At 38.2% G+C, this 144,179-nt stretch overlaps 1 protein-coding gene and 4 pseudogenes across 1 annotated transcript; 1 reads left to right on the top strand and 4 right to left on the bottom strand.

The window, feature by feature from the left end:
• The first annotated feature begins 42,279 nt into the window (after positions 1 to 42,279).
• LOC100429406 (angiogenic factor with G patch and FHA domains 1 pseudogene) lies at positions 42,280 to 47,550 on the top strand (annotated as a pseudogene).
• Positions 47,551 to 76,726: 29,176 nt separating this feature from the next.
• On the bottom strand, positions 76,727 to 79,067 carry LOC144337761 (ribosomal protein uL30-like pseudogene; annotated as a pseudogene).
• Positions 86,172 to 86,647, bottom strand: MACMULV1R-PS1056 (vomeronasal 1 receptor macMulV1R-ps1056 pseudogene; annotated as a pseudogene).
• On the bottom strand, positions 88,888 to 131,555 carry LOC716072 (uncharacterized). The gene is made up of 4 exons (XM_015126042.3): positions 131,375 to 131,555; positions 110,623 to 110,749; positions 109,705 to 109,800; positions 88,888 to 94,059 (listed from the first exon to the last, which is right to left on the bottom strand). The coding sequence occupies exons 1-4, from the start codon at positions 131,375 to 131,377 to the stop codon at positions 90,890 to 90,892; spliced, it is 3,396 nt and encodes a 1,131-aa protein (XP_014981528.3). The 5' UTR covers positions 131,378 to 131,555; the 3' UTR covers positions 88,888 to 90,889.
• A 6,151-nt stretch (positions 131,556 to 137,706) lies between these two features.
• Positions 137,707 to 142,997, bottom strand: LOC100429139 (protein arginine N-methyltransferase 1-like; annotated as a pseudogene).
• Positions 142,998 to 144,179: the final 1,182 nt, after the last annotated feature.

Below are 144,179 nucleotides of genomic sequence, written 5' to 3'. Positions count from 1 at the left end.
TGCTCAAGTGGGTCCCTGACCCCTGAGTGGCCTAACTGGGAGACATCCCCCACTAGGGGCAGTCTGACACCCCACACCTCACAGGGTGGAGTACACCCCTGAGAGGAAGCTTCCAAAGCAAGAATCAGACAGGTACACTCGCTGTTCAGAAATATTCTATCTTCTGCAGCCTCTGCTGCTGATACCCAGGCAAACAGGGTCTGGAGTGGACCTCAAGCAATCTCCAACAGACCTACAGCTGAGGGTCCTGACTGTTAGAAGGAAAACTATCAAACAGGAAGGACACTTACACCAAAACCCATTCAGTACATCACCATCATCAAAGACCAGAGGCAGATAAAACCACAAAGATGGGGAAAAAGCAGGGCAGAAAAGCTGGAAATTCAAAAAATAAGAACGCATCTCCCCCGGCAAAGGAGCGCAGCTCATCGCCAGCAACGGATCAAAGCTGGACGGAGAATGACTTTGACGAGATGAGAGAAGAAGGCTTCAGTCCGTCAAATTTCTCAGAGCTAAAGGAGGAATTACGTACCCAGCGCAAAGAAACTAAAAATCTTGAAAAAAAAGTGGAAGAATTGATGGCTAGAGTAATTAATGCAGAGAAGGTCATAAACGAAATGAAAGAGATGAAAACCATGACACGAGAAATACGTGACAAATGCACAAGCTTCAGTAACCGACTCGATCAACTGGAAGAAAGAGTATCAGCGATTGAGGATCAAATGAATGAAATGAAGCGAGAAGAGAAACCAAAAGAAAAAAGAAGAAAAAGAAATGAACAAAGCCTGCAAGAAGTATGGGATTACGTAAAAAGACCAAATCTACGTCTGATTGGGGTGCCTGAAAGTGAGGGGGAAAATGGAACCAAGTTGGAAAACACTCTTCAGGATATCATCCAGGAGAACTTCCCCAACCTAGTAGGGCAGGCCAACATTCAAATCCAGGAAATACAGAGAACACCACAAAGATACTCCTCGAGAAGAGCAACTCCAAGACATATAATTGCCAGATTCACCAAAGTTGAAATGAAGGAAAAAATGTTAAGGGCAGCCAGAGAGAAAGGCCGGGTTACCCACAAAGGGAAGCCCATCAGGCTAACAGCAGATCTCTCGGCAGAAACTCTCCAAGCCAGAAGAGAGTGGGGGCCAATATTCAACATTCTTAAAGAAAAGAATTTTCAACCCAGAATTTCATATCCAGCCAAACTAAGTTTCATCAGTGAAGGAGAAATAAAATCCTTTACAGATAAGCAAATGCTTAGAGATTTTGTCACCACTAGGCCTGCCTTACAAGAGACCCTGAAGGAAGCACTAAACATGGAAAGGAACAACCGGTACCAGCCATTGCAAAAACATGCCAAAATGTAAAGACCATCGAGGCTAGGAAGAAACTGCATCAACTAACGAGCAAAATAACCAGTTAATATAATGGCAGGATCAAGTTCACACATAACAATCTTAACCGTAAATGGAAATGGACTAAATGCTCCAATTAAAAGACACAGACTGGCAAACTGGATAAAGAGTCAAGACCCATCAGTCTGCTGTATTCAGGAGACCCATCTCTCATGCAGAGACATACATAGGCTCAAAATAAAGGGATGGAGGAAGATTTACCAAGCAAATGGAGAAGAAAAAAAAAGAAGGGGTTGCGATACTAGTCTCTGATAAAATAGACTTTAAACCATCAAAGATCAAAAGAGACAAAGAAGGCCATTACATAATGGTAAAGGGATCAATTCCACAGGAAGAGCTAACCATCCTAAATATATATGCACACAATACAGGAGCACCCAGATTCATAAAGCAAGTCCTTAGAGACTTACAAAGAGACTTAGACTCCCACACAGTAATAATGGGAGACTTCAACACTCCACTGTCAACATTAGACAGATCAACGAGACAGAAAGTCAACAAGGATATCCAGGAATTGAACTCAACTCTGCAGCAAGCAGACCTAATAGACATCTATAGAACTCTCCACCGCAAATCAACAGAATATACATTCTTCTCAGCACCACATCGTACTTACTCCAAAATCGACCACGTAATTGGAAGTAAAGCACTCCTCAGCAAGTGTACAAGAACAGAAATTATAACAAACTGTCTCTCAGACCACAGTGCAATCAAACTAGAACTCAGGACTAAGAAACTCAATCAAAACCGCTCAACTACATGGAAACTGAACAACCTGCTCCTGAATGACTACTGGGTACATAACGAAATGAAGGCAGAAATAAAGATGTTCTTTGAAACCAATGAGAACAAAGATACAACATACCAGAATCTCTGGCACACATTTAAAGCAGTGTGTAGAGGGAAATTTATAGCACTAAATGCCCACAAGAGAAATCAGGAAAGATCTAAAATTGACACTCTAACATCACAATTAAAAGAACAAGAGAAGCAAGAGCAAACTCATTCGAAAGCTAGCAGAAGGCTAGAAATAACTAAGATCAGAGCAGAACTGAAGGAGATAGAGACACAAAAAACTCTCCAAAATATCAACGAATCCAGGAGTTGGTTTTTTGAAAAGATCAACAAAATTGACAGACCACTAGCAAGACTAATAAAGGAGAAAAGAGAGAAGAATCAAATCGACGCAATTAAAAATGATAAAGGGGATATCACCACCGACCCCAGAGAAATACAAACTACCATCAGAGAATATTATAAACACCTCTACGCAAATAAACTAGAAAATCTAGAAGAAATGGATAATTTCCTGGACACTTACACTCTTCCAAGACTAAACCAGGAAGAAGTTGAATCCCTGAATAGACCAATAGCAGGCTCTGAAATTGAGGCAATAATTAATAGCCTACCAACCAAAAAAAGTCCAGGAACAGATGGATTCACAGCTGAATTCTACCAGAGGTACAAGGAGGAGTTGGTACCATTCCTTCTGAAACTATTGCAATCAATAGAAAAAGAGGGAATCCTGCCTAACTCATTTTATGAGGCCAACATCATCCTGATACCAAAGCCTGGCAGAGACACAACAAAAAAAGAGAATTTTAGACCAATATCCCTGATGAACATTGATGCAAAAATCCTCAATAAAATACTGGCAAACCGGATTCAGCAACACATCAAAAAGCTTATCCACCATGATCAAGTGGGCTTCACTCCTGGGATGCAAGGCTGGTTCAACATTCGCAAATCAATAAGCATAATCCAGCATATAAACAGAACCAAAGACAACAACCACATGATTATCTCAATAGATGCAGAAAAGGCTTTTGACAAAATTCAACAGCCCTTCATGCTAAAAATGCTCAATAAATTCGGTATTGATGGAACGTACCTCAAAATAATAAGAGCTATTTATGACAAACCCACAGCCAATATCATACTGAATGGGCAAAAACTGGAAAAATTCCCTTTGAAAACTGGCACAAGACAGGGATGCCCTCTCTCACCACTCCTATTCAACATAGTGTTGGAAGTTCTGGCTAGGGCAATTAGGCAAGAGAAAGAAATCAAGGGTATTCAGTTGGGAAAAGAAGAAGTCAAATTGTCCCTGTTTGCAGATGACATGATTGTATATTTAGAAAACCCCATTGTCTCAGCCCAAAATCTCCTTAAACTGATAAGCAACTTCAGCAAAGTCTCAGGATACAAAATTAATGTGCAAAAATCACAAGCATTCTTATACACCAGTAACAGACAAACAGAGAGCCAAATCAGGAATGAACTTCCATTCACAATTGCTTCAAAGAGAATAAAATACCTAGGAATCCAACTTACAAGGGATGTAAAGGACCTCTTCAAGGAGAACTACAAACCACTGCTCAGTGAAATCAAAGAGGACACAAACAAATGGAAGAACATACCATGCTCATGGATAGGAAGAATCAATATCGTGAAAATGGCCATACTGCCCAAGGTAATTTATAGATTCAATGCCATCCCCATCAAGCTACCAATGAGTTTCTTCACAGAATTGGAAAAAACTGCTTTAAAGTTCATATGGAACCAAAAAAGAGCCCGCATCTCCAAGACAATCCTAAGTCAAAAGAACAAAGCTGGAGGCATCACGCTACCTGACTTCAAACTATACTACAAGGCTACAGTAACCAAAACAGCATGGCACTGCTACCAAAACAGAGATATAGACCAATGGAACAGAACAGAGGCCTCAGAAATAATACCACACATCTACAGCCATCTGATCTTTGACAAACCTGAGAGAAACAAGAAATGGGGAAAGGATTCCCTATTTAATAAATGGTGCTGGGAAAATTGGCTAGCCGTAAGTAGAAAGCTGAAACTGGATGCTTTCCTTACTCCTTATACGAAAATTAATTCAAGATGGATTAGAGACTTAAATGTTAGACCTAATACCATAAAAACCCTAGAGGAAAACCTAGGTAGTACCATTCAGGACATAGGCATGGGCAAAGACTTCATGTCTAAAACACCAAAAGCAATGGCAGCAAAAGCCAAAATTGACAAATGGGATCTCATTAAACTAAAGAGCTTCTGCACAGCAAAAGACACTACCATCAGAGTGAACAGGCAACCTACAGAATGGGAGAAAATTTTTGCAATCTACTCATCTGACAAAGGGCTAATATCCAGAACCTACAAAGAACTCAAACAAATTTACAAGAAAAAAACAAACAACCCCATCAAAAAGTGGGCAAAAGATATGAACAGACATTTCTCAAAAGAAGACATTCATACAGCCAACAGACACATGAAAAAATGCTCATCATCACTGGCCATCAGAGAAATGCAAATCAAAACCACAATGAGATACCATCTCACACCAGTTAGAATGGCGATCATTAAAAAGTCAGGAAACAACAAGTGCTGGAGAGGATGTGGAGAAATAGGAACACTTTTACACTGTTGGTGGGATTGTAAACTAGTTAAACCATTATGGAAAACAGTATGGCGATTCCTCAAGGATCTAGAACTAGATGTACCATATGACCCAGCCATCCCATTACTGGGTATATACCCAAAGGATTATAAATTATGCTGCTATAAAGACACATGCACACGTATGTTTATTGCGGCACTATTCACAATAGCAAAGACTTGGAATCAACCCAAGTGTCCATCAGTGACAGATTGGATTAAGAAAATGTGGCACATATACACCATGGAATACTATGCAGCCATAAAAAAGGATGAGTTTGTGTCCTTTGTAGGGACATGGATGCAGCTGGAAACCATCATTCTTAGCAAACTATCACAAGAACAGAAAACCAAACACCGCATGTTCTCACTCATAGGTGGGAACTGAACAATGAGATCACTTGGACTCAGAAGGGGGAACATCACACACCGGGGCCTATCATGGGGAGGGGGGAGGGGGGAGGGATTGCATTGGGAGTTATACCTGATGTAAATGATGAGTTGATGGGTGCAGCACACCAACATGGCACAAGTATACATATATAACAAACCCGCACGTTATGCACATGTACCCTACAACTTAAAGTATAATAATAATAAATAAATAAGTAAATAAATAAAAAACATATCCATAAACAAAGGTTTATAATTGTTTTTACGCTCTTGTCTTTCAGATTCTATAAACGAAATAGAATGCTTTATGCACCATCATTATGATGCTACAGAATTATGTATTTGTTTATGTATATATCTTTCTTAGAAAGCTATATAATAATATAATTTTGTTGTCTTTTTTTTAAGGCAGGGTCTCACTGTCACACAGGCTGGAGTGTAGCAATGTGACCACAGCTCACTCAAACCTAGAACTCCCAGGCTCAAGTGACCCTCCCACTTTAGCCTTTTGAGTAGCTGAAACCACAGGCCTGCAGCACCATGCCCAGCTAATTTTTAAATTTTTTTGTAGAGATGGAGTCTCAACGTGTTGCTCAGGCTGATCTTGAAGTACTGGGCTCAAGCAATTCTTCCATAGTGCTGGATTACAGGTGTGAACCACCACACCTGGGCTGATTTTGTGTTTCTGCCTCGCACCATGATAAACTCTAGGATGTGAATAGGGTTTGTACATTGTATCTGAGTTGAAGTATAAATGGTGAGAAGAAAAGTAAGAACCAAGTGCCACAGGAAGGTATAGAAGGGGACCAAATAGGTGGGGTAAGTGTCCCTGAGGAGTGTGATATGTATTGGGTCCTGGTAAATGGAAAGTGAGGAGGGAAGAACATTCCAGAAAGAGAGAGTGGCCCAGAGGCCCAAAGCAGAGACAAATGGCAGAGGCAGGGTGGGGGTCAGTGGCAAATTTGGTACCGTTTTTGGTAGTAATAAGGTTTCTGCACCTGTCTGGGTGCCTGGTCTTCAGTTCTACTTGCAGAATCTCTGCATGTCATTCAAACTTTTTGAGCTCTGGTGTCTCATTTCAGCCTCTTCTTGTTTTGGAGGCAGATCTCAAGTCCAGGAGGCCCACCTTGATGAGCTCTTGGACCAAATGAGGCATCAAAGCCATGAGGAAATACTAAAGATTCACCTAAGAAAGGTCAAAGATTTTCTGAAGAACATGAAATCCAGGTCGGCTGATGAGATGCCAAAAGACAGAAGAGGCTGGCCTGAAATTTATAACTATGGTCACAGGCAGCCCACTCAGGAGGCTAGGAGCTTGGTCAGCAAGATGAGGACTAATGTTTTGCCTCCCACTTACGCGAGTGTTGCAGTCCTTTGTAGCTTTTCTCTCAGCCCACATAGAAGCTTTAAAAGACAATGTTGGAAAATTTGTAGAGGATGGTTTTAAGGCAATGTACGTTGAAGTGTGACATAAATTGTGTGTTGAAAAAAGTACAGTTGTTGAGTCCTTTTATGCATAGAGGATAAATTGTCATTATCTTAAGCAAGAGATGAGAGATCATAATTATGAGATGTTTTATGTAAGTCTTTTGGTAATTACAAGAAAAAAGTTACAATAGATACAAAAAAGAGAAGAGATCAAAGCATATAACAATAATAAAAGCAAAAAAAATCAACAAAAACACAAAGGAAGACAGCATAAAAAACAAAGAAACTACTAAATGATCAGACAATTAACAAATGACAGTAATAAGTACTTACCTATCAATATTTTTTAAATATAAAAAGTCAAATTACCCAACAAAAACACATTGCTATGGTATGAATGTCCCCTCCAAAATGTATGTTGAAATTTAACTCATTGTTATAAAATTAGAAAGATAGACATTTAGGAATTGACTAGGTCATGAGGGCTCTACTCTGTGAATGAATTAATGTCATTAATTCCAGGATGAATTAGTTGTCATGAGAGTGGTTCCATCATAAAGGTAAGCTCTCTGGTGTACACCTTCTATCCCCCTTATGCCTTTGACCATTTTGTGATGTGGAAATATGGTTCTCATCAGATGGCAATGGCATGTTCTTGGACTTTTGGCATCTAAAAACATGAGCTAAGTAAACTTCTCTTCTTTATAAATTGCCCACTCTAGAATATTTTGTTATTGAAGCAGAAAATGAACTAAAACATTCCCAAAATGTCTAAAGAGATTAAAACTTCAATGTTATCCCCATCAAGCTACCATTGACTTTCTTCACAGAATTAGGAAAAGCTATTTTAAATTTCATATGAAACAAAAAAAGAGCCCACATAGCCAAGGCAATCCTAAGCAAAAAGAACAAAACTGGAGGCATCACGCTACCTGACTTCAAACTGTACTACAAGGCTGCAGTAACCAAAAGAGCATTGTGCTGGTACCAAAACAGATACATAGACCAATGGAACCGAACAGAGGCCTCAGAAATAACAGCACATATCTACAACCATCTGATCTTTGAGAAACCTGACAAAAACAAGCAATGGGGAAAGGATTTCCTATTTAATAAATGGTATTGGGAAAACTGGCTAGCTATATGCAGAAAACTGAAACTGGACCCCTTCCTTACACCTTATACAAAAATTAACTCAAGATGGATTAAAGACTTAAATGTAAGACCTAAAACCATAAAAACCCTGGAAGAAAACCTAGGCAATACCATTCAGAACATAGGCATGGGCAAAGACTTTGTGACTAAATCACCAAAAGCAATGGCAACAAAAGCCAAAATTGGCAAATGGAATCTAATTAAACCATCTCACACCAGTTTGAATGGCAGTCTTTAAAAAGTCAGGAAACAACAGATGCTTGAGAGGATGTGGAGAAATAGGAAGGTTTTACACTGTTGGTGGGAGTGTAAATTAGTTCAACCATTGTGAACTAATTTTTGGTTCATTGTGTGGTGATTCCTCAAGGATCTAGAACCAGAAATACCATTTGACCCAGCAATCTCATTACTGGGTATATACCCAAAGGATTATAAATCATGCTGCTATAAATGCACACAATAAACATGCACACATATGTTTATTGCAGCACTGTTCACAATAGCAAAGACTTGGAACCAACCCAAATGCCCATCAACGATAGACTGGATAAAGAAAATGTGGCACAAATACACCATGGAATACACGTAGCCATAAAAAGGGATGAGTTCATGTCGTTTGCAGGGACATGGATGAAGCTGAAAGCCATGATTCTCAGCAAACTAACACAAGGACAGAAAACTAAACACCGCATGTTCTCACTCATAAGTGGGAGTTGAATAATGAGATCACATGGACACAGGGAGGGGAACATCACACACTGGGGCCTGCCAGGAGGTGGGGGGATAGGGGAGGGATAGCATTAGGAGAAATACCTAATGTAGATGATGGGTTGATGGGTGCAGCAAACCACCATGGCATGTGTATACCTATGTAACAAACCTGCACGTTCTGCACATGTACCCCAGAACTTAAATTATAATAAAAAAAAAAGACGTTAAAAAATATAACAAGTGTTTTACACAAGAAACTTGTTTTAGATTTAAGGTTACACATAGGTTAATGGTTAAATCATAAAAACAATTACTATGCCAATAATAACTAAAAGAGTGTATTAGTGGCTATATTTATATCAGACAAAATAGACTTCTAGAAACAATCTGTCACAAGATATAAAGAAGTTCACTATATAATGACAACAAGCTAATTTGTCAAAAGGCTATAACAATTTATATATGCACCCAACATTGGAGCACATAAATATGTAAACATATTTATATACGTATATAATAAAATATACCTATTTATCTATATAATAATATATATTTGATATATTACTGTAGAAAAAAAAGACCATTATGATAATAATAGAAGATATTATTACTCTACTGAAAACAGTAGATTATTCAGACAAAGAAAGAAAACAATGTACTTGCATAGCACTATAGAATAATTGATAAAACTACTCACAGAACTTGGCAAAATATTTGACCTATGTTTACCAGGTTATTATAATAAACACAATTCAGAGAAAGAAAGGTACAAAAGAAAGATGGGTGGGTAGCGAGTCCTGGTAAATAGTAATGTAAGCAAACTCTCTAATTCTTTGTATTCTGTGAGAACAGCTTATTGCAAAGAAACACCCTTATCATTGTGACCTAGATGGTACATCCTCTTCTAGATACGACTCTCCTCACTTGCCTGGACTCTGCTCACAATACAGATTTTGACAAATCACTGGGTGAAACACCTAGGTGGTGGCTCTTCCTTCTTTCCTGGGCTCTTCTATCAGGGAAGATTGTGATGTTTTCTGAGCCTAGCACTCAAGTGAGGTGACTTGTTTCCCTGGGCCCTCCCCACAGAGAGCATTGTGAAATATCTTTGGGATCATCGCCTAGGTAATGTGAATCGCCTCTGCTTCATGGGCTTTGCACTCAAAAGCGCTTGTGACTTTTCACAGGAAGCAGCACCCAGGTGATTTGATTCTTTTGGTTGGGGGGCTGGGATCTGCCAACAGGAATAAATTTTACATAAGATTCACAGATTCTCCACATTCCCATTTGTTCCTCGTAAACAATTAAGTACTTTTGTCTTCAGAGTTCAGAAGGAAATACTTGTTATGCACAGTTTACTTGTTTCTTTTTTGCCCCAGGCCCCTGGATTCTGCTCCACCTTCAGTCTGAGTAAACACACAACCCCTCTTTATGCCCCTCCCAAGAACAGGCTGATTTCAGGGTGAAACCTTCTCCAATCTTGAATGGATTTTGCCACCCTCCACTGTGCCCTTCCTCTCCCACTCTTCTTTCTAGTATACCTCCCTCCTCCATTTCAAAGACAGCTCTTTTCTGCCTAGTATTTTAGATGTTTGCAGATATTATGCTTGGTGCTTCCACCATTGCAATACTCCTTTAGGATAATGTCTCTAAATTTATTTTATTTGAAAATATATAGAAACAGCCCAAGGACAATAACAATTACACCCTCACAGAGAACATCTCAGTCCTCCTCCCATCTCAACTCTCACCGCATCTGCCTGTGAATCTCCACAGTTGAGAAGGCAACATACACTTGGGCCCAGCTCACAGGAATTATGATAACACTTACACATGGGCCAAGCCAAAAGGAGGGGTTTTGACTCACATAACTAGGCTTCAAGCAATGGGTAAGGTCCTGGGCCTTGTAACTGTATGGAGGTCAGAGGACTATAAAACCTAATATACCCCTTGAGTGGTACAGAGAATGTCATAACAGGACCCAGTTCACAGGTGAGATATAGAGACCTGTATGACCACACAGCCAAATGTCGAAATTGTCACATGCCCACATGTACACAGCCTGCAACTGAGGTTCTAAGCCTCACAACCATGGGCACTCGGAATTTGGAGTTGTGACTCTCACAGGTGGATTCAGTCCACAGGTGAAATGGTGACTCTCCCACCAAGATTCCGCACAGCATTGAGTCTGTGACTCCCTTACCAGGACAAAGCTTGGAGAAGGGCTTGGGGCTCTCACGTGAAGATGCAGTCCACTGTTGGGATTGTGACTCATGTACTTGGACCCAACTCACAGGAGCTGTTGACTCTTCTACTTGGAGTGGAGAAATGTGCGGGATTGGGGGGTCTCATATCCGGGCCTTCCCACAGTTATAATTGTGACATACACCTCTACCTCGAACCCTAGTGATTTGACAGTTGTTTTGAGCTCAGCACATTGATATCTTGTGACTTATACCTGGGACAAACACCTAAGTGATGTGACTATTTTGCCTAGACACTTCCCTTAAAGGAATTGTAATCTATCTCTCTACTTTGCACCTAGGTAATGTAAATCTTTTCCCCTACCTGGACCCTGCTGACAGGTAAGGTTATAACATATCACTAAGCGTAGTACTTAATGATGTGACTGTTCGATCCTGTTTGTGCCCTGCCCTCAAGACGCATTGTGACATATCACTGGGCTAAGCAACAAGGTAATGTGTGTCGTCTGTCTGGGCTATATGTGCAGGGGGGCATTGGGAAATATCTCTGGACCAGTCACCTAAAAAAAGTGACTCTCCTCCCTTGCCTGGACTCTGCTCACAATACAGATTTTCACAAATCACTGGGTAGAGCACCTAGGTGATGTGGTTCTTCCTTCTTTCCTGGGCTCTTCCATCAGAGAAGATTGCGATGTTTTCTGAGCCTAGCACTCAAGTGAGGTGACTTGTCTCCCTGGGCCCTCCCCACAGAGAGCATTGTGAAATATCTTTGGGATCATCACCTAGGTAATGTGAATTGCCTCTGCTTCATGGGCTTTGCACTCAAAAGGGCTTGTGACTTTTCACGGGAAGCAGCACCCAGGTGATTTGATTCTTTTGGTTGGAGGCTGGGATCTGCCAACAGGAATAATTTTTACATGTTGCTTGTCTAAACCCTAGGTAATATGACTCTCCATTCCTGCCGGGGTCCTGCCCACTGTGTGTATTGTGACATATCTCTGGGCTGAGCACGGAGGAGTTGAGACATTCCTTCCTTGGCACTGCCCAAAGGGGACATTATGCCATATCTTTGGGCCAGTCGCCTAGGTGATGTGACTCTCTTCTCTTGACTGGAACCTTTTTACAGTTGGCATTGTAACATATTGCTGGGTCCAGCACCAGGTGATGTTATTCTTATCCCAGGACCCAGCCCACAAATGAAATTGTGGCATATCTCTGGGTCCCTCACCTAGGTGATGTGACTCTTCTATTCTGCCTGGACATTTTCCACAAGAGGAACATATTACTAGACCCAGCTCCCAGGTGATGTAACTATCCTGCCTTGGCCCCTGTGCACAGGGGACATTGTGACATACTTCTTGGCCAAGTAGCCAGGTGATATGACTCTCCTGAACGGGCTCTGCTCCCAGAGAGGATTGTGACCCACCACTAGGCCAATCACGTAGGTGATATGTCTCTTCTCTGTTGCCTAGATCTTGCCCTAAATAAGAATTGGGACATATCACTGACCCAGCATCCAGGTGATGTGACTTTTGTGTCTGGTCCCTGTCCACAGGTGAAATTGTGAAATATATATAGTCACTGCTTAAAGGTGGTATGATGACTGTCATATATGGATCCAGCTAAGAGAAGAGATTTTGAGTCTCATAGCTAGGCTTAGGAAAACAGGCATGGTCCTGTGTCTCCTACTTTAACGAATGCCATAGTGTATTATGGCACCAAAGCACATTGTATTAAGCCCTCAGTTGGTACAGAGATGTCATAACAGGACCCGCACAAAGGTGAGGTTGTGACTCTCATATGTACATCCAGCTGACAGAATTGTCAACCTCACACATGGACAGTGCCCAATGGTGAGGTCCTAAATCTCACGTGCAAACGCAATTCAGATTTGGAATTGTGACTGTCATACATAGTTGCGGCCACAGGTGAGATAGTGACTCGTTTTTGAACCCATCTCACAGGCACAACAATCAAACTTATACCTGGGTCTAGTCAACAAGAGAAATTCACAATCCTGGACATTTTCCAGCTAAAGGTATTAGAGCCAACCCCTCTTGTGGGTGGAGTCCAAGTATGCAAGTTAATCACAACAGTGGAGTGAATCAGTGCACGAGAGCCCAAAGCTCACCTGAAGACTGTGTTTCAATAGGGGAAGCACAGTCCCCAGGTGTTCTACATCCTGGTCTTGGAGTTATCATCCCATCTGTGGAATGAATTGTCATATGAGATTCACAGTTCCAACTTTATAGCCTCTTGACGTGTGATTCAGAACCTCACCATTGGGCTCTGTTCATGTCGCAGGGTAATGATTCTTATTTTTGGCTGGGTGTGCATACAATTGCCACAATTTCACCTGCGTGATGAACTACATTATGACTCTCTTTGTAGCACTTGATGGCTTTATACAATGTGCATGAAGGTCAAAATACCCCATGACCACCCTACAAGTTGAAGACCCGGGACCTTCATTGTTGCCCTAAGACTAACTACAAGAGTCACAGTGTTTTCAGGTATGAGTCATCATCCCACCTGTAGTCTGTGCTCATGTATATTTCACAATTCCAATTGTGGGGAGAGACAAGGCACCAGAGTCACATCACCTGGGTGCTGGCCACAGACATGTCACAATTGCCACCTTGGGCAGGATCTAGGTAGCAGAGGAGAACCCCATCACCTAGGTGACTGGCCCAGTGAGAGGTCCAAATCCCCCCCTGGGAGCAGGGGCAATTCAGGAGGGTCTTATCAGCTAGGTCCTGGGCCCAGCAATATGTCACATTGCCCTCTGTGGGCAGGGCCAAGGCAGGACAGTTACATCACCTGGGAGCTGGGCCTGGTGATATGTCACAATGCCTCTTGGGGGCAGGTTCAGGCAGGAAGGCAGAGTTACATCACCTAGGTGATAGGCCCAGAGATATTTCACAATGCCTTCTCTAATTAGAACCCAGGCACAGAAGTTACATCATTTGCATTAAGGGCCCAGTGATATGTCACAATCTCAACCAAGGGCAGGGCCAGAGCAGGAAAAGAGAGTCACTACACTTTGAGGATTGCCCCAGAGATATATCACAATTTCCCCTGAGAGCAGGGCTCATGCTGAAGAGGCACATAAATAAAGTGCATGGTCCAGGTATATGTGACAATCTCAACTGTACACGGGGCCCAGGCAAGAAAGTAAAATTAACCAGCTGCTGGGAAAAGGTATATGTCACAATCACACCTTCAGAAAAGTTTAGGGGTAAGATTCAAAATCCTACAAATGTCCTGGCTTCTCTTATGACAGTCAACATACCTTGTGAGTTGCGTTGAAGTACTCAAGTCACAACCTCAACAGTGGACTTGATCTGTGCCTGAGAATCTGAACTCCTCTTACAGACATTGTCCCAGTAGGGGAGTCACAGCCTCACAGGGGTGCTGAATCTTGGTGTGAGAGTCACCATCCTACCTGTGGACTGCATCCACGTATGAGTCACAATTCCAACTTTTGACTGCCTCTGAGTGTGAGATTCAGAATGTCATAAGGAGACTGGTTTTTGAGGAGAGGGTGAGAATTCTTACTGTCAGCCAGTTGTGCATATGAGAGTCACAGTCTCACCTGTTTGCTGGTCCCTGTTATGACATGTCTGTACCACCTGATGGTTTTACATGGTATATGTGAGAGTCACAATCTGCTTTGAGATTTTTGTGCTTTTTCAGGTGTATGTTACAATCTCAAATATATGATTATGCCCATTGATCTAGGTAGAGAAATGGGTCAACATCTCTCCTGTGGCTCAATCCACATATGACAGGTACAATCCCAACAGAAGACTGTATCTGTCAGTGAGGCTCAGGTACTCATTATTCTGCTTTGTCCATGTGTATGGGTGACAACTGTAACAGTCAGCTGAGTGTTCACGCAATAGTCACAATCTCAGTGTTGTGCTGCACCTCATCATGAGAGCTCATGACAGCAGCAAAGGAAGCAGCAGCTCAGAAAAGAGTTCTTGCTTGCATGACAGTAGCACTTGTTAGAGCAACTGAGTGACATGCATAATTGTCTCCAAAGTGAAAGTCTCTTTTGCTTCTGCAGTTTTACAAAAGACCATCCCTGGACCTGTCCTGAGAGTGTGCAGTAATAAACAATGTTCAGATGATTACCCAGGCATTTAGTAACGATAACCAGATCAGATGAAGTAATCACAGGGATATAGCCTGACTCTTGGAAATCAGGACTGAAGTGCTGACTGATTAAGGTGCTGTGTTTTCACTGCCTTGATGGGCAGCAAACTGTCTGCCAAACACAGGCTAAACCTGACTACACATCAGGCTGGAGCAGAGTTAACTGACCATTTATGTCTAGGTGAGGAGTGTGCTAAAGTCCACAATTAGTGTGGGCAGGGAAAGCAACTCTTGATAAAGGCCCCAAACTGCTATTTAGACCAAAGCAAGACCACCAGCAACTGGTGCTTCTGACTGAGGTGGCTTTTAATGTATCATGAAACCAGTAGACCAAAAGCTGTTACAGTTGAGCAGATGTCCTCAGTTATGGGTGGTTAATCCAGTTTGTGTTGTGAATTGTTTGAGGGAAAAATTACCACCCTAGGGCTACTGGAACGGTTAAAACCATGGCACCGATCACTGGACTAATGAGACTGACGGCAGTTATTCATTACATATAATCATAGAAAGGGAATTATGTAAGGTAAACAGACCTACACAGGGATTGCACTTGGGAGCAGAGAGAACAAACAGGGGTTGTCCGGGGAAGGCTTTGTATTATCAAGGGATGAGATGCTCCTGGTTCCCACAGGAGGTTGTTATTGGTTTGTCTGAATAATTCTGCGATCTTGGGGGAAACTGAAACACGTTACCCTACCAACTGCTAAGACTACAATTAATACTACAATAGTATAATTCAGTAATGTACTATATACCATAATACTAATTACAATATGTTCTCACTTTGTTGATAGGTTCTTGGAAATTGACTTTAAGTAAAACAAAATACTATATACCATAGGAAATTAACTCTTGCTTGTATCAATTAACCAATGGTAAAATTGGTTTTATTATATAGTACATTTTTTTACTTAAACTAGCAGTTTCCAAGAATCTATCAATGATGTTAAGTGAGCACTTACTGAACATGTATTTTACTGATGTGTAATAGAAAGTAGCTATATAAAAACACTATATAAAGTACACTATTCATGTACAAAACTACATGTGCTACTCATTACAGTCATGAACCACATAACAATGTTCTAGAAATTGGCAGACCATATATATATAACCTCATTTTGTCATGAGTACGTATACATAAACCTGCCTTTAAAGGCCAAGGGTGTTGAAAGGTTGAAGAAAGAGGCTGACAAATAAAGTTTCTCAGAAAGAAACATTTAAGCGGGACTTATGAATAGAAGCTATGTCTCAGCTGGCTGAAGATAGTGGATCCTCCCACTGCTACCTCCTAAACCCAGACACTTATCACAGGAAAGGAAGGTGTAGGACAATGGAAATCACTGTATAAATTTGCCTAAGGGTAGGATTAATGCTAAGTACCTTTTCACAATAACATCAAGGCTGTTTTGACTTAACAGCAGCACACCAACCTGGCACATGTATACATATGCAACAAACCTGCACGTTGTGCACATGTACCCTAGAACACAAAGTATAATAATAAAACAAAAAGGAAGGCTTACAGAAACAGTAGGTTTCAATATATAACATAGGTACTTGAATCCCCCCACCCAAAAAAAATTAGAGGAAGTACCTATGTTATAATTTTAATTTTTTATTTAGTAATTGAAAATCTTAAAGTCTTGTTATGATAAATAATTTTAAATTTCTCACTAAAAATTAGCATTGCTAAGCATTAAAATAATAGTTTGAGGAAAGTTTTTACCCCAGCACCAGTGAGTGGAAAATAGAACTCCAGGCTTCACCCCTTCGGGTCCTGAGTGACTGAAGATGTGAACCAACTTGCATACAGCCAAATGAGGACAGAGTGAAGAGTGTCTAGCTGCAGCCTTTTTCAGGCAGGACTTCCTCCTTATGCTAAAGGATATATGTGTGTGTGTGTGTGTGTATGTGTGTGTGTGTGTGTGTGTGTGTGTGTGTGTATATATATATATATATATATATATATATATATATATATGACTAAGCATGGTGAATCTCACCTGCAATCTCAGCACTTTGGTAGGCTGACGGGGGAGGAGCTCTTGAAACCAGGAGTTCGAAACCAGCCTGGTCAACATAATGTGAGCGCCATACCCTCCATCTTTTCTATAAAGAAATGAAAAAATTAACCAGGCATAGTTGCGCGTGTCTGTGGCCCCAGCCGCTTGGGAGGCGGAGGTGAGAGGGTGATTTAAGCCTGGGATGTAGAGGCTGCAGTGAGCTGAGTTCAGGCCACTGCGCTCCAGCCCGGGTAACAGAGCAATATCCTCTCTCTCTTACTCTCTATCCCTCACTCTGTGTGTGTGTGTAGGGGGGAAGGGGTGTGTGTGTGGGTGAGCGTGTGTGTGTGTATTATTCAAGATGAAAACAACAAAATGACAATTATTTCTATTTTTATTTTTTTGAGACAGAGTCTCACTCTGTCACTTAGGCTGGAGTAGAGTGGTGCAATCTCAGATCACTGCAACCTCCACCCCCCGGATTCTAGCAATTATTCTGCCTCAGCCTCCTGAGTAGCTGGGATTACAGGCGCCGGCCATCTCACCTGTCTAATTTTTGTATTTTTAGTAAAGAAAGGATTTTGTCATGTTGGCCAGGCTGCTTTCGAACTCCTGAGCTCAAGCAGTCCACCCACCTTGGCCTCCCAAAGTGCTGGGATTACAGGCGTGAGCCACAGCAGGCGGCCAATGACAATTATTTTAAAATTTTAGATTTTACAACTTTCTGGCCTCTTGGCTTTTGAGAAAGACTGAGCTTTGAAAATAGGTGATCCTCTATTGCAGCAATGTGCAATAGAAGTAAAATGTGAGCCATGTGTGTCAATTAAAATTTTGTAGTAGTAGCATAAAGAAAAAGAAAAATGAGTAACATTGATTTTGATAACTTAATCCAATATATCCAAAATATTTTAACATATAATCAGAATTAAATTATTTAAGATATACATATAAAACTAAATCTTTAAAATACTTTCTTGTATTTTTCCCCATCATATCTCGGTTCATACTGTGTACAATACGGGTGCTCAGTAACCCCCTGTGGCCAGTGGCTGCCAAATTGCAAGTGCATCTCTGAGAGCTCTGACTTTTCTGACCTTAGGGAGGTAAAGGGCCTGAATCCTCCTTTTTTGCCAGATGGGAGGGAATGGCCCTTCTCTGCCAATATCTCTCCCATTTCAAAGGTAAGAGAGGTGGCGCCCTGAGAGACGGATAGAGTGTACAAGAAACAGTTGTTTACAGGTATAACACTGCTGTTCACTGCTGCTTGATGTGGACTCATCATTCCTCCAGAGATCAGATAGCAGTCCAAAAAGATTGGGCTCTAGAAGGGGAAAACCTCATGGTTTTAGATCAGTCCATAGCCTTGACCTCCAGAGTTTAGATGTCAAAAGAATGGATTAAAAACAAACTTTTTATCTTGCAATTTGGCCTTGGCAAATTAAAACAGAAAGATAGAAACATGTCACCATACATACCAATTAAACACAAAGGAAGGCAATAAGAACAAAAAATAGGATAAAATAGCCACAACAAACAAATAGAACCATTAACAAAATGGAAATAGTCCATTCTTTCCAGAATTAAAATGAACGTATACATGGAGTAAAATTTCCAATAAAAATACATACCGTGGCTAAAGAGATTTAAAAGAAAACAAGATTTATTTTCTGCTCTCTACAAGAAATTCACTTTAGATCTAAGCAAACAGATAGGCTAAAAGTGGCAGTATGAAAAATACTTTGTAGGAAAGTTGCAGTCAAAGACAGCAAGAGGGGTCATAATTATGCAAAATATACATTAAGTCAAAACTGAAATAAGAGACAAAGAAAGATATGATATAATGACAAAAGGATCGATTCACTGGGGAAATCGTATTAATAATAAATATATGCACACTTCACAACATGGTTCCCAAATGTATAAAGCTAACATTGACACAAATGAAGAAAGAAACAGCTATGCAAAAATAGTAAGAGACATAATTACCCCACTATCCGTAATGAATAATAAAGCCAGACAGAATGTTAACATGAGAACAGAGGATTTGAATAGCACTGCAAACTGTGTAAACCTAAAAGACATATAGAAAACACTAGTCACAGTGAACAGAAGTAAAAAAGAAAAAAGAAAAAACCACTTCACACAACAACATCAGAATACACAATCTTTTCAAGTGGTCATGAAACATTCTCCTGGGTAGATGACCTACTAGGATGCAAAACAAGTTTTACTAAATTTTAAAATATTAAAATATGGGCCAGACATGGTAACCCATAACTGTAAGTCCAACATTATGGGAGGCTGAGGTTGGAGGATTGACTGAGTTTAGGAGTTCAATGTCAGCCTGGGCAACATAGGGAAACCCTGTCTCTACAAAATATAAAATAAAATAAATTAGCTGGTCATGCCTGTGTGTCCAGATACTAAGGAGGCTGAGGTGGGAGGATTTCTTGAGCCTGGGAGATCAAGTCTGTGGTTAGCCATGATTGAGCCGCTGTGCTTCAGCCTGAGCAATAGAGAAAACCCTGTCTCAAAAAAAAATTTTTTTTAATTAACATATTACAAACTATCAGTTTTGATTAAAAGGAAATAATATTAGAAATTAAGAGCAGAAAAAATACTGGAATATCTACATCCATGTGGAAATTAAACAACACACTCTTGATCATGTTCTTCTTCATTGGTTGGAAGACAATATTGTGAAGACGTCCACAGTACCCAAAGTGATCTACACATTCAATGCGATCTCCATCAAATATTAACTGTCTTTTCAATGTGCAGAAACACAAAAACATTTCTAAAACTCATATGGATTATAAAGGGACTATAAACAGCCAAACAATCTTCAAAAAAAGAAATTGCATTGGAGGCATCACACTCCTTGACTTCATAATGTATCAGAAAACTATAGTAACCAAACCATTTGGTACTGGCATAAAGGCAGACAGACAGACCAATGGACCAGAATAGGGCACAGAAATAAACTCTCATATATATGGCCAAATGAAGAGTTATTTGTATATCCATATTCATTGCAGCATCATTCACAAAGACTGACAGGTAGAAGCAACCCAAATGTCCCTCAATGAATAAGCAGATACAGATAATTTGGAATATAAAAATAATGGAATATTATTCACTTTTTGAAAAGCAGGAGATCTGATTATTTTTACACTAAGGATAAATCTTGAGGACATTACGTAAGTAAAATAAACTATTCACAAAAAGACAGACACTGTGTAATTCCAGTTAAATAAGATATCTAAAGTAGTTAAACTCCTAGAAACAGAAAGTAGAATAGTATTAGAGCTTTAGGGGAGGAGATAAAGAGGTAGTTGTTGCTTTATGATTACTGAGTTTTAGTTTTGCAGCATAAAATCATTCTAGAGATATGTTATGTATCAATGCAAATATATTTAATAATATTTAACTATGTACTTAAAATATTTAAGAGGGTAAATTGTACATGTTTTTGACACATTAAAACTGAAAACCCTTCTAAAGAGATATATATTTATACACATTTTCAAAAATTACCTTCAAATCATAAAAATAACATAAAAACAATGAAGATGCCAGGTGCAGTGGCTCATCTATGTAATACAAACACATCAGGAGGCTGAGGAGGGAGAATAGCTTGAGGCCAAATGTTGGAGACCAGCCTGGGCAACATAATAAGCCCTCGTCTACAAATCACAAGCAGAAGCAAACTGGCAAATGAAAAAATACATGAAACTTAAAACAGCACACTCTTGACCTCGTGTTCAAGGTCAGAAAATTTAATATTGTTAAGATGTCAATACTACTCACAGTGAAGCAGAAATTCAAAGTATTTTCTATCAAGACCCCAATGCCACATTTTTTTGCAAAAATATTATTTTAAGTCCTAAAATTCATATAATATCTCAAGGCCAGCCTGGAAGGGATGCTGAGACTTTTTTTGCATAAATATTATTTTAAGTCCTAAAACTCATATGGAATATCAAGGGACGATGAGTAGCCAAAATAGCTTCAGAGAAGAACAAAGTTAGAGGTATCACACTTCCTGGTTCCAAAACATAATACAAAACTGCAGCAATACAAATAGAAAGACAAATAAATGATGGGACAGAATAGAGAACCCAGAAATAAACTCATGATTATCATAAAATAATTTTCAATCAAGTTGCCATGACCAAATAACAGGGAAAGAAGAGACTCTTTAACAAATAGTGTTATAAAACTGAATATCAAAATGGAAGAAAATGAAATTGGACTTTTTACTTGCATGATAAACAAAAATGTCTTAAATGAGTTAAACACTTAAATGTAAATAAGATAGTTATACAACTCGAAATAAAATATAGAATAAACAATTATGATATTTTTCTTGGTAATTTTTTAAAATATGACATTAAAAGCAGAAGTAACAAGAATAAAAACAGAAAAATCAGACTATATCAAGTGCCATAAACTTGCTGGACATCAAAGATAACATTGAATGGGGTAAAAATGCCACCAAAGAAATGATAAAAAATCGCAAATTATATGTTTGATAGAAGATAATAATCAGAATCTATAAACAACATCTAAAACACAACAACAAAAAGTGAATAACCCTATTTAAAATAGGCAAAATGCTCAACAGATGATTTTGCAAAGCAGATAGACAAATGGTCAAGAGGAATTTGAAAAGATGCTCAGAATCACAAATCTTTACAGAAATAAAAAGGAAAACCCCAATGGGATATTACCTCACATTCATTAGGATGGCCACTATCAGACAAGAAAAAATAACAAATGTTTTCAAGGATGTAGAGAAATTGGAACATTATGCATTGGTGGTGAAAAAAATAATAATGCAACCATTATGAAAAATAGTAGAGAGGTTCCTCAGAATATTAAAAATGGAATTATCATACGATCTGGCAACCCCATTTCTGAATATCTATCTAAATGTGCAAAGCAGGACCTGAAAGAATCATTTGCATATCCATGTTTATGACAGAATTATTCTCAAAATCCAAAAGGTAGAAGCTACTTAAATGTCCCTTAACAGATAAATAAGAAAAGAAAATATGATGTATACATACAATGAAATATGATTTAAAATGAAATTTTATCACATGCCACAGCAACAATGAACCTTTAGGACATTATGTTAAGTAAAATATGACAGAAAACAAAGTGACAGAGAGTGTATGATTCCACTTATGAGACATCTTAAGCAGTCCACTCATAGAAACAGAAAGCAGAATGTGTTCATCAAGAGCTCAGGAGAGGCAGTTGTTGTTTAATGGGTATTGAGTTTTAGTTTTGCAATGGAAAAGCTCTAGAAGCCTGTTGCATTACAATGTGGATATATGTAATACTACTAAAGTATGCAATTAAAAAGGTATATAATGGTAAATTTTGTTATGTTTGTATTACAATTAAAATATTGTAAAGTGATACATAAGAGAGATGCAGAGTTAGAAACTTTTCAGAAAGTTACCTTCAAATTACAGAATTGTTTTCCTTACACAAACATAACATAGGTTCATCAATAAATGCAAGGGTAAAAAAGACTATTTGCATGACTACTTTCCTGAACAAGACCAATTGGAATTATTTCACAAATGCAATGTTGACTTATCCAATAATCAATCAATGTATTACACAAATAATAGGATAAAGGAAAGTAACAGAAAGATCCTTTCAACAGACACAGTGAGCATTTGACCAATCCAATATTCATTCACATTTACTCTCTCTGGAAAGGAGGAGTACAAGCAAACTCCCTAGATCTGCTAAAGGGCCTCAATGCCTGCCAAAGGCCTGAGGAGGAGAGAACGCAACTCACAAACTGCTCAGAGCTTTAGGAACATGCCTAGAGCCACTTGTTTAACTTAAAAACAAGGCTGAGGCAAGAGTGGGCTGGCGACTAGGCTGGAGAAACATATGGAGGAGTGAAGACTGTCTGAGGGCCTTGGGATATCTCTGAAGGTTTTTTTGTAGTAATTGAGCTGATGTCCTGTCAGTATTAAAAACATTAATAAAAACACCAAGGATATTAATAATAATACCAATAACAATTCATGTCAACGGCCCAGCATGTACCAGGACTTACCTTTTATTTCACGAGCGTGACTCTGTTGAATCGTCAAGACAGATCTAGGAGTTGGGTGCCCTTATTTCTACTGCACCAGAGACTGACCTCATGCAGGCCAGATGCAGCAGGTCTCCATCGAGATCACACAGCTGGTGTGTTGCAAATCCCCACCAACCTCATCACCACACTTGAGTTCCAACAGTATCACGCCTCTTCCCATTTGGGAATTTCTGTGCTCCAGGACTGAGTGTCAGTGCTAAAATGACACAGCGGGAGGTGTATGTCAGTACTACTGAGGATGCCCAGGCTCTACCACGTTTCATGACCCATGCTCTTAGGAAAATACTCGATCCCTTGGAAATTCTTTGAAATTTTGTTCTCCCAATCTTTCCTATCTCAGAAAGCGCCCCACCATACCTCCGGAAATTCTCCTGACTTGCCTAACATGTAGCAGTAGTCTTAAAAACCCTTTCCCCTTTCATGCAACAAACCAACAGTCCTATAGCTTTGTGCTCAAATGAATGCCCAATCCACCTACTTCTTTTTTTTTTTTTTTGAGACGGAGTCCAGGCTGGAGTGCAGTGGCGATCTCAGCTCACTGCAAGCTCTGCCTCCCGGGTTTACGCCGTTCTCCTGCCTCAGCCTCCCAAGTAGCTGGGACTACAGGCGCCGCCACCTCGCCCGGCTAGTTTTTTGTATTTTTTAGTAGAGACGGGTTTCACCGGGTTAACCAGGATGGTCTCGATCTCCTGACCTCGTGATCCACTCGTCTTGGCCTCCCACAGTACTGGCACAGGCGTGAGCCACTGTGCCCGGCCCACCTGCTGCATTCTTATTCCGCATCACTCAGTCGAAGCCACCATCACTTTCACCTGAAATGCGAAAAAGACTCCCTGTTTCCATATTTTGCCCTCTTTAGAATTGATTCTCCATGAAGCAACTGGAAAAAGTTTTAAACATATGAATGTGATTGTGCCTCTTGCTTAAAACCCTCCAATGACTTCTCACCGCCTGGGGAATGAAATCACAGTCGTTTACATATCTCACCGGAGCTCTGCAACTTCACATCGTCCTTTTGCATTCCACACCCGCTGTCCTCTGCCACTGGTCTCTGGTTCCTCAAACTCACCCTGTTCACTCCCATTTCAGGGCCAATGCTCGATAGAATTGCCTGCCTGGAATTTTCTTCCTCAGAATCTTTGCATGTCATTCCCTCTATTGCTAGGTTACTGGGATCACAATGTAAACGTTATATCCTCACAGAGGCTGCTGTGAGCTGAATCATGTGCTCCCCAAAATTCATATGTTGACACCTTAACCCCCAGCACCTAAGGATGTGACTATATTTGGAGATAGCGTCATCACAGAGGTAATTACCTTAAAACGAGGTCTTTGGGAGCAGAGGTTGGGGAGTCGGGAGATGGTCAAATTATACAAAATTTCAGTTAGACAGGAGGAGTAAGTGCAAGAGATCTATTACACTTGGTGACTACAGTTAATTTATTCTATTCTTGAACATTGCTAAGAAAGTAGATTTTTTGAGTGTTCTCACAACAACAACAACAAAATGATGGGTATGTGAGGTAACGCATATGCCAATTAGCTTGGGTTAACCATTCCACAATGTGTGCATATTTCACAACAGTACCATAAATGTAGACAATCGTCATCAGTTACAATAAAAAAGTTTTTAAAATGAGGACCTTAGGGTGGGCCCTAATTCAGTTTAACTGATGTCTCCGTGAAAGAGGAGATAAGGATACAAAAGTGCACACACAGAGAAACAGCCACATGAGGACACAAGGAGTAGGCGGCCACCTACAACCCCAGGAGAGAGGCCTCGGAGGCAGCCCACTCTGCCAACATCTTGATCTTGGACTTCACCCTCCTTCATCAGATGGAAGCTTCGGATCCTGAATACTTTCCTAATGCCAGATGGTACAAAGGCGAGGAGACAGCACAGACCTCAGGGTGAAACGTTTAGAGAGAATAACACCTCCCATTGCTGTTTTCTATCCCCAAAAGACACCTGTGCCAGCCTTTATTGGTCTTTTGTATTCCCCTGTCCTGTGGATAGTATAACTTTTTAATTTTTGTTTACATAGAGGATAACATAAAACAAAAGTAAACAATAAAATTTCAAAAAGAGGAAAACTCAAATAACAGTGTTTGGGAAGGGTGAAGGTGAAGGCAGGAGGGTCACATAACAATTGAGATGGAGGCTTTTGAGCTAAGTCAATGTCCTGTTGTGTTTATATATCAGAATCTATAGTAGCAATTGTCAGATCAGGTGTTTTTGTCCTTGCCTGCTCCATAAGTGCCAGAGGGGATTATTCTAAACCGGGTGAGGAACAGGTAGAGAAGTGTAAGTGAGACAAACGTCCCTGCGATTTGCCACAGTGGCAGGGCAGAATTCATCGTGAGTGCCTCTACCGGCTGATGTCCAAAAAGTTTAACTCTGTAGATGATGCTTATTGGCTGCCAATTTGGAAGCATCTGCCTTCATGCTCCTGTCTAGAATGGTAACATCTCTCTGCCCGTAGCTGATAAAATCCCCAACATCCCCTAGTCCTGTTTTCCAGTTAAGATTCATGGGAACTATGTGGGCAGATTTACATAGTTCACTTCTGCCAACAGCCAAGGAATACTTGATATTCTTTTCATTTGAAGCCTCTGAGAGAGGGAGTCAGCCTCCACATAGAGGTGTCCCTTGAAGTTTTTGACACATAGTCTCCCTGACACTACTGCTTACACTGGTTTGAAAGTCATTGATGAGCTTGCTACAAAGTTCCTGTAAAATTTAATCCTGACACATCAAGGGCTTGGGACTTCCCAGCTTGATATTCCAATTTTGAAGTGAGTAAATTTGAGTTCTCCAAGACATCAGAATGCCACACAGAATATAACATATTCCAAAAGAAAATTGGACTGCCACAGGAACAGCTTAGATGTAATATAAAAATTAAGTTCTTTGGTGAAAATTTTTATACTCCTTGATATGGTTTGGTTGTGTTTCCACCCTAATCTCATCTTTAGTTTTAGCTCCCATAATTCCCAAGTTTTGTGGGAGGGGCCCAGTGGAGATAATTGAATCATGGGGACACATTTCCTTATAGTGTTCTGGTGGTAATAAATAAGTCTCACGAGATCTGTTGGTTTTATAAGGAGAAACTATTTTTCACTTTACTTTACTTTACTCTCATTCTCTCTTCTCTTGTCTGCCACCATGTGAGACATGCACTTCACCTTCTGCCATAATTGTGAGGCCTCCCCAGCACATAAAACTGTAGGTCCATTAAACCTCTTTCTTTTGTAAATTGCCCAGTCTCAGGTATGTCTTTATTAGCAGGATGAAAATGAACTAATACATCCCACTCCACTGTTTGAAGCAAAACTCCTGGCTCTATGGGGTCTTCAATTTACTGAATGTTTCCTAGATGCCTGCCTCTAATTCCCTGATGAGTCAAGAAAGCTGCCACCTTAAGGTGCTCACTGGGCGGCTGTGGATGTCTAACCTCAGCACGAGCTACACAGAACCTGAAGCCAGACTGTTTGCTCCTCTTAATGGTAAGAGCTCAGGGTTTTGGGTCATTGGCCATGTTCTAACTGTTTAATCTTCCACATTGAAACTAAAGGCTATTTGGCAAAGGACATCCTTATATTCAAATCAGAAATAATTTTAGCTGCTGGTCTGCCAGGTAATTCATTTTGGAGTCCATGGAAAGGGTCTGTTCTCTGAAAATACCACAGTTTAGCCAGAAATCAAGCTGAAGCCATGTGTAATGCAGAGGTCATCACTGCATGCCAGACCTGTGCTTCTTAGAGAAAGTTGAACTATTTGTCTCATGGTTTAGAAGGCCCCAGACCATTCCAGGCATGACAACTGCATTGGTCTTTGACCCACTTCCTGAGGTATTGATCATATCTCACCTTTAGCCTAATAGTCAGCTGACTCCAGCCACACCACGTGTCCCTTGAAGATCATTCATGTAACCTTTAGGGTTTTGAGGCCACTTGCATTTTAATCACGTTGTGGCTTTTATCATTATATCTGTCAGCATGGCAAACTGATTTTACTTCCTTTTTTTCTCTGGGTCCACACACGTTGGCTAGGTAATTTGTTGATTGAATGTGACTTTTCCCTCAGCATCCAAAAATCTTTTCTTGCCTGACTCCAAGATGAAGAGAATGTCACTGAGGTCTATAGGCATCCATTTTCAAACTTTGAGATTTCTCACTGACGATGCCTGGACAAGATGTATCCTTCATTTACTTAACTGCCACCCCAGGCAAATCTGGTTTTTACATTCTCTAAATGACAGTCCAGCCCAAAGAGGGTTTGTGGTGCTCAACTGAGTTATAGTGAACTTTTATATAGACATTTTTGTGTCCATATCATCTCACTCTACTAGAAAAAAAAAGAAATGACTAGAAGATAGTATGGGTGACTAGACTAGAAAAAATGACTACTTAAAGTTATAGGTACTGGAATAGGACACAAAAATTCTGTGGATGTAGAGGGAGGACAGAAACCCAAAACCTAAAAATGAACAGATTAGACCCCAGAAACTACAGAAATTTAGGGTCATTAATAACTTCTTGTCTTTCTGAACTATCCCTAGTGAGGCCCAGAGAAGAGTTTGGGAATCCTGTTGGGCCAGGAGGAGGAGTAGTATCAGTAAGACCAAATGGTAGAAAAGGACCTGTGGGTTCAGCTTCTCCTGGGAATTCCATCTCTCTGTGATGCAGGCGTGGATTCCCAGTGAACATCCTGCACTCTCAGTGTCCAGCTGTCTAAGGCCACAGTTGTTTCTGATGATCGAGGACAACTGCTTTTTCCTGAGGAGACTTACCATCCCATGGTTGAGGTAAGCTGGATTCTATAGAGCATTGATTTCATTTTCTCATTCCTCTGTGAGCTGTTGTTCTTTATTTTGTTTTTCTTCTAAAGATGAAATTACATTTGTCAATATTTGTGTAAAAAGATATATAAGTCTGGCAACTAGACCCTTAGAGGCAGCCCTCAGGGGAAATTTTTGCCTGTTTCTTTTCTCAGTTTTATTCAATTATTGGCACAGAGAGATGCCCTGATATGTGGTCTCTCAGGAGTAATTAGAACATTGTACTTCTAGAGAAGCTGGTGGGACAGGGCAGGGCTTCAAGTGAGGATCCAAGCTTCCGTCCAAATCTGCCAGTCTATCTGTGTGTGGGAGGTGGATTCAGGAAAGACCCTAGAGCTTTGGAAAAGATCGTTAATAGAAAACAAAATCCCTGTAAATGAGAGTACTAGGGAACATGTTCATCAGTCACCTTCAGAGTCAGATGCTCAGGGCTGAGCCTGTGTGGGAGAGCACAGAGCAGTGCATGCCTGGGAAAGCCTCTGATCATGTGTGAATGGTGAGGTTCTGCCTCAAGGAGAAGTCCTGTATCTGACAGAACATGATGCTTCTGGGCGTGTGAGATTCAGTGCCCTTCCTCAGCGGAGAAGCACTGAGTGAATAATTGTTTTAGATCAAGCATATGGAAGCCAACTTGATTTTGAATTTCTTAAAGACAGAAGCAGAAACCATTTTTACACACTTTCAAATTGAGTAAGAGTGTCAGAAACTTCAGTAAGAAAGTCACAGGAGGAGTCTCTGGGGTCTTATTCATCATCAGAAACCACAGAAATCCAGATACAACCTGTAAGAATTCACCTTTAAAAACTTGATTTTTTCACCATACAGATTTATCTTTTCATTTGACCTTTATTTTATTGCAGGTTATAATTAGCACATTAGTTTTTACCTTTATGATAGAAACATCACATTCCTAAACTCAAAGCATTAATGATGCCAACCCAACTGTAGTTTGTATTTGCCAATTAACTTTTTGCTATGGCCTGAATTTGTGTCTACTTGTAAAAACTTATTTGTAAAGATGTAATCCCTAATATGCTAGTTTTTTGGAGCTTTTTGGGAAGCGACTCACTCAGGAGAGCTTCATCTTCATACATGTAATTGACACTCTGTAATAGAGGTTGAAGGGAGCACACTTCTTCCAGCTGCCATGTGAGCACACAGCAAAAAGCACCATTTATGAGAAACAGGACCCTCACCAGACATTGAATTTGCTGGGGTTTTGATGTTGAACGTTCCAGCCTCCAGAACAGTGATCAAACATTTCTGTTGTTCATACATTACCCAGTCTAGTGTATTTTGTTTTAGCAGCCTGAACAAAGGCACTTTCTTATACACTGTGGTTTATTTTTCAATTTATTGTTCCACTGAGTTATTCATATATTCATAAATCAACATGTCTCATAGGGTGGAATAGCCATTCTATTTTTTCAGAGTTTTCTCAGCTGTTCTTATTTGTGTTTTCATCTAGAGGAGTTTTGCAATAAAATGCTTGCTTCCAATACCAGTTGGTATCTTTATTGGGACAAAATTAAATTTATAAATTACTTCTAAAAATTGATGATTGAGTAATATTGAGATATTCTACCTCAGAACGTGATGTGGTTTTCCATTTGTTTATGCTGATTTTTTTACATTTCAAGGACTTTTTATGGTCTTTCTCATATGCTTAACAAATGTTTGTTAGATTTATGTATAGCTAGTTTATTTTATTTTGTCCTGTTAAAAAGTAAACTGTAGCACAACACAAATCTTAAAAGTGTTCTTGGCAGGGAATGGTGGTTTATATCTGTGATTCCAGCACTTTGAGAGGCCAAGTCGAGAAGATTACTTGAGCCCAGGAGTTTGAGGCCAGCCTGGGAAACATAGTAAGACCCTGTCTCTACAAAAAAGAAGAAATTAGCCGGGTATGGTGGTGCATGCCTGTTGTTGCAGCTACTCATGGGGCTAAGGTTGGAGGATGGCTTTTGCTCAGGATGTAAACCTGCACAGAGTTTTGATTCTGTGTACACCTTCCACATGAGCAACAGAGCAAGAACCTGTTTCAAAAAATTTTTCTTGAGTAAGAAGCAACTTGTAAATTGTGGAACATCAGAACAAAAGAGGTTTAGCATTTCAATGGCAAAGTGTCAGAGGTGAGATTGTATTGAAAAAAATGAAGTAGCAAATAATAAAATTCTTTGATTTGTTGCAGTTACAGAATTGTATTTTTTGGTTTACCTTGTAGATGTATATTACTATAAGCTTCTTGGGTACTTCCGATAACTTAAGCTTAAGTTATGTTTTTTTTAATACAGGCATTCACAAAAAAATAGTTCACATTATGTTTTGCTTGTTTGCAAGTCAATGAGATGAGGTCACTGAGGATGTCTAACTGATTTTGTCCTCTCAGGAATGTTTTGGTCTACCCTTCAATTTTCTTTAAAAATCATTTTGTAATTTTTATCTGCCACCCAATATGTAACTTGTCAATTACTTTTATACATACGTAAACATCCTTTATGTATCATTTCTAGGTATATTTCTAGTGAACATTGATTGTTACACAGGCATACTTAGTTTTATTGCACTTTATTGTTCTTTATAGATATTGGATTTCTTACAAATTGAAGGCTTTTTGCAACCCTACATTGAGCGACTCTATTAACACTGTTTTTCCAACATCATGTGATTTTTTGTATGTGTATATCTGTGTCAGCCTTTTTTAGCAATATAGTACATTTTTTATTAACGTTTGTACCTTGTTATTATAAATATAGGCTATTTCAGTCTTATTCTACCGTATGGTGTAAACATGACTTTTATATGTACTGGAAAAGCAGAAAAATTGTGTGACTCACATTATTGTGATATTTATTTTATTGTGCCTGTCTAGAGCAAAAATCATATATCTCGAAGGTGTATCTGAATATTTTCATTGAATTGGCTCCATTTACTGGAATGATAAATCACTGTTCTTTGACCAAAACAAGAATTGTGAATTGTGGGTGTGAGGGGTCAGGGTGAAAATAAAGCAGACGTGAAGGTAAAAAGTCCTCCAACTCACACATGGAGTAAATAAAAATTCAGTGTGGATGAAATACAAAATCATCTAAAACTGAATATTCCAAAAACATGAATGTTTGTATCATGATACATATGAAAATTATGAAGCAGAGAACAAAACAAAAAATATATTAAGGTGATGAAAGATTTCATAATCTCACTGTAAAATGAAAGATGAAAAACATAAAATGTAACAATATATAAAATACATGACAATATTTATATTACATTTAATATCTGACAATACAGTATGATCAACTGAATTGTATCAAATAGAAGAAAGTTTAAATTTAGAAAATTTAAAATGAGGCAAATATGAGTCAGGTGAAGGATAAATAAGATCAATTACATTTAACATATCGACTTCAATTTTATGTAAAAATATTATTAGTAAACACCTTTTGTGGTGATTTCACCATAATTTTATTAAACTGTAAAAATATGTTGACATTTTCTCATGAAGAGTACTATTAAATGTTTGTGGATATTAGTGTTCCATGGGTTCAGTGTGGGAGAGTGAGAGCTACAAACTTTTTTGAATTAAAAGAGAAGAACATAATTTTATATTTATTTTGCTACAATTTAAAATACGCAAAGGCATATGAATGATTACATCTTAATGTTTGTCTGATTATATAGATATGCCTGACTGTCATGAGACATCCAAGACATCCAATGTCTAACAGGAAATATATAATTTGTGTATAATCTTAGCCCTCTACAAAATGCAAGGTTCACTATTTTGAGTACATTGTTCAAGTTCCTTTCTTACGACTGCTCAGGTTCTGTCATTTATTAATACTGTGCATCTAAAATTGTCACTGCTGGTCTTCTGGAAGAATCTGAAAAATAGCAGATTCTTGCTCTCATTCCAAGAGTGTGTTCTCTGCTGAATAGGGTGAGGGTGCACCCAGCTGAAGCCTCATCTGATCCACTGATGGGCTCAGTTATCTCCTGCCCAGGCAAGGAGTGGGCTTCTCTATCCAGAGCTGAATCCTTAGGGCCAGTCAGTGTGGCTGAAACAAGCCACTTCTTAGCAGGGAAGACATAACCTGCCTGGGTGGCCATGGCATAGAAGGTCTGCACCTGGGCACACAGAGGCCCCAGAGCCAGGCAAGCTGAGTGAGCTTGTCCCAGATCAGCGGAGAATGGACCTGCTGCACCAATACATGGGATGGGTTTTGATAAATGGCCTTTGACTCGCCTTGGAAGCTCACTAAGCTTTCCAAAGTGATGACTATTGAACTCCAGGGGCCCGAGACTTGTGCCTCTTGCTGCGCCCAGTGCAAGCCATGAAAGGACCTCTACGGTGGGCATCACAGGTCTCTTGGATTCCACTGCTTTGCAAAACTGTAGAGGACTTTAGTTTCTTTTTCAACATGAAGCTGCACTATTTTCCTGTACAGTTCCCTGCAGAGAAAGCATGTGAGTGAGAGACTCTCAAGAACGGTGCCCACAGACCCTCATTTCCACAACCTTCCATGCACCTTCAGGTGAGTATCATTTGTCTCTTCTTCTCCTTCCTGACCATTTTAATGAAGTGAGGCTTAACCCCTTCTGAGTCCCCAAATATCCTCTGAGTGCCAGGAGCTCCAAAATTATCTCAGTCACTAAGAGGCCCTCTTACTGCTCAATCCCTGTATAAAAGTCTTCTGCTTGGTTGCCCCTTAGAGGGGAAAAAAGCAAGATTCTACCTGCTCTGTCATGGCAGCTGTCTTTGGAGCTGATTTTCCTTTACTTGGAGTTTTCTTCAGGCGAGCTCTACTCTGGTTCTATTGATAAAACAAGAGTTTGAGTCAGTACCTCCAATCAAACACCCTAGAAGGCTTAGTTTATCCTGGACACACAGAAACTGAAGTTGCAACCAAAACCATCTCTCCTCTGTTCTCCAGAGTCAAGAATCTACAAGGCCCTGGCTGCCAAACAGCTCCCAGTTTCCTTGCCAGGCGTGACTGTGTTGCAGCACTGTCTCTTTTTACCTTGAAAGAGTCAAATTTTACCTGATCTAGCAGTGTTTCTGGCTTTGAGCTTAGTTTCCTCAGAATTCTTTTCATTTGGATTAGACTTTGATCCTAGTGCAACATGGAGTTTAGGTGACTCACCTCTCCCAGGCACAGAGTCCCATAGTCTGTCCCTGACAAATATTTGTGGATCAGCCTTTCAAGTGAAGCTCTTCTGCCAGTGTCATGAGTGAACACATTTCTCAAAGTCTCCTTAGAGATCTGAGTCATTTCCCAATCCCAATTTCAAAATAAAACCCTATCAAAGACACATAGCTCAGTATCCCTGATGCCAACTCTTCTTGGGGACTTCATAGCAACAGCCCAAGGCCTTACCTGCCTTTACATGTGCTTCTCACTAGAATGGGAAGAGGGGGTCTTGCCTTTTTCTTTGAATGGTTCCTTCTCATCTGAGCCCCTTTCTGTAAAGGAAATCTGTTTGAAAAAATGTTGGTCAGTGGGGCATTGGATGGAGGAGCAGTGGGGATCAGAGTTTTCATTTCCTTTTCCCGTGTTCAAACTCAAGTGAAAGGTGCTCTCTCTCTCACCTCCAGATTCAGAGTGTGAGTTATTCTGCTGGACTCACATTTTATATGTCCCTCAGTTGGGCGTGGATTACTCTTATTGGCTAAGTTTTCTCTTCCTGGTTCTCATTAGGGCCTCAATAAGAAAAGTTTCTTGCTGTAGTTTTACTAGGGACCTAGACACAGTTAATAGGAGACATTTTCTGGGTCTTGTCATAGTGTCAAAAATAAAAACAAAAAAACAGAGCCAGGGGCACAGGAATCAGAAGATAAGGGAATCATTTTATAATAATTTCTGTCCCAATTCCTACCTGGAATAATTTATGATACTGCTTATTATTCAAGATGCAGAATTAAACATACCTGTAGAAAGTAAAAAAGATTCCTCTTCAAAATTTCCCTTTTTATTAAAGAATAATTCATAAGTGTTAGAAATAACAGTTTCTTTTAAAGACTAACTTCCTTTAAGCCTCGTTGGTTTGTGCTAATAACTCTTCGTTATGCCCTATCCTATGTAGCTGTTAGGTGTAAGGGAATGAGCACATTCCATGTCCTTGTACATTAACCAAGATATTTGTTTTAGACATCACAGATCACAGCCTATGCCCCTTCCCTACTTTGAAATGTTACTTTTCTAAGTTTTTTGCAAACAACTTCCTCTTTTCCTTTGTTCTCCCTTGCCCTTACCTATTCAGGAAAGTTTTAAGTTATTAGCCAGTCAGGTTTAGCTTAGATTGTTGGGTCCAGCTCCAGCCAATGGAGACAGGACACAGTCGCAGGGACAAGCTGTGTAAAGGATAATAATTGCTGTTCTCCTTTGTTTGAGTGTGCTCTCACCATTGTTCCATCTGCGAGGAGCACTCTTTCTGCAAAGAGTAAAATTGCCTTGCTGAGAAAAATTTTTGTCTGAATGCTGATTTTTCCTTGTGGTACTGAGGAACAAGCATTCTGTTTCTGAATAAACATTTTATGCATAACAATACCTATATTGAAATGTGTTATACATTTTGCAAAGAAGGGGCATTATACATAGTGTTAAAATAATGTACATAGATATTATAATTTCTCAAATGGTTAGAAATGTCAAATTAAAATTATGGTTGATTGTATTACATACATACATATATGATAAAATAAAAATGTGGAGAAAAAGCACATACCAAATAAAATGGCCCATTCTACCTTAACATGGGGGAAGATAATTAGATCAAATACAATAGAATCAATTTGATTAGATTAGAGCTGATGGTAATTTAGTCAGCTTATGATTCTTGAAGTAGCAAAAACTCTAAGTAGAGAGAGAAACTTCTCCTGTTTCTCACCTTTCCTCAGTCATCCTGGGAGCTGTACTCTGTTCTATGGAATTTATTCAGTCTCATTAGTGAAAATGGACTTGGTCCCAAACAGCTAACCCCACTGACCACAAGAAAAACAGCCTAGATCCTGAGCATTCAGCTCCTGTCTTCACACAACAGACACCATCTGAGTCCCATCAAAGCCTGGTTGTTTCCCAACATCCACGATCGAGACATATTCCAGAGCAGCCTCTCAAAATTGCCTAAACGAGATGGGACAAGATATGGTGGAACTCCAGGCTCAGGACAGCTGCCTTATACCTTCTTACTGAGAAGTCTGTATCTGCTGGTTAGGGCTCCCAAACTATAGAAGGCTTAGTGTATGTCCCACCAAGTGTCCTCCAAAAGGACCTTCTTGTTTTTCCCTCTTCTAAGAAAAGCATGCAGAAATGAGACCTTCTGTGTTAGGGAGTACTTGCCCTCTGCTCTCCATTCACTTGGTTCACTGATGAACGGATGCCTGAGGAGGGGAAAGATTCAGGAAAGAGACTGTTCTGAGTGAGTCTGTGTTTTTCCACGTGTGCTGTCTGTGCAAATAGTGGACCCTTAAAAATTATCCAATGGTAGACAGACACTGCCCAACAAAATTGTCTGAATTTAAATAGGATTTAAATGAAACTTATAATCTCATTATATATTGATATCATATTATTGTATAAAATTTATTTGACATATAAACCATTTTGATATGTTATAATATCATCAAGCAGTCATTCACACAAGAGCAGGTAATATTCTTAGGTTCTATTAAGTTTATATATTAAGGTTGTTACAATATTTAACTCAATTTTCTTATAATATTACCTAACAAAATTTTATGTTATATCATCATAATACATATGAATTATGATATCACAATATATTATGATGTCACAATACATATGAATTATGATGTCAAAATATATTGGGATGTCACAATGCACACAAGTATGATGTCATAATGTATTGTGATGTCACAATATATGAATTATGATGCCATAATATATGGTGATATCACAATGCATATAAATTAAGATGTCATAATATATTGTGATGTTATTATGCATATATTATGATGTCTTGATATACTGTGACCTCATAATGGTCATGAATTATGATATAATATATTGTGATGTCATAATATATACAAATTATACTATCATAATATATCATGATGTCATAATATCGTATTATGACAAAATTTTGTCAGGTAATTTTATAAGAAAATTGAAATTTTGTAACAATATTAACTTATAAAGAAGCTTACAGTCATGGTGAAAGATGAAATAGGAACAGACATACATGGTAGAAGTGGGAACAGGAAAGATGGGGGAGAGATTTGCCTCACTTTTAAACCACTAGAACTTGTGAGTACTTGTTATGACAAGGGCGGCACAGAGCCCTGAGGAATCCATCCCCATGAATCAACCATCTCCCACCAGGCCCACCTGTAACTTTAGGAATTAAAATTCAATATGAGATTTGGAGAAGACATCTAAACTATATCATATGACCATTAGAAAAACAGATGAAACAGATTCACACTTTCTACTGTCCAGATACTTTCATTCCAGAGCAAATGGCTAAATAATTGAATTCAACATTCTGTGGTCAGAAGAGACAAAGGAGGTGTACAGGGGACTTTGGCTACATTTGTTCCACTTCCCTTATGTTGTTGTTGTGAGTTCTGATGTTATCACCTGAAGGGCTCTTCATGGACAGAAGAATCATTGCTATTGCTGTGATTTAGTAAAAATAAATTTTTTAGTTTATTATATAATATTCCTAAAAAACTCTAAGGGGTTTGGTTAAATTTCTTGTTATTGTGTCTTATAAAAAGTGACAGGCAAATGGCTAAATAGAATGAAATAGTATATGCTAAATATACATTGTATTAACTCATGTGTACATGTTTTCCAAATACAGACTTACTCAAACATTGATGCCTTCTCTAGCCTCTGTAAACTTTACAGAGCCAGCTGAGAATAACATGTTTCTGAATGGTGATTGGTGTTTCCACTTTGGGCGAAAAGTATTTATGTTGTGGTAAGCATGTTGGGTGTCAGGAACTCTGCGTGCTGTGCCTACTTTCTCTAGCTAGTGCCACTACAATGGATGTACTGGAAAAAACATCAGCAATTAAGAGGAGACTTTTGAAAGAAGTCAATTCATGGACCCCTTCCAAACCTGCAAAATCACATTACTAAGAGAGAGGCCTGGAATTGGAAATGATTTATATGTACACTGAAACTTGAGAGGCAATTCTTAGCTAAGTGTTTCTCAGCCTAGGCTTCCAACCATAATCACATGACCACTTTAAGGATAATACCATCATCAGTGCCCTCCCCATAGATTTTGTCTGTTGATCTTGGTGGGCAATGCATATGATTTCAACTAGGAAGTCAAATTGACCGTCTTTGATGATTACATAATATTACACCTAGAAAAATCTAAAGACCACCCAAAACTTCTAGATTTCATAAAAGAATTTAATAATATTTCAGGATACAAAAATCAATGTACAAAAATTAGTAGCATTTTTATACACTAATAATGAACAACCTGAGAATCAAATTAAAAAGTCAATTCCTTTTACAATAGCTGGAAAAAAGGTGAAATAACTAGAAATACAATTTATCATATAGGCTAAAGATATCCACAAGGAAAACTACAAAACATGGATGAAATAAATTGTACATGACACAAACAAATGAGAAAAACATCCTATGCTCATGGATTGGAAGAATTATTATCATCAAAATGACCATACTTCCCCAAACAATCTACATATTAAATGCAATTCCTATCAAAATGCCAATGTTATTTGTCATAGAATTAGAAAAATATTAAGTTCACATAGAATCACATACTAGAAGGCTTTAATAACCAAAACAGCATGGTACTGATATAAACAGATGCATAGATCAATGGAACAGAATAGAGAACCTAGAAATAAAGCCACAAATCTACACAAAGCTGATCTTTTACAAAGTCAGCAAAAACATACACTGGGAAAATGACATCCTAGTCAAAAAATTGCGCTGGAAAAATTATATTGCCATATGCAGAAGTACAAAATGGGACCTGTCGCTCTCACCATATACAAAAATCAACTCAATATGAATTAAAAGACTAAAATGAAGACCTAAAATGATAAAAATTCTAGAAGAAACCCTATGATAAACTCTTCTGGACATTGGCCTGAACAAAGAATTCATGAGTAAGATCTCAAAACCAGATGAAACAATAAGAAAAATAGACAAATGGAACTTAAACTAAAAAGCTCCTGAAAAGGAGCTTTTAGTTAACATGTGAGCAGACAACTTATGGGATAAGAAAATGTTTGTGAACTATGCATATGACAAAGAACTAATGTGCAAAATATACAAGGAAATCAACCCACTCAACAAGAAGAAAACAAGTACCCTCATTAAAAAGCAGGCAAAGTATGGGAACAGATATTTTTCAAAAAGAAGACAATGATAGCCAACAACCATGTAAAAAATGTTCAAGTCAATGATAAAAGAAATGCCAATTAAAAACCACAATGAAATACCATTTTACACCATTCATAATGGCTAATTATTAAAAAGCAAAAAAAAAAATGAAAGAAATTGGCAAGGATACAGAGAAAAGGGAACACTTATACATTGTTTGTGGGAATGTAAATTTCTATAGCCTCTATGGAAAACAGTATGAAGATTTCTCAAAAAACTAAAAATAGAACTTCCATTTGATTCAGCACTCCCTCTAATGGGTATCTATACAAAGGAAAATAATGTATTACTTTAAGAAGGTACCCATACCCATATGTTTATTGCAGCACTACTCACAAGAGCAAGGATATGGAGTCAATTTACATTTATTAATCAATGATTGAATAAAGAAAAAGTGCTATACATTTATACATTTATGGAATAGTATTCAGCCATAAAGAATAAAAACATTTTTTTTGCAGCAACATGAATGGAACTGGAGGCCATTATTGTAAGTGAAATAAATCAAAAACAGAAAATCTAATACTACATTTTCTTACTTCCAAGTGGGAGCTATATGCATACACTTGGATATAGAGACTGGAAAAATAGACACTGGAGGTTCAGAAAGATGGGAGGATGGTAAAGGGGTTAAGAATGAGAAAATACCCAATTGGGACAATAAGCACCGTTCAGATGATTGTTACACCAAAAGCTCATACTTCATCACTATGCAACATGTCCACGTGATGAAGCTGCGTTTGTACCCTCTAACATATTAATAGAGAAAAACAAACAAACTTTCATCAAGAGGGCAGACTGAATAGCCCTCATAATTTTCATAACTATTTAAGCAGAAAAATAATTTTAATAAAAATAATATTGTATTTTAAGGATGGTGTAAAAAGATAATTTGATGAATTAGAGTAGTTAGTAGTGAGCACATACAATATGTTAAGCAAGATTCTAAGCCATTAGATATTTGTAGACAGAATATCTGACAGTGTAAAATAAATAACACAAAGATTCATAGGCAATGACAAATTGACATATTTTCAACCATATTAGATTATATTAAAACCATTATAAAATTTACTGTTTTGTATCATAATAAAGAATCACAAATGTTAACTTCATTAAAAAGTTTGACTAATTAGGCATACAGATACATGGGCGGCACGTTTACCAGTAAACAAAGGATACACATTATTTTCAAATAACAAAATTATTTCATGTATTTTTATGTATTTATTTACTTTGGTAGGGGGAGCAGCTTTATTTGCTGGGGATGTAGTGTCCTCTCCCTGGGAGGTGGAGTTTTCCACTGGTCACCCCTGGCAGTGGTCCAGGAGGCGCCATGCAATTTAGTGCTGGGCTCGGTTGGGGGCCGGGCCTTGGAGAAGGCGAACTGTGCAGGGAAGCAGTAGCTGTGGAATCCTCACCGCCCGCTCCACCAGGCTGCACTGGGTCTCCTGGAGCTCCTCAGACTCCCGCTGAGCCTGCGTCTCTACAGAGCAGTGACTCATCCAGCATGGGACCTTATCCCTGGAGCCCAGTGTGACGCAGGCCAGGCATTTCTGCTTCCTCCCCTTGGGCTGGACTTTGCACTGGAGTTTCATCCATTCCTTCTTCTGGCCGTTTGTCCGCCCGAGCTTAAATTCCAGCGTCACAAATGTTCCAGCTAGGAAGGGCGTGTCCACGGCGCCGTCCACACTTGTCTCCCTGAAGGCACGGGCGGGTAATTCCTCCAGGGCCACCTGCAGGTCCCAGGCGCTGGGCCCTGTGAGCTCCGCCCAGCTTAGGCCCCCAGCACCTACCCACCCGGCCAGCGGCATCCGCAGCCATCGCTTGCTTCCGCCGTCACCCCGGCCCTGCGAAGCGGCTGTGTGCCCCTCAGCTCTCCGAGTCCGCCAGGAGCCGCCTCCTCCCCTGCCCTGCCCCTGGGAGTACCATGCCCGTAGAAGGCTGGGCAGAGGTGAAGGAACCGGGAAATGTTCCTTCCTCCAAATTGACTTGGGGTCCGCCTGGTCCTCTCCATTCCCTCCCACCCTGCCCACACTGTTCACCGGGCCCTGCAGTTTCAGCAAAGTTCCCTGCCCCCTGCCTGTGCCGAGAAGCAGTCCTGTTGCCCACTCTCACCTTTAACCTGTTTCCTGGCCCATTCTCTCTCTCCACTGGGTCTCCGACAGGACCCCTCTCCTCCTTACTGTCCCCAGAGCTCCTCTCTGTTTCTCCTGCTCAGCCTCCTCCCTGCTTGCTTCTCCCTCCCCATCTGGAATCTGCCGGCTCCCATGGGGTGCCCCCCATCCTGGGGCCCAGACAAAACAGATAAAATTATTTTAAATGGGAACATGTGAATTCAATTGAATTCATGACAGCAGTAATTCATCTGGTCATTTTTTAAAGAATTATGAAATGATAATAGCAACTATCAATTTAAAGTGTTAACTAGGGTTAAAAATGCCCACTGTTTCACCACTACCACCACCACCACCACCACCACCAACAAAACCCTGTTATAGCTAACAAACTAGTACAGTTGCAGGATACAAAATCAACATGAAAATCAGTTGCATTTAGATACAGCAACAGCAAAATATTCTGAAAAAGGAATAAACAAAACAATTCCATTTACAGTATTATCAAATAGAATGAAATAATTCATTAAATAGAATGAGTTTAACCAAGAATATTAAAGATCTGCATACTGAAAACTATAAAATGTTGATAAAAGAAATTGAAGAATACAAAATGGGAACTATATCCTGTGTTCATGGATTCTAAAAATTAATCTTGTTAAAATATCTATACTACATGTAGTTATCTACATAGTTAAATAAATTTCTTTTTTTATTACTATACTTTAAGTTCTAGGGTTAAATTTCTATCAAAATTTGAATGCCATTAAAATAAATGTAGAACAAACAATTGTAAAATTAGTATGGAGGCACAAAAGAATCCAAATAGCCAAATACTGAGAAGAACAAACAGGCTGAAAGCCTCAAATTTCCTGATTTCAAACTATATTACAAAGCTATAGTCATCAAAATAGTATAGTACCTACACAAAAACCAATGAAACAGAATGCAGGAGCCAGAAATAGACTCACACATATACAGTCAACTGTTACCAAAGAATTAGAAAAGAAATAGAAAATGACATCAAGAAATGGTGTACAAAAAACTAGATATGTGCTCACAAAAAGTGAGCTCTTATATCATCCCAAAAATAAGAACTGAAATCATGAATTTTCTATAAAAAAATAGGGAGAAAGCTCCTTGACACTGGTCATGGCAATGATGTTTTCTATTCGACATAAAGAACACAAGCAACTAAAGCAAAAATTAAAAAGTGGAACTATATCAAAGAAAAAAGTTTCTGCACAATAAATAAAACAATCAACAAAATACAGAGATAGTATATTGCATGGGAGAGAATATTTGTAATCCATATGTGGGATAATATGATACTATCCAAATTATATGTCACACTAATCAATATGAAAAAAAAACCCACAGCAGAACAAAACAAAAACCAATTTTATTATTGATTGAGCAAAATATCTAAACAGCTTTTTTTCATAGACTTAAAAATGGACAGCTGATATATAAAAGCATTCTCAACGTCACCAATTATCAGAGTAATTAAAATCAAAATCACAATGAGATACCACATTATCGTGGTGTTAGGATAGCTATTATAGAAAAGTCAAAAGATAAAAAGTGTTGGAGTGAAAAGAAAAGAGAATATTTGTACACTGTTGCTGAGCATGTCCATTGGTGCAGCCATTGTTAAAAAAAAGTATGGAGATTCCTTAAAATTTGTAAAGTAGAAGTACCATTAATCCCAATTTGGAGTATGTAGCCAAATGACAAAAACAGTATAGCCAAGGGTATCGGCACTCTTCTGATACAAATAAATGGATAAACCGTGTGAGAGAGGTAATTTCAGCTGTAATAAAGAAATTATTTTATTTACAACAATATTGATAAACCTTGAAGACATTATGCCTTTCGATACCTGCATTCCCGTGGCCTCTTGGCTCCCCAAGCATCCATTATGGCCCCAGTGCAGTCCTCCTCACATTACCAGTGAAGGGAACGTAAATGCAGAATATACTGAGGAGGAAAATGAGAAAAAAAAATTGGCCCATGTATTAGAGTGATTGTCATTGGATCACCTGTGTTTTATACAGGGTCACTCTTTATCATTACTGCTGTAAAATCTACTGCAATTGGAAGAGAAAATGATCCTGAGCATGCTCTTTGAATCCCTGAAGTTGATGTCAGTAAGTTTCATGCAGAAATTTATTTTGACCATGACTTAAAAAGTTATGTCCTTGTAGATCAAGGCAGTCAAAAGGGGACAATTGTTAATGGAAAATGGATTGTTCAACTGGAAATTGATGTGACCCTTATGTACTTGAACATAGTAATGAAGTGAAAATTGGAGAGACTGTGTTACCCTTTTACACGCACCCTAGCAGTGATACCTGGGTTGGCTGTGAACCACAAGTTAGAGCTCACCCTTGCCTTGATAAGAAAGATGAATTGCTAATTGGACCGACTCTAAGTAAGGAGAAAAAATAGTTGGAAATAAAATAATTAAAGAAAATACAAGTAAAATATGTTTACAGAAACAGACTATGAAGATAAATAGACATTGAAGAATTTAAAATATAAAAATAGAGGTGGAAAACATAGTGAGCAGATTGGAAGTGAAGGAACTTTCCAAAGAGATAATTCTCCTGCATCTGTTCTTTCTGAAATTGCTGACAGCAACAGAAGTAAGATGTTGGAGAAGATGGGTTGGATAAAAGGTGAGGGCCTGGGGAAGGATGGCTGGGAATGAAAACTCTGATTCAGCTTCAGCTTCAGCGAACACGTGTAGACTTGGGGACAGGCAATCAACCCTCAGTTGAAGATGCTCGCCTTCTCCAAAACAAAAACAAACAAACTGGGACAAAGCATGTGGTGATAGGTTTGCTGAAAACTTCCCAGAAACTAAACCTTAAAAGAAATGACCTAAGGACCACGCCTTGGGTAAAAGGGAACGTAGAGTGCAGGTTAATCATAGAGGAAAACTCAAGCTTTCTTAAAAATAGAGTTTGGAAACTCATATATTTTATTTTATTTTATTTTATTTTTTGCAGAACTTTTATTCCCCAAAGAGTCTGTGGCACACAGGAACCGTGTCAGAGTTTACCCTTTCCTGGTTCAGAAATGTGTAATAAAGTTTGATTTGCAGCTTGCAAAAATCACTTTTTAAACTAATACATAGTGACTGAATCAAGTTATGCAGTTAGTGGACTAAAGTTTACAGGGCACAGATGAGTTTATCAAACTTCATTATTTTATTTTATCTTGTCATTTATGACATCCAGATAAGCAAAAATCTGTATAAGCAAAACTCATGTAACCACTAATAACTTAAATGTACATTTGTCTTTTTCTCCATATAGTCACAGTAAGATGCACAGCAAGAGAAACATCAAAAGTTTATAAAACTAAATCTGACTATATGCATCCTTTTTTATGCCCTTTAGAACCTAGATAAAAGAACCTCTTATACTTGATATAACCTGAATAATATTATTGAAGAGCTAATAAACTAGTGACATATTGTAGAAAATTGGTGTTTTACTATCTTCTTCTGTGAATAATCTGTTTATTGGTACTACATATTCAGCATTTTATCTTTGGCTTGTTTCATAGCTAACAAGATATTTAGATATGAACAACTGAGTAGAGTATTGAAATAGTGTGCTGGTATTTGTAGTTTTCATAAATATTATTGCAGGCAATGGAGTTGCACCAGAGAAATCTGAGTTCTAGTACAAAAGGAATACTTAGCGAGGACTTCAAGTTTAAGATATTTATTGAAAATGTCCCCAATTGCAATACAAACATTATAAAGGTTTTTAAAACACTCTTTTCAGTAAATTATGAATTAAACAAAAAATTTAAATGATAGCTTTTATGGAGGTAGGGAAATGCTAATGAAGTAGAATGGCAATTGAAGCCAAAAGATCTGAATTCAGGTGAACAATTTTGCCCATATTAGTTTTCTGTTAAGGAAAAAAATGATTCTGACCACATACTATTTACTGCAGTAAAGTATTTCAGAAATTTTTGCATAATACATAATTAATTTTCTAATGGTAAAAAAGGAACCACATCCTACAAATTATTACAAAACTCTCTATTGAAGAGAGTGGCATATCAAATGAAGAAACTTGGAATTTCTTATGAGGTGAAAATCTATGACATAGAAAAATCTATGTAAAATACTTTATTCATGTATGCAAATGTTGATATTTCTGCTTTTCAGGAAAATAACGTGCTCTGAAAGCTTAATGCAGATAACTAAAATTACCGATAAGTTGCAAGAATTCACAAAATGCCTGATATAGTTGAAAGAAAAATATGGAAACTTCTCAGGACCAGAAGAAAATAAAGGTAATGATCCAAACAAGTATCAACCTAAGAGGTCAGTGCCCCATTCAGATGGATCTGATCACAAGGATGTCAGATCTATGTGGGTTGTTCAGCTTCTGACAAGGCAAATGGAATAAACATAGATAAATTGCCTGCTGGCATCTGGAGTGTGCCGTCTTCCACATGTGAGAACTAAATCATAAATTATGTTGCAGAAAAGGATATACACTACTAGCATGAAGCATTAGATAAATTATATAGCACATAAAACTCAGATATGAGGTTTATATTTAAATGTTTGCCAATATCATGAAAAAACAAGAAACCAAAATAATGTGGAAAAAAACTATGAGCTTGTCAAATCATGTTTGGAAAAGAGGCAAATGGAAAGTAAAATATTGAAAATGTAGTAAAACAATTTAATTTACGGCATACAAATTACATCATTAAAATAGACTGAGCTAATGAGAAGACTAGTAAACTGAAATGCTGGGTACAATTAATGTAGTCATATACTCTATAGGAGGCAAATTAATACAAAATACAAATATATTTATTTATACTTGAAGACCAGATGAAAAGAAATAAAAAACATTTAATTGTTTTACTAGACTTTATAAACAAGAAGGCAATATTCAATGAATTAGTGGCTCCTAACTTTCAGAAATTAGAAACAAGGCATGAATCCCATCAAAGTTTAGAGTGTAATGAGTCAAAAAAATTAAGAAATACTTAAAAGAAATAATGGTTTTGGTTATTGTGAATACTGCTTCAATAAACATGGGAGTGCAATTATCTTTTGGACATACTGATTTTATTTCCATTTGATATATACCAAGTGGTGAGATTGCTGGATCTTATATATGGTAGTTCTATTTTTAATTTCTTGAAAAACCTCCATGCTGATTTCCCTAATGTTTGTACCAATTTACATTCTCACCAATAGTGTGTAAGTGCCCATTTACAGATGACTGAAGAAAATGTTACAGACACATACACACACACACAAATAGGAATAATGTTCAGTAATAAAACAGAATGAACTTCTGTCATTTATGTCAACGTGGATGAACCCAGAGGACATTATGTTAAGTAAAATAAGCCAGTCACAGAAAGAAAAAGAGCACATGATGTCACTCATATGTGAAATCTAAAAAAGTTGATCTCATAGAAGAAGAGAGTAGAATGGGGGTTACCAGATGCTAGGGAGAATGAAAGGATGAAGGAATGGGGAGAGGTTTGTCAAAGTTACAAAGTTACAGTTAGACAGGGAGAATAAAGTCTAATGTTCTACTATACAGGGAATGCAGCTAATAATAAAGTCCTATTTATTCTAACAACTAGAAGAGAGGATTTTGAATTTTATGAGTACAAATAAATAATACATGTTTAAAGTGCTAGTTATACAAATTACCCATATTGGGTCATTGTACAGAATATACATGCATTGAAACATCACACTGTACCCCATAAACATGTACAATGATTATGTGTCAATTATAAATAAAATACATCTTGAAAAAAGAAGGATCAAACTGCCTGACACCGAAAGAAGAAAAGCTCTTAAAAGCACTGAGATAGAAGACAGATAACCTGTGAAGCTGAGGGAAAACTCTAACCTTTGTAACAAGTTAGAAAACAGAAAAATTAATATCAATAAAATATTAAAATAAAAGCTTCGGGACAGCATACAATCTATTAACAGAGTGATAAGACAACCTACAAAATAATAGAAAATATGTGCATCTGACATGGAGTTAATATCCAAAATATATGAGACTCAACTCAACAGCAATAAAAATACAAAGAACTCAACTAAAGAGTGAGCATAAGACGTGAATAGACAATTTTCCAAAGACACAAGGAAATGCTCAACATCACTAATTAACTGAAAAATGCAATCCAGAACCACATAAGATAGTACCTCATTCCATTTAGAATGACCATTGTCAAGAAGACAAAAGATAACAAAGTTAGATGAGGATGTGGGGGAAAAGGAACACTTATACACAGTTGGCATGAATGTAAATTTAGTACATTTTTTGATGTATTTTTTTATTAGAAACTTCATGAAAAACTATGCAGTTTTCGAAAAACTATGCAGTTTTCTCAAAACAAAAACAGAAACAAAACAAAAATGAAAAACCTAAAAATGAAACTGCGAGCTAATCCTGTAATTTCATTATTGAGTGTACATTAAGAGGAAATAAAATCAGTATATTTAAGAGATATCTGCACTCCCATGTTTATCATGGCTCTATTGACAGTAGCCCAGATATGGAATCAATCTTAGTGTCCAAAAGGGATAAATAGATAAAACCAATGTGGTGTACATACACAACGGAATAGGATTTAACCACAGAAAGAATGAACTCCGGCGCTGCGGGCTGACGCCGGTCTCTGACTTACGCGACCCGTGCGCCCGGCCTTTCGGGCTATTCAAGTACCCGACGGATGGATGTCCTGCCGCAGACCCTGCTTCACCACCCACCTTCCACCTCCCAATAGCTCTGGCTTTTGCGGTCGCCGCGGCTGCTTCTCGTGCTGCCGCAACTTGGAATCAAAAACGCTTCGTCGTGCTCTCAGGACAGAACCATGAACCCAGCGCAGCTGCGGTGCGTAAAGCTCTTCTTCCGCCGCCGGGCGCCGCCTGCGGAGCCTGCTGCGTCCACCTCGGCCTGAGCCCACCCGCAGGGCAGCGCCCAGTTGCTCCTGCGGGCGGCGGCCGGGGACTGACTGGAGCGGCGGGACACCTTTGGGGAGCGTGCGAAGGAGGAACCGCAGCCGCCACCTCCTCTCTCTCTCTTCCAGGGATGTGCAAAATTACCATGAAATTATGACTCATCCTGCGAGTTACCAGTTGGAAAATTGGAGTCTAAAAATTGTTGCCACCATTTTGGCCCACCAGTTCCCCAATAGCTATATTTGGGTGATAAAGTGCTCCCGATCCCATTTGCACAAATTCAGCTGCCATGATGGTTTTCTGAAAAGTAACATATTTGGTTGTCCAGAACACAATACTACATATATTAATTTTGTAACATTATATATTATATATGCACTATTGAACAACTACAGTGAATCAAGCACTGCTATAAGAATTTTGTATTCATTATCTCTCAAGAATTCTCTTGGAGGTAGATTTCAGTATCTTCAATTAAGAGGCTAATTTATAAACTGCATGTATTTGAATAAGACTGAAACATGAAAGGCTTTTAAAATTACAATGTTGAATAAGGAAAGAGCATTACAGAAGTCTATATAGCATGCATCTTTACAGAAAGTTTTAAAACTTACGAAGTTGATGTATTATTTAGAGACACCTACATATGTAGTATAATTAATAATAAAAGTCAAAGGAATTATACTTTCTCAAAACTGAGGACGAATGATGATTTTCTGAGGTAGAGAGGCAAAGAGTTATATTTGGGAAAGACTGTCTAGACAATACAGACAGCTTCAAATGCAGGAGTAAAGTTTTACTAAGTAATTGATAGGTACAGGGTGTTGAATTTTTTTTCTATACACACACACACACACACACACACATGATTTGGCCCTGTATATTCATGAATACCATATCTGTGAATTCAAACCAACCTTGAATAAAATGTAGTGAAGCATACAATGTTTACTTTTGTACTGAACATGTACAGACATTATTGTCATTATTCCCTCAGCAATACAAAACTAAATAGCATTTATGTTGCCTTAAATATAATAAGTAATGTAGAGATGAATTAAGTAGTATACAAGAGATTGTGCATAGGTTATATGAAAATCATCCTTCTCTTTATATAAGAGACTTAAGCATCTAGGATTTTGGTATCCCAAGCGGGTCCTGGAACCAAACCCCTATACATACCTGTTTATCCATAAGGACAACCATATAAAGGACAACTGTGTATGTGTATTTATATGTAAAATTTTACACATACAATTATATACTAGTGCTTAATATTATATTTTTATTATAAATGCTTGATGTAAACAAGCATTAAGTTTCTATGGCATACAGTACAATGTTTCACTTAGTCATCTTCTATCTCTACAACAACCCCCCATGACACAAGTTTACCTATATAACAAATCTACACTTTTACACCTGAACTTAAAATAATAGTTTAAAAAATGTTATTTTTCAAGATCCTATTGATGACGTTAAGTGGACACTTACTGAGTTATGTATTTTAGTGATGTTTAATATAAGCTAGTTGTGTATGGATTTATGCAGTCTCATTTTACTTTTTTGTTGTTGTTGCTTATGCTTTTTATGTCATATCCAAGAAAGTATTGTCAAGATCAAAGTAATAATTCTCTCACCTTGTAAAACATATTTGGAATATTTTATTCAAAAAAATTTATAATTACAGTTTTTACATTGAAATATTTCAGGTAGTTTTTATATACAGTGCAAGAGAAGCATCCTACATTGTTATTTTTTGTTTGATGGATAGTCAGTTTTCCAACATCATTTGTTGAAAAGACTATTCTTTCTCCGTTGTGTGGTCATAGCAACCCATGTGCAGGTCATCTGATTATGTTCACAAGGGTTTATTTTGGGGCTTTCTATTCTATTTCATTACCTCTTTGTCTTTATACTAGTACCTTACTGTTTTTATTTCTGTAACTTTGTGATAGGTTTTGAAATCAGAAAATATGATGCCTTTAACTTTATGCTTCTTTTCTAAAGCTATGGTGGATATTCATGGTGGCTTGAGATTTCATGTACATTTGAGATTTTTTTTATGTTTCAGTAAAATCATACCATTGTAATTTTCCTAGGGATTACATTGAACTTGTGTGTCATTGTGGGCAGTATTAACATTTTAACAGCATGAAGCCTTCTGACTCTTGAACAAGAGTGGGTTCAAGGGTGTATTGCTTAAGTTCTGCATATTTCTATATATGATGGTTTTCCTTCTGCTTTTAGTTACTAGTTTCATTTTGTTGTGGCCAGAAAGAATACATGTATAGTCTCAGTCTTTTTAGATTTAATAACACTTGTTTTGTGTCCTAATGTATTTTCTATCCTTAAGTGTGTGTCATGTGATTGGGAATATTGTTTATTCTGCTATGGTTGACTGAAAAGCTCTGTGTATGTCTATTAGATCTAATTGGTCTTTAATGTTGTTCAAGTTTTCTTTTGTAGTGATCTTTTACCTGTTTTTTCTATTTATTATTAAAAGTGGGATATTAAAGTCTCCCACAATTATTGTGTTGATGTATACTTCTTGCTTTGCTTCTGTCAATATTTACATATTTGGGAACCCCTATATTATGTGCCTATATATATTTATACATGCTGGAGATTCCTGGCAAATAGATGCTTTTATCATTACATAATATTATTCCTTGTCTCTTTTGACAGTCTTAATCTAAGGAGTATTTAGGTTAAAATAACTATGGTGACCCTGTCCTCTTTTGGTACTATTCATGCGGATTATCCTTTTTCATCCTATTTCTTTTAGCCTATTTGTTCCTTAGACCTAAAGTGAGTCTCTTAAAAACAGCATATTTTTGGATATTGTTTATTGTGAATCCATTTATGCATTTTATCCCTTTTGTATAGAAAGTTTAGTTGATTTATCTTTAAAGTAATTACTGAATAAAAAGAATTTCCATTCCCATTAAATTACTTTCTGTTTCTTTTAGTTATGTTTTTTTTTCCTTTTCCCTCTTACTGCCTTTTTTTTGGTCATTGTTGATTTTGTAAGGACATATTTTGATTTCATTTTTATTTTCTTTTGTGCACCTTTCATAGATAATTTTTGGTGATCACCAGGAGGAATAGAGAGTATATAAAACACTTTAAAATGATATCAATATATTTTATCTCATAACAACTTAACTTTGTGTACAAAAAACACCTCTTTACATCTTTTCTTTACCTTATGTTAATACAATAAAATTTTATCTTATTAATTTTACAACAGATTTTTATATTGTGTATTTATTAACAAACATATGCAAATTTTTAATGTTTTTCTTTTACAATTTTATAACAGATTCATGTGTACTTTATACACCATCATTATGATAATAGAAAATTCTCTATTTTTTTGTATATTTACCTTTAACAGAGAGTTCTATATTTTTATATGGTTTTATAATTAGCTGTCTAGCATTGTTTTATTTTTCAACATAATAGTCTCCTTTTAGCATATTTCTTGTATGGATGTTCTAGTGATGATGAACATCACGTATGTTTTTTAAATTTTAGTAACAGATGGACTTACTATGGCTATTGTACTAGTCTTTTCATATAACAGGTGGACTTACTATGGCTGTTGTACTAGTCTTTTTATAACACTATTATAAAAACAATATGAATCTGAATAATTTATAAAGAAAATAAGTTTAATTGACTGACATACAGGCTTAACAGGAAGCATGACTAGGAGGACTCAGGAAACTTACAATTATGGAGGAAGGGAAAGGGAAAACAAGTATGTCTTCACAATGGGGGAGCAGGAGAGAGGGAGAAATGGAAAGTGCCACACTTTTCAATCATCAGCTCTTATAAGTAGTCACTCACTATCATGAGAACAGCATAGGGAAATCAAGCCCCATGATTCAATCACCTTTCATCAGGTTTCTCCCTTGACACCTGGGGATTACAACATGAGATTTGGGTGGAAGCACAGAGCTAAATTGTATCAGTTATATTGTTACTTGTGTTTCTTATTTATAGCTATTTTTTTCTACTTTTCTCTCTTACAGCTTTTCTTGTGTCTCATGGATTCTTTTCTTTTGTGGTAATATGCCGTGGTTCCTTTCTCATTTTCTTTACTGTATCTCTACAGGTATTTTTCATGGTTATCAATGATTAAATAAAACCTCTTGAAGTTTTATTTTCAGCTGGTAACAAATTAACTTTCATTGCATACAAATTTTTCTCTCTTTGCATCTCTCCTCAAACTTAAATTACATTATGTATTTATGTTTTTATATTTTTATGTAACATATTCATTAACAAAGGTTTATGATTGTTTTTATGCTCTAGTCTTTCAGATTCTATAAAAGAAATAGAATGCTTTATGCACCATCATTATGATGCTAGAGAATTATATATTTGTATATGTATATACCATTCTTAGGAAGCTATATCTTTACATTATTTTTTTAAGGCAGGGTCTCACTTTCACACACACTGGAGTGCAGTGGTTTGACCACAGCTCTCTGAAACCTAGAACTCCCAGGCTCAAGTGACCCTCCCACTTGAGCCTTTCGAGTAGCTGGAACCACAGGCCTGCAACATCATGCCAGTTAATTTTTAAAATTTTTCATACAGATGGAGTCTCAATATGTTGCCCTGGGCTCAAGCAATTCTCCCATAGGGCTGGGATTACAGGTGTGAATCACCACACCTGGATTGATTTTGCATTTCTGTCTGGCATCAAGAAACTCTAGGATGTGAATAGTGGTTGTATATTGTATCTGAGTTGAAGTATAAATGGTTCTAATCCAGTTAGAAGCAGGTGCCTCAGGAAAATATAGAAGGGGATCGAATAGGTGGGGTAAGTTTCCCTGACGAATGTGATATGTGTTGGGTCCTGGTAGATGGAAAGTGAGCAGGGAAGAACATTTCAGAAAGAGAGAGGAGCGCAGGGGCCCAAAGCAGAGACAAATGGGGGGGTCAGTGATAAATTTGTTGCCTTTTTTGGTGGTAATAAGGTTTCTGCACCTGTCTGGGTGCCTGGTCTTCAATTCTACTTGCAGAATCTCTGCATCTCATTTAAACTTTTTGAGCTCTGGTGTTTCATTTCAGCCTCTTCTTGTTTTGGAGGCAGATCTCAGGTCCAGGAGGCCCACTTTGATGAGCTCTTGGAACAAATGAGGCATCAAAACCATGAGGAAATACGAAAGTTTCATCTAAGAAAGGCCAAAGATTTTCTGAAGAACATGAAATCCATGTCGGCTGATGAGACCCCAAAAGACAGGAGAGGTTGGCCTGAAATTTATAATATGGTCACAGGCAGCCCACTCAGGAGCTAGGAGCTTAGTCAGCAAGCTGAGGACTGTTTTGCCTCTAACATAAGGGAGTGTTGTGGTCATTTGCAGCTCCGCTCTCAGCCCATACAGAAGTTTCAAGAGAGAATGTTGAAAAGTTTATGGAGGAAGGTTCTAGGACAATGTACTTTAAAGTGTGACATAAATTGTGTGTTGAAAAGAGTAAAATTGATGAGTCGTTTTATACATAGAAGATAAATTGTTATTATCTTAAGCAAGACTCTTATAATTATGAGGTGTTTTATGTAAGTCTCTTGGTAACTACAAGAAAAAAGTTATAATAGATCCAAAAAAGAAAAAGGACCAAAGCACATAACGACAATAAAAGCAAAAAAAAAAAAAAAAAAATTAACAAAAACACAAAGGAAGACAGCGTAAAAAACAAACTACTAAATGATCAGACAGCAATTAACAAATTGGCAGGAATAAGTACTTACCTATCAATAGGTTTTTTAAATATGAAAGTCTAATTATCCAATAAAAACACATTGTTATGGTATAAATGTCCCCTCCAAAATTTATGTTAAAATTTAACTCCCATTGTTACAATATTAGGAAGATAGACATTTAAGAATTTACTGGCAGTTCGCCCTGGCTCATGCCTATAATCCCAGCACTTTGGGAGGCCGAGGCGGGTAGATCACGAGGTCAGGAGATCGAGACCATCCTGAATAACACGGTGAAACTGCGTCTCTACTAAAAATACAAAAAAATTAGCTGGGTATGGTGGCGGGCGCCTGTAGTCCCAACTACTCTGGAGCCTGAGGCAGGAGAATGGCGTGAACCCGAGAGGCGGAGCTTGCAGTGAGCCGAGATCCTGCCACTGCAGTCCAGCCTGATAGAGAGAGACTCCGTCAAAAAAAAAAAAAAAAAGCCGGGCACGGTGGCTGAAGTCTATAATCCCCAGCACTTTTGGAGGCCGAGGCGGGTGGATCACGAGGTCAGGAGATTGACGCCAGCTTGACCAACATGGTGAAACCCCGTCTCTACTAAAAATACAAAAATTAGCAGGGCATGGTGGTGACCGCCTGTAATCCTAGCTACTCGGGAAGCTGAAGCAGGAGAATCGCTTGAATCTGGGAGGCAGAGGTTGCAGTGAGCCGAGATTGCGCCACTGCACTCCAGCCTAGGTGACAGAGCGAGACTCCGTCTCAAAAAACAAAAACAAAAACAAAAAACTAAAAACAAACAAAAAAACACACACACAATTTACTAGGCCATGCTCTACTCTCATGAATGAATTAATGTCATTATTTCCAGAATGAATTAGTTGTCATGAGAGTGGTTCCATTATAAAAGCAAGCTCTCTGGTGTGCACCTTCTGTTCTCCTTATGCCTTTGATCATTTTGTGACGTGGAAATACGATTCTCATCAGATGGCAATGGCATGTTCTTGGTCTTTCGGCATCTAAAGAAATGAGCTAAGTAAACTTCTATTCTTTATAATTTACCCACTCTAGGATATTCTGTTATTGAAGCAGAAAATGAACTAAATAATTCACAAATGTCTAAAGAGATTAACAAATTTACCAGTATATTTTATGTAAGAAAATTTTTTTACATTTAAGGGCACACATAGGTTACTGGTTAAATAATACAAAAAGAATATACTATGCCAATAATAACTAAAAGAGTATATTAGTGGCTATATTTATATCAGACAAAATAGACTTCTAGAAAAAAAATCTGTCAGGAGGTGCAGAGAAGTTGACTATAGAATGATAACAAGCTGATCTGTCAAAAGGCTATAACTATATATGCACCCAACATTGGAGCATATAAATATATAAACATATGTATATATGTATATAATATAATATGTCTATATAATATCCATATAATAATATATTTTATATATGACTGTAGAAAAAAATAGACCATTATTATCATAATAGAAGATGTTATTACTCTACTTAAAACAATGTTTTAAGTAGTAAGAAAACAATGTACTTGCAAAGCACTATAGAACAAGTGCACCTAACAGTGATAAACACAATATTTCATCAAACTGTATTTGAATACACATTCTTCTCAGGCACACATGGAATATTATCCAGGAGATATCGTATTTTGGGCCAACAACAACAACGAAATCTCTTAAAACTTAAAAACATTAAAATTACATGAACTTTTTAAATTACGATTTTTTAAAACTAGAGATTAATAACAAAAAAGTTAAAAACTCACAAATATGTGGATATTAACATATTTCTGAAAAACAAATGGGTCAAAGGGGAAAAGAAAAAAGAAATCAGAGAGTATCTTGAGAAAAATAGAAATAAAAACACAACATACAACAACTTCTGGGATGTGAAAAAGCAGTTCTAAGACAAAAGTTTACAGTGATATATTTCTATAAGAAGAAGAAGAAAGATCTCAAATAAACAGAATGACTTTGACTTGCAAAAGCCTTGAAAAAATCTACTTACTTCCAATGTTAACATAATACACAAAATAATAAAGAGATTCAATAAAAACTTGAAAGACAACAAAAAAGATAAAAGCAGAGAAATAATTTACATATAAAAGTTATCTAAATTAAACAATTTAAAAAACGAGAAGAGTACATTTTTTTATTTTCAAGTTGAAAGATTAAATCTCTTATTTTTATTTTGTGTTTATGTTTACAATAAACAGGTTCCAAAATTTTATCCTGAACTCATAGACATTCTATTTCCAGCAGGGTTTGTATTCAGGCACCTGAGGTGTGGCCTTGGGTTTGTGAAAGAGGGTTTGTGGAGAAGAAAAAAGCAGACTAAGAGAAAGTGATACAAAAAAAACCCATGGGTAGGGGACAGTGCACAGTTGGTGAAAGGACTGGTTAGTGCTATAGACACTGGCCTACACAGGGTAACTCTGATTTCTAAATGTGTATGTGCAGGCAGATGAGATGGACAGAGGGTGGAGAAGCCTAGGCTGCTGGAGAAAAGAGGTCACTGGTGCAGATGCAAGATCTGGGCATAGAATTAAGCCATGAGTCCACTGGGAACTCATGCACCGTATTAGTGGAAAACTCTAGAAGCAGAGGTTCTGTCAGCACAGTTCCTGAGGGTGAAGCCTTGTCATGGGAGAGGGGTAGCTACATCATTGCCTAATGTGCATATGTGTGAGTGTGCAGGAATTGCGTTATAGCAGCAGAGTGGGGAGAGGAGTCTGCCCTCAGAACTCCATCCCTTTTAATCCTCAGTTCCCTCTGACCGTGGATGAGACCTATTATCACAAGACAATTCACATCGTGACAGCAGGTGTGTAAAAGAATAGAGTGTTTATTCCCCAAAAGACCCGCAGTATACCTCCAGTCGAGGCTGCTGTGATGTCTTTGTTCTAACACCAAATATATGGAGTTTGTTGAACACCAGCCAATTCATCAACAGCAACTGGGTGTTTAACATCTTAATTCTGACACCACCCAGAGTCGGCATAGACCCCACAAGTTCAGGACTCAGTCCTGCAACACTGTCCCCACTGCACATGCCTATCACAACCGATACGGGCACATCTATGCATCTCAGCAGCTATCTATAAATCATAAGCTCCCATAACACTCTTTGTCAAGTTTAATAACTAATAAAACTACTCAAAGAACTTGACAAAACATTTCACCTATGTTTGCCAGGTTATTACAATAAATACAATTCAGAAAAAGCCAAATGCAAAAAATACATATGGCAAAGAAAAGTAGAAAAGAAAGACAGGGTGGGTAATGAGTCCTGGTAAAACAGTGACGTTTAAGAAAACTCTCTTATTCTTTGTGTTCTGTGAGACCGGCTTACTGCAAAGAAACACCTTTACCATTGATAGCTAGATGGTACATCCTCTTTTAGATATCACAGATTCACAGATTCTCCATATCCCCATTTGTTCCTCATAAACAATTAAATACTTTTGTCTTCAGAGTTCAGAAGAAAATACTTGTTATGCACAGTTTGCTTGTTTCTTTTTTCCCCCAGGCCCCTGGCCTCTGTTCCACCTTCAGTCTGAGTAAACATACAACCCCTCTTTATGCCCCTCCCAAGAACAGGCTGATTTCAGGGTGAAACCTTCTCTAATCTTGAATGGATTTTGTCACCCTCCACTGTGCCCTTCCTCTCCCACCCTTCTTTCTAATTTACCTTCCTCCTCCATTTCAAACACAGCTCTTTCCTGCCTAATATTTTAGATGTTTGCAGATATTATGCTTGGTGCTTCCACCATTGCAATACTCCTTTAGGTTAAAGTCTCTGAATTTATTTTATTTGAAAATATCTAGAAACAGCCCCAGGACAATAACAATTACACCCTCACAGAAAACATCTCGGTTCTCCTCCCATCTCAACTCTCACTGCATCTGCCTATGAATCTCCACAGTTGAGAAGGCGACATACACTTGGACCCAACTCACAGGCACTGTGATAAATCTTATATGTGAGCGAAGCCAAAAGGAGAGATTTTGACTCTCATAGCCAGCCTTCGAGCAATGGGTAAGGTCCTGGGTCTTCTACTTGTATGAAGGTCAGAGGATTATAAAACCCATGCAAGTTGAATATACCCCTTGAGTGGTACAGAGAATGCTGTAACAGGCCCAGTACACAGATAAGATATAGACACCTCTATGGTCACACAACCAAAAGTAGAAATTGTCACATACCCACATGTACATAATCCACAACTGAGCTTCTAAGCCTCACACCCATGGGCAGTCGGAATTTGGAGTTGTGACTCTCACAAGTGGATTCAGTCCACAGGTGAAATGGTGACTCTCCCACCAAGATTCCGCACAGCATTGAGGCTGTGACTCCCTTACCAGGACACAGCTTGGAGAAGGGCTTGGGGCTCCCACGTGAGGGTGCAGTCCACTGTTGGGATTGTGACTCATGTACTTGGACCCAACTCACAGGAGTTGTTGACTCTCCTACCTGGAGTGGAGAAATGTGTGGGTTTGGGGGTCTCATTACTGGCCTTCCCACAGGTATAATTGTGACATACATCTAGAACCTTAGTGATTTGACAGTGCTTCTGTCTCAGCCCAGAGATATCTTGTGACTTAGACCTGGTATAAACACCTGGGTGATGTGATGATTTTGCCTAGACACTTCCCTCAAAGGAATTGTGATATATCTCTCTACCTCTCACCTAGGTGATATAAATCTTTTCCCCTACCTGGACCCTGCTCACAGGTAAGGTTATAACATATTGCTAAGCCTAGTACTTAATGATGTGACTGTCCGATCCTGTTTGTGCCCTGCCCTCAAGAAGCATTGTGACATATCACTGGGCTAAGCAACAAGGTAATGTTGCTTATGTGTCGTCTGTCTGGGCTATGTGCACAGAGGGCATTGGGAAATATCTCTGGACCAATCACCTAAAAGAAGTGACTCTCCTCACTTGCCTGGACTCTGCTCACAATACAGATTTTCATAAATCACTGGGTACAGCACCTAGGTGATGGGGCTCTTCTTTCCTGGGCTCTTCCATCAGAGAAGATTGTGATGTTTTCTGAGCCCAGCACTCAAGTGAGGTGACTTGTCTCCCTGGGCCCTCCCCACAGAGAGCATTGTGAAATATCTTTGGGATCATCACCTAGGTAATGTGAATTGCCTCTGTTTCATGGGCTTTGCACTCAAAAGTGCTTGTGATTTTCATGGGAAGCAGCACCCAGGTGATTTGATTCTATTGGATGGGGGGCTGGGATCTGCCAACAGGAATAATTTTTACATATTGCTCGGCTAAACCCCTAGTTAATAGGACTCTTCTTTCCTATCTGGGACCTCCTTACAGTGTGTTTCGTGTCATATCTCTGGGCTGAGCACGGAGGAGTTGAGACTCCTTCCTTGGCACTCCCCAAAGGGAATATTATTACATATCTTTGGGCCCATCACCTAGGTGATGTGACTCTCCTCTCTTACCCGGAACCTTTTTACAGTTGGGATTGTAACATATTGCTGGGGCCAGCACCAGCTGATGTTATTCTTCTCCCAGGGCCCAGCCCACAGATGAAATCGTGGCATATCTCTGGACCATCACCTAGGTGATGTGGTTCTGCTCTTCTGCCTGGACACTTTCCACAAGAGGAATTGGGACATATTGTTGGGCCCAGCTCCCTGGTGATGAAACTGTCCTGCCTTGGCTTTGTGCACAGGAGGCACTGTGACATATTTCTTGGCCAAGCATTTGAGTGATATGACTCACCTGAATGGACCCTGCTTCAAGACAGGATTGTGACCCATCACTGGGCCAATCATGTGGGTGATGTGTTTCTGCTCTGTTGCCTGGACTCTGGCCAAAGTAAGAATTGTGACATACAGCTGACCCAGCACCCAGGTGATGTGACTCTTGTGTCTGGTCCCTGCTCACAGGTGAAATTGTGACATATATATAGTCATAGGTTAAAGGTGAAATGATGACTCTCATACATGGGATCCAGCTAAGAGAAGAGATTTTGACCCTCATAGCTAGTGTTAGGGCAAGAGGCATGGACCTGGGTCTCCTACTTTAACAAACGTCATAGTGTATTATGACACCAAAGCACATTGTATAAAGCCCTCAGATGGTACAGAGATGTCATAACAGGACCCGCACAAAGGTGAGGTTGTGACTCTCATATGTACATCCAAGTGACAGTTAAAATTGTAACCCTCACACATGGACAGTACTCAGTGGTGAGGTCCTAAATCTCACGTGCAAATGCAATTCAGATTTGGAATTGTGACTGTCATACATAGATGTAGCCACAGGTGAGACAGTGACTCACTTTTGAACCCATCTCACAGGCACAGCAATCAAACTTATACCTGGGCCCAGTCAACAAGAGAAATTCACAATCCTGGACTTTTTCCAGCTAAAGGTATTAGAGTCAAACCCTCTTGTGGGTGGAGTCCAAGTATGCAAGTTAGTCACAACAGTGGAGTGAATCAGTGCACGAGGGCCCAAAGCTCACCTGAAGACTGTGTTTTAATAGGGGAATTACAGTCCCCACGTGTTCTAAATCGTGGTCTTGGAGTTATCATCCCATCTGTGGATGGGATTGCCTCATGAGGTTCACAATTCCAAATTTATGGCCTCTTGGCATGTGATTCAGAATCTCAACACTGGGCTCTATTCATGTCGGAGGGTGACAATCCTCACTTTTGACTGGGTGTGCATACAACTGCCACAATTCCACCTGTGTGATGAACTACATTATGGCATTTTTTGTAGCACTTGATGGCTTTATACAATGTGCACGATGGTCAAAACACACCATGACCACCCTAAAGTTGAAGAACCAGGACCTTCATTGTTGCCCTAAGACTAACTACAAGAGTCACAGTGTTTTCAGGTATGAGTCATCATCCCACCTGTAAGCTGTGCTCATGTATATTTCACAGTTCCAACTGTGGGGAGAGACAAGATACATCACCTGGATGCTGGCTACAGATATGTCACAATTGCCACTTTAGCCAGGATCTGGGCAGCAGAGGAGAGCCCCATCACCTAGCTGATTGGCTCAATGAGAGGTCAAAGTCCCCCCTGGGAGCAGGGGCAATTCAGGAGGGTCTTATGACCTAGGTGCTGGAAACAGCAATGTGTCACATTGCCCTTTGTGGGCAGGGCCAAGGCAGGACATCTGGGAGCTGGGCCTGGTGATATGTCACAATGCCTCTTGGGGGCAGGTTCAGGCAGGAAGGCAGCGTTACATCACCTAGGTGATGGGCCCAGAGATATTTCACAATGCCTTCTCTAATTAGAACCCAGGCACAGAAGTTACATCATTTGCATTAAGGGCCCAGTGATATGTCACAATCTTAACCAAGGGCAGGGCCCAGGTAGGAAAGAAGTCACTTCACTTTGAGGATTTCCTCAGAGATATATCACAATTTCCCCTGAGAGCAGGGCTCATGCTGAAGAGGCACATAAATAAAGTGCATGGTCCAGGTATATGTGACAATTTCAACTGTACACGGGGCCCAGGCAAGAAAGTAAAATTAACCAGCTGCTGGGAAAAGGTATATGTCACAATCACACCTCAAGAAATGTTTAGGGATAAGATTCAAAATCCCACTGATGTCCTAGCTTCACTTATGAAACTCAACGTATCTTGTGAGTTGCGTTGAAGTACTCAAGTCACAACCTCAACAGTGGACTTGATCTGTGCCTGAGCATCTGAACTCCTCTTGCAGACGTTATCCCAGTAGGGGAGTCACAGCCTCACAGGGGTGCTGAATCTTGGTGTGAGAGTCACCATCCTACCTGTGGATTGCATCCACATATGAGTCACAATTCCAACTTTTGACTGCCTCTGAGTGTGAGATTCAGAATATCATAAGGAGACTGGGTTTTTGTGGGAGGGTGAGAATTCTTACTGTCAGCCGGGTGTGCATATGAGAGTCACAGTCTCACCTGTTTGCTGGTCCCTGTTATGACACTGTCTGTGCCACCTGATGGTTTCATATGGCATATGTGCACAATCTGCTTTTAGATTTTTGTGCCTTCCCAGGTATATGTTACAACCTCAAATATATGATTATGCCCATTGCCCTAAGACCAGGCATGACCATCAACATCTCTCCTGTTTGTTGGGTCCAGGTATGAGAACCATTTATGTTCCTGTGATCTGGGTACAGAAATGGGTCAACATCCCTCCTGTGCCTCAATCCACATGTGACAGGCACAATTCCAACAGTGGGCTATGTCTGTCAGTGAGGCTCAGGAACTCACTATTCTACTCTGTCCATGTGTATGGGTGACAATTGTAACAGTCAGCTGGGTGTTCATACAATAGTCACAATCTCAGCATTGTGCTGGGTCCTATTAAGACACTCACTGTACCATCTGAGGGCTTTACACAATATGTGTGCATGTGGTAATCGCCTGTTATTATTATTTTTTTAAAGTAGAAAACCCAGGACTTTATTTTTTGGCTTAAGCCTACCAATGAGAGTCAACAGCTCTCTTATTGGCTGGGTGCAGGTATAAGAGTCATCACTGGGCCTGTAAGCTGGGTACAGATATAACTCACCATCCGATCTTTGGCCAGATTCACATTTGACCGTCAATATTCTAACAGTGTATTGTATCCTCTTATGAAAGTTAGGACCTCACCAGTAAGTTTTGTCAATTTGTGAGGGAAACAATGCTAATTGTCATCTGGGTGTGCCTCTTGAGTCACAGTTTTACCTCTGTGCTGGGCCCTGAAATGACACACTCTATATCACCAAAGGGCTTTATAAAATGAATATTCATTTTGATCAAATGTATATATTACTACTAAGTAAAACCTAATACTAATAGGTTTGATTCATAAAATATTAGTGAACATGTATCACTGTAGTTAAAAGTAAGCAATTATTTAAATCCACTGTCTAAATGATTTTGATTATATTATTTGGTATTTTAATTGAGTGCCAGTATTCATGTAGCATAGAAAACCACCCATTTCTTTTTTACTATTTTGCCATTTTATAAAATAAGACTGAAATTTTGGAGATATTTTATAGAAACTAGTCTTTTCTAAAAAAGATATAGACATCAAAAAATAGAGATATTAATGTCATATTATATACATAGTTTGCTCAACCCTACAGTAATTTGTAAAGTTGGTTTGTGTACACCAATCTGAGATTACCTAAAACATAATAATGTGTCTTTTTAATGTCATATTTAACATACAACAGTTCAAAATATATCCAGACAGACAGGAACTGTGGTGGCCACTTTAAAAAACAAATGTTGTAGCATGATACACTGTTCTGTGTATGTACAGATTGAAAACTGAACTTTGAAGTTTTTGAATCATAAACAGGAGCATTATTTGTGAGTCTGCACCTTAAATACATAAACCAAATACATAGTTTACTCTTGTTAATTTAAAATATACTGCATTTTAAAAATTCAAGTGTCAAAAACTTCATAAGCCATACAACTGTTAACTGCATTTTCAAAATATAAAACTTTTAAAAATGTAAACTAAACCATGACAGTTTAGTTGAAAAAAATGATTAATGACTTTTTTATTTGTACTTGTGTTCAGAATCAACTTTATTCATTTTGGAACAAACAGGAGATGATGTGGTGGTAACTTGCTGGGTGGTGACTGTGGTGGTATTTACTGTCCTAGGGATGGTGGGATCCAGTGGACCAGAATTGTGAGCACTTTACCACGTTCACTGCTGACCTTTCTGTGACTAGGATTCGTTTTCCAGACTCCGTCATCAACTCCATTTCTGTCGTGGTGTGAAGCATTTTGCACTGCTTTAGCATCTGTCTTTGATTTCTGCTAATTTTCTTTCACTTTTCATTTGTCTTATCCATCTGTGGTGGTTGCTTTGCTGTCCTACTTTGAGGAGTTTGGGCAGCTTCACCCTCAATTATATAATTATGTAGATATACAACCACAAATATAATTAACATATACTTGTATCTTCAGCTTGTGTAGGCCTTGACCTTGGCAAGCCCTCTTCCAGAATGTCATGCCAAATTATACTACCAGCATTATATGAGTAATAATTTATTTTCTAATTGTTTTTATTTTTCAAACCTTACAGTGTAAACTCTGTGAAAGCAGAGACCTTTCATGTCATTCACCACTACATTTGCAGTTTTTAAATTAAATAAATAAGTTCGATTTGACTTTGAAGCATTTATTTTCTTAAAACTAGCTGTGGTAGCCAGATGCAGTGGCTCACACCTGTAATCCCAGCAATTTGGGAGGCCGAGGTGGGGGGATCACGAGGTCAGGAGTTCGAGATCAGCCTAGCCAACATGGTGAAACCCTGTCTCTACTAAAAAAAGTGCTCACTGAATAATTACTTGTCCAAACATCAATGTTTTTGCTCATTTGAAACACATAACAAAATAAATAACTGCTTTGACTTTAGAGTAATCCTCCATAATAAATATTCTTATTTAATGTAAAGTCTGGGATCTGTGCTTTAGTCCTTTTTTGTGTAAGTCCTGACACATTCAGACTTGAGTTTTGATTAAATACTTCCTCCCATTTATTCAGTCTGCAAAGTCTGTTTCCCTATAAACTCTATGGTGATTTTTAAGTTCTAAATTTTGGATAAAACTCTTTCCACATTTACCACAACTATAGATATTCTCTAGTATGAATTATCTTATGTCGAGAAAGGGTTGAGCATCGATTAAATAACTTGCCATATTCTTTACATATGTGGGGTTTCTCTCTAGTATGAATTATTTGATGTTGAGTAAGGCGTGAACTATAATTAAAGGCTTTGCCACATTCTTTGCATTTATAGGGTTTTTCCCCAGTATGAATTCTCTTTACATTTGTCAAGTTTTTCTCTGGTATGAATTCTCTGATGTTAATTAGGCATGACCTATGTTAAAGGCTTTGCTGCATTCCTTACATTTGTAGGGTTTCTCTCCAGTATGAATGCTTCGATGTCAAGTAAGGCGTGAACTACAATTAAAGGCTGGTTTTGCCACATTCTTTGCATTTACAGGGTTTTTCTCCAGTATGAATTCTCTGGTGGATAATAAGACTTGAGGGACGAGAAAAAGATTTGCTACATGATTTACATGTGTAAGTTTTTCTCTGGTATGAATTATCTGATGTTTAGTTAGGTACGACCTACAGTTAAAGGCTTTGCTACATTCCTTACATTTGTAGGGCTTCTTTCCCGTATGAATTCTCTTGTGCTGAGTAAGGGCTGAAGACACTTTAAATGATTTACCACATTCTTTACATTTGTAAGGTTTCTCTCCAATATGAATTCTCTGATGCACAAGATTTGAAGAATAAGTAAAATATTTGGTACATGCTTTACATTTGTAAAGTTTTTCTCCAGTGTGAATTCTCTGATGTATAGTAAAATGTGAACTAGATTTGAAGGCTTTGTCACATTCTTTACATTTGTATGGTTTCTCTCCAGTATGAATTATTTGATGTTGAGTAAGGTGTGAACAATGGTTAAAGGCTTTGTCACATTCTTTACATTTGTAAGGTTTCTCTTCATTATGGATTATCTTATAGTTTCTTAGACTTGACAATTTACTAAGGATTTTCTCACCATTATTATATCTGTGTGACTTTTCTCCAACATGGATTTTCTGAGGCTGAGTATGTTTTGATGACTGCATAAAAGTTTCTACACACTTGTTACATTTGGCAGACTTCTCTTGAATATGGATACTCCGATGGATATGGTTGGTGCATTCATGAAAGACTTTCTCACATTTTTTACATTTGTAATGGTTCTGTAGAAAATGAGTTTTCTGACATCTTCTGGGGCTTATGCCTTGGCTTATGTTGTATCAGATTTATTGCACTGATTTTTCTCTGCAATACAAATATACTGGTAGAGACCTGCCTAAAGGCTGTCAAAATTTTATCATATGTGTGATATTTTCCCAAATTATCTATTTCCTGACTTGATTAATCAATGATGAATGAATGAAGACCTTTCTATATCGATCGCAAGCAGAATGAGGTGTTATTTGTTGGTAAAACAAACTTTTAACAAAGGACCCATCAAATTGATCATATTTAGAAATCACCTCTTCATTTTTAAATCTTTTCTTTTCAGAAATATTTGACTGAACATTTACCCCAATTCTATGTTTTAACTGGTTTATAAGATTATTTGAAACGTGGACTAAGTCACTATTCAGATTTTCCAAATTTTCTTTCAAAGAAAAGGTATGTTTCAAAAATTGATGTTGACATTTAGTTGCAGAAACACATGGATTAGAAAAAGCAACTGACATAGATGGAGTTTTTTGTTTTTGACCTCTTATAGCAGTGACGTTTTTGTTACAGGTAGTTGTGCTACATTTTGTATGTCCATCACAACATCCGTTGTGACTGCCATACTTACCCTCACTTCCCCACTCTTAAGTGTAAATTCTGAGGGCCACAGCTCCCATATCTATCCAATATCAATTTTTGGAATGATGCTTCTATCCGCTTTTTTCTCAAGAGGCCTTGAGTATTATGAGAAAACATATCTGAAAGATACCAAAAGTTTTAAAAATTCCAATTATTAAATTCAGGTGAAAATACTTTATAAATGTAATATACAAAATTACACCACGTTGAGAACACCATGATAGTTGAATCAAAAACTTGAGGTCCCTTTGTTTTCTCAATTGATATATGAACTTAAATATATTAGTGTGACTAAAGCCAGTTGAGTTTGCAGTGCCTAGGTGAACACAAAGCCAAGAATGGTCGCATTTAGAAGGAAGAAAATTTGTTGTATTTGTGCACCACAGCACAGTGCAGTTACACAGAAATGAATATTTTTAATCAATAATGAATATTTTTAATCAATAATTTGGTGTTTTCAAGTACTGAGAAGTCTTGTTTTAATCAGATTAAGTCTGGAGCTAGTTGACTGATTTTATTTTGTGTATGGTGTGTTTAAAATTTTCTAGTTTTAGCTAATATTGATTGATAATGGGTAAACGAATCTATTTTCTTGAAATCCCACTGGCCTATTAAATTGTTGATGACGTTTGGTTAATTTTTTTGTTTTGTTTTTTTGTTGTTGTTGTTGTTTTGTGTGTGTGTGTGTGTGTTTTTGTTTTTGACACGGAGTTTCGCTCTGTCGCCCAGGCTGGAATGCAGTGGCGCAATCTCTACTCACTGCAACCTCTGTCTGCTGGGTTCAAGTGATTCCCTTGCTTTCCAAGTAGCTGGACTATAGGCTCGTGCCACCACGACCGGCTAATTTTTTTTTTAATGTATTTTTAGTAGAGACGGGGTTTCACCGTGTTAGCCAGGATGGTCTCCATCTCCTGACCTCGTGATCTGCCCGCCTCGGCCTAAGTCTCAGGGATTGCCTGGGGAACCCCAACATAATGATGTCAACTGTGAAGCATACTGGGTAAAAGAAAAAAAAAAATAAAAAATAAAAAGCTGAAAACACCATGGCTTGAATTTGGTGGGAAGCAGTCTCTGGAATCATAAACAGTTGTGCCAACATGACTGAGCAAGAATGACACGTGTCTAAGGATTATTAAGAGAAATGTTTACAAACATGTAAGTATTTATTCCCAATCTTATTATAGTAGCAATATCCTTTTCTGTAATGTCCAGTTCCCCAAGCTAGGGGTGTCATAGACAAACTAAGACAAGTGTCCCAATATGTTGTAAGTAGTCAGTTTCTAAATTTAACAAACTTGGAATAATATTATGAATTTCATTGAACTCTGTTTCATGCATAAATCTCACTGAAAGGCAATGTCCAGTAGTTATTTCCCTCAGTCTTTCCTGGGATTTTTCTGTTGCTTGATTCAAAACCAACCTTCTTTGAATCCTACTCATTTTTAAAGCCCGAGATGTAATAAGAGCAAGAGAGAAGAAATGAAGCCAAGTTAGTCGAAGTCTATTATATTTGCTTTCACAAATGAACCAAAAACCACACAAGCTAAACAGTGCATTTAAAATTCAACCTAAATTCAATGGTAGCAGTCAAAACCATATGCAAAAGTAAGCAAAATCATGATTTAGAAACCCGTAGTCTGTTATTCTGGAAAAAAATAATAAAATTCTTATTTGGCATATTTTAGAAATTATAAATACATTAAATATGACAAAACATAACACATTGATTATAATATATTTGAAACATGAGTGGTTTTATTTTTATTCTTAAATAATTACTATAATACATTTAGAAAAGACATTCAGTGAAAAATACTTATAGCCACCATGTATGAATTAAATCAGCCCTGGAGGAAATAGTACTTTGATTAATAATAAATATTGAAGCTCTAAGGCTGTAAAATAATTTATTCTGGGGATACAGCTAATGACACTAATCAAGCTCAAATATGTTTAAGAATTTTGATTTTCCCACTGCTGACAATATTGATGAAACAGTTTAGTATTAGTCCAGAGTTGATCGTTGGAAATAAATCAAGACAAGTACTACTGAGGCAGGATAGGTGATCAAGAAAGTCACCACGTCCTCAGGATGCAGCAACCATGGTGATTGCATGGTGACTGCATATCATCAACACAATAAGCCAAAGTATTTGCATTGTATTCCAGCTGATTTAAGCAAAGCTACCTCCAGTAGGAAATTTTCCCTGTAGACAGCACGCAAACTTTGATTTTACCTGTCAACATACTGACCATTTACTTATTATAATAGTGTAAAACACACTCGTGAGTGGAGATTTAAGATGCTAATGAGGCATATGACATATGAACAAGCATGTACACCCACTGTGTATGTGCACCAAGAGGACAACCCAGAACATGCTTACTAGTAACACCTCTTCCCATCTCCTAATAATTATATAAGACTCCCATGGAGTCTCCCTAGTTACAATTTTTGCTGTCTCATTTTTTGTGTGTGTGAACATTACCATAATTTATTTTTTTATTATACTTTAAGTTCTAGGGTACATGTACACAACATGCAGGTTACATATGTCTACATGTGCCATGTTGGTGTGTTGCACCCGTTAATGCATCATTTACATTAGGTATATCTCCTAATGCTATCCCTCCCCCATCCCCACACCCCACGACAGGCCCCGATGTGTGATGTTCCCCACCCTATGTCCAAATGTTCTCATTGTTCAGTTCCACCTGTGAGTGAGAACATGCGGTGTTTGGTTTTCTGTCCTTGCCATAGTTTGCTCAGAATGATGGCTTCCAGCTTCACCCATGTCCCTACAAAGGATAAGAACTCATCAATTTTTATGGCTGCATAGTATTCCATGGTGTATATGTGCCGCATTTTCTTAATCCAGTCTGTCATTGATGGACATTTGGGTTGGTTCCAAGTCTTTGCTATTGTGAATAGTGCCGCAATAAACATACATGTGCATATGTCTTTATAGCAGCATGATTTATAATCCTTTGGGTATATACCCAGTAATGGGATAACCAGGTCAAATGGTATTTCTAGTTCTAGATCCTCGAGGAATCACCACACTGTCTTCCACAATGGTTGAACTAGTTTACAGTCCCATCAACAGTGTAAAAGTGTTCCTATTTCTCCACATCCTTTCCAGCACCTATTGTTTCCTGACTTTTTAATGATCCTATTCTAACTAGTGTGAGATGGTATCTGGTTGTGGTTTTGATTTGCATTTCTCTGATGACCAGTGATGATGAGCATTTTTTCATGTGTCTGTTGGCTGCATAAATGTCTTCTTTTGAGAAGTGTCTGTTCATATTCTTTGCCCACTTTTTGATGGGGTTGTTTGATTTTTTTCTTGTAAACTTGTTTAAGTTCCTTGTAGATTCTGGATATTAGCCCTTTGTCAGATGGGTTGATTGTAAAAATTTTCTCCCATTTTGTAGGCTGCCTGTTCACTCAGATGGTAGTTTCTTTCACTGTGCAGAAGCTCTTTAGTTTAATTAGATCCCATTTGTCAATTTTGGCTTTTGTTGCCATTGCTTTTGGTGTTTTAGTCATGAAGTCTTTGCCCATGCCTATGTCCTGAATGGTATTGCCTAGGTTTTCTTCTAGGGTTTTTATGGTTTTAAGTCTAACATTTAAGTCTTTACTCCATCTTGAATTAATTTTTGTATAAGGTGTAAGGAAGGGCTCAAGTTTCAGCTTTCTACATATGGCTAGTCAGTTTTCCCAGCACCATTGATTAAATAGGGAATCCTTTCCCCATTGCTTGTTTTTATCAGGTTTGTCAAAGATCAGATGGTAGTAGCCCAAAATCTCCTTAAGCTGATAAGTAACTTCAGCAAAGTCTCAGGATACAAAATCAGTGTGCAAAAATCACAAGAATTCCTACACACTATAACAGACAAACAGAGAGCCAAATCATGAGTGAACTCCCATTCACAATTGCCTCAAAGAGAATAAAATACCTAGGAATTCAACTTATAAGGGATGTGAAGGACCTCTTCAAGGAGAACTACAAACCATTGCTTAACAAAATAAAAGAGGACACAAACAAATGGAAAAACATTCTATGTTTTCACGATACAAAGAATCAATGTCGTGAAAATGACCATACTGCCCAAAGTAGTTTATAGATTCAGTGCCATCCCCATCAAGCTACCAATGACTTTCTTCACAGAATTGGAAAAAACTACTTTAAAGTTCATATGGGACCAAAAAAGAGCCTGCATTGCCAAGACAATCCTAAGCCAAAAGAACAAAGCTGGAGGCATCATGCTACCTGACTTCAAACTATACTATAAGGCTACAGTAACCAAAACACCATGGTACTGGTACCAAAACAGAGATATAGACCAATGGAACATAACAGAGCCCTCAGAAATAATACCACACATCTGCTGTCTCATTCTTATAAACCGTCTGCCATGAATCCTTTTTCTCTCAGAATGTACTGGCTATTCTGCACCTAACTTTTAAAATAGTCTTCCTCCTTTGCAACAAATTACTCTATGCTTCATCTCCTTTGTTGTGTTTCTCTCATTTAAATATTTTTAACTAAAAACACAACAACAACAACAAAAAACTCCAAGGTCTCCAACGACCATCATTCTAATCACGCTTTGTTTTGTATTTTTTATTATTAACATTTTTTCTCTGATATGTTAGTATTCACATTTTAAACACAACCAACTTGTACTGAAGTCACTATATAACACTGCAAAATTGAAACTTTAAATAATCAGAAAATGATTTGTCATAAAAGCATGTGTATTTCTCAAGTTTAAGCTTTATCACACTTTCTATTCAAAATTTTAAAAACATTTCTGACACAAATTCATTTATCAAATGTAATATTTAATAATTTGGGTTCAATTCCAATATGATTTATATTCAAGTTTATTGTTTTATTACTCCTAACTAAATTTGGCTTTCCAAATGAAGGAAAAACTGAACCATGTTTTCAAAGGTTCAAGGGATTTAAGCTTACAAGCATCAAATGCTCTGTAGCAAAATAAATAAAACTACATCTTTTACCAATAATATTTTCAATAGCTTTATGTCTGAGCACTTAAGCATCAAGGACAAGACTCTGGATGATGTGTAGTGCATATTTAAATTGTTAAAGTAGAAAATGATCATCAGAGTCCAATAAGTGAGGGATACAGCAACATAATACTTAAAACCATTCAGGGTATGTTTGACAAACAAGAAGGTTGCTTAGGATCTGCATTGCATTGCACTACTAATGTATTCTCTCTCTCTCTCTCTCTCTCTCTCTCTCTCTCTCTCTCTCTCTCTCTCACTTTAGTCTTTATTCTCAACTTTACAATCAACACACACACAGAATAAGAACAATTAACTCGTTTTCCTGAAAGGCAGTGTTTTCTCTTTTTTCACATGTGTTCCACATTGCTGTTGAAGTGCATCCTCTTTCATTAGAAGATTACCTGTGTGAATTTGAATAGATGGACACTAGAGAGGACCAGCTCGGCACACTCACCTAACTTTCCCTTTGCTTTTCATCCAATTGAAATGACTTTGAAGAGTGAAAATAAAGTGTTAATTAAGCAGATAGTTTTACATGGAAAAAGGTTTGTCAACTGTTTGAAAATGACATTCCATGGACTATAACTTTTAAATGTAAAATTCATAACATAAATACTGTACAACAAAATAGAAATGATGGAGTTGGCCACAGAAAACAGACAAAGCTGTTTCATAGCAATATAGAAAAATAGATATCTACTGTCAGAGGAAGGTAACATTTGAGAGATGTTTTCTAAGAATCTAAAATTATTTTTAGTTTTAGTTTCTTTTTTTTTTTTTTTTTTTTTTTTTTTGAGACGGAGTTTCGCTCTGTCACCCAGGCTGGAGTGCGGTGGCCGGATCTCAGCTCACTGCAAGCTCCGCCTCCCGGGTTCACGCCATTCTCCTGCCTCAGCCTCCCGAGTAGCTGGGACTACAGGCGCCCGCCACCTCGCCCGGCTAGTTTTTTTTTGCATTTTTTAGTAGAGACGGGGTTTCACCGTGTTAGCCAGGATGGTCTCGATCTCCTGAGCTCGTGATCCGCCCGTCTCGGCCTCCCAAAGTGCTGGGATTACAGGCGTGAGCCACCGCGCCCGGCCCAGTTTTAGTTTCTATAAAAAATGTTTTTAAGTAATTTTAATTCCAAAAAATTTAAATGCATGCTTTGTCAGCTTAGTTTTTCTGAAGAATTTAAACAGAATAGAGTAAAACAATACATATTAAAAAATCAGCCAGGCGTGGTGGCTCCTGTAATCCCAGCACTTCGGGAGGCTGAAGTGGGCAGATCACCTGAGGTCAGGAGTTAAGAGACCAGCCTGGCTAACATGGTGAAACCCTGTCTCTACTAAAAATACAAAAAAAAAAAAAAAATTTACCTGGGCGTGGTGGCTCACACCTGTAATCACAGCTACTAGGGAGGCTGATGCAGGAGAATCACTTGAACGCAGGAGGCCAAGGTTGCAGTGAGCCAAGATTGTGCCATTGCACTCCAGCCTAGGTGACAGAGCGACACTCTATCTCAAATTAAAAAAACAAACAAACAACAACAACAAAAAAAACACACAGGAACTTTACTGGTAATAGATTAGTTTAATTTTCAGATCAAAAGAGTAAATTTTACAAAATTCTATGCTGACCAATTTGATCAGAAGCCTCTTTCTCACCACTGGGAGAAATGAAACAAAGAGGCAGCTCTCATGTTAGGTAGAAGAGAAAATAACTACCAGGGCTAATTATTATTTCACTAATCAATATTGATTTTCCTGTTTTGTCTCCAATTATGTTACTAATGAAGTAATGGCCTTAATCCAAGTATTTTTTTAAACTTATTTTTCAATCCATCATAATATTAACCAAAAAGAAGGCATCAAAATCAAGGTATTTAACAATTATAATTTATATTTTAAAATTAAACTATTCCTGGAAATAAAAAAGGGTAGGAAAAAAGATAAACACAAATGAAAGAGAAGGAAGTGGATTACTCACAATAGCTAAGATAAAAATCAAGTATCCATCAACAGGTGAATGGATAAAGAAAATGTGGTATATTTACACAATGGGATGCTAGGAAGTTGTTATTTGCAACAACACTGATGAACCTGGGAAATATTGTGCTACATGAAATGAGTCAGCACAGAAAAAAAAATATCATATGATCTCATTTCTATGTAGAGTGTAAAAAAATTCATAAAGGCAGAAAGTAGAATGATGATTGCCTGGAGTTGGGGGTGGAGGAGATATTGGTCAAAAGTAATGGATCTTCTTTACAACTCTTACTTTAACAAATAAGTTATTCTCCTCTCAGTTTTGATTCACCAGGGAATTAAATCATATCCTGAAGAATCAAAACTGAAGAAATAATATATCTGTTAAAGCAATGCAGGTTGTATACTAATATTTCAGAGGCTTAGCAAAATAATTTTTTCTGCTGACATAACCATCCCCTACTTTTTTTTCTGGTTAAGATGACTTCTTCATGATATTTTTGGGATATCTTCTTTCGTTTTATATCTGCATCCTCCTCTTTCTTCAGTCAATAAATAAAGGAGATACAGAAAAGACTCATTTGCTTCTTATCCACACAATCACTTCACTCAGTATTAGTCAATGTGGGTAGAGCTGACAATTGCAGCTTCTTGGCAGAATGGACACTTCTCAGCAATAAACAACACACTAAAAAACAATTTTTTTCACCAAAAGCTAATGTATGTTAAACAAAATATTAAAATTTGTCAGTAATAAAATGTTTGTGGTGAAATAAATATTCATTATTGAGCTCAGGTAATATTTGACCCAAAGCTAGCAAATACACAGCAGAAAAAGAGAATATTGTGAATGAAGTTATTCTGTTACTAAAAGTAAAAATATAACTTCATACAAATATCTATATTTGTAGAACTATACATGTAGAACTCATCTATAGTTCTACAACAAATGCTTCTTATTAAAAATTGTATTTCACAGAAGAATTCAATTTATATTACCCTCCTTCACTATTTCAGTGCATTCACCACTTTACACAAGTGAAAAACAGGCCAGCTGGTTCCAGAAAGCATGTGGTGCTATTGCTACTTTAACGATAATGATGATGAAGAGCATTTATTTGGGTGGTACTCCTATGCCAAACACTGTTATTTGGCCCAAAGTATTGGTTTTTAATTTTTCTCTAAATTAACTAATAAAATTCTCACCAAAGACTTGATCTCATTCAAATATGTTTTATAAAATTTGGTTGACATTTAAGTGTCTCTGACTTACCCGGAATATTAAATTTTCCATGAATCCAAATTGAGCACTAGAAATAAAGTATTTTACTAAAAGCCTTTTTGAGGATTCATGATTTTTTTTAATATGGAAGAAATGCATTAACCATATTCCCAGCAATCACTCTGCACACAGCATTCTCAGTTCCCAGTATTTACTCTGAGTTACTTAGGGATAATTGGTATCTCTGTAGACAGGTAGAAGAAAGTGCTAACTGGAGGTGCAGCACATTGCACATAAATGCTTTTCACCTGCACATATTGGGGGTTGAATTTAATTGGGCTGCCAATTGCATGGCTAGATACTTACTGAATATAGTCATACTATTTATTTATTTATTTATTTATTTATTTATTTTGGTCAGCTAAAGGTATCTGTTACCCATTAGTTTTACAGAATTATTTGCTTGACTGAAAAATAAATATTTTTACTCTATACTGAGACACTAAATTTTCAACCTTCAATTTTCAATGTTAAACCAATCAGAGAAGAGAAATTTGTGTATGTAGAATGCATTTTTTTTTGGCCTATCAAAATTCTTCTTGTATTGCATTGGAAACCCTAAGAAGCCACCTAAAAAATATTCCCTTCAAATCCTTTTGGCAGTATTTTAGATTTAGAAGGTCAAAAACTTAATGATTGAGCAAAACCAAAATATTTTCTTTGCTTTTTGTCAGTAATCTAGCCATTTAAAAAAACATGGCTATTATGCCAAGCCATTCAAAGATGTGAATTTGATTTTCATAATATCTTTTATTTGTTTACAATTATAAATTACAAACATGTTTTGTGGTTTTTCTTATTTTTAAAAAAAAGTTATTTTTAGTCAACTTATTCCTTTTATTTACCATCAGTTTGCTCTGACAGAATAAATTACAAACTATTGTTTTGCTTAATCCTTTTAACCACCATGTCAGGCAAACAGGTTGGAGGGTATTAGCTCCCATTTTTAGACAAGAGTGGAAACACTGTACCCATATTTAGTGTAAGACAGCTGGGATATAAGCCTTGGGCTTCCATAGTCATACCTGCTTTTTCCATAAGTTTGTAATACATCATTTTAAAGTAATCTGATTTCACAATGTTTTACAGTATAAGAGTAACATCTATAGCATCTCTTCTTGGCAGGTTACCTCTGGAGAGAATCAATCTAATTACCTCATAAGTGGGCATATTTTAAGGCAGTTATACCTCTAAGTTGATTTCCCAGCTATGCTTGAGGGTCCCAGGTGTCAAAATTGCAGCCAAACTGATCTGAAAGGAGCAGGGAATAGAATGGTCAAGCATGTTTCCAAGTTTAACCTAGGCCTGGCACATCCTCACCAATTGCTCAGATGGCAAGTGGGGGGTAACTAAGTGAAGACAGTAGCAGGAACTTCAGACCCACTTGGGGTGGACACTGATGAAAAACACAAGCACTATCAAACCCACTGTTTTCAGGGTTAAAATCCCCAGATACCCAGTTGCTGGTCTGCTAGCTACTATGTCATTACCAGCAGGACAAGGGGTAATACTTCTGGAAACTAGAATATGCAAGGAACAAATTAAGCTGCCTGCCTGTCTGGGGCCTACAAAGCCAATCAGTGCTAATTTCATTTATGCCAAACGAAGAAAATTGTTAATTCCTTCCTGATTTGTGTTTTAAGGGAGAGTGCTGATCATCAGAAAAACCAGATAATTCTATCCTGAAGCCCAGGGGGAGAAATAGTGGGCATTTCTGAGTTATAGATGGTGCAGGGGGCAACACTGTCTGCCAACATGAAGGGATAAAGCTATCTTGGTAAACTTTGGTCTTCTACAGGACATGGAACAAGAGTAGCAAGATCAGGGTCTGCATGACATATACTGATTAAGAGCAGGACTTCCTCACATAAGGTACACAAGGGCCAGGTGCGGTTGCTCACACCCGTAATCCCAGCACTTTGGGAGGCAGAGGCGGGTAGATCACTTGGGGTCAGGAGTTCGAGACTAGCCTGGCCAACATGGTGAAAACCCTGTCTCCGTCTCTACTAAAAATACAAAAATTATCCAGTCATGATGACACATGCCTGTAATCCCAGCTACTTGGGAGGCTGAGGCAGGAGAATCACTTTAACTCACAAGGTGGAGGCTGCAGTGAGCTGAGATCATGCCACTGCACTGCACAGAGTGAGACTCCATCTCAAAACAAAGACAAAAACAAAAAACAAAACAAACAAAACCGGTAAAGAGCACAGGTAATTGAGAAAGGTCTAAACACCATAGAACTGCGAGCAACATTTTGAGTTTATACATGTTTTTCTGGTGAAGGAGTCCCCATTCTCAAATCTTGAGCTTTTAGGAAAAAGTACTAAACCAGTTTCAGGTTAGAATACAAAAGTCACCAGATACACTTTGAGCCAGTCAAGTCTGAGAGCTCTCAAAGCCATCACTGAAAAGTTAGAACATAGACTTACAGCAGAGACAAATGAATATTTACTTTTGTGTCTTTCTTCCTATATGTATGTCATGTATTTTTCAAAACAAGTCCCCAGGAATCTCCAGATTCAATTACGTCCCTGTGCTTGGTTGATTGCTGCAGGAGTCTTAGGGAGCTTGTACAAATGTTAGAGTTACTCATTTACCAACATTAAACCCTAGAATAGAAGATGGAACAAAGCAGGACTCCTTCCTCCATAGAATATGCTGCTTTCAGATAAGGTGGCAGCCAATGTGGAAAACTCTAGAATTTTCCTTGGAACTGGACTGTGATGAGAGTTACTTGCCGTGAATATAAGCTACTGTCTTTTCTTTGACCCTTCCTTTCCAGTTTTTGAAGATAAACTGGAAAATAATCTTCTCTGAATATACTTGATACAAATTATCCAAAAAGCCAAAAACATGCTTCCATTTCATTGATAAAAATTCACTGCAGTTTTGGCAAATGGGTCTAGTTCAGCTGACGGGTAAGCTGCTTGATGTGTTCACCTCGATACCCAGGTGTGCCCATTTCCTTGAGGAAGCCTGTTCTATTTTTGGTAGCATGACAGGCCACTGAGAGGTGGAAAGGGCACAAGAACCATGAGATCTCCTGGAAATGCTTCTTTGGAAAGGCAATTTCATTACTAGTCTTCCAAGCAAATGACACCAAACTTCCCCAGATGCTCCTCAATCACTGTGTTGTCTGTCAGAAGGATGGTCTTATTCTTGACCTTGGCTTGTCCACGTTTCAAAATGAGATCCTGGACAGACTTCAGATTTGGAAATCCCCAGGTCCCATAAGGTCCCACTATATAAGCTTCCACTATAAGCAGATTTTTAGGTTCTGGGTGGGGGTGACTTTTACAAACACACCTCTAAAAATTTTCTTTAGGCGAAGACTTGCAATGGTTCTCTGCACCAGTAAACTGACGCCATCAATCCTTTTGATGCATACAACAAAGGCCAAGGAATGTTTATCTGGCAATTCCAAGGCATGAGGTTTCACTTCTAGTAATCTGAGACACACCTGCTTTGACAAAAAAAAATCCCTAAATAAGAAACAATTGTTTCAAACCAATAGATGAATACATTAATATATCTAAATTAATTTTCTTAAATGTGGTATAGATACACAATGGAATACTATTTAGTCTTAAAAAGGGGTAAATCTTACTATTTAAAACAATATAGATAAATTTGGAGGACACCATGCTAGACGGAATAAACCTGACAAAGAAAGACAAATACTGCATGATCTCATGTATATGTAGAATCTAACAAAGTTTAACTCAAAAAAGTAGAAAGTGGAATAGTGGTTATTAGAGGCTGGGAGTGGTGGGAAGAAAATAAGAAGTTGTTGATCAAAGGGTACAAGGTTTCAAATAGGGAAAATAAGTTTTGAGATCTATTACACAGCAGCATGACTCTAGTAAACTGTACTGTATTATATATTTCAAAATAACCGTGAGTAAATTTCAAATGTCTCACCACAAAAAATGATTGCTAAGTGAGCTGATAAATGTTATTTAATATGGCTTATTTCATATTATATACCTATATTAAAACATCCCATTGTATCCCATAAATGTATGCATCTTTAATTTGTCAATCTAAAATACTAGTAATTAAAAAAAAAGAGAAAAACTTTAAGAAATTAGACTAGAGAAAAAATGTTTTTTCCTCTTAAAATTCCAGGAAACATACACATATATATTTTTATTTCAACTGGCTTCCTCATTTCGTGATGTAGGTAAGTAAACTTTTAATATCATGAATAGTCTGAACCCAACACTCAGGAATCAAATGTTGATTTTTTATGTTCAAAACAATATAATACTTTAAAAGACTCTAAAGCAACTCTTTAAAATTCTCTAAATATCTAAATAAATAATTTCCTTCACTTGTTAGAGAAGAAAAGTTATTTGAATTTATATTTTTAAACTACATTTAAATTTAACAAATGAACATAAGGAATTTATTCAATAGATGAAAAAAGAGTTTGCCTCCTTCTCTAATTTTAAAATTGACAAACATCCAGTATTTAAATACTTATTTGTCTAGTGTTACTGGAGTGTGAATAGTACTCAATAAGAAATCTTTTCGGCCGGGTGCGGTGGCTCAAGCCTGTAGTCCCAGCACTTTGGGAGGCCCAGACGGGCGGATCACGAGGTCAGGAGATCGAGACCATCCTGGCTAACACAATGAAACCCCGTCTCCACTAAAAATACAAAAAAATTAGCCGGGCGTGGTGGCAGCGCCTGTAGTCCCAGCTACTCGGGAGGCTGAGGCAGGAGAATGGCGGGAACCCGGGAGGTGGAGCTTGCAGTGAGCCGAGATCGTGCCACTGCACTCCAGCCTGGGCGACAGAGCGAGACTCCCCTCAAAAAAAAAAAAAAAAAAAAAGCAAGAAATCTTTTCATATTTATACCCATGTCATATATGAATATATGGGAATTTGCCAACCTCTATTTTACCACAGACTGAATAAGAATGAAAACGGGTTACAAACTACTAATGTGGCCACCTTATTTTCAGGATTAGCATTTATCATGATCTAACAGAATCAACAAATAAGAGCTTATAAATTGTCCATACACTTGCTATGTGCTGTGTACTCTTCTGGCACCTTTATTTGCATTAATTGCTTCCATTTTACCAAAACCCTAGGATTTTGGCAGTATTATCCTCGGTGTACAGCTGAGGAGTCAAGCACAGACAGGACATAAAACTATTCAGGTCATACAGCCCATAATTGGCTGACCTGGGACGCAATCAGGAACCACCTGATACTGAGTTTCAGTCTTAACCATTATGCCAAACACACTCTAATCCAATGCTTGTTTTCATTCCTGACTTCGCATTTCGGCTTTAAATTTTCTAATTTAGTAGAAATAAAGAGAAATTTAAATACCATTTTTTAACCCTTAGCTAGTATGTAGAACTTGATTTTCAGTTTAAAGTAGTTATTATTAAGTCTAAAACAAATACTTTGGTAGATTAATTCTAACAATGGCATCCCTCTTCTGACTTAAAAAGGCAATAATTTTATTTTTAAAATATATTGAATTTTTATATTAAAAGGTAAAATGAGCCTCATTATATAGAATATTTGTAGTCTGCATACACATCATTATCCATTGAGTGATCTAGTTTCTGAAAGTTTCAAAACCACTAATATAAAAATACCTTTGTTGAATAATTAAGTTTTCTCAGTGACTAAAATAAAATAGATTGGAATTACTGGTCAGTCACAATGTGGTTTCAAATGTTATTTACTGAACACGTGAAGTTTTTTTAAAAAACTCACTTTAACAAATTATTTTCATTGCTTTTTCACATCTATTAAAAAATCAAAATTTCTGTTACTTGAAATCTATAAATTTTATTCAGATATAATCATAGTATTAATCTTAAAGGATCTCTATACTTAGGATTATGGAAAGCCTATTCTCTATTTATACTTAGAAAATAAACTACTGCTTTCAGGTAAACCAAGTGAGGCAATTGTAACTCAAAATCATAAGCTATTAAAATATTAATACTATCATCCAGATGAAATTTTATGTATCTGCATGTTCAAGTTGTTTAACTTAATAATTCAGAAACTACATTTTATAAGCTATAAAAAATAAACTACAAATATAAAGAATTGTTTTTTCTCAGTTTGTAAATACTATCATTATTTCTAGTTGACTTAACACTATATTTCAGATGCTGTCACTGTAGAAACTAGAAATATCATGATTGACTCTGCTTTACTTTCTGCCTTCCTATTTCACACAAACAGAGCAGCACAAGAAAGGCCTTGTGCTACATTTTTGTTGTTGTTGTTGAGATGGAGTCACTCTTGTCACCCAGGCTGGAGTGCAATGGTGCAATCTTGGCTCACTGCAACCTCTGCCTCCTGGGTTCAAGCGATTCTCCTGCCTTAAACTCTCGAGTAGGTGGGATTACAGGTGTGCACAACCATGCCAAGCTAATTTTGTATTTTTAGTAGAGATGGGGCTTCACCATGTTGGCTAGTCTGATCTCATTGACCTCAGGTGATTCGCCCACCTTAGCCTCCCAAAGTGCTGAGATTACACGCAGGAGCCATTGTGCCTGGCCACAAATGCTGCACTTCGATTCAAACACATTAGTACCCTTCTACAGAGAATATATGTGTAAGCATATTAACTTGAAATTCATGGCATCTTTTGTTGAAGTACAGACTTCTATATAGCAAATAAAAACAGAAATCTAACACTGCAATTGAATCAGAAAAGTATTCTAAACCTTCTTAACCCATTGTTCCTTTTTTTACCAGAATGATTGTGATGGAATGAGCATTTGCAGCAATGTAGGTCTCGAATAACCCACACTGTCTGTTTCATCATTATTAAGCCATGGCAGTAAGACTTTTATGCGTTTTTTAAAAATATTTCCTTTTCCTAATTCAGCAATTTAGCAGGATTTTCACAGCCTCACATTTTCAAAAATGGTTCATTCTGGAAAAAAAGGGATTAAACATACCATTTTACCCCAAGAGTAGAGTTACAAATTAACTCTATAGTCTACTGTACAGATAATAAATGATAAAGATGTAGAGTCATTTGTTTTAGCTGCATATTTAGGGATAAAAACACTTCTCGGGCTATAGGTCAAGAGTTTTCAGAGATAGCAGCTTATAGAATGCAAAGAGTCCTGGTAAACAAACATTCATTCCTATGCCTTAAGGAGTAAATAATTCTTTCACCACTAATTACAACTGTTAACCCAGAATTGGAGAAATCTAACATGTCATTATACCACAAAGGATTTAATTATTTTTATTTTAAATTCAGAAGGTACATATGCAGATTTGTAACATTGGTAAATTGCATGATGTTGAGGCTTGGGCACTTAATAATCCCATTTCCCAAGCAGCATACATCAGATCCGATAGTTTCTCAATACTTGTCTCCCTTCTTTCTTTTTAAAATTCCCAGTGTTTACTGTTTCCATCTTTTTCCATGTGCACCCAATGTTTAGCTCCCACATATAAGTAAAAACATGTGGTATTTGTTTTTCTGATTTGTGTTAATTAGCTTAGAATATGGCCTTCTGCTATATACATGTTGCTGCGCAAAAAAATTATTTATTATTTTCTGTGGCTGTATAGTATTGCACGGTGTATAAGTACCTCATTATTCTTATCCAATCTAAGATTCCTAAGTACCTCGTTTAATTATATGTCTTTGTTTTTGTAAATAGTGCTTCAATAAACAAGTGATTGTTTAGTATCTTTCTTATCCAATCTAAGATTCCTAAGTACCTCGTTTAATTATATGTCTTTGTTTTTGTAAATAGTGCTTCAATAAACAAGTGATTAGTATCTTCTTGGCAAAATAATTTATTCTCCTTTGGCTATATACCCACTGATAAGGTTGATGGGTCAAAAAGCAATTTTATTTTTAGTTCTTTGAGAAATCTCCAAACTGCTTTCCACAGGAGCTGAATTAATTTGCATTCTCACCAAGTGTATAAAAATTTCCTTTTCTTCAAAACTACAACATCTGTTTTTTCACTTTTTAATACTAGCAATTTTAACTGGTGTAAAATGGCACCACACTGTCATTTTGATGTACGTGACTCTGATGATTATGAATATTGAGCAACTTTTTGCATGTTTATTGCCAGCTCTTAGGTCTTCCTTTGAGAAGTGCCTATTTGTCTCCTTTTTTGCTTATTAAATTTCTCATAAATTCTGTATATTAATCCTTTTTATATGCAGTTTACAAATATTTAATTCCATAATGCAGGTTGTCTGTTTACTTGGCTAATGGTTTCTTTTGCTATGTAGAAGCTCTTTAATTAGATGGAATTTTTTATTTTTGTGTTGCATTCACTTTTAAAATGTTAGTCATAAATTTTATTTAGGAGCCAGTATCTAGAATAATTTCTAGGTGTTCATCTAGGATTTCTATAGCTTGAAGTCTCACAGTTACTAATCTATCTTTATTCATGTTTTTTATATGGTAAGAGGTAGGGGTCCAGTTTTCTTCTTCTGCACATGACTAACCAATTTTCTTGGTACCATTTATTGAACAGTGAGTTAATTCCCATTCATCTATTTCTATTGACTTTGTCAAAAATAAGTTGGTTGTAGAAGTCTACCTTTATTTCAGGGCTCTCTCTTCTGTTCCAGGGGTCTATATGTATATTATTGCAACAGAACCATGTTATAATGGTAACTGTAGTTTGTAGTACAGTTTGAACTCAGGTAATGTGGGGCCTCCAGGTTCTTTTTGTGTAAAGTTGCCTTGGCTATTTGGGCATTTTTATTCTTCCATATAAATTTTAGAATAGTATTTTTTTCTATAAAAATGGCATTGATAGCGTGATAGAAATAACACTTAATCTGCAGGTTGCTTTAGTCAGCCCAAACATTTGAATTATATTGACTATTCAATTCAATGAGCATGGAATGCTTTTCCGTTAATATTTGTGTTGTCTCTAATTTCTTTCAGCAGTATTTTGTGGTTCTCCTTGTAGAGATATTACTTCCTTGATTTAACGTAGTTCTAGGTATTATTTTTTGTGTCTATTGTAAACAGAACCATGTTTTAAATTTTGTTCTCAGCTTCAAAGTTATTGGTGTGTGAAATGCTACTCATTTGTCTATATTGATTTTATATTCTGAGACTTTGCTGAAGTCATTTTTAGGCTTAGAAGTCTTTTTGTGAAATCTAGGTAGAAAATTATGTCATCAGTGAAAATAATTTGACTTTATTGTTATATAAATGCCTTTTGTTAGACTGCTCTGGCTAGGACTTTCAGAACTATGTTGACAGGAATATTTACAGTAGATATTCTGGTCTTACTTCTATTCATAAGAAGAATGCATCCACATTGGCTTGATGTTGGTTGAGAATTTGTAATAGATGGCTCTTACTATTTTGAGGTATATTTTGTCATTGCCCCATAAATATTGGATTTTCTTGAGTGCTTTTTCTGCATCTATTTAGTTAATAACTTTTTGCTATTATTTTTACAAGGTAAATTGCACTTATTGACTTGCATATAATGGAACATTCTTGAATACAGAATAAAACTCACACGATTGTGGCAAAATATTTACTCATGAATTCAGCCTGCTGGTATTTCAGGGAGAATTTGTTTTAATGTTCATAGGAACATTGGCCTGTGTTTTTCTTTTGTTATTGTTGTGTCTTCACTAGATTCTAGTATCAAGACAATACCGATTTCACATGAGTTAGGGTGGAATCTCACCTTGATTTTCTTGGAATACATTCAGTATAGTACCAGCTCATCTTTGTATATGTAGTAGGATTTGGCTGTGAATTCATCTGATCCAGGGCTTATTATTATTATTCATTATTATTATTATTATATTATTATTCTGAGAGTTTCACTCTTGTTGCCCAGGCTGGAGTGCAATGGCATGATCTCAGCTGACCACAACCTCCACCACCCAGGTTGAGCCAATTCTCCTGCCTCAGCCTCCCAAGTAGTTGGGATTACAGGTATGTGCCACCACGCCTGCCTAATTTTTGTATTTTTAGTAGATACAGGGTTTCTCCATGTTTTTCAGGCTGGTCTTGAACTCCCGACCTCAGGTGATCCACCTGCCATGGCCTCCCAGAGTGTTGGGATTACAGGCATGGGCCACTGCACCCAGTCATCCAGGGCTTTTTGTGATTGGTATGTTTTGTATTACTTATTCAATCTCATTATACATTTTATACATTTTTGCTCTGTTCAAGACTTCTGTTTCTTCTGGTTCAATCTTAGGAAGTTGTGGGTACTCAGAAAATTATTTATTTTCTACAAATTTTGTAATTTGCATGCACAGTGATGTTCAAAATAGTCTTTAAAACTTTTTTTTATTTATGTAGGATTAGTTATGATTTCACAACTCTAAAATTTAAATAGATGTAGAATAGTTTGACATAATTTAACATCCCTTTATGATAAATCTCTGAAAAAATTAGGTATAGGAAAAATCATCTCAAGCCAATAAATCTCATGTATAGCAAAAAAAAAAAAAAAAAAAAAAAAAACTAAGAACATACTAAACAGGAAAAGTTATAAGCTTTCACTCTATGAGCTAGAACAAGGATGTCCACTTTCTTCAGTCCTACTAAACATGGTACAAAATGTCCAAGATAGAGAAATTAGAGAATAAAATCAAACGAATTCAGATTGAATAAAAGAATTTAAATTATCCTGTTCAAAGATGACATAATCGTATGTATAGAAAAGTTGAACACTTTACTAAAAACTATCAGAACTATTAAACAAATTCATTAAACTGGCAGAACACAAAAGCAACATCCTAAAGTCAGTAGGACTTCTATACCCTAACAACTATATCAAAATGAAATTTAAAAACAATCTTATCCACAATAACTGTAGTAACTGCACTTTGAAATAAACTCAACCAAAAAGGTGAAACACTTCACATTATACTCTAAAAACATTAAATAACACAAAAATGGAAAATATTACTCATTCATGAATTGGCATTAATATTGTTAACTATCTCTATTACACATAATGATCTACAGATATAATGCAACCTCTATCAAAATACCAGTAACATACTTAAAAAGGTGACAGTTTCTTAGGGAAAAGGCAGTATCTTCAATAAATGGTGTTGAGGAAACTTTATATCCACTTTCAAAGTGATAAAATGAGATCCTCATCTCAGAATTCAAAATAAATTAGTTACTTAAATGTAAGATTGGAAACTCTAAACTACTATAAACATACAGACTAAAAGACTCACAACATTGGTCTGGGCAATGACATTTTAAATTTAACCTCAAAATCCCAGAGAATAAAAGAAAAAATGGAAGAGTCAGATTATTTCAAATTAAAAACCTGCTGTACACAATCTAACATAATCAACATTACAAGACAACTAAACAATGGGAGAAAGTATTTGCAAATTATTGAATGACAAGGGGATAATATATAAAATATGCAAGAAACTCAAATGACTACACAACAAAAAACAAATAACTATGAGCAAAAATCTTAAATATTTTTCAAGAAAAGACATGGCCAAGAGATATATTAAAAAATGCTCAATGTCAATTATTGTCAGAGGAAGGCAACAAAAAATACCTATGAGCTATCAAATCACTCCTGTTACAAAAATTCTTACCAAATGAAAAAGAGCGTTGGTAAAGATGTAAAGAAAATGCCTGCACACTATTGGTTTGAACATAAATGAGGACCGCCATTAAAAAAAAAAAACGAGAGATTTCTGAAAAAAATTTAAAATCAATCTACCATATAATACAGTAATTGCACTTTTAGATATATATTCACCATAAAATAAGAATGAACAAATACTTGCACTTCTATGTTGTTTGCAGCACTCTTCACAATAGCCCAAATATAGAATTAACTGTTCAACATCTAATACATAAATGAATACAATATGGTATATATACAAAATGGATTATTTACCTTTTAAAAAATTCTATTATTTTAGATGACATGGATTAATCTGGAAGAGATTAGTTGAATTAAGCTAGTCACAGAAAGACTAGTATCTTATGATTCCACTTACACATGGATTCTAAAAAACTTAATCTCACTGAAGTACAGAGTAAAATAGTGACTACCAGGTGCCAAGGTATTTAGAAGAAAAGGGGGGTTGGAAAAATGTCTATCCAAGAATACATAACTATAGTTGCATAGGAAGAATAAGAGATTTATTGTACAGCATGGTGACTATAGTGCACAATAATGTATTTGTATTTTTGAAAAATACTAAGACAATGCCATGTGGTCCCACCGCAAAAATGTTGATTCTGTGAGTTAATGCATTTATTACATACAACTAAGCATTTGACAATGTATATATACTTCAAAATATCATATTTTAAAGAATACCCTTTTCCTCTATCAAGTTAAAATAATATTTTTAAAACTTTATAGAAAGTTAACAATAGTTCAAATATGGTCTCTATTTGTCATAAACTTGCCTGAATAGTACTAACAATATATAGTTTTGTGCTGTTTTGTCATTTGTCAATTATAACCATAGAAACTCTGATAGTTAACATCATGTTCTGGACACAGCACAGTGCCTGGGAGAAGCCAGTGTATTTTAGGGCTTTTACTTTAAGTTTGGGACACCTGGAGTTTCTGGTGATGATGCTAATGGAATTAAAGATAGTAAAAGTGCAGGCATTGCTGGTGGTCCTATGACTGGCCACTCTGTGAACACAGTAAATAAGTTTGCGAGCAAAATAACAGAAAATCTTTTAATTCAAAAACTGGCATAATCTTCACGTTTTCCAGAGAAAATAGCCAAGGAGTTAGCTACAGTTAGGTGACTAAGTATAAAAACTGTATGCTAAACGTCACTCAATGAAAAGATTATACAAAAGAAGTGAGAAATTCCTTCAAACTGTAATATCAATATCAAAAATTATTCAAATTTAAAATCTACAGAGGTAATTTTATTATTTTGCAAATTTTAACATTCATGCTTAAATACAGAAAATTCTGCATGGAAACATAAGTTGTGCTATATCACAAAACATTAAAAATTCCTTACCATTAACTGTTAAAAATTTAATTTCGAAGATATATTTTATATTTGGCACACTCTGTATAAGAATCTTTTAAAATTTTTCTTCTACAAACAAAGAAAAACAATGTTAAATGATTTAATTCTCTCCCCTGTGGATAATGTATGCCTTTACCTGATGTCAAAGTTATACTGATATGCAAACTCTCCAGTTAAAACCAACTTTTAGTACATTAAAAATACCAACTTTCAGGCCGTGAGCAGTGGCTCACGCCTGTAATCTCAGCACTTTGGAAGGCCAAGGGGCAGATAACCTGCAGCTGGGAGTTTGAGACCAGCCTGACCAACATGGAAAAACCCCATCTCTACTAAACATACAAAATTAGCCGGGTGTGTTGGTACATGCCTGTAATCCCAGCTCCTCCAGAGGCTGAGGCAGGAGAATCACTTAAACCCAAGAGGCAGAGGTTGTGGTGACCCGAGATCACCACTGCACTCCAGCCTGGGCAACAAGAGTGAAACTCCATCTCAAAAAACAAAACAAAACAAAAAACAACTTTCTCATCAAAATCTACAATGTACCATGTGAAATGACATGGCATAAAAATGAAAGTGAGAACACTGTAGCCATAACACAGAAAAAGAAGGTCTGTGATGCATACATAGTTGGAATACACCTAAGACGAAAAAACTGAAGATAATCAGAAAATAAAAGCAGAAGTCATCTTCAAATCAATCAAGTGTCAGCTGTGCAGCCAGGAAAAAAACATTCTGTCCACATGAAGAATCAATGTTATTTCTTCACCATTGATATTTTCCATCTCTGACTTGAACTTGCAAACTAACTCCAGCAGAAATTACAGAGCATCTGTTACATAAGCACTGTCATTTTTGTTTGCTACATTAATATATCAAAACATCTTTGCCAGGTGTGGTGGCTCACACCTGTAATCCCAGCACTTTGGGAGGCCGAGACTGTCAGATCACCTGAGGCCAGGAGTTCAAGACAAGCCTGGCCAACATGATGAAACTAAACGCAGAAAAATCAGGCAGGTGTCATGGCAGGCACATGTAATCGCAGCTACTGGGAAGGCTGAGACAGGGGAACTTGAACTTGAGAGGTGAAGGTTGCAGTGAGCCAAGATCATCCCACTGCACTCCAGCCTGGGGGACAGAGTGAGACACCGTCTCAAAAAAAAAACAAAAAAAAAAAAACAAAAACAAAAAAAAAACACCAGCAGACAGAAAAAACAAAAAAAGACAAACCCAAAATTCTCATGACTCATGAAGCCTCCCAAGTAGTTATCTGAATAAACTGACTTACGTCATAAGCCAATAAATTTACTTATGTCAATTTTAAAATGTAAAAGGAACAACTAAATAGAAAGCTTACAGAAGGTTCTCCAATTGAACACAATGCTCTAACTAAAAAAGTATAAGTATACTAATTATGAAATTACATCTAAAAATTACTTCATGTGCCCTACAAAATTTTATGAAAATTACTAACCAGCTCACAATTAATAACATCTTATACTACAAAACAAAAAACAAATTATAAGTAACAGGAAAAATAGTGTGTACAGTAATGAATTAAACAGATTTGCATTCAGCTTTCTTGAGGTTTTTAGTTTAGTGAGTTAGACACCTTACTAATTTGTTTTGTTCTAATATTGCTTTTTTTCTGAAAATAGGTAAAACTCATACACACACAAACACACTCTATGATTCTATTACAATTAAGGCATATCATTAGACTAACGTGTGTATTTAACTTTATGTGAATCAGCACTCAAAGTCTGTATGTGTTTGTGGGCAGAGTTCACATGTTCAAATAAAAACAAATTTTTAAAAATACTTATTCAGGACTTAGAAATGTATGGATATTATTTATATTTTTCTATGATTTTTATTATGACCACTAAAATAAAAGATACAGCATGAAGTAATTTGTGAGATGAATTGTATCATTACTAATTTCCCCCCCCCCAAAAAACTAAGTTTTTTCATTGAAAATAGTATACTTTGAATGCAATTGTAACTCTCCTGTTTTCTTAAAGTTATTTACAAATAATTTACCTAACATCTTTAGTTTTGGGTAATTTTCTACACTCAACACTCTGATTTAGTGTAATGTTTGGAGGGTCAGTGCCTTAGCTGAAATTTCAACTGTGAAATATCTGATGTTGACATACACCTAATTTTGAAGTAAATGTCTTTTTCATATTTACTGCATCTATCTGTGAAAATATATTTTACTATCAACTCTGGTGTTTTCTTCGCTGTCATTTTTTAACAATTCTTCATTCAAAATCATTACATTTATTAGGTTTTTCTCCAATATAAATTCCCTTATGTTGAACAAGGTTTGAGAAACTGTTTCAGGGTTTTCCTCTAATACAAAATCTGTACAATAATGTCTATGACACAAGTAATCATACTACAACCCCCTGTACATTTGTAATGGTTGTCTTCAGAATGAATACTCTTCTTCACTTTAACGGTTTATATTTTCTGAAAGATATTTTGCCAGTAATTACACTTACAATGCTTTTATTGAGTTCTTAGATGTTAAGATATGAGTAGATATCAATGGCTTTTCCACATTCTTTATAATTCTACAGTTTTTTCTCAAGTATAAATGCTTTCTTGTGCAATAAAATGTGAGCACTAAAAGTTTTGTTACATTCTTCACATATGTAGTTTTCTACAGTATTAAGTATCTTACCTACAATCAAGACTGACAACCATTTAAAGTCTTTGACATATTCTTCACATTTCTGGGGTCTGGGAACATATTTCCAAAAGTTTGAGGTGGGCTGGGTACAGTGGCTCATGCTTGCAATCTCAGGACTTTGGGAAGCCAAGGCAGGTGGATTATGAGGTCAGGAGATAGAGACCATCCTGGCTAACATGGTGAAACCCCATCTCTAAAAAATGCAAAAAATTAGCCGGGCATGGTGGCAGGCGCCTGTAGCCCCAGCTACTCGTGAGGCTGAGGCAGGAGAATGGCATGAACTCGGGAGGCGGAGCTTGCAGTGAGCTGAGAACATGCTACTGCACTCCAGCCTGGGTGACAGAGTGAGACTCCATCAAAAAAAAAAAAAAAAAAAAAAAAAGTTTGATGTGTTGTTAAAAGCATTGTCCCATCTTTTGGGTTCATAGAGTTTTTCTCCAATATAAATTATTTTATGTCTGCTATGAACTGAGGACTCGTAAAAGGCTTTGCCACATTATTCGTGCTAGTAGGGTTTCTCTCCAGTATGAACTGTGTGTAGTAAGTGTTGAGAACCTGTTAAAATCTTCATCACATTTTTCATATTTGTTGGAATTCTCTCCAGTATGAATTACCTTATGTTTAGTAAAGGTTAATAATACATTAAAGGCTTTGCCACACTACCATTAGTAGAGTTTCCATTCACTATGCATTATCTCATGTTTTGTAAGGTTTAAGGACCAGTTAAAAACTTTTCCACATTCATCACAAGTGTAGGATTTCTCTTCAGTGTGAAGTTGCTTATGGTAGTAAGAGTTGAGTACCGGTAAAAAGCTTTCCTACATGCTTCAGTATGAGTTATTTTATGTTTATCAAGGGCTGGCTGAGGATTCACAAAAGCCTTTGCCACATTCTTCAGATTTGTATAGAGTTTCTCTTTAGCATGAATTCTTAAGTAAAGGCTAAGAGTACACCAAAGCCTTTCCTTACTGTTCACATTTGTAGGGTTTCTCTGCAGTATGAATTGCCTTATGTGTAATAAGGATTGAGGACCAGTTAAAGGCTTTGCCACATTCTTCCCATATGTAGGGTTGCTCTCCAGTATGAATTATCTTATGTCTAGTAAGGTTTGAGAAACAGTTAATAAGATTTTCCACATTCTTCACATTTGTAAGCCTTCTCTACAGTATGAAGGCTCTTATGTATACTAAAGTTTGATGGCTGGTTGAAAGCTTTGCCACATTCTTCACATTCGAAGGGTGTATCTCCACTATGAGTTATGTTTAGTAAGGGTTGATGGGTGGTTAAAAGCTTTGCCATATTCTTCACATTTGAAAGGTTTTTATCCACTATGAATTCTCTTATGTGTAGTAAGGGATGAGGAGTCACAAAAGCTTTTGCCATTCTTCACATTTCAAGGGTTTCTCTCCACTATGAATTCTCTTGTGTGTCGCAAGAGATGAGGAGTCACAAAAGCCATTGCCACATTCTTCACTTCTGAAGGGTTTCTCTCCACTATGAATTCTCTTATGTTTGGTAAGGGTTGATGACTGCTTAAAAGCATTCCCACATTCTTCACATTTGTAGGGTTTCTCTTCAGTATGAATTCTCTTATGTTTAGTAAGGGTTGCTAGCTGGTTAAAAGCTTTGCCACATTCTTCACATTTGAAGGGTTTCTCTCCAGTATGAATCCTCTTATGGTTACTAAGGTTTGACAACTGCTTAAAACCTTTTCCACATTCTTCACATTTGTAGGGTTTATCTCCACTATGAATTCTCTTATGTTTACTAAGGGTTGACGGGTGGTTAAAAGCTTTCTCACATTCTCCACATTTGTAGGGTTTCTCCCCACTATGAATTATCTTATGTCTAGTAAGGGTTGATAGGTGGTTAAAAGCTTTGCCACATTCTTCACATTTGTAGGGTTTTTCCCCACTATGAATTCCCTTATGTGTAGTAAGGGATGAGGACTTGCAAAAACCTTTGCCACATTCTTCACATTTGTAGGGTTTTTCTCCACTATGAACTCTCTTATGTGTCGTAAGGGATGAGGAGTCACAAAAACCTTTGCCACATTCTTCACATTTGAAGGGTTTCTCTCCACTATGAATTCTCTTGTGTGTCGCAAGAGATGAGGAGTCACAAAGGCCTTTGCCACATTCTTCACATTTGAAGGGTTTCTCTCCACTATGAATTCTCTTATGTGTCATAAGAGATGAGGAATCACAAAAGCCTTTGCCACATTCTTCACATTTGAACGGTTTCTCTCCACTATGAATTCTCTTATGTTTGATAAGGGTTGATGACTGCTTAAAAGCTTTCCCACATTCTTCACATTTGTAGGGTTTTTCTCCACTATGGATTATCTTATGTTTCCTAAGGGTTGATAGCTGGGTAAAAGCTTTGCCACATGTTTCACATTTGAAGGGCTTCTCTCCAGTATGAATTCTCTTATGGCTATTAAGGTTTGATAACTGCTTGAAAGCTTTTCCACATTCTTCACATTTGTAGGGTTTATCTCCACTATGAATTCTCTTATGTTTACTAAGGGTTGATGGGTGATTAAAAGCCTTGCCACATTCTTCACATTTGTAGGGTTTTTCTCCACTGTGGATTACCTTATGTTTCCTAAGGATTGATGAGCGATTAAAAGCTTTGCCACACTCTTCACATTTGTAGGGTTTTTCCCCACTATGGATTATCTTATGTTTCCCAAGGATTGAGGAGTGATTAAAAGCTTTTCCACATTCTTCACATTTGTAGGGTTTCTCTCCAGTATGAATTCTCTTATGTACAGTAAGTTTATAAAACTGGTTAAAAGCTTTGCAACATTCTTCACATTTGAAGGACTTTGCTCCATTATGAATTCTCTTATGTGTGGTTAGGTTTGAAAACTGGTTAAAAGCTTTGTCACATTCTTCACGTTTGAAGGGTTTCTCTCCACTATGAATCCTCCTATGTTTGGTAAGGGTTGATGACTGCTTAAAAGCTTTCCCACATGCTTCACATTTGTAGGGTTTCTCTCCAGTATGAATTATCTTATGTTTAGTGAGGGTTAACAGCTGCTTAAAAGCTTTGCCACATTCTTCACATTTGAAGGGTTTCTCTCCAGTATGAATTCCCTTATGGTTATTAAGGTTTGACAACTGCTTAAAAGCTTTTCCATATTTGTAAGGTTTATCTCCACTATGAATTCTCTTATGTTTACTAAGAGTTGATGGGTGGTTAAAAGTTTTGCCACATTCTTCACATTTGTAGGGTTTTTCCCCACTATGAATTCCCTCATGTGTAGTAAGGGATGAGGAGTTGCAAAAGCCTTTGCCACATTCTTCACATTTGTAGGATTTTCCTGCACTATGAATTCTCTTATATATAGTAAGGGATGAGGAGTCACAAAGGCCTTTGCCACATTCTTCACATTTGAAGGGTTTCTCTCCACTATGAATTCTCTTATGTTTGGTAAGGGTTGATGACTGCTTAAAAGCTTTCCCACATTCTTCACATTTGTAGGGTTTCTCTTCAGTATGAATTCTCTTATGATTAGTAAGGGTTGATAGCTGGTTAAAAGCTTTGCCACATTCTTCACATTTGAAGGGTTTCTCTCCAGTATGAATTCTCTTATGGTTATTAAGGTTTGATAACTGCTTAAAAGCTTTTCCACATTCTTCACATTTGTAGGGTTTATCTTCACTATGAATTATCTTGTGTTTATGACACGTTGATGGGTGGTTAAAAGCCTTGCCACATTCTTCACATTTGTAGGGTTTTTCTCCACTGTGGATTATCTTATGTTTCCTAAGGATTGAGAAGCGATTAAAAGCTTTGCCACATTCTTCACATTTGTAGGGTTTTTCTCCACTATGGATTATCTTATGTTTCCTAAGGGTTGAGGAGTGATTAAAAGCTTTTCCACATTCTTCACATTTGTAGGGTTTCTCTCCAGTATGAATTCTCTTATGGTTATTAAGGTTTGATAACTGCTTAAAAGCTTTTCCACATTCTTCACATTGGTAGGGTTTATCTCCACTATGAATTCTCTTATGTTTACTAAAGGTTGATGGGTGGTTAAAAGCCTTGCCACATTCTTCACATTTGTATGGTTTCTCTCCAGTATGAATTATCTTATGTGTAGTAAGGTATGAGGACCGGTTAAAGACTTTGCCACATTCTTCACATTTGTAGGAACTCACTCTAGTATGAATTATTTTATGTTGAATTAGATGTAAAAGCATGCAAAATGATTTGTCACATTTGCTACATTTAAAAGGTTTCTTTTTAGGATGTATTGTCTTACATCTATTTGAATTTGAAAATTTATAAACAACTTTTAGAGATTTATAACATAGAAATGTTTTGCTCTGGGTAGCTGTCAAACATTTGTTAAGTTTCTCATAAACTCTTTCGTGCATTTTACAATCATCCATACTTTTACAGTCTTTTCTTAGTGGTAAATTCTCATCTCCACATTTTCCATATCTTCTCAGTATCACTTTTTGAAATGAATTTTTTACGTTCTGCTCTGGCCAAAGGTCTTGGGCAAAATAAGAACACATAACTGAAAAAAAAAAAAAATAACAAATTACTCCACTTGCTACACTAAGATTTGTATACTCTATATATCTAAACTATAAAATTATACAAACTACATAAGCAAGATGGCATAGAAAAGGACCACAGACTCTAAATTCCTTCATAGACATGTAAATTCAACAAAAACACACTGAACAAAATAAATTTGTGAAAGATTTATAAATAAGTTACTTGTGTGCAGTATCCTAGGTGAGCACAATGCAGAGTCACATAGAAGGAAAAGCCTGTAACATTTATCCAACAAAGCTCTTCCTGCTCCCCAAACATAATATAGTGCCTTTAGAAGTAAATTGCCAACACCTGGTTTTTTTTAAAAAAAAAAAAAAGAAAAAAAAAAAAACCAGAATAATAGTGATACATACATGTCTATTTCTGGCTTTTCACACACTGGTTTCTGTCTCCCAAGGCATTAAGTACTAAAGGAAGTGGTGGCTAATATGGTTTGGTTCTGCGTCCCCATTTAAACCTCATTTTGAATTGCAGCTCCCATAATTCTCTTGAGTTGTGGGAGAAACCTGGTGGGAGGTAATCGAATTATGGGGCCAGGTATTTCCTATGCAGTTCTTGTGATAGTTAACAAGTCTCACAAAATCTGATAGTTTTTATAAAGGAGAGTTCCTCTGCACATGCCCTTTCTCTGTCTGCTACCATACAAGATGTCACTTTGATTTTCCTTTATTTTCTGCCACGATAGGCCTCCCCACTTACATGGAACAGTGAGTCCACTAAAGCTTTTTTCTTTTTAAATTACCCAGTCTTCGGTATGTCTTTATTAGCAGCATGAGAACAGACAACTACAGTGGTATTCTTTAGAATGACAGTTTGAGTCTGCTAAGACCAAAGGTAAATGCTACAGCAGTAGACAGACTGCCGTACTACAGAGAGAAAACACATGTAGAAAATGACGACTGGCCATTAAGAAGAAACACTAATAAATGTCTTTAACTAAAAAATGAACACAAAATTTCAGACAAGACACATTCTAAGAACATGTTTGAGAGATTCCCAGAATCTCTAGCTAAAACAATTGGTTTCAGGCTATGCCAGAAAATAAGCTACATCATAAAGACTGTGACAGATAGCTCTTTTAAAATGTCCAAATCTCAAAGAATACAATGCATACAAAATATTACAACATAGCCCCATATAAAAATTATAAAATGTTCAGAAAGCAACCATAAAAAATGAAGATGCATAAATTAATTTCAAATTAAATAATAGTGAGTGAAATAGGAAAACAGACAACTATAAAAAATGGAGCAACAAAAACATTAAAACATCAAAAAATTGTAGAGGTAAAAAGTACAAAAAGAAATAATAACTAAAAATCCTAGAAGAGGCCAGGTGCAGTGGCTCACGCCTGTAATCTCAGCACTTTGGGAGGCTGAGGCAGGCAGATCATGAGGTCAGGAGTTCGAGACCAGCCTGACCAACATAGTGAAACCCCATCTCAACTAAAAGTATAAAAATTAGCTAGACATGGTGGTGTGCGCCTGTAATTCCAGCTACATGGGAGGCTGAGACAGGAGAATTGCTTGAACCCAGGAAGCACAGGTTGCAGCGAGCCGAGATCATGCCACTACACTCCAGCCTAGATGACAGAGCAAGATTTGGTCAAAAAAAATATATATATCCTGGAAGAAAAAAACAATGTAAAAATGTAGAGGCTCAACAAACTAGGATATGCATAAAGATATTTATAACACACATATATATGAACACAATTTCAAAAGTCACAGACAAAAAGAAAATCTTGGGAGCTACAAGAGAAAAGTGATGTGTCATTTACAAGCATAGTCTTATGAGATAAACAGTGAATTTGCCAACAAAAAATTTGCAGGCCAGAAGGGAACTATGTGCTATAGTCTAAGTCCTGAAAAAAATATCTGTCAAGGGAGAATTATACCAACAACAAAACTGTTCTACCAAATAAAAAGAAAAAAACCTTCCAAAATAACCATATTCTGAGAAAGTATATTGGCACTGCATGTGACCTACATATCAAAGATGATAAAAAGAGTTCCTTTCACTGTAAATAACATGATGCAAGAAAACAGAACTTAATTATACGAGAACACATCATTCTGGGAAAGATATGCACATACACAAAAATAGAATTCCATAACATTATCATAAAGGTGCAAAAAACATTTTAAATTATTGTTTAAAAATTTAAAGACAAAAGCATAGAAATTTTTATAAACATCTGTTAGTGAATGTACAACATAAAGAGAGATAATTAGCAACATAAATAACAAGTGAGAGCAAATGTAATGAGGAGGAATATTTCTTTGCAACTGAAGTTAATTTTTTACCAGATTAAAGTATATTGTTGTATCTTTCAGAGGTTTTATGTAAACCACAAGGTACCACAAAGAAAATATCTGTATAGATACACAAAAGAAAACAACAAAGTAAAAGCATATTAATACAGAAATTAAAAAGACACAAAGACCAGAAAGACAGGAAATGAGAAACAAAGATACAAGAATCAAATAAAAGAGTAAAATAGCATTAGTCTATTTAATTATACATATATACACACACACACACACACACATATAACTTTTCAATCAAGAGACATACTTTCAATAGAGATTTATACAACATATTTTAAAAAGGAAGACCCAACTTGCCTTTCTACAAGTCATTTCAGATTTAATGACAAAAAAAAACCTGAGAGCACCAAATAGAAGTAGATGTCCATAAAAATATTAACAAAATGGTAGAACAGCTCAAAATAATACACAAGCTATATCTTAAGTCAAAAACTCTCATATTTTATAAAATTCACTTGAACTCCAAACTCCGAAGCTACAAAGAAAGATATTAAGTAATAATAGATTCATTCACTGGGAACCTATGACAAATTTTTATGTACATTTGTGTGTGTGTACATCTCACATTAAGGTTCGAAGTATATAAAGCAAATATTGACAAAACTAAAGAATCACAGAGCATATATTAGGATACTTCAATATCCCATATTCTATAATAAAAATGAAACAAGACACATTAGTAAAGAAACAGAGGACTTGAAGGCAGTATAAAACAATTATTCCTAACAGAGGTATAGAGAACACTGCTCAACAGTATCAGGATACACTCATCTCAATATCTCATACAACATTGTCCTTGATAGACCACTTCTTAGGTCAAAAAAGAAGTCCTGACAAAATTTTTAAAACTGAATTTAAAAAAAGTACTATCATCAAAATAGAATGAGAGTATAAAACCATAAAAAAACTGAAAATTTCACAAATATATACAAAATAAACAACAAACTCTTTAACATGCTGTTGTTGAAAGGCTGAAATAATTAATATTATGAAGATATCCATACTGCTCAATGTAGTTGACAAATTTGATGCAATGCTTTTGGAATTTCACATGGCATTCTTGAAGTAATGCAAATTTCTGTCACCAAAATCATTCAGTAGGTATAATTTGAAAATACTGGAATTTCACTCAGTTTTCAAAAACCAGAAAATACTGTAACTATAAAGATAAATGTTAATGACATTATGCAAAAGAAATGAGCCAGCCTCAAAGAGACAGAGACTGTATAAAATACATAAAGTAGCCACACTCTCAGAAACAGAAAACAGAGTGGTGTTTGAAAAGTGCCAAGAAATTAGAAAAATTCATGTTGTGTAATGTATATTGAGATTTGGCTTTGCAAGATAAAAACATTCTAGCAATATGTAGCATAATAATGTCAATGTAATTAACATGACCAAAATGAATATTTAATAATACTGTATTATAAATTTTGTTATGTGTTTCTGACAAGTAAAAATGAACAATACCTAGAATAGATTCAGGTATGTGATAGTTTTAAAATTATCTTCAAATCTAACATTTTCTCCCGGTTAGGAGCAGCAGCTCACATCTATAATCCCAGCACATTGGGAGGCCGAGGTGGCGGATGACGAGGTCAGGAGATCAAGACCATCCTGCCCAACATGGTGAAACCCCATCTCTACTAAAATACAAAGAATTAGCTGGGTGTGGTGGTGCACGCTTGTAGTTCCAGCTACTCTGGAGGCTGAGGCAGTGGAATTGCTTGAACCCAGGAGGCAGAGGTTACCATGAACCAAGATTGCACCACTGAACTCCAGCCTGGTGACAGAGCAAGAGTTCATCTCAAAATAAATAAATAAATAAATAAATAAAAAAGATTTGCTCCCAACAAAAATAATACAGATTCACAGATAGGTGTTGAAATTAGAAAAAGTTTTATGACTACTCACTTAGGGTTAAATAATCATCCACAATAAACCTACACAACAAATATAGTAGTCACAAAAAAGTACAGGGATAACATTTATCCAGGCAAAAAAAGAGATAATTATATTGACAATAGACATATGGCTGATAGGTATTTGATTTTTCCTCCATACTGTCTTCAATTATAAAGAGTTAAATATTGTCATACACAATTATAAACTAATCAAACCACAATTAACTGGTGTGAGGTGGCGTACCCTAAAATATACAATACAAAAATGCAACTGTCAAACAAAATTATAAATGGAATGTAAAACTGATTGGACACCATCAAGTAGATCAATATATTCACAAAAGGAATCTTAGAAGACTATAGGGAAAAAGTAATATAGAGGTTACTTGGAGATAAAAATGTCAAACAACTTCCCAAATTTTGATGCAATAAAAAAAATTCTTAGCACTAATTATTGATTCTAAATTACTTTACTTCAAAAAGAGGATACGAATAAATGCTTTCCAAAATAAAAGGTGAGGGTGTTCATTATTACTACCATAGTCCTACAAAACATGCTACATGGTGGACAGACACAGTAGCTCATGCCTGTAATTCTACAGCTTTAGGTGACCACGGCAGTGAGATCACTTGAGACCAGGAGTTCAAGATCAGACTTAGCAACACAGTGAAACTGCATATTAAAAAAAGAAATGCTAAAATGAGTCAATTTGCTGAAAAATAAAATGATACTAAACAGTATTATAAAACCTCATACAAATTTAAAGCTCTCTACTAAGTGTAAATATAAAGACATATAGAATTCTTTACTATCATAATGATGGTGCATAAAACTCTTAAGGTTGTATAGAATACAATAAACAAAATATAAATCTGCATAAATCTGTTACTAGGTACACAATATAAAATAATTTTAATATCAACACTGGAAAATACATACAGAAGTATAGTTTTTGTATTCAGTTGAAGTTGTTATGAGATTAAAATATATTATTGTAACTTTAAGATGTAATCTCCATATTTTAAGATTACAAAATATTCATTAAAAATATGCAAAACAAAATTAAAAAATCAAAACCACTGCAAAATAAAAATAAAAATTAAGGCAGCAAAACAGGAAATGAGAAAACATATCTACAAAAAAATACGTAAAACAGTGATAATAAAACTGGTAACAGTGACTCCATTTTTTAAGCAATTATTTAAAATATAAATTAAACCACTTAATAAAAAGAAATGTAATCTCAGGACTTTGGAAGTAGGACATGGACCGAACATTTGATCCCCACAGTCCAAGACTAGCCTGAGCAACAAGAAAAAATCCTGTCTCTACAAAAAATACCAAAACGGAACAAAAAAACTGGCTGCTTGTGATGGCATATACTTGTAACCCAGCTACTTCAGAGACTGAAATGAGAGGTCATAAAAGTTTCAGAGATTGAGGCTGCAGTGAGCCATGATCACACCACTGTAAACCAGTCTGGTTGACAGAGTGATACCCTATCTCAAAAATAAATGAACAAATAAATTAATTAAATTATAAAAAGAAATAGGAATAAATGCCTGAGTGTTTAAAAAAATGCATACAATATGGTGCCTACAAGAGACTTATTTTAGCATTGAGTCAAACAGGCTGAAAGTAACAGTGGAAAAAATTTATATTTCATGCGAATAGTAAGCACAATTTGTTTAGGTGGTCATAATTATATTAGACATTATATGCTTTAAGTGAAGTACTAGCATGAGACAAAGACATATAATGGCAAAATGGGTCAAGTTACCAGGAATCTAAAACTATTACATTTATCTATCTATATGTAACATCAGGGCTTTAAAATATATTAAGCAAATGTTAAGTGAAGAAAAAACTACATAGGAACATAATAATTGTAGACATCAAGATCTCATTTTCAATAATTAGAACATTCAGATGAAAATTCAGTAAGAAAACAGAAAACTCAGACAACATTATAGACTGTATGAATTACTTTGCATATAGAGGAACACCTGAAAGTGGATCATTTATAAAGAAAAAAGAGTTTACTTGGCTGTCAACTAAGCAGACTGTACAAGAAGTGTGTGCCAGCATCAGCTTTGGTGAGGATCTCAGGAAGCTAACAATAATGCTAGCAGGCAAAGAATAACTGGATATATCACATGATAAGAGACTGAGCAAGTGTGAGTGAAGTAGCCATGTTCTTTTAAGGAAACAGCTCTCACTTGAATCAATGAAGTGCAAACTTATCGATTACCAAAAGGATGGGGTCAAGCCATTCATGAGGAATTTACCCCTATGACCACGACCCAAACAGCTCTCACCAGGTTCCACGTCCAACATTGAGGATTATAATGCAGCATGAAGTCTGGAGAACATGGACATCCATACCATATCATAGACCATGTAGGCTTAACAGACATGTACAAAACTTTCCAGTCAAAAGCAAGAGAATACACAATATTCTTATTTGCACCTGGTATATTCTGTTAGGACATGTAACGAGTCTTATTACATTTAAGAATACTGGTTAAGTGCAGCTGTAGTCCCAGCTACTTGGGAAACAGGTGGGAAGGATCACTTGAGCCCAGGAAGCTGAGGCTGCAGTAAGTCAAAATCATGCCATTGCACTCTGACCTGGGCAACAGAGGAAAATGTGTCTCAAAACAACAACAACAAATAAACTTAAGGAGACTGTATTAGTCTGTTTTTACACTGCTGATAAAGACCTACCATGAACAGGGAAGAAAAAAAAGGTTTAATTGGACTTACAGTTCCAAATGGCTGGAAAAGCCTCAGAATCATGGCAGGAGATGAAAGGTACTTCTTACATGGTGGCAGCAAGAGAAAATGAGGAAGATGCAAAAGCAGAAGCTCTTGATAAAACCATCAGATCTTCTGAGACTTAAACACTACCACGAGAACAGTACAAGGGAAACTGCCCCCATGATTAAAATTATCTCCCACCAGGTACTACCCACAACATGTGGAAATTATGGGAGTACAATTCAAGATGAGATCTGGATGGGGACAGAGAGTCAAACCATATCAAAGACCAAAATAACACACGTGTGTTTTCTGACTAAAACTGAATGAAACTAGAAATAGCAAAAGTAAAACTGGCAAATCAAAAAACATACGAAATTAAAACACACTCTTCAACATATTCTTGCTCAATAGTCAAAAACTTAACTTTTTAAAGATGTTAATGTAACCTACAGTGATATACAAATTCAGTATAATCCCTATAAATATCCCAATAGCAGCTTTTTACAACACTTTTGGTTGAAATTTTAAAATTTGATTATGAACTATAGCCAAATAAATACCCATGAAAAAGAACAAAGAGACATTATACTTCCTGAGTTCAAAACATATGAAAAGCTACAATAACAAAAACAATATGGTACTGACACAAAGACAGATAAACAGATGAAAGAACAGAATAGCGAGCCCAGAAATAAACCCTTCTGTATATGATCAAATAATCTTCCACGATGTTGCCATGACACACCATAAAGATAAATAATATTTTATCAAATCTGATTAATAATTTGATTTTATAGTCAAAATATAATGTTGAAAACTGGAAATCTACACTAATAAAATAAAGTTGGATCATTTTCTTAAGCCATATAAAAACAAGAGTTTAAATAAAATACTCAGACATAATAAAATAATAAATCTCTTAGAAACAAAATAAGGGAAAGACATGACTTTGCTCTTGGCACCATTTTCTTAGATACGACATTAAATGCTTGAGCAACAAAGAAAAGAACAGAAACACTTAACTACACTACAATATTTCTGTACATCAAAGAAAACATTCAATAGAGTGATGATGCCTTTTAGGAAATGGGTGAAAATATTAACATGTGATAGGAATTAATATTCAGAATATATAAACAACTCTTAACATTTAAAAATACAGTTGAATAATTGGATTTAGAAATGGACACATAACTAAACTTTAGAAAGAAGCATTTGAAAGGACATACAAAATTACTAATTTGTAGAGAAATGCATAAAAATTACAATGAAAACCAAAATCACCTCACACCAATTAGAATGGCCATTACAAATCTTTTAAAAGAAGCAAATCCATTGATGATGCAATGTGAATGAAACCCATGTTGATTGTTGGTGGAAAACAAAAATACAGCCATCACTGTAAAATGTTAGGTTTCTCAAATAATTAAACATGGAAGTATCATCAAATACAGCAATCTCAATTATGAATCTATATCCAAAGTATGCAACTCAAGACCTGGAAAATATATTTGACCATCTATGTTTATTGTACCAGTATTCACAAAGCCAAAAGGCTGAAGCAACTCAAAAGTTCTTTCACTTACAAACACAAAAAAGTATAACATACACATACAGTGGAATATTATTTAGCCTAAAAAAAAATCTTGTCACATTTTAAGATAAACCTTGAGAATATTATATTACCTAAAATAAGCCAGTAACAAAACAATGAATACTATATGATACCCCTTACATGAGAGATGTTAAGCAGTCACATTCATAAAAACAAAGTAGAAGAATGTTTCTCAAGGGCTGAAGAAAGGGTAAAGTGGGCAGTTGTTACTTAGTGGGTATTGAGTTTTAGTTTTACAAATGTAAAATTTCCTTTTTGCAGAACAATGTGAAAAACTTAACATGCCTGAAGTGTATAGCTTTTTTTCTTAAGACAGGATAAGGCGGGAACGGTGGCTCATGCCTGTAATCCCGGCACTTTGGGAGGTTGAGGGGGGTGGATCACCTGAGGTCAGGCGTTCAAGACCAGCATGGCAACATGGTGAAACCCCGTCTCTACTAAAAATACAAAATTAGCCAGGCGTGGTGTCACATGCCTGTAATCCCAGCTACTTGGGAGGCTGAGGCAGGAGAATCACTTGATCTCAGGAGGCGGAGGTTGTGGTGAGCCGAGATCATGGCATTGCATTCCACCCTGGGCAACAAGAGTGAAACTGTGGCTCAAAAAAAAAAAAAAGAAAAGAAAAAAAAACCACACAGGGTATTACTCTGGCATCCAATATGTAGTGTAGTGGCACAATTATGGCTCACTGTAGCCTAAACTCCCAGGTTCAGGTAATGCAGTCCCATCAATCTCCCAAGTTGCTGGGACCACAGGGGCACACCATCATGCGTGGCTATTTTTAAATTTTTTGTAGAGAGGGGGTCTTTATATGTTCCCCAGGCTGGTCTCAATCTTTTGGGCTCAAGCACTTAGATCAAATACTTTGAAAGTATTAAAGCTATGATGCCTTTTAGTTCATGGCTATCACTCTAGTGGAATGGTTAGCATAGGGAAGTGTGGTTTCATAAAGCTCATAGTAGGCCATTGCCTCTGGAAGAAAAACATAAACCTAAGGTCAGAGACATCTGACACTCTAAGACTGGATCCCAAATGGGACACCACAGGGGTTCCTCTGGACCTCAACCTCTCTGAAGGGAACACCCCTGGCAGAAATTCTGAGGTCTAGTACTAAACCCTCCCTAGAATTTCGTCTCACATTTGCCATACCATTTGGCCCCCAACATTGTATGGAATCTGGAGTTTACCACTGAATGGGAAAGTGGAAGGGCATTGCATATATACAGGCTTTTGTGCTGTGGTTCTAAGCAGATGGCCTAGTTAACATGTGATGCTCTCCTTTGGTGCTGTTTGGTCCCAGTGTTCTTTAGAGTCTGCAGAGCTTCGGCCTTTAAAAATTAAACTGCCATGGAAACTGCTTTACCCAAAATTTTGGTTCACAGCCTTTATTGGATTATTTACTGGGACAAACAAAATAAAACCAGTGAACTTGTATTGCCACGTCATGGCTAGGGTTCCAAGCTATTAGATCTTCATTTGTGTGTATACATGTCTAGATGTGTCTCTTTGGACACTTACTGTTACATGTTGTGTCTACCAAATTAGCTTGCAAGTAAGAGCACTCAAGTAATAAGTGTAAGCAATTTTCAAATACATATGAATTAAGTATAACTTAAGCTAGCTTTAAAATTATTGGTAAAAATAGAAATGTCTTCAAAATGTAGATATATATTCTAAATTATGCAAGCCAGAAACTAGGTTGGCTAAATGCTTTAAGGTCATGGACTGCTTCTTTGGATTTTTAAAGTTGTTCGAATTTCATGCTTTACAGGTTTTTAAGGGCTGGGGATAAATGTCATGCCCCTAGCTATGCCAGAAACAGACCTGATCTGCACCTAAGTACGTAACTAAAATAACTTACCAAATATTTCACCAAAATTAATCATTGCTAACAGTTGCCATTATAACATGTAATTGAGAACACTGAAAAGAGATTTACAAGGAAGGTGCATAAGGAAAGTGAAATACGTCTTTAGTGAAATAATATAAGGCGTGAAAATGCAAATTTTTGCCTAGTTTAGAGGGTTAAAGGATTGTTTTAAATAAGATACAACTAAAGGTTCAAACAAGTTATGGAAAGTTGTTAAAAATTGTAAAGAGATTCTGTATGTGAACATATTGACTAAATTCAAAAGGGTATTATTTGGTTTTTCCATAAATTGAACATTGGAATAAAAGCACAACAAGGGTGTCTTGAGGCACTGACCTACCCTTTAACACAAATTTGTAAAGGGTTATAAAAGGTTTTTAAGAATTGTACCTCAGAGTCAAACTTGTTAAGATTGAATAAAATTATCTATAAGGTTTAATTTAAAAAGTTGAGGTTGACAATAATAGACTAATGCAAGTGTGAAATTTGGCTTTCTTTCTCTTGAAAAAGATTTTTCTTTGACTTTTGAATAAACTCTCAAAAAAAGAAGGGAAAGACAAGAAATGGACTGTTCGAAAAACTAGGTCTTCCCTCTTGACGAGTAAAGGCTTTTGCTTTACAACAAACAAACAAACAAAATACAACACTTTGAGTCATTTAAACAGATGACTTAAGGTAACCTGAACTTCTATTAAGTGTTTTGAGCCCTTAGAGCTTCAAAATTGTCTTTTCTAACCCCTAGCTTTTTGATGCTACAGAGGGCCCCTGGGACATCCAAGAGAGAGGTAAACAGGATTATTTGACATGTTTACTTACATAGGATTGATCAGGTGGCGTTTGATTTTCAGGTTATATTTTAGTGAAAAATGTTAATGTGTGTTCCAAAAACTGTATGGGATTCCTAAAGTTCTGATGTCTGAGTTTGTGTTATCAATTATAATCAAAGTTATGTGTTAGGTTATCAAAAATCACAAAGGTGACTAAATTTCTTTTGTCAATCATGTCTTTCACTGTGACTATCCCAGGACATTCTAACATTCATAGATATTTGTTGTTTTGATCCTCCTCAAAGAATGGATTATAACCCTTGAGTGCAAGTTTCTGCTAACTTTGGAGATTGCGAATAGGAGTTGACTGGGTGAACTGAATAGAAGACTAATCTTTCTTGACTTTTTGCTTGGAACACTGCTGATCCTTATGTTTTATTTTTCAAAATCAAGGAAGCTTTTGAGTTATTTGTACCTTTTGACAATTGTGGAAGTGAACCAACCAATGATCTCTGACTATAGCTCAGAAAAAATAAGAGATGGGCTGTCAAACTTCAAATGTCAAACTTCAAATGAGGTATACAAATAGAGCCTCAGTAGATAAATCTCTTTTACTGGAAACCCTTGGATAGGCCTTTGAGAGAGAACTATTGTTTTCCCAAAACAACACCCCATGTCAGTATGAAGCAGTTAATGGTCATCATCCCTAATGCCCCTATTCTAATGGCAGTTAGATGTACCTCTTCAGAGGGGGGACTGATGGAAGTAGCTGCTGCCATTACGCTGGCTGCAGCAGAGAGGCACAGCTGGGGTTGCACACTCTATGGAGCTGGTAAGATGCCACCTCTTCTGAGTTAGAGCAGGAACTCCCTGGGTGCTGCTGAAGACTCAGGCTTTCTGCTCTACAAAGCAGGCAGGAGCCCCGCCCTCCTAGGTGGGGCTGCAGCCACCCAAACTATGGCTGTGAATCTGATCCTCCTTGTGCTCGTGGTGGTGGGGGCGGGGGGGAACAGGATCAGGCAGGAAAAGCCAAGATCTGGCCTCCTGGGTGCAGCTGCAGCCACCTGACCCATGGCTGCAGACCTGGGCCTCCTGCTCCACAAGGACAAGCAAGAGCTCTGCCCTTTTCAAGTTGCTGGGGTCGGAGCTCCCTGGGAACAGCTGCAGCTGCCCTCCCACGTAGAAGACTGGGCATCACTGCTGCCTACATCGTTGGGGTCCTGGGAAGACCCTCCCCCATTTCTGCTGGCTTGGAGGTGTCTGCTCCTGCTGCCTCTCTTCTCTCCCGGCACCCATGCACTGGGAGCTCAGAGCAGGGTTGGAGCCAAGCCCTGGAGCCATATAAATGGCAGCTGGAGGAAGACAGTTTCCTTGGCAGAAAAGGAGTCCCTTGTAGAGCCCAACCTTCAGGGACCCGCAGACCAAAGTGGGGACTTCTGGTGCCTCCTCCAGGCCTGACCAGGGCCACCCAAGGACAAACTGGAATGTACTTTCTCCTCTCTGAGCTCCAGAAAAGCCCCAGGCTCAGCCAGAGAGGGCAGAGGACACAGAAACAATGGGATGACCAGCCACAGAGAGGAGCCACCTTCTCTGCCCAGCAGCTTCAGAGACCCGCAGAGACCTCAGAACGACCTGCCTGCACAGAGAATCCACCCTTTCCAGGGCCTCTTCTCTGCTGAGAGCTGAACACTCGATGGGATGACCTGCTTACAGAAAGGAGCAGGTGGGTCTCCTCTGAGCTGTTCTAACACTAAATGAAGATTCTCTTTCTTTTCTTCACCCTTCACTTGTCTGCATACCTTATCCTTCCTGGACGCAGGACAAGAACTCGGGCAAAGGTGCCACTAGCCACAGAGGTTTCCAGGAAGAAAATTGACACCTCAAAGATTCTGTAATACTAATTATTTCATTTACTTCAGGCACAACATGTAAATTCTAACATATTGTCCAAAAAAAATCTAATATTGCAGGCAAATTTGAAATAGGAAACAGAAAGTAGAAATGTATAGAGATAGTGACATCAGTAAGATGGAAAAAGAAAAGGTGCTCTATTTTCTTATTCCCCCACAGCAAGAAAATTTGTCAGCCATCCCTGACAAAAATGTCTATATAATAGAGCCAGACATCATGGCTCACACCTGTAATGACAGCTACATGGTATATTGAGGTTGGAGAATTTTTGCAGGAAAGGATTTGAAGACCAGGCTGGGTTATGTGGCAAGACCCCATCTCAAAAATAACTGCCTTTAATAGAGCTTTGAGATTCAGGAAGGAAGTTGTGAAACTCTCCTAAAGCCCAAGATTGAGGAGTATTCTTTTCAGAAGGCAGGCCCCTCATTAAGGTGGCAAACTACAGTACCTCTGTTCCTGGCTAACGACCAGGAAATAGTTCGCCCAACTTGGTCTCACTGAGAATTGTGAACTTACTCTGTAACCATCCCAAACTCCTCCTAGCCACAGTCTGGGAGAGGTTCTGGCCTTCCGGAGGTCTAGAGGAATATACAAATTAATAGCCATGCAGACAGGTCTGCAGACCTTGGCCTTTACTATGATCTCTGAAGCAGTTCCATGACTCAGTTTCAGCTTCCTGGACCACAGTTCATGGCCAGTTAAGCCTACATAGAAACCCGCACAGTGACCTAGGAAAATCCTCTTTGGTATTCAGTGAAAGCCATACTCATCCACATCCTGATACAAGGCCTACCATATACAGACCCAACTGCAGAAACCCCACTTAGTGTCTGTTCTAAAGATCAAAGTCCTGAAGGCTATTAAGTCTGCCTAAAAGTAAAATGGAAATTATAACTACCCAAGCTCCTTGTAACAAGCCAACTAAAGGTGGACCCTAGTGTAGACTCATAAGTCTTGTGACAAACCAAACTATAATCCTTCTCCACTACAAACCCAGAGAGCATCCCATCACCCTGGGGTCCCAACAAAAAAAAAAAAAACGATCTTTACCTTCTGAAACCAGTTTATGAAAACTTAGAGAGGTGTTTGCTCCTTCAAATTCAGACACCCATGTAAAACTATATTGTGCCCATTGTCAATGCTTCTATTTTAACATAGCACTGAAAGTATGTGGCAGAAAAGTAGTCAAAAAGTTTTCAAAAGCCATTGAAGATTGAAGACAAATAAGTAAAAAGTTGCTGTTTCTAGATCATATTATCTTATACATAAAAAACTAGAAACACTACATTAAAACCTGTCTAAACTAATAAATATACTCAGTAGACTAGAAAAATAAAATTAAGTTACAAGCATAAGTTATGGTTCCATACACTTAAAACAAACTCTTTGATATAACAGAAAAACAATCTATTTAGAAGAACATTAAAATAAATTTCTGATAACAAATTCAACCAGATGTAAAAAAATCTTCACAATGAAAGATATAAGATATCAATGAAAGAAATTAAAGACACAAATAAATTTGAAAATTTTTATTTCCATGGATTCAAAGAAAAATTTTTTTTTTTTTTTTTTTGAGATGGAGTCTTGCTCTGTCGCCCAGGCTGGAATGCAGTGGCGTGATCTCTGCTCACTGCAAGCTCCTTTTTTGTATTTTTAGTAGAGATGGGGTTTCACTGTGTTAGCCAGAATGGTCTCGATCTCCTGACCTCGTGATCCACCCGCCTCAGCCTCCCAAAGTGCTGGGATTACAGGCGTGAGCTACCGCACCCAGCCAAGGATAAATATTTGTAAAGTGCCATATTATCCAAAGTAATCTATAAATTCAATAAACTTATCAAAATTTCACTGGTATTTTTCTCACATTAATGAAAAATACCATTCTAAAATGTACATGAAACTACAATAAACTTTGAATAACCAAAGCAACCTTAAGGAAAAAGAACAGAGCAGAAGGACATCATACTTTATAATTTCAAACTGTATTTCAAGAGTATAGTAATAAAAACTGGATGGACTGTGTGGAAAAATGAACAACAAAAAAATAGAACATAAACCACTACTCACCTGTTTTGGACATAATGCTAAAAGAGAATTTAAAATAATAGTTTAACATAGCAGTTTCTCAAAATTATGCAGACATTTGTGTGTCCCCCAAAACAACGGAAAAGTGGCCAGATTTTGCAGTCTCTTATACTTCATGAAGAGGACTTTGGCTCTCATTGTAAACTTGAAGGAAGATCACCAAAGAGAAAGTCGAATCTTTAGAAAATTTAAAAACGTAAGACAGAAGGTGTCCTTGTGTGACAGTAAAATTAAAAAATCCTCAGGCATCCCAGAAACTCTTTCCTTTGGAACACAGCTTCCCAAATCACATTTTAAGCACTGACTTTCTCTTTGACTTTTGGACCTCTCTTCTGTTGCATTCATTCTCACATACCTAGGGGTTTGGCTACAGTCTCATGTCTCTTCATATTCCAAGGCTCTTTTCCTTGCTCCAGATAGGTGATCAGGTCCGGCTTAGAGAAAGCAATACCTGTTTTATTAAAAACAAATAACATGAATATTGCTCATATTCTTCAATTCTCAAGCTAGTAATCTGCTCAGTAAAGATGATGTAATAGAATATTCTAGTAAATTAATCCCAAAATAGTAATTTATAACAGAAATTTCTAAATCTTTAGAAAATATTTTAAATTTGTATGTTCTTAATTTCACTACCCAATACTACTGAATCAAAAACTGGTGGTGGAAGGCCGGGCACAGTGGCTCACACCTATAATCCCAGCACTATGGGAGGCCGAGGCAGGCACATCACCTGAGGTCACGAGTTAGAGACCAGCCGGGGAAAAACAGTGAAATCCCATTTCTACTAAAAATACAAAAGTAGCTGGGTGTTGTGGTGTGCGCCTGTAATCCCAGCTACTCAGGAGGCTAAAGCAGGAGAATTGCTTGAACCCAGGAGGTGGAGGCTGGAGTGAGCCAAGCTTGCACCACTGCACTGCAGCATGGGGACAGCGCAAGATTCTGTCTCAAAAAAAAAAACAAAAAACAAACAAAAAAAAAACTGGTGGATTTTAAGGTGGAGGAAACAATATTTTATGCCACCAACCTTCAGGCATTACCAATAATCTAGAGTGAAAAACACAGATCAGCTCAGGAATGCGGAAAATTCAGATCAAGATGAAACGTCTTGAAGATATTCCTCTCTACACAGACAAATCCCCAAAATTTATTTCAAAACAGGAATCTGAAACTCATTTATACAAAGCAAAAACTACCAAAAAAATTCTACACAAAAAAAAATAAATAAAACCTTTAGAATATATTATGAAATGTGTATTGAAGTTATTCTCACCGAGAAACACCAGGTTTCTGTAGTTCTCTAGCATCACATCTCTATATAAATTCTGTTGTGCAGTGTCCAGGCATTGCCACTCTTTCAGAGAAAATTCTATGGCCACATCCATAAATGTCAATGGTCCCTGAAAACACACACACACACATATTTACCAAGTGGCCATGGGCAGAATTTTTAATTTGACTCAAGATGAAATGAGAGAGTAAAGAGAAGTGCTTCTAACTTATAAGAATGAATGCAATCCATAAAGTAATTCTCAACACAGAAATATTTTCTAATATATTCTCTAACTCTGTGTAAACAGAGAGGCATAATCCACAACATCAATGTATATATTATAGTTTTCTGGATTATAACGTAAAAAATTCAGGCATAAACATAAACATACATTTTTGAGTGCTGTATTTACACCACACAAAATGAGCTGTGTATATTTTTCAGATGGAAAAGACATGTTGAGTTAGAAGGCACCTCTCAAATTTCAATGTATATAATGAACTGGAGATCTTGTGTTGCAGATTATTTTTGTCAGAAGATTTGGAATAAAGTCTGAGTTTCTGAATTTCTAACAAGTTCACCAGTAATGTAACTGTGTTTGGCCTAATAAGAATATTCTGTCAAATATCCAGTAAATGAAAGAACCTGTGTTTTTCCCAGTTTTGCTGGCCCATAAACACAAGTAAAGAGATTTCTGCAAATTGGCCATGTAATCCTAATTAGAAGCCTAGGCTGATAACCACTTAGCTAAGAATTACCTTACATGTTTGAATGACCTTATAAATCTCTTGGTAATTTTGGCCCCACTCTAGATAATGCAATTCTGAAGGTTTGCAAACAGTACATAAATGTGTGTTTTAAACAAGTCCACTGTCAATGCTGATGGTGCTCCCCCTGGGCTCATCATTAGATTAGTTAGAGAAAGCGGGTACAGCACAGAATCCCTCACACTCAACACTCTTGTCACAACACAAATAATTTTGGTACAAATGAAGACAACCAATCTCCATCCTACAATATCATGTTCTTTGTTGGCTCTTTAAAGTTTACAGAGAAAATAGGAGGCAGCAATGTCTGAATAAGTCTGCATTTGGAAAACAACATGTACACACGTACTGATGCAATGTTTACTAAGCAAGTACTATGTGATCAAGGGTATGTTACAGAGAACTGTGTTGGGAATAATGTATTATGTGATTTAATCTTCGTTAACACCCTGGGATTTAGTACTAAGTGTCTAATAATTTCCATTATTAAGATAAAGGGCCCACCATTTTTATTTACTTTTGTTTCTCAGTCATTGGTTGTTAAAAAATGTATAGAGTAAAAGCTAAATATAGACAGATGAGAGGGATACGGAAAGGAGGAGGTTAATGTAGTTCAGTGAAATTTTTACTGTATTTATATTTACTTTCTTGTGACTTGTGGAGCAACTACTGGATCTGAAGGCATAGAAAACACGTTGCTAAATGGAATGGCTCCACAAGCACTGGTTTTAATAGAAACTTCAAAAATTAAGACCTTAAAATGCATACTTGATTTTTTCCATTTATCTCCTTCTGGGTTTCAGGAAATTGTGCATAACAGTTCTAGAAAGGTAGTAGGATTCACCACCCAAAACTCTGATTGACTTTTCCCTAATCAGTTCCGTGAGGCAAGACTCCATGGTGGGGCCAGACCTAAATGAAGCCCCCAAACAAGGTGACTCTGAACAGAACTGGATCAGGGAGAGAACCCTATGTAGAATTCTGCTCTCTATGCCTCCAGGGGTATTTCCAGTTCTATTTTTCCTAAGTTTACCTGAGAGAAACTTAAATGCCAGAGTTTGTGTAATTTTAATCTTTTTTCACCACTGCCCTGTCAATTTTATAACATAAACTAATAAGTAATTTAAACAAATCTCTTAAAGTTTTCTAGGGTAATTTTATTAGAAGATAAATATGTATTCTTAGCAAGGTAATAGAAATACAAAGAGTAATAACAAATCTTCTGTCCCTAAGTATCTCTTAAGATGATATCAGAAGTCACAAAAATATAAGGTGGCCCAAGCAAAGCCTAAGGTTTTTTGCACACATCTATTCATTGTACCAACCATATGATGCTTAATTCAACAATGTATCTAGTTGCTAGTCCAGACTGAAAGTTCCTGGATGGTAAGAACCATGACTGCTTCAACTAGTTTTTGAATGGCCATAAAAAATTTTAAAAATTACTTTATCTGTTTAGTCTCCAGACCTCGTTTTTCACCCAAGGGCCAGGAAACTGGAGAAACTCTCATCTGGCTACCAACCAAAGACCTATTTTGTATGAAGGGAGGAACAAACACAGGCTGACTCATTTCTCTTATACTGAGAGTTAGCAGAATTAACCACTCTTGTCTGACTGACACAGTTCTGCTCTGGACATCCTCAAATTGCTCAGCGACACCCAGCTGATTGTGAGAGGACTTCCAGTGAGCCTGGGCTGATGGCCCAATGGTAAGCCAGGCAGGAGAAACTCAGGCTGATTCTAAATAGAAAATGGAACTGCCCTGGTGGAGCTCCAGAACCTGGATCACTTGTCCTGACTAGCTAGCTCTTGGGTAAGAGGAAGGAGAATACTGTACTCCAGAATCACATTTTACAGGCAGGTGTAGTTGAGATCATGCTGTGGATACTTTGTGGTCTTGATCTCTCACTCCTAAGATGCTTGTTTACACTTGCAGATTTTGCCTTCAGATTGTTTACACCTGAAGCCTCTCACCTAACTATAGCAGGTCACTGGATAAGATCTGAAAAGTTCAAAGAGCCACACTCTTAAAAAGAAACTTTAAGATGTCAATGTTGACATCTCACAATGCAGAAAATGCCTCTTGTTGGTTTTCTGTACATTTTCAATACAAAGTCTAACCCTGTCTTGTAATCCCAGGCAGGGGCTAGAACTTAGGTGTAGATTCTAGGTGGGATCAACCTGGCTCTACATTCTTGGGTGTTACAGCAAGTAGAGTACAATCAACGGAGAAAGCCCCTCATACGGGCGGCTCTAGCATTCTAAGTGATATGTCTACCTAAAAGGAAAAAGCTGAAGAAACATGAATATAAGTAGACAAGTTTATTTGGGCCAAACATGAGGACTGTAACCTGACAGCAAAGATTCAAATTGCCTGGAATCTACACTTTAATTAGCAGTAGTCACCAGTGGATTTGTAAAGGTAAAAAAAAAAAAAAAAAAAAAAAGACAGAGAGTGGGCTGATATAAAAATTCTTATTTATTTACAGAAATAACATTAATTATTGGTTGGATATACATTGTGAAGGTTTAGAGTATGGGTTATAGTGTTAGTATCCAGTGTGACATTAATAGTTTAATTTACAGCTACTAATGGCAACAGCAAAGAGTTTTAAGAAATGAATATAGTTTATAAAAGGGGGAAAAAAGACATAATTGTGCTCTTTTTTAATGTCTGGGTTTGACAACTGAAAGAATTTGTATTCCTCAAATAAAAGGTTTTTTCCCCCAAATATAAGACCTAGATTCAGAAAATGGAGCTGCAGGTTTAGGTCCTGGATTGTTGGAATAGCAACAGATGTTACCTGCACCTTTGTGGGCATGGAAATTGGTGGGCATTTTAGCAAGAGGAGGAAGGGGAAAGAGAAGAACCTCATGTCTACATGTCATTACTCTGATTGGGTTTTTGGGCCCCGTGGTCTGTGAATTAGTTTCACATCTGAAAACACAAGAGTCACTGAAAGAGGTAAAATGATAGATTGTGACCCTGTAAAGTTTGTAAAAATCTGATCTAGCCTCTCTAGAAGTGACTGTACAAGACTATAAATAGCAAATAGGCAGAGACACAATTCTGCCTGCATATTTAGGGGACAGCATGCACTCTGCAGCACAATTATGAGTTTACTTGAAGCCTGAGGGGGAAAGTCCTTGCTAGAGTAAAGCTTAGTTGGCATCTAATATATTTATATCATGTCTAGTAATTCTAGACAGTGTTTGGGAACGATAATTAAGAGAAAAATTCTCACCTCACTTTTGCTTTTGAAGTGTAAATACTTCAGCCTGCAAATATTGAATAATTACCTTGGATAATCAGTTTCCCACCAAACAAATTTAGCATCTTTTAGTCTTTTATCATTCTGCAATGCTAAATTTAATCCTATCTTAGTGCTCAACTTTTGTGTGCTCTTACAATGAGCTTTAATCTAAACAAATCTGTGTCCACTTTAAAAGACTAAGAACATGAAACATGGCCAGGTGCGGTGGTTCACGCCTGTAATCCCAGCACTTTGGGAGGCCGAGGCGGGCGGATCACAAGGTCAGGAGATCAAGACCATCCTGACTAACACGGTGAAACCCCATCTCTACTAAAAATACAAAAATTAGCTGGGCGTGGCGGCGTTCGCCTGTAGTCCCAGCTGCTAGGGAGGCTGAGGCAGGAGAATGGCGTGAACCTGGGAGGTGGAGCTTGCATTGGCGACAGAGTGAGACTCTATTTCAAAAGGCAGGCAGGCAGGCAGGCAGGAAGAAAGGAAGGAAGGAAGGAAGGTAAGAAGGGAAACAAACCTTTGCCAAAGCAAAAATAAAAAGCAAAAAATCTGAGGCCCTAAGTGAATACTACCCTGAGTCAGTAAAAATGAAAAAAAGGTTTATTTAGCTGTTACAACTATTTACACATATTTTTTAAAAAGCACAGAAAAAAACCTACATATAATCCAAATGCTTTAAGGGAGATGAACAAAATATCCTCCCTGATTTTTAGGTAGGAGAATAAAGCCACTTATTTCTCATTTATATTTTGTCCGAAAGCAGCCAGGTCTCTGGACGTTTTTGAACTCTTGGATATCTGAATTTTAGTAGACACTGGATTCAGGCATCTAAGGAGTAACCCTGGGCACATGGTGCACTTGGAAGAATGTTTATGGGGTAAAAAGCTAAAGAGGAAACGTGTTATAAAAAGTCCATGGTTGCACATGAATAAAGCAAGTTCTCAGAGTCCTATAAAGAGACTGAGATTCTGACACGATAACAGTGGTAGTGTACAACACTCCACAGACACTATTAGACACATTATTGAGACAGAAAATTCACAGATATTAGAACCTAAACTCAACACTTGACCAAATGGTCCAAATATACATCTATAAAACTCTCCACCTAAAAACAAGATAATATACACTCTTCTCATTACCATGTGGCACATACTCTAAAATTGACCACACAATCAGAAATAAAACAATCCTTAGCAAATTCAAAAATCTCAAAATCATACTAATCACACACACAGACTACAGATTGACAAAAATATAATTCAATTTTAAAAACCCACTTAGGCTGGGCATGGTGGCTCACACCTATAATCCCAGAATTTTGGGAAGCTGAGGCGGGCGGATCACCTGAGGTCAGGAGTGCAAAACCAGACTGGTCAACATGGCGAAACCCCGTCTCTACTAAAAACACAAAAATTAGCTGGGTGTGGTGGCACGCACCTGTAATCCCAGGTACTCAGGAGGGTGAGGCAGGAGAATTGCTTGAACTCGGGAGGCAGAGGTTGCAGTGAGCCAAGATCGTGCCACTGCACTCCAGCCTGGGCAACAGAGCGAGACTCCATTTCAAAAAACAAACAAAAACAAACAAACAAAAAACCCACTTGATACCATACAATTACATGGATATTAAACAGCCTGCACTTAAATGACTTTGGGGTAAATAACAACATTAAGGCAGGAATTAAGAAGTTCTTTAAAACATGAGAACAAGGATACAACATAACAGAATCTCTGCAACACAACTAAGACAGTGTTAATGGGAAAATTTAAACCATTAAATGTTCACATCAAAAAGGGAGAAAGACCTCAATTTAACAACTTTATATCATCAGGAAAGAATGACAGAAGCAAGAGCAAATCAACTCTTCAGCTAGCAGAAGACAAGAAGTAACCAAAATCAGATGTGAAATGAAGGAGATTTAGACAGTAAAAACTACACAAAAGCTTAAGAAATCTAGGAGTTAAATCTTTGAAAAATTTTCTAAGTTAAATAAACCACTAGCTAGATTAATGAAGAAAGAAGATCCAAACTTGAAATGACAAAAGGGATATTATTACTAATCCCACAAAAATGCAAGTAACTATTGAAGTTTACTATGAACATCTCTATGCACACAAACTAGAAAATCTAGAAAAATGGACAAATTTCTGGGCAAATACATCCTCCCAAGAGTGAACAAAAAAGAAACTGAGTCCCTGAATAGACCAATAACAAGCTCCAAAACTGAATTTGTAACAAAAAGCCTACCAATCAAAAAAAGCCCAAGACCAGACAGATTCACAGCTGAATTCTACCAGATGTACAAAGAAAATCTGGTACCATTTCTACTATAACTACTCCAAAAAAATTGAGGAAGGACTTCTCACCAAGTAATTACATAAGAACAGCATCATTCTGATACCAAAACCTGGCAGAGATAAAACAAAAAATACAAAACTTGAGGCCAGTATCTTTGATAAACATTGATAAAAAAAATCCTCAACAAAATACCAGCAAACCAAATCCAGCAACACATCAAAAAATTAATCCACTATGTTTAACTAGGTTTTATCCATGGGATGCAAGATTGGTTCAACATACACAAATTAATACATGTTATTAATCACATAAACAGAACTAAAGACAAAAATCACAAGATTATCTCAATAGATGCAGAAAGAGCTTTCAATAAAATTGAACATCTTTCATGTTAAAAGCCCTCAACAAAATATGCATTGAAGGTACATACTTCAAAATAATGAGTTATCTATGACAAATCCACAGCCAACATACTGAATGGAAACAAGCTGGAAGCATTTCTCCTTGAAAACTGGAGGAAGACAAAAGTGCCTTCTCTCACCACTCTTATTCAACATAGAATTAGAAGTTCTAGCCAGAGCAATCAGGCAAAAGAAAAAATACAAGGCATTCAAACAGAAAGAGAGGAAATCAAACTATCCCTGTTTGCAGATGACATAATTCTATATCTAGAAAATCATACAGTCTCAGCAGAAAAGCTCTTTAAACTGACAGGCATCTTTAGCAGAGTTTCAAATTACAAAATAAATGTACTAAAGTCAGTAGCATTCCTGTACATCAACAACAGCCAAACAAAAAACCAAATCAAAAACAATCCCATTCACAATAACTAGGAATACAGCTAACCAGGGAGGGTGAAATATCTCTATCACAAGAATTACAAAACATTGACTAAAGAAGTCAGAGATGACAAATGGAAAACTATTTTATACTCATAAATAGAAAAGATCAACATCATTAAAATGGCCATACTGCCCAACGAAATTTACAGATTTAATGCTATTTCTATTAAACCACTGTTAACATTTTTAACAGAACTAAAAAAAATAACAAAATACTTTAAATTTCATATGGAACCCCCCCAAAAGAAAAATAGCCAAGGTAATCCTAAGCAAAAAGAACAAACCTGAATGTATTACATTACTGACCTCAAACTATACTACAGGGCTACAGTAACCGAAGCAACCTGGTACTGGTACAAAAAAACAGACTTATAGACCAATGCAACACAATAGAGGTCGAGAAATAATACAACACACCTACAACCATCTGATCTTTAACAAAGCTGACAAAAGGAATTGGGAAGAAATCCCTATTTAATAAATGGTACTGAAATAACTAGCTAGCACTATGTAGAAGATTGAACCTGGACTCTATCCTTATACCATACACAAAAAAAGACTTAAGATGAATTAAAGACTTAAATGTAAAACTTAAAGTTGTTAAAAAAAAAAAAAAAAAGAAAAAAAACACTGACAGATAATCTAGGAAATACCATTCTAATCACAGAAACTGGCAAAGATTTCATGATGAAGGTACCAAAGCAACTGCAACAAAAGCAAAATTTGACAAATGGGACCTAATTAAACTAAAGAGTTTCTTGACAGAAAAGGAAACTATCAGCAGAGTGAACAGACAGCCTACAGAATAAAAAAAAAATTGTAAACTACACTTCTGACAAAGGTCTAAAAAATCTATAAAATCTATAAAAAACTTAAACAAGTTTACAAGAAAAAAAGCAAACAATCTTATTAAAAAGTAGGCAAAAAACCATGCATGGATGCTTTTCAAAAGAAAACTTTCCATGTTGCCAATACACATATTTTTTAAAATGTTCATCACTAATTATTAGACAAATGCAAAGAAAAACCACAATGAGATACCATTTCACACCAGTCAGAATGGCTATTATTAAAAAGTCAAAAAAATAACAGATGCTGGCAAGGTTGTAAAAAACAGGGAATGCCTATACACTGCTGGTGGGAATGTAAATTAGTTCAACCATTGTGAAAACCAGTATAGTAATTCCTCACAGAACTAAAAACAAAATTATCATTTGACCCAGCAATTTCATAATTGCTGGGTATGTACCCAAAGAAATATATTCTGTCAAAAAGACACATGCACATGCAGGTTCATGGCGGCAATATTCAAAATAGCAAAGACATGGAATCAACCTAAATGCCAATCAATGGTAGACTGAATAAAGAATATGTGGTACAGACAGGCATGGTGGCTCCTACTTGGGATCCCAGCACTTTGGAAGGCCAAGGCAGGTGGACAGCCTGAGTTCAGGAGTTCAAAACCAGCCTAAACGACAAGGCAAAACTCCATCACTACAAAAACTGCAAAACCAAAACTTAGCTGTGACTGGTGGTGTGCATCTGTACTTATAGCTACTTGGGAGGCTGAGGCAGAAAGACTGCTTGAGCCCAGAAGTTGAGGCTGCAGTGAACCAAGATTATGCCACTGCACTCCAGCCTGGACAACAGAGTGAGACTCTTTCTCTAAAAAAGTAAAATAACATGAAACAAGATTTAATAAAAATAAAATATGTACATAAACATTATGGAATACCATGTGGCCATAAAAAATAGCAAGATCATATCCTTTGCAGCAACATGGATGGAGCTAGAGACCATTAGCCTTAGAAAACTAATGCAGAAACAGCCAAATGAATGTTATTATTTAAAAGTAAGATTTAAATAATAAGAACACATGGACACAAGGAAACAACAGACACTGAGGTCTAATTGAGGGTGGAGGGTGGGAGGACAGAGGATCACGAAAAAACACCTGTTTGGCTCTATAGTAACTCAGTAACAAAATAATCAACACACCAAACCCCATGACACAATTTTACCTACATAACAAAACTGCATATGTACCCTTGAACCAAAACTAAAAGTTAAAAGGAAAAAAATCCATGGGTAGGGGAGAGTGCAATGTAGGTGGAAGAAATGGTTTGTGCTACAGATATGGCCCAGGTAAAGCTGTACTCTGGTTTATTTCTGTGCCCATGCAGGCAGATGAGATTATAAACAGATGGTCCAGAACCCTAGGTTGGTGGAGAAAACAGCTTACTGGGGCAGATTCAGTGTCTAGGCGTTGGGATATGCCAGGAGACTTGTAGATACTTCAGTAGGTTTTTGGCAAGAAACACTAGGATAAAAAACGCTGTGGTGAAATTCCTAAGGGTTGTGTCTAGTCCTGGGAGGGGTGCAGACACATCATGTCCAGTGGGTATGTCTGTAAGTGGGTGGAAATCCTGTGGTGGCAGCTGTGGGAAAAAGGGGTCCGCTATCAAAACTCCTTTCCTCTAAGTTTTCAATCCTCTCTCACCCTGGGAGGAGACATGGAATCACAGGACAATGGGCAATGTGACAGCCTGTGTGCAGGAGAGCAGAGCCTACCACTCCCAGACAACTAGAGTTCCATTCCAAGTCAGGCCAGGCCTCTGTGATATCTTTCTTCCGGCATCAATTCTGTAAAGTTTGCTGAACACCAAGCAATTCTCCACACCAACTCACTGTTTAATATTTTAATTCTGACACCACCCAGAGTCAGCGCAGATTCTGATACAGGGCTCAGTCCCACAACATTGTCCTTACTGCAGATGCCAGTCACAAACCCCATGGGCCCATCTACGCTTCTGAGCTACTGTTTAAAAATTGGAGACTTTCATAATCTCCCTCAAGTTCAATAATTTGGTAGAGCTAGTCACAGAACTCAGCAAAACACTGTAGTGATGTTTACACAGTATTCAAAAGAGATACAACCCAGGACATACAACCCAGGACAAGTCAAATGGAAGAAATGTATAGAATGAATAAAAAGGTAGGGGGAAATAAAGCACATAGATAATCCAGTTGAAGAGCTATGATTAATAAAATTCCCCATCCTTTGTGTTCTCCAGGAACAGTTCATGGAAACACCCTTCCCATTATGACTTAGATGGTGCTCTCTTTTCTTACCTTTCACATAGCCAGACACAGGCTCTCCACATTTCCTTCTTTTTCTCATTAAAAAAAAAAATCAGCTGAATTTGTCTTCAGTGGTCAAAATAAAATACTTCTTAACCAAACTTTAATAAAGTTTATCTCCTTTTCACAGGCTCCTGAACTTTGAGCTACCCTCAGTCAGAGTCAACATACAAATGTATTTTATGTTCCTCCCAAGAACATGCTGACTTCAGGGTAAAACACTCTCTGACCTAAAATCTGATTATTCACCCTCCATTTGCCATTCCCCTCACACCTTGTTTCTAATCGGCTTTGCTACTCCCTATGACAGAAAGCCCTTGTCTGCCTAAATTTTGCAATCTTTATAGATCTTATAGTTGGTACTTCCTCCTGTTGCAATACTCCTTTGGAATTCAATTTTTATTTTTTACTTAAATCTAACTGCTTTGTTTTACAAAATCTGGAACTGCCTCAAAACAGTAACAGCTTCATCTTCAGTAAGACTTTTCCAGTCCCCTTCCATCTGCCTGTGGACCCCCAGCTTTCCAGGGCTCTGAAGCTTCTTTCAGTATAAAGGCTTCTTCCATGGCTGGGGTGAGCAGGCTGAGACACCTGCAGAGGAGGGAGGCTCCCCAGAAAGAAGTAATTGGGTCTTTAGTAACCTCTTTTTGCGGGCTCAATATTAGCCTTAGCTCAGAGTAACTGGGCTCAAGCTTTAATCTTCATCTCAGAGTTATTCACCTGGTTTTTGAAACTGTAAAATCCAGCAAAATTACTCAAACACAGTATTCATATAAGGGAAGGAAATTTTAAGGTGTCTACATTTCATACCTCAGTAAGAAAACCAAAAGTATCTATTCCCTTCAAACAATAAATGTATTATTGAATTATTTCCATTAAAACTCATGTAGTAAACAATTAGTCACATGGGAACACTTCTAGGAGGTACCAAGTTTCATCTAATAAAATTTAGCATGAAATTCAGAAATCAAGATAAAAGGATACAGAGATAGTGACTGTCACAAACGTACCCTGCAAGAAGAGGAACTAATATTTTCATGAATCTAGGTAACTCACCAGTTATCTACCACATTTTCTTGTGGAAATGTATTCATTTTCTACAGTCAAAATGGAAGATTTTTCCTGTTCTTTTCCTTCATAGCTAGCATCTAAAAGATAAGCCTTAAAATTCCGTTTGACATCACCAAGCCATAAAAAACACACCTGAGAAAATTTCAAAACTCAACAATAGGAAAGAAAAGGTAAATGAGAATTTTTAACAAATGGAATATATGATTAGATATTAATTTTTTTCTGAAACCCACCTCTTTTAGGCCATTTGCAAATATATATACATATATATATACACACATTTTTTTTTTCACCTTTCAAGCCCTATTAATAAAATGCAACTTACAAGTAAAAACTGAGGTGGTCCCGGAGCAAGATGGCCTAACAGGAACAGCTCCAGCCTCCAGCTCCCAGCACGAGCGACACAGAAGACGGGTGATTTCTGTATTTTCAACTGAGGTACCCGGTTCATCTCACTGGGGAGTGCCGGACAATTGGTGCTGGTCAGCTGGTGCAGCCCGACCAGCGAGAGCTGAAGCAGGGTGAGGCATCGCCTCACCTGCGAAGCACAAGGGGGAAGGGAATCCCTTTTCCTAGCCAAGGGAAACTGAGATGCACAACACCTGGAAAATCGGGTGACTCCCACCCTAATACTGCGCTTTACCAAGGGTCTTAGCAAACGACACACCAGAAGATTATATCCCACAGCTGGCCGGAAGGGTCCCACGCCCATGGAGCCTCCCTCATTGCTAGCACAGCAGTCTGAGATCTAACTGCAAGGCAGCAGGGAGGGTGGGGGAGGGGCGCCCGCCATTGCTGAGGCTTAAGTAGGTAAACAAAGCCGCCAGGAAGCTCCAACTGGGTGGAGCCCATCGAAACTCAAGGAGGCCTGCCTGTCTCTGTAGACTCCACCTCTGGGGACAGGACAAAGCTAAACAAAAAGCAGGTGAAACCTCTACAGATGTAAATGACCCTGTCTCACGGCTTTGAAGAGAGCAGTGGATCTCCCAGCATGGAGGGTGAGATCTGAGAACGGACAGACTACCTGCTCAAGTGGGTCCCAGACCCCTGCGTAGCCTAACTGGGAGATATCCCCCACTAGGTGCAGACTGACACCTCACACCTCACAGGGTGGGGTACACCCCTGAGACAAAGCTTCCAGAGCAAGAATCAGACAGCAACACTTTCTGTTCAGCAATATTCTACCTTCTGCAGCCTCTGCTACTGATACCCAGGCAAACAGGCTTCTGAAGTGAACCTCAAGCAATCTCCAACAGACCTACAGCTGAGGCTCCTGACTGTTAGAAGGAAAACTAACAAACAGAAAGGACACCCACACCAAAACCCCATCAGTGTGTCACCATCATCAAAAACCAAAGGCAGATAAAACCACAAAGATGGAGAAAAAGCAGGGCAGAAAAGCTGGAAATTCAAAAAATCAGAGCGCATCCCCCCCCTCCAAAGGAATGCAGCTCATCGCCAGCAACGAATCAAAGCTGGATTGAGAATGACTTTGACGATTTTGAGAGAAGAAGGCTTCAGTCGATCAAACTTCTCAGAGGTAAAAGAGGAACTATGTACCCAGTGCAAAGAAACTAAAAATCTTGAAAAAAGAATGGACAAATGGATAACTAGAATAATCAATGCAGAGAAGGCCATAAACGAACTGACAGAGATAAAAACCATGACACGAAAATACGTGACAAATGCACAAGTTTCAGTAACCAACTCAATCAACGGGAAGAAAGACGATCAATGATTAAAGATCAAATGAATGAAATGAAGTGAGAAGTCTAGAGAAAAAAGAGGAAAAAGAACAAAGCCTCCAAGAAATATGGGATTACGTGAAAAGACAAAATCTACGTCTGATTGGTGTGCCTGAAAGTGAGGGGGAAAATGGAACCAACTTGGAAAACACTCTTCAGGATATCATGCAGGAGAACTTCCCCAACCTAGTAAGGCAGGCCAACATCCAAATTCAGGAAATACAGAGAACACCACAAAGATACCCCTCGAGAAGAGCAACTCCAAGACACATCATTGTCAGATTCACCAAAGTTGAAATGAAGGAAAAAATGTTAAGGGCAACCAGAGAGAAAGGTTGGGTTACACACAAAGGGAAGCCCATCAGACTAACAGCAGATCTCTCAGCAGAAACTCTCCAAGCCAGAAGAGAGTGGGGGCCAATATTCAACATTCTTAAAGAAAAGGATTTTCAACCCAGCATTTCATATCCAGCCAAACTAAGTTTCATAAGTGAAGGAGAAATAAAATCCTTCACAGACAAGCAAATGCTTAGAGATTTTGTCACCACCAGGCTTGCCCTACAAGAGATCCTGAAGGAAGCACTAAACATGGAAAGGAACAACAGGTACCAGCCATTGCAAAAACATGCCAAAATGTAAAGACCATCGATGCTAGGAAGAAACTGCATCAACTAACGAGCAAAATAACCAGCTAATATCACAATGACAGGATCAAGTTCACACATAACAATATTAACCTTAAATGTAAATGGACTAAACGGTCCAATTAAAAGACATAGACTGGCAAATTGGATAGAGTCAAGACCCATCAGTTTGCTGTATTCAGGAGACCCATCTCACACGCCGAGACACACATAGGCTAAAAATAAAGGGATGGAGGAAGATCTACCAAGCAAATGGAGAACAAGAAAAAGCAGGGGTGGCAATCCTAGTCTCTGATAAAGCAGACGTTAAACCATCAAAGATCAAAAGAGACAAACAAGGCCATTACATAATGGTAAAGGGATCAATGCAACAGGAAGAGTTAACTATTCTAAATATATATGCACCCAATTCAGGGGCACCCAGATTCATAAAGCAAGTCCTTAGAGACTTAAAAGAGACTTAGACTCCCATACAATAATAATGGGAGACTTCAACACTCCACTGTCAACATTAGACAGATCAATGAGACAGAAAGGTAACAAGGATATCCAGGAATTGAACTCAACTCTGTACCAAGCGGACGTAATAGACAGCTACAGAACTCTCCACCCCAAATAAACAGAATATACATTCTTCTCAGCACCACAGCACACTTATTCCAAAATTGACCAAACAGTTGGAAGTAAAGCACTCCTCAGCAAATGTACAAGAACAGAAATTATAACAAAATGTCTCTCAGACCACAGTGCAATCAAACTAGAACTCAGGACTAAGAAACTCACTCAAAACTGCTCAACTACATGGAAACTGAACAACCTGCTCCTGAATGACTACTGGGTACATAACGAAATGAAGGCAGAAATAAAGATGATCTTTGAAACCAATGAGAACAAAGATACAACATACCAGAATCTCTGCGACACATTTAAAGTAGTGTGTAGAGGGAAATTTATAGCACTCAATGCCCACAAGAGAAAGCAGGAAAGATCTAAAATTGACACCCTAACATCACAATTAAAGAACTAGAGAAGCAAGAGCAAACACATTCAAAAGCTAGCAGAAGGCAAGAAATAACTAAGATCAGAGCAGAACTGAAGGAGATAGAGACACAAAAAACCCTCCAAAAAAACCAATGAATCCAGGAGCGGGTTTTTTGAAAAGATCTACAAAATTGATAGACCGCTAGCAAGATTAATAAAGGAGAAAAGAGAGAAGAATCAAATAGACGCAATAAAAAATGATAAAGGGGATGTCACCACCGACCCCACAGAAATACAAACTACCATCAGAGAATACTATAAACACCTCTATGCAAATAAACTAGAAAATCTAGAGGAAATGGATAATTTCCTGGACACTTACACTCTCCCAAGACTAAATCAAGAAGAAGTTGAATCCCTGAATAGACCAATAGCAGGCTCTGAAATTGAGGCAATAATTAATAGCCTAACAACCAAAAAAAGTCCAGGACCAGATGGATTCATAGCTGAATTCTACCAGAGGTACAAGGAGGAGCTGGTACCATTCCTTCTGAAACTATTCCAATCAATAGAAAAAGAGGGAATCCTCCCTAACTCATTTTATGAGGCCAACATCATCCTGATACCAAAGCCTGGCAGAGACACAACGAAAAAAGAAAATTTTAGACCAATATCCCTGATGAACATCGATGCAAAAATCCTCAATAAAATACTGGCAAACCGAATCCAGCAGCGCATCAAAAAGCTTATCCACCATGATCAAGTGGGCTTCATCCCTAGGATGCAAGGCTGGTTCAACATATGCAAATCAATAAACGTAATCCAGCATATAAACAGAACCAAAGTTAAAAACCCCATAATTATTTCAATAGATGCAGAAAAGGCCTTTCACAAAATTCAACAGCCCTTCATGCTAAAAACTCTCAATATATTCGGTATTGATGGAATGTATCTCAAAATAATAAGAGCTATTTATGACAAACCCACAGCCAATATCATACTGAATGGGCAAAAACTGGAAGCATTCCCTTTGAAAACTGGCACAAGACAGGGATGCCTTCTCTCACCACTCCTATTCAACATAGTATTGGAAGTTCTGGCTAGGGCAATCAGGCAAGAGAAAGAAAGAAAGGGAGTTCAGTTAGGAAAAGAAGAAGTCAAATTGTCCCTGTTTGCAGATGACATGATTGTATATTTAGAAAACCCCAATGTCTCAGCCCAAAATCTCCTTAAGCTGATAAGCAAAGTCTCAGGATACAAAATCAATGTGCAAAAATCACAAGCATTCTTATACACCAGTAACAGACAAACAGAGAGCCAAATCATGAATGAACTTCCATTCACAATTGCTTCAAAGAGAATGAAATACCTAGGAATCCAACTTACAAGGGATGTAAAGGACCTCTGCAAGGAGAACTACAAACCACTGCTCAGTGAAATAAAAGAGGACACAAACAAATGGAAGAACATACCATGCTCATGGATAGGAAGAATCAATATTGTGAAAATGGCCATACTGCCCAAGGTAATTTATAGATTCAATGCCATCCCCATTAAGCTACCAAAGACTTTCTTCACAGAATTGGAAAAAACTGCTTTAAAGTTCATATGGAACCAAAAAAGAGCCCACACTGCCAAGACAATCCTAAGTCAAAAGAACAAAGCTGGAGGCATCACGCTACCTGACTTCAAACTATACTACAAGTCTACAGTAACCAAAACAGCATGGTACTGGTACCAAAACAGAGATATAAACCAATGGAACAGAACAGAGCCCTCAGAAATAATATCACACATCTACAGCCATCTGATCTTTGACAAACCTGACAAAAACAAGAAATGGCGAAAGGATTCCCTATTTAATAAATGGTGCTGGGAACATTGGCTAGCCATAAGTAGAAAGCTGAAACTGGATCCTTTCCTTACTCCTTATATGAAAATTAATTCAGGATGGATTAGAGACTTAATATTAGACCTAAAACCTTAAAAACCCTAGAAGAAAACCTAGGTAATACCATTCAGGACATAGGCATGGGCAAGGACTTCATGTCTAAAACACCAAAAGCAACGGCAACAAAAGCCAAAATTGACAAATGGGATCTAATTAAACTAAAGAGCTTCTGCACAGCAATAGAAATTACCATCAGAGTGAACAGGCAACCTACACAATGGGAGAAAATTTTTGCAATCTACTCATCTGACAAAGGACTAATATCCAGAACCTACAAAGAACTCAAACAAATTTACAAGAAAAAAACAAATAATCCCATCAAAAAGTGGGCAAAGGGTATGAACAGACATTTCTCAAAAGAAGACATTCATACAGCCAACAGACACATGAAAAAATGCTCATCATCAGTGGCCATCAGAGAAATGCAAATCAAAACCACAATGAGATACCATCTCACACCAGTTAGAATGGCAATCATTAAAAAGTCAGGAAACAACAGGTGCTGGAGAGGATGTGGAGAAATAGGAACACTTTTTTTTTTTTTTTTTTTGAGACGTTGTCTCGCTCTGTCGCCCAGGCTAGAGTGCAGTGGCCGGATCTCAGCTCACTGCAAACTCCGCCTCCCAGGTTTACGCCATTCTCCTGCCTCAGCCTCCCGAGTAGCTGGGACTACAGGCGCCCGCCACCTCACCCGGCTAGTTTTTTGTATTTTTTAGTAGAGACGGGGTTTCGCTGTGTTAGCCAGGATGGTCTTGATCTCCTGACCTTGTGATCCGCCTGTCTCGGCCTCCCAAAGTGCTGAATAGGAACACTTTCACACTGTTGGTGGGACTGTAAACTAGTTCAACCATTGTAGAAAACAGTATGGCGATTCCTCAAGGATCTAGAACTATAAATACCACATGACCCAGCCATCCCATTACTGGGTATATACCCAAAGGATTATAAATCATGCTGCTATAAAGACACATGCACACGTATGTTTATTGCAGCACTATTCACAATAGCAAAGACTTGGAATCAACCCAAATGTCCATCAGTGACAGACTGGAGTAAGAAAATGTGGCACATATACACCACGGAATACTATGCAGCCATAAAAAAGGATGAGTTTGTGTCCTTTGTAGGGACACGGATTCAGCTGGAAACCATCATTCTCAGCAAACTATCGCAAGAACAGAAAACCAAATACCACATGTTCTCACTCATAGGTGGGAACTGAACGAGATCACTTGGACATGGGAAGGGGAACATCACACACCAGGGCCTATTATGGGGAGGGGGGAGGGGGGACGGATGGCATTGGGAGTTATACCTGATGTAAAAGACGAGTTGATGGGTGCTGACAAGTTGATGGGTGCAGCACACCAACATGGCACATGTATACATGTGTAACAAACCTGCACGTTGTGCACATGTACCCTAGAACTTAAAGTATAACAAAAAATAAAGAAAAAAGGAAAGAAACTATATATTAGATTAAAAAAAAAACAATTAAAAACTGAGGTTCAAATAAGTGAACAAATCTTTTACAGGTGATAAGCCTAGAGACTGGCAGTGCTGATTAAAAAACAAATGTGCCTTATTCATGTGTCAAGTAAGGCCATTCAATCACTTAAGAGATTGTCCCACCCCATCCTGCTCAACTGAGTGCTCAATAACCACCCTCTCAGGAGACACTGCACTATGTATGGCCCAGTGAGTGCCCCAGATGCATTTTACTTTCCACGTTTTGCACTGTGTCACTGGGGTCAGGTTCTTTTTGACTTTTGGGATGCCATTTTTTTCTTTCACAAATTGTTCACTATTTTTCTTTAACTATATTTATTTCACTATTTTTCCGTCCCCTTAAAAAAAACCCAGGGGGCAGAAATTATTTCTACGTTTTTCCCTGAATACCAGCATCTGATTGGCTGACCAGCAATGTGTCTCCAAGAAATGGAAGCTGGGTTGGGTAAAGACAGTTTTAATGTCTCAAGGGGTTAGCTTTTCAAAAATCTAAGTACACCAGGAGATTCCTGTCCCCTAGGGCATCCACCTGCTTCCTCGAGGGGCTACACTCCATACCTCAGGTTTTCCTATTAAAGAAAATAACCCAGGAGCCGATATTCACTAGACACTCTAGCAGACATAACCATGGTGGGTATCTTGGTTTATCCCCAAACGATACTGAAACCCAAGACCCGGAAAAACTCAAGGGTGGCTGAAAACAATCCCAAAAGTTTCCAAAGGGAAACCTTGATCCAAAAACATTCTGATAAGACCTCTGTACATAGAGAAGATAAAAGAGTTACAATACAGGGTCAGGGGATTATTCTTCACTTCCTTCTCAGGGGAAATATTTTTCAAACACATCTTTGTAAAAGCCCCATCCAATGCTTTGTCAAAAAATGAGTAATCCATGGCCATATGCAGTAGCTCATGCCTGTAATCACAGCACTTTGTGAGGCCAAGGCGGGCAGACTTGAGGTCATGAGTTCGAGAACAGCCTGGCTAACAAGGTGAAACCACGGTTCTACTAAAACTACAGAAATTAGCCAGGTGTGGTGACACGCGCCTGTAATCCCAGCTACTCAAGAGGCTGAGGCATGAGAATCACTTGAACGCGGGAGGAAAAGGCTGCAGTGAACAGGGATCTCGCCGATGCAGTGAGCAGAGCTCGCGCCACTGCACTCCAGCCTGGGTGACAAAATGAGACTCCATCTTAACTTTTAAAAAATGATTAAAACACGATATCTAAAATGTACAGTGAAGGACAAATAGTTGATAATGTGAATTAGGGAGGGGAAACTGGCATTTGGGAATGTCAAAAAGAACTGAAAATTTAGTATTTTACTGCAAGCCAGAATTAGAAGGAAGAAATGCAGGGTGGTGGGGGTGTTGACTTGAGAAGTTGCTTGGGACGCATTTGAAAAACGCAGGGAAAATCATTCCCCTGTGGAGTGTGAAAATAACTACGTGGCAGGCGATGAAACTGATGTGGCTCTAGTCTGGATTTTGACTTAAAAAAATCTAACTCAAGTGCGTTTTTTTGGTTTTGTTTTTTTTTTTTTTTTTTTTTTTTTTTTGTAAATTACTACACTGGGGGAAACAAAATTCAGACCTAACCAACTATAAACTGCCAAGTAACCTCTGATTGCATAACCAGGAAATCTGTACGCTCAGAGTGGAAATTAAGAAACTACCTGTGGCCCGAGGCGGTGGCTCACGCCTGTAATCCCAGCATTTGGGAGGCCCAGGCGGGCGGATCCCGAGGTCAGGAGATCGAGACCATCCTGGCTAACACGGTGAAACCCCCTCTCTACTAAAAACACAAAAAATTAGCCGGCGTGGTGGCGGGCGCCTATAGTCCCAGCTACGCTGGAGGCTGAGGCAGAAGAATGGCGTGAACCCGGGAGTAAAGCTTGCAGTGAACCGAGATCCGGCCACTGCACTCCAGCCTGGGCGACAGAGCGAGACTCCATCTCAACCAACCAACCAACCTAACTGTACGTAACCGATTAATGAATGTGGGTTTTTTTCATCATGCACCTTATAAAAGTCTTCTCTTAAACCCTCTCCCATGGACCACAAACTACAAATCATAGCTGGGTGCTTTACATTTTTTGAACCGCTGTTTCAATAAATTATTTAACGTTTGCGGTGACTGCCATAAATTTTTCATAAGAGAAAAGAGGGACCAAAAGCTCTTCCGATTTATGAACCCCGCACCCCGAGTCAGGATTCTCCCCTGACTACCCTCCCGTGGTCACCGCACAATCGGGTAGAGATGCGGCGCGGTGGGTGCAAAGCTGCCCAGAGAGGGCTCCAGGCCGGGCACAGTCACTGCGAAGGGAAGAGACAGGACGCCTGGGGTCCCGCCTGTCCGCCCAGCCGCCATCTTACGGCTGAAGGGGACTGAGGGCCGAGCTGCACCAACGTGAACCCGGCGCCTCAGATTTTGGACCTGACTGCTGGGAGGCCTGAGTCCCGCTACAGCCACTTCCGCCCGCTTTCAACCAGCCCCTTCCCCCTCTCTGGAGATGTCGGACCCGGCACTCTTACCATTTCTGGGTTTCCTAGTGGGTGGGTTTCCTAGTGGGTCTTGCAGGTCACCGGGCCACACAGACTGGGCCTCCAGAAGCGGAGAACACAGAGAAGTGAAGACGAGACCAGGAGATTTGGCTGCAGTAAGAGACAAAGGACCCACCAAATCCCGGAAGCCGTCCTGTACTTTCCAGGAGCGTGTCTTACTGGACGGTTCCTAGTTTAGAGTCTCTGACTGGATAACGCTTAAACCCCGCCCCTTCAGTACCTGAGTGACAGAAGATTTGACCAGACACTGGGCTGAATGAAGAAAGAGTGACAGCCTGGGCTGCAACCTTTTCAGGCAGGGCTTCCTCCCTGAGCTGAGCTAGGACCAACAGGGAGTGTATATGCATTTAACCCTGTGTACAAAGTGATGTGCATTTATAAATAACATATTATATGGCTATTCGCAAATGAAAAGAATATAATAACGATTATTTTAAAATTTCACATTTTATGAACTTCCTGGCTTCTGGTCCTTTGAGCAGGCAGCCTGAGATTTTAAAAAGGAAGCAATCCTCTGAAATAAAATGTGAGCCAAATGTAAATTTTAAAATTTCAAGTAGCCAAACTTTTTAATTTTCATTTTAAGTAATTAATTTATTTATTTTGAGACTGAGTCTCTATCACCCAGATTGAGTGCAGTGGTGGCGATGTCGGCTCACTGCAACCTCCGGAACTCCCGGATTCAAGCGATTCTCCTGCTTTAGCCTCCCAAGTAGCTGGGATTACAGGCGCCTGCTACCACGCCCGGCTAATTTTTTTTTATATTTTTAGTAAAGACAGAGTTTCACTATGTTGGCCAGGCTAGTCTCAAACTCTTGACCTCAGGTGATCTGCTCACTTTGACATCCCAAAGTGCTGGGGTTACAGGCGTGAGACACCACACCCGGCCATCCCTGTCAGTTTTCTAATAGTAAAAAATAACCATCAACAAAGGAATTATTTTTTAATTCATATTCTTATTAGTCAAATTATTTTTTAATTCATATTCTTATTAGTCATTATTCTGGGGATATAGTCAAAATTCATATATCCCCAGAATAATGATAATTTTGGAGTATTCTTATGGTAGCACCTTACTAAACAATATAGAATTATTTTCCTCAATACCTATAAATAATTGTCAGTAAATAAAAGCAAAACAAGATGGCCTCATCACTAGAATGAATAAATAGAGAACATTTCTTTAAAATACAATTAAAATGTTATAAAAGGGCAGTGATTTGTTTCTTAAATTCTCTTACATGCCATTTTACACAATTGTAGTGTGTTTCTTTTTTAATATTCTTTTGATATTACAACAATAGGAACATACTGCAACCCTTCCCTTGACATGTTGGAGGAATGTTTACAGTTATCTTAATCTTGAGCTAGAGCATATTTTAATGCTTAAAGACATTATTTTATCTGCTTGAAAATAAAAAACCTGAATTGTAAAAATTAAGAAATAGACCTTAAACCTTTTCACTATCCTTTTTTCTTCCAGCACCTTTTCTTCATGTTTCAAGAAGGATGGCTTTACATAGTAACTTAGAAATAATACCTAATGATTCACAAAATGATGGATGTCATGAATCACCTTTTTCTTAAGAAGTAATACATCAGCATATTCCTACCCATAGACTTTTACTGAAAAATGTAAAATATTAGCATCATATATTTATCAAGGTGTCGGATACAAAAACTGTTGACAAAATGTCCTCAGAACCAACAGAAAACATTTAAATGTTATGTTCCTTTTTTGGAAACAAAGTCATTCAAATGTAATTCACACTTTCTAAAATGTAGTAGTTTTTGAGTTCTCATTTACTCTTTTATTTTTCTTTTTTCTATTTTGAGATGGAGTCTCGCTCTGTCGCCCAGGCTGGAGAGCACTGGCAACATCTCGGCTCACCACCGCCTCCGTCTCCCGAGTTCAAGCAATTCTTCTGTCTCAGCTTCATAAGTAGCTGGGACCAGAGGTGCGTGCCACCATACCTGGCTAATTTTTGTATTTTTAGTCGAGATGGGATTTCACTATGTTGGCTAGACTGGTCTTGAACTCCTGACCTCGTGATCCGCTCGGCTTGGCCTCGCAAAGTGCTGGGATTACAGGCGTGAGTCACCGCACCCGACCCTCATTTACTCTTTTAATTATAAATGTAAGAATAATCTCTTTGAACACTAGCAATACTATATACCCCAAGGTTAACAGTAAAATCTCCCAAACTAAAATATTTTACTCACAAAAATTTTGGTTAAACTTTAAGATGATAAAAAATGAGGCCTGGCACGGTGGCTCACACCTGTAATCCCAGTACTTTGGGAGGCTGAGGTGGGAGGATCACCTGAGGTCAGGAGTTTGAGACCAGCCTAACCAACATGGAAAAACCCCATCTCTACTAAAAATACAAAATTTGCCAAGCGTGGTGGCACATGCCTGTAATCCCAGCTACTCTAGAGGCTGAGACAGGAGAATTGCTTGAACCCGGGAGGCGGAGGTTGCAGTGAGTGGAATTTGCTCCATTGCATTCCAGCCTGGGCAACAAGAGCGAAAGTCCATCTCAAAAATAAAATAAAATAATAAAAATAAATAAATTTTTAAAACTGAAATGCTTCCTAAGACCATGTTTGTCCTTTTTATACTTAAGTAATTATGTCTTCATTCCTATTTATGCAGCACTTCTTTTTTTTTTTTGAGACAGAGTTTTGGCTCTTGTTGTCCAAGCTGGAGTGCAGTAGTGAGATCTCAGTTCACCACAACCTCCGCCTCACAGGTTCAAGCAATGCTCCTGCCTCAGCCTCCCAAGTAGCTGGGATTACAGGCACCTGCCACCACATCTGACTAATTTTTGGTATTTAGTAGAGACGGGGTTTCACCATGTTAGTCAAGCTGGTCTCAAACTTCTGACCTCAGGTGATCCACTGGCCTCAGCCACCCAAAGTGCTGGGATTACAGGCCTGTGCCACCGCGCCTGGCCTTATGCAGCACTTTTAAAATGAAACCTTCTTGTGGTTTCGTTTTTAGGCAGACTATTTTGAATAGTGTTTGAGTTTTTTTTGGAAGCCTCTTTGAAGGATGAGTTTGTGATTGCATTAAAAAGTTAGTCGGTTTCCAATTGCACAACCAGTTTGCTTTATTTTCATTTTTGGGTTGCTTTCCCTAGAGCAGCCATAGTGTACTGTGGGAAATGCAGCTTGGCAGTGTCCTTCCCTGGCTGTATTAACCCTTCAGCTGTGTGCAGTGCTGAGAAAACCTCGGGCCTTATTGATTACACGGTGTCTCTGGCAGCATTATTGACCCTTTGCTGCTGACTGCCTGTGACTCTTGAGTTTTAACACGGTCTCCATGACATTCGTAATAAAACATACTTTCCTATTGCTACTCAGCCCTGGGAGCCAACTGATTCAGCCTTAGAACACCACAATGTTTCTGGAAAACGTTTATTGCATATGGGGTAAAATGTTATAGCAATTTTAGAATTCTGTCCTGTGTGGTTTTAATAGCTACCTCTATAGCAAGATTCTACACACAGTTAAAGTTTTATTGTCTTTTAAAAAGCCTGTGCTAGCTTTGCATATATTGTCAACAAGAAATTTAACATGATTAATATAAAATCTTGTACTTTTAAAATATTGGGCTACTGAAGAGTATTTTGTGTTAACCTTAGACTTGACATGTTGCTATAATACGTATTTTCAAAATTAAATTGTAAAACATTTCCCAAGGATTATGCTGTGATTTGCTACTATGCTAGGTATTTGTTACAGTGAATGAGGAGGATTTGGGGGGATTAAAGTTTCTGATTGTATTTTATTAGTGTGTTTCTAATTTGCCATTGTCAAAATGTCTTTCAAGATACATTTTAACTTCTCTATATCAAGTTACATGAAATCAAGAAAGCCTTTCATTAGTTACTTTGAAAGGTTTAATTGAAGCTTTAATTAATGAAAAAAATGAGTTTGAGTATGTATCTTTTTGTTTTATATTGGAGGCTTCATATATTTTATTAATATTATCTTATTTTAATTTTTGTTATTTCTCATATACTTCCTAATCCACAATCAGCATTAATAGGGTACAATAATTTGTACCGTAAGTGTTGATGGAAATTATAGCACTTCAAAAGGAGCTCAGAGATCCTATGAAGCAGACTTTATCCTGTTGGTAGGCTGAAAAAAATGTACATGTTTCTTAAAGATAGTTTAAACATTTTAATGTATTTTAACTACTATAACTGTAGGAAAGGCCATATAGCTCAAAAAGGACATGTAATGCTTATGTTGGACAGCTTTATAGAAAAAATAGGTCACAAGACAGCTTAATATGGTTGTTGCTTTTTAGTAAAGTTGTGTGGAGTGTTTTCATTAGAACAAAGGTTTCTTTAGCAAACCTTACTTTCAATAAATTCAGACTTTGAGGATTATAATAGAGCTAATTTCTGCTTATTAGTGTATGTTCAACTTCATGAAAATGGCTACTATGCCACTGATAGCAATATGTTCAAATGATTAGTAGCTCACCTCTTTAAAATATTTAAAATTTGACAATTTATATCAGTGAATTTTGCAATTAAAAAAATAAAAAGAAAAGGATCTTGCTTTTAAACTGTCATGTTATCAAACTACCAACACTCTACAAAAGCATTTCGAAATGCTCATTCCCCTGTTCTGGTGTATAGATTTAGTTTTCATGTTTTATCAAACTTTAGTGGATAGATGTTATGTTTGAGGGATACATAGTTTTCTAAATGTATGCTTTTAAAAATATCAAACCATTATAAAATGAGAATTTTTTAATTAAATATTTTGCAAGGATGGCTTCAGAGTGTGGGGTGGTATATAGGGCAGCCTTAGTGGGCTGCCTTTGTTTGACAGCTCTGTATAGAACCCCAAGCAACAAAGTTGCTTCTAATTTGAATCTAGTTGTTTATCAACTCATTTACTTTCAATTTAAGTCCACTTGGTGTGAATAGAACCCGACGACAGAAAAAAACAAAGGAAAGGCATTCTGCTTCTCATCCTTCCAAATTAGTGTTGTTCTTTTAAATTAAAAAATTTAATCTCCTTTCATCATTTTTTATGCCAAACTCAAGATATTTTAAGACGCAGGATGACAGTAGATGCCACTAAACCTCTCTAAGTCTCAAGCAGAGGCCTTCTTAAAATCAAGGTGCATAGGCTTAGGCAGCAGTTCAGTAACCTTTGGGAAAACAAAGGTTACAAGACAACATTTCTACAATTTTTTTAAAATTAGCTAGATGTAGTGGTACATGCCTTTATTCCTAGCTACTGGAGAGGCTGATGCGGGAGGATCACTTGAGCCCAGGAGGTCAAGGCTGTAGTGAGTCATGGTAGCACCACTGTATTTCAGCCTAGGCAACAGAGCAAGACCCTGTCTCAAAAAAATAAGTTGGGTATGGGTGTGTGACAAACAACTGTCTATAGGTAGATGAGAAATCAGCAAAAAAGACTCAAAAAGAGCAATAGGAGGAGAAAAGCAAGAAGATGGTGGTGTCCTAGGCACAGGTGAAGTTAGACTGTACCTTTCTCTGGAACTCGCTGGAAAGACTTCATGACTGTCAACACATGATTAGCTGGAATAACCAAATTGCACAATAGGAGAAAAAAATGCAAGTTGCTGGAATCATATTTACAGATATCCTCAAATATGTTACACATCCAGGCAATAGGCCCTTGTAGGTACTCCAAATAGATATCCTTCAATTTGTAAACCACAGAGATCTCTGAACCAAATCTTCTCTACTTAGAACTTTAGTTCTCCAGTGAAAGAACAGACAATTGAATACTTTGTAATGTTTTTAATATGACAATTTTTAAACAATTTATTTTTGACAAAAATTGGAAGGACAACCATCACCTCACAGCCCTGAGTAGAATAGGAAGGCTTGGAAAAGTACACAAAGAGGGCAGCAACATGAGGTCCAATCTTGTAGCAGCTTCTGAGGAAGATCTCAGTCCACGGGCAAGTTCAAGTCCACGGGTGAAATGGCCAGGATGCCCTTCTGGAAGGGAAAACTGTTAGAGCCCTGTGACGAGGAGAGGTGTCCCGCCCACACAGCAATGTCTGCATCAGTCCAGGGAGATCAGAGACGGGATGGTGAGGAACCAGAGAGCAGAGGGCAACAGGCACCCAGAGAAGCGGACAGAGACCCAGACAGAGGAGCACAGGAATGAGGGGGGACAGAGTCCTAGAAGGAGGAGGAAAGACAAAGACCGAGGAGGGTCAGGGCACAAGATGGGGGTTAGAGACCCAGAGAGAGTGAAGAGTGAGGGCAGAGTCAGAGAAAGGGATGTTATCAGTTCTATAACTGGATATTGAAGTAGGCCACCAGGGCATGCACATAGTCATTCTGCTTCACCTGCAGGCAGAAGCGGGAGGTGAACGTCCGGTCTCCCACCTTGACAGTGTAGATGTCCACCTCCTGCAGGACAGGAGAGGGAAAGCTCCGGATGTATCTCCACCCCACTTCATTTCCTCCTGCCGACCCTCCCCAGCTCCTGGAGGGCCCATGACCTTGCTGTCCCCCTCCTGCGGTCCTCACTCATTGGTGCCTGGCCTTGGCTCCTCATTCATTTCTCATCCTGCCTGTCTGGCTCCCAACGAACCGCCCTAGATTCAAACCTGTATTCCTTGTTCCCTTCTTTCTCACACCCAAACCTGGGAGGTCCACCCTAACTCTGTCCAGTGCACACTCCTGCCCCGCCCCCCACCTGGCCAAATCTCACTCAAATGCAGGGGCCCTGCTTTGTCCTCTTCCTGACCCCTTCTTGACAAGTCTGCCAATGTGATGACCTCAAATGTTGACCCAAACGCCGACCTAAAACCCTGCGCCAGCTTCCCACCTGCTTTCAGGAGGGTGGCTTGGGTGGGATGCCTGCCCTTCCAGCCTTCTCTCCTCTGCCACTCAACAACTTCCTCTCCCCCTCAACAACTTCCTCTGCCCCCCCATACCAAACCCTATCCCCCTAGCTCCAGCTCAATAAATACTCACTATCACCATACTTAAAAACAAAAACAAAAACGGGTCTCTGAAGGAAAAAAAGAGAAAAAAACAAACAAACACTGTTGCCCAAGCTGTAGTGCAGTGGTGGGATCACAGCTCATTGGAGCCTTGAACTCCCAGGCTCAAGCGATCCTCCCACCTCAGCCTCCCAAGTAGCTTGGACCACAGGCACATCTCTGAGTCCAGCCTGTCCCCATGCTCTTTTGCAGTGGTCCGTCTTCGTGTGCACCGGCTCATCACCCTGGAGTCCTGCCTTCCAGTGCACATGCTGCAGGCCTTGAGCTGCCGGCTTAGGTGTGTCCTCCAGAGGATGTCCCCCTGGGGCAGGGCCAGCCTGCGTTGCTCACCACCGTTCCTGGAGCCTGGACGCCAAGCACAAAGCATAGCTGTCACAAGGCAGAGCTCACGAAGATATTTAAAGGACAAAGTGGCTTTTCTGTGCCTCTAGCACCACCTCTAGCTGACAGGTCAGGCTCCGAGACCTCAGGCCAACACTCTGCCTTCCAAAGTCCTGCACCAGGTCCCGGGGATGGTCTCTGGTTTCAACCCTCCCTGCCTGCCTCCCAAGGGCAGGAGATCTTGTATGGTTTTGACATGTCTTGCATCAAAGATGTGGCCATCAAGGACCTCCTAGTGGACGTGGTGGACCCTAAGTAGCATAAAAGTGAGAGAGTGGGCATGGCCAGTTGCCCTGGCCACTAACTAACCTTTTGCCCAAACAAGGTGCTTTTATAAATTGACCTCACAAATATATCAGTTTGTGTATGAAATGACATTATGTGCAGGGGATGAAAATCAGAGCAGGCTGGGCACAGTGGCTCATGCGTTTAATCCCAGAACTTTGGAAGGCCAAGGTGAGAGGATGGCTGCTTGAGCCCAGAAGTTCAAGACCAGCCTGGGCCACATGGCAAAACCTTGCCTCTACAAAAAAAAAAAAAAAAAAAAAAGCCAGGTATGGTGGCGTATGCCTGTAGTCCCAGCTACTCGGGAGGCCGAGGTGGGAGGATGACCTGAGCACAGGAGGTAGAGATTGAAGTGAGCCATCATTGCACCACTCACTGAACTCCAGCCTAGGCAACAGAGCCAGACCCTGTCTAAAAAAAAAAAAAAAAAAAAAAAAAAAAGGAAAAGAAAGAAAATGTCAGAGTAGCTTAAACACCCATCAACAGAAGACTGGTTTAAAAAGTTGGGGGACATACTATGATGGTGGTAGTGGAAAAGAGTGCAATGCCTCAACATCCTGGAAAGTGTCAAGCTACACAATACACAGATGAAAGAAGCCAAGGGAAGAGCCTGGTACGAAATGCTACTGGCATGAAATTTACTCATATATGTGCTTGTAGGTGTAGACTTTTCTGGAAGTTAGTGTTGGTCAAACTAGAGGAGGGCATCTGGGAATCAGAGGGGAGACTTCTCATTGTGGGCCCTCAGCCGCCAACCATGGGACTCTGTTACTCATTCAAGAAAGTAGAGAGTGGTTCTTGCCCTAACTTTAAGACTGAGGTGCTAAGCTTAGGGCTTTGACACTCAGATTCTCAGGCTGCTGGCAGCCCAAAAGACCATGGGAGAGGAGCCGCTGAATCTGTGGCCCATCTGTAGACCCCACAACTCTTCCTGGAGGCCCTGGGGAAGCAGGGCATTTCCCCACTCCACTCCCAAAAACCCATACTCTTTCTGAGCTCACCGTGGTCTGTTGGCTTTGACGATCGTCACTGCATAATCAGAGATACCGGAACACTTGATCTGAGGGCCCAGGAAGAAGGGAGGGTGAGACCCCCCCCAGTTCCATCCTCAGCCCCCATCCCCCTCCATCCAATCCCTGAGCCCCTCTCTGCACCCAGGCTCAGGCTCCCTTGGCCACCCTGGAGACTCACCCCGATGACCCTTCAGCCTCTGGCCTCGGCAGCGAACGTGCAGAGGATGCCCGTGCCTGAGCCCACATCCAGCACCACCTTGTCCTTGAAGAGGTGCCGGTTGTGAAACATGGAGTTGCTATGTGAGGGTGTGAACCTCGTCCTTCAGCATCTCGTGGGGGAAGAGCAGCACAAAGACGTCGTGAGGGGCCCTACATCCTCAGCTAGAGAATAGGGTGTCCTGACAGCTGGGACGGCCAGGGACAGCTCTAGGCCCTCTCACTTCCTTCCGTGCACCTCAGTTTCCCTATTTGTAAAAGCAGACTAGATGGACTAAACTCTCATCTAAGCCAGATGCTACCATTGCTACCTAAGAACCAGTGAACCCTGGCTTTTAAAAGTCCTCAGGTCGGGGGCAGTGGCTCACGCCTGTAATCCCAGCACTTCAGGAGGCCAAGGCGAGAGGATAGTTTAAGCCCAGGAGCTTAACACCAGCCTGGGCAACCAAGCAAGACTCTACCTCTACAAAAAATAAGAAAATTAGCCGGGCGTGGTGGTGCGCGCCTGTGATCCCAGCTATTCCGGAGGCTGAGGTGGGACGATCACCTGAGCCTGGGAGGTCAAGGCTGCAGTGGCTGGTGACTGCACCACTGCACTCCAGCCTGGGAAACAGAACGAGACCCTGTCTCTAAAAATAAAAAATGGTAATTTGTGTATATTTTGCCACAATTTTATGAAAGTGGTCTCAGGGGAAGAAGAAAATTCCTTAGTATGCCACCCCAGCTGCATTCTGGGATCTCAGTATTTTCGTCACAAGGGTCCAGAAGCTGTCAGGCCGGGAGAGGCCAGGGCGCAGTTGCACCACCGGTCTCTAGAGGGCGGCAGATACCAGCGGGCCCTGCCTGACCTCAGGCTAAGGCCCCAGGCACGCATGCGCGCTCCCACCCTAGCCTTCAGGGAGGGACCCCTGTGGAGCTTGTGACTAACCTCGGTCTCCTAGGCAAAGGCTTGGCGAGGCGACCCTGGTTGGTGCGCAGCAGAGGCGCACAGGGGCGGCCTGCTGCCGGGGGACACACTGCGCATGCGTGGGAAATTAGGTTCCGCCCCACCTCCCCAGTATTTAACCCCCTTAAGGTTCGCCGGCTTGTGGGGCTGTCCGCACTCACCTCGTGGATGCCGAAATGGGCATAGGAGTCTAAGTAGTAATCTTTGGACGTCCTGTCCTCAGCATTGGGCCGGGTGCTTTCCACCTGGCCACAGGAAACCTGGGAGGGGGCCGATGGGAGCATGGGTCAGATCTGGGGCCTCCCCACAGCCTCTTAAAACTCCAGGTCCCTACTTTTCCCTGAAGTGTAGTATAGAATGCCTCAAAATTGTACCATGACAACCCCACAGTCCCTACCTGCTATCTTGCCCCCACCAGGAACCCCAAAACCTAACAATTCAAATTTTCACTTCCAGGACCCCACCAGAGCACCATCCAGGGGAGCACCCCAATATCTCAGGCACGCCTACCATCTCTCCAGTGTCTCTGTCCCCGTCTTCAGCTTAGTCCACAGCTGGGGAGCGGAGGGGAAGGAAAACAGGAGCAGACACAGGGAAGGACAAAGTGGGGCTGGAGGTGGAGATAGAGAAGTAGCCGTGATACTGCGGGAGGCCAGCGGGGGCCGCGAACCTGGAGGGGTTGGTCCTAAGTGTCTGGGGGCCTGGGATAAACTGGTTTGAAGCAAGAGGTCTGGATAGACTCCGAGAAAGGGCCAGATGCATGACGAGATATGTTGATGTGGAGGTCGGGGTCGGGAGGGGTCTCACAAAAGGATGTTTACTTTTTCAAGAGGCGGTTGGAGGATCATCCCATTAGCCAAGGTGGCTACAAAATTCTAGGAGAGAGTAACAGGGAGAAAGGATTAGCTACTGGGAGTGGCTGTGGGAGGGCTGGGCTGCGGGGCCTGGGCTCTGTGGGGGGTGGGTTTCCAGCAATTCTTCTTTTCCTTGGTGGGAACTGGTGGCAAAGGGGGCAAGTAATGAGGTGCGATTTTTAAGAAAGGGATGGGAAAAGTGAGGGGAGAAGAAAGGAGGTCTCCTATCCCAGCTGTGGCTGGAGAGATGGTGGCCTGCCCCCCACGTTGCCCCTCTCTGACCAGGCAGCAGACCACGCACCTCCCCATCCAGGAAGGGGGAATTGACACCCGCCACCGCCAGCTGTCGCTCCCCCTCATCACCTAATCTCCCCCAGATGAGGTGACACTTCCGGCACACACCTCTATCCTAGGAGCCCCATACAGAACTAGCTGTAACCAACCCCTTCCCTTATGACCGTCGGCCTAGCAAGTTAGAGTCCCAGGGAGGATGAACAGCTCCTCGACCCTCTAAGAATGAGAGGACTCCAGAAAGTGGTTTGGAGAGTCACCAAGTTGTCCCCATTCAGACACCCATCCCAGGCCCTGAAGACCACCAGGTGTGGCCAAGCCTGAGGCCACCTCTGGGGAAGATATTTCCTCTACCCATAGAGCTCCTGGTGTGCAGGAGACAGCCAAGGGGGCGGGAAGTCATTGTAGTGACCCCTGGGAGCTAACCCCCAATGGCTACATCCTGATAGCTGAGAGCTGAGCTGCCCCTCCAGCCAATGCCACAAGGAAAGGGATGGAAGGACAGAGTCCCCATCAGATTACGTCTCTTCCAGATGTGACCACTTTCCAAGACTTCAGGAAGGGCCACATCACAGGCCATGACCATCTAGGCTCCAAGCACCCTCCCCTCAATTCTCTCAAGCTAGCAGGGACACCTATAAGAAGGAAAGTGGTGAGGGGGTTTCCCCACTGGGACCCATTTCTCAATACCACTGATAACCACCAGACAACTCCAGCCCAAGAGGGCTTGAAACTCAAGACTGAAACCTCCCACACATGGATGCATAAGAACCAAACATCACTCGAAACCATTTCAGGCACCCAGGCTCATGAGCCCCAGACTCAGGACCCCCACACAGTGCTTCAGAAAAGGAGAGGTCGTCATTCTGAGTTGTTGTTTTTTAAAAATCGTGAGAATACCATAGAAAATTTTATAGTGTTTTCAGCATAAACTTTTGTTAATGTGTCTTCGTTGTGTGATGATAAAAATACTCTGTATATGTACTGTCCAGTATAATAACCACTAGCTGCACGTGTCTATTGAGACGGAGGTCTTGAGTTTTTTATTTTATTAATGTTAATAAATTTAAATTCAAATAGCTACATAAGGCTAGTGGCTAACATACTGGATGGCGTATTTCAAAGAAATTTTTTGAAAGTTAATTTCTCTAAGCTTATCTTGCAAAATTCCTAAAAATAAATTATTTTATGGCTTAACAATGATATTTTCCAATTAATTAATTAGTGCATTGTATGGTCTTTTCCCCTTTTGGTATTCAAATAAGAACCAGAAAACTTTGTTTTATAATTTAAAATTATCTTGTGATTTAAAATTCTTCTTAGGACAACTTCTACTCTGTCTCTAAATTAATATGCAATTTTTCAAAAGGTCTTGTCTAATTTGATGTATGTTGAAACTATTAATCTACTTATGAAATTTAAATAACTTTCTGGGCAAAGTAAAAGACGTTTTTAGGAAGAAATTTTATTAACCAAAAATTCCAGGACTTTTGGTGCCTATTTAAGTAATTTGCAGCACTTGATTATACCATGTAGTTTTATTTGTCTCATAAAGGGAAAATATTTTTTTTTTCTTAATAAGAATTATGGTACCTAAGCTTATCTTTTTTTTATAGGTACAATTCATACTTTGGAAAGGCCCAGAATATTATTTAAAACTTGAATGCTCTCTTGTGACACCCAGCCTTCATCACTTACATGACCTAGTCTGTTCATTCTTTTGTTTTGTTTTGTTTTTGTTTTTTTGAGACTGAGTCTTGCTCTGTCG

This window comes from Macaca mulatta, chromosome 20 (genome assembly GCF_049350105.2).
Source record: "Macaca mulatta isolate MMU2019108-1 chromosome 20, T2T-MMU8v2.0, whole genome shotgun sequence".
Classification (NCBI taxonomy): Eukaryota; Metazoa; Chordata; class Mammalia; order Primates; family Cercopithecidae; genus Macaca; species Macaca mulatta.
This window is presented reverse-complemented; position numbering and strand designations above follow the sequence as displayed.

What these genes read in the sequence shown, in the direction of transcription:
- LOC716072 (XM_015126042.3), bottom strand. An exon ending in CAGAAACCTGGTGTTTCTCG is followed by an intron (nt 109,801 to 110,622) that starts GTGAGAATAACT and finishes TTAATAAAACAG; the next exon opens with GTATTGCTTTCTCTAAGCCG. An exon ending in GACTGTAGCCAAACCCCTAG is followed by an intron (nt 94,060 to 109,704) that starts GTATGTGAGAAT and finishes TTTTTTTTTCAG; the next exon opens with TTATGTGTTCTTATTTTGCC.